Source organism: Stigmatopora argus, chromosome 10, assembly GCF_051989625.1.
Source record: "Stigmatopora argus isolate UIUO_Sarg chromosome 10, RoL_Sarg_1.0, whole genome shotgun sequence".
In the NCBI taxonomy this organism is placed as follows: Eukaryota; Metazoa; Chordata; class Actinopteri; order Syngnathiformes; family Syngnathidae; genus Stigmatopora; species Stigmatopora argus.
The window spans coordinates 13,306,072-13,450,250 of NC_135396.1; the positions used below are offsets into that span (position 1 = coordinate 13,306,072).

The 144,179-nt window shown below is 38.5% G+C and overlaps 6 protein-coding genes across 13 annotated transcripts in view; 1 reads left to right on the plus strand and 5 right to left on the minus strand.

The window, feature by feature from the left end:
• Positions 1–3,263, minus strand: part of slc6a4a (solute carrier family 6 member 4a) — a 19,560-nt gene extending 16,297 nt beyond the window's left edge. Inside the window, exon 1 of the mRNA XM_077611712.1 lies at positions 3,135–3,263. The gene's annotated coding sequence lies outside the window, so the exon portion shown is untranslated. The remainder of the gene's footprint in view (positions 1–3,134) is intronic.
• A 4,241-nt stretch (positions 3,264–7,504) lies between these two features.
• On the minus strand, positions 7,505–20,323 carry blmh (bleomycin hydrolase). The gene is made up of 12 exons (XM_077612215.1): positions 20,175–20,323; positions 18,340–18,537; positions 16,681–16,790; positions 16,422–16,563; positions 16,242–16,330; positions 16,064–16,156; positions 13,754–13,909; positions 13,511–13,669; positions 13,373–13,440; positions 11,892–12,009; positions 10,789–10,855; positions 7,505–8,155 (listed from the first exon to the last, which is right to left on the minus strand). Exons 1-12 carry the CDS (start codon positions 20,182–20,184, stop codon positions 8,007–8,009), a joined length of 1,359 nt encoding a protein of 452 aa, XP_077468341.1. The 5' UTR covers positions 20,185–20,323; the 3' UTR covers positions 7,505–8,006.
• Positions 20,324–20,689: 366 nt separating this feature from the next.
• rap1gap2a (RAP1 GTPase activating protein 2a) lies at positions 20,690–84,182 on the minus strand. 8 transcript variants are annotated; one of them, XM_077611159.1, is made up of 24 exons: positions 84,065–84,182; positions 77,126–77,161; positions 44,898–44,982; positions 40,098–40,133; positions 37,964–37,996; positions 37,487–37,519; positions 37,149–37,370; positions 36,918–37,021; positions 36,477–36,555; positions 36,312–36,365; positions 35,671–35,754; positions 35,484–35,584; positions 34,410–34,539; positions 34,173–34,328; positions 34,011–34,082; positions 33,471–33,557; positions 33,233–33,373; positions 29,167–29,316; positions 28,226–28,338; positions 28,049–28,147; positions 27,259–27,379; positions 25,683–25,785; positions 25,525–25,598; positions 20,690–24,164 (listed from the first exon to the last, which is right to left on the minus strand). In XM_077611159.1, exons 1-24 carry the CDS (start codon positions 84,103–84,105, stop codon positions 24,156–24,158), a joined length of 2,163 nt encoding a protein of 720 aa, XP_077467285.1. In that variant the 5' UTR covers positions 84,106–84,182; the 3' UTR covers positions 20,690–24,155. The 8 variants fall into 8 exon arrangements, with proteins under 8 accessions (XP_077467285.1, XP_077467284.1, XP_077467286.1 ...); XM_077611158.1 differs by lacking the exon at positions 84,065–84,182 and adding an exon at positions 79,826–80,027; XM_077611160.1 differs by lacking the exons at positions 37,964–37,996; positions 84,065–84,182 and adding an exon at positions 79,826–80,027.
• A 3,558-nt stretch (positions 84,183–87,740) lies between these two features.
• On the minus strand, positions 87,741–91,394 carry LOC144084001 (uncharacterized). The gene is made up of 8 exons (XM_077612237.1): positions 91,378–91,394; positions 90,986–91,271; positions 90,755–90,816; positions 90,598–90,672; positions 90,142–90,301; positions 88,801–88,908; positions 88,632–88,686; positions 87,741–88,092 (listed from the first exon to the last, which is right to left on the minus strand). The coding sequence occupies exons 2-8, from the start codon at positions 91,259–91,261 to the stop codon at positions 87,965–87,967; spliced, it is 864 nt and encodes a 287-aa protein (XP_077468363.1). The 5' UTR covers positions 91,262–91,271; positions 91,378–91,394; the 3' UTR covers positions 87,741–87,964.
• A 2,123-nt stretch (positions 91,395–93,517) lies between these two features.
• LOC144083795 (uncharacterized) lies at positions 93,518–99,831 on the minus strand. The gene is made up of 8 exons (XM_077611883.1): positions 99,756–99,831; positions 99,026–99,283; positions 97,779–97,840; positions 97,014–97,088; positions 96,514–96,658; positions 94,760–94,867; positions 94,639–94,690; positions 93,518–94,539 (listed from the first exon to the last, which is right to left on the minus strand). The coding sequence occupies exons 1-8, from the start codon at positions 99,804–99,806 to the stop codon at positions 94,316–94,318; spliced, it is 975 nt and encodes a 324-aa protein (XP_077468009.1). The 5' UTR covers positions 99,807–99,831; the 3' UTR covers positions 93,518–94,315.
• Positions 99,832–108,258: 8,427 nt separating this feature from the next.
• Positions 108,259–116,354, plus strand: LOC144083783 (transcription factor 7-like). The gene is made up of 8 exons (XM_077611863.1): positions 108,259–108,328; positions 111,461–111,538; positions 111,611–111,728; positions 113,077–113,138; positions 113,224–113,301; positions 114,189–114,348; positions 115,716–115,823; positions 115,898–116,354. The coding sequence occupies exons 2-8, from the start codon at positions 111,471–111,473 to the stop codon at positions 115,970–115,972; spliced, it is 669 nt and encodes a 222-aa protein (XP_077467989.1). The 5' UTR covers positions 108,259–108,328; positions 111,461–111,470; the 3' UTR covers positions 115,973–116,354.
• Positions 116,355–144,179: the final 27,825 nt, after the last annotated feature.

A 144,179-nucleotide genomic window follows, 5' to 3' on the forward strand; every position in this document is an offset into this window, starting at 1 on the left:
TAATAATTCAGTTTTTAATGTATAGAGTAGTATTTGAATTATGCACTCATCAAGTCAAAGAGAATAGTTGAAATGGAATTCTAATAGGGTAGTTATGGGGTGGGGTTGTAAAAATGATGTATACTCTGCCTTGTAACCATCATGGTGAAAATATTGACTCTGTTGTACACTTGAGACATTATATCCATTTAGCATTAACTGCTCTCAGGCTCTTTGCCTGTGATTGCACAGCGATTTTCTACAAGAATATTTCATGTAATTAGAAAAAAAATCCAAATGACTGCACAATTCCTTACATTATAATAATTATTGTTGCGGTAAAAATTAATCGTGACTTTGAGAGTTTTAACACAGCATTTTACACATCTGACCTACTGTTGACCCTTCGGATTTCACTGAATTGCATGATCCAATGGTCCCTTTCTCCCTAAAGAAGACAGAAGCAGTTTTGAAATGTTGTTTCTCCCACAGTTCAAACTGAATTATTTCCAATCTTGAGGAAGTTAGAAAAAAAGAAAGGAAAACACAGCTCTAATGCACACCATAAGTCTCCATTTAAAAAAATAAGAAAGAAAAACAGTCTATACCACATGTACACACAACACTCTTTCACAAAATATATGTGGATTACATGGTTAATGGAGTTATGTATTAAATTGGAAAATTCAAAAACTCCTGTAATTCTCAGAGCACATGTAAACAAAGCTACATCCTTAAACCTATTATGTTAAACTGATACGCTTATCAAACTTCAGCACTCGCACTGTTTTCCTGAATAGGTTTTTTGGGTTACTCTCAAGTAGTACTAATTCTCCAAATATGCTGACAAAGTACACAATTCATGACAAGTTAAGGACAACGCCTAAAACTAAAAAGTTAGAGGGAGGAAAATGTCTACGGCCAGGGCGTGATCTGATTAGAAACTGGATACAATTTCAGTAAAGGTTTGTTGTTAGTTGTCAAGACATAGCCAAAATTAATTTCCTGTTCCACTTAGTTTCAGAGTAGATTAACTCCTTTTTTCCACACTAATTTATACGTAGATACTTTAGTAGCTCCTCTCAGTATGAACTACAGTTGGTCCCAAAAACAAACAGACAAAAAAGCCATTGAAAATCTAACAAAGCTCGACACGAGCCTCAAACTTGCCACCTAGGGTCCAGATTGCGGCTCGTAGGCCAGTATTTTGCAGCCACTGTTTGAAAGTATATCCTTGTTTTGTTTTTGAATTTGTCATGACTGATTTGACATTCGGAACATGATTTCATTTTGCTCTTTTGGTTCTTTTTTCCCGTTCATTTTCTGAACCGCTTTATGCGGTACTCGGACGTTTCGTCCCCGTACGTTTGGTCGACCGGATGTTTGGTCGACCGGACGTTTGGTCGACCGGACGTTTGGTCGACCGGACGTTTGGTAGAACGGACGTTTGGTAGAACGGACGTTTGGTAGAACAGACGTTTGGTCGCCGGGTTGTTACTGTTGAAACCAGCTCTCAAAATTATAATCATGAGAGAGAGAGAGAGAGTGAGTATAATATCTAAATATCTAATATCAAAATATCAACAGTAAACTCTCTGTCATAATTTGACAGCGAGCGAACCCGGCGACCAAACGTCCGTTCTACCAAACGTCCGTTCTACGAAACGTCCGGTCGACCAAACGTCCGGTCGACCAAACGTCCGGTCGACCAAACGTCCGGTCGACCAAACGTCCGGTCGACCAAACGTCCGTTCGACCAAACGTCCGGTCGACCAAACGTCCGGTCGACCAAACGTCCGGTCGACCAAATGTCCGGTCGACTAAACGTCTTTTGACGAAACGTCCGGTCATGGCTTTATCCTCACTAGGATCGCAGGGGTTCTGGAGCCTATCCCAGCTGACTTCGGGCCAAAGGCAGGGGAAACCGGTGGAGATCGACAACCATTCACACTCACTCATACCTAGGGCCATTTTATAGTGTCCAATCAGCCTACCATGCATGTTTTTGGAATGTGGGGGGAAACTAGAGTACCCGGAGAAAACCCACGCAGGCTCGGGCAGAACATGCAAACTCCACACAGGTGGCCCGACCTGGATCTGAACCCAGGATCCCAGAGCGGTGAGGCCGACGAGCTAACCACTCAGCCATTTTGGTTCTTGTCATTGTTAATTCTGACTGAACAGTGTAGCAATGTTAGTGTACGTAGCCTACTGAATAGTGGCAACCCAGAAAATTAGGTACAGTTTCCCTTTATAATACAATAATTACACTATTTATTTGATGCTGCATTGGCTGTATAATTTCAAACTATGCAGGGGAAAAAAAAAACAGTACCAGCGAATTGGACAGATTCCACAAATGAGTAGTCTACAGTATGCACATCATGGGAAAAAAAAAATCCAGCCTTTTGAGAGTTGGCCTTTGACCAGGGATGCAGTCCTCTAATATAGGATTTATTCAATGAAGGCTCTAAATTCAAGAATCATATCATTATTCATGTACATTTTTCATCTTATTGGCTTTACACAAGTAAGCTTCAATATTTGAGTAATTCCTCTGTAAATATGAATGTACTTCTTAAGAAGGTTATGAAGAATGTAATGAATTATTGTTTTATTTGCAAGAATCAATGTGGCAGTTAAAAAGCTGTTGTTTGTTTATACCTTGGTTTGTTTTTAAGCAGGCTATAAAGCATGAGGTCATCTCAAGTCCAATTTGTTATTAACACCTAGTCTGAACCAAATCACACACGATTGAGATTTGCATGGGTTCAGGCACAAATACACATGCTCAAACATTCCACAAATATCCACCGAGCTTTAGAAATGGTAATTCAAGACTTTCTGATGGATATTTTATAAGATAGACAGAGCAAAAACATGAATGGATGTGGACATCAAGAACCAAATGTAGTTCAACAGAGCAGAACAGTGCCATGCATTTTAGCAGGCAAGCGATTACAGGTCACAAGTTGTCTGTGGCCTTGCTTAACTAACCCATTCACAGACACTTGCAACTGGCCAAAAGGCACAATGCCAAGTGAAGGAGCATAATCAGTCTACTTGGGCTAGTCTTAATACACTTTATACATGTGTCTAATAAGGCAGACATGACATTGACATGAAATAAAAGTGCAGAAAAAAAGTACACTCACTTAGCAGTCGCTCCTTCTCCTTCAAGTCCAGTCTTTGCAAATGTGTGAAACGTCATTCCAATCAGCATCAACTGAAGCACTAGGTTAATCCTCGTTGCAACGCACACAAATCCACGCACAGGCATGCGCACATGCAAACACAAAACATGAAGAAAAACAACAAGGAGACAAAAGGAATTTAACAAATGATTTTTTCCCCTGCGCCAACATTAACAGTGGGAACAAAGAACTAATTCTAACCCACACAATTCTGCTTTTACCAGCATTCTAGGTACTTATTCACAGATCATGCATTATTATTGCCTTTAAATACTACCTACTGCACATATATAGCAGACACGTACAATGAAATAGAAATGTCAGAAGGGGGCATGAAGATAAAAGAGCTAATTCCAAGTGGTCTAATCCAGACGACAAAATTCCAAACACAGTAGGTATTCCATCCAGAAGGACTCCAACTGGCCATTCTGAACTCCTGTGACAGAACTCTGGCTACCCAAAAATAAGCATGCACTCATTTATAGTATTTCAAATAGGACTAGCCATTAAACTATTCACATATTCATGCTATATAAAAAAATGATAATAAAAACAAATACTATACTGTTACGGGGCAGCAGATGCATGCTTTAGGTCAAGGGTGTCAGACTCGGGTTGGTTTGCGGGCCGCATTAACGTCAACTCGGTTTCATGTGGGCCGGACCATTTTAGATATAACATTTAGATTTTTTTAAATAAATGGATTAAAAGAACTGGATATTCAGTTTTTTTATAGATCTAAAACAATGTTTATTTTAGCTTTTTTTAAAATATATTTTTAGATTTTACAAAATGATTTTTGAACTAAAAACACGGAAAAAATGATTAAAAAATTACAATTACTGATTTAAAATGGGGAAAATCAGGACATTTAATATACATCTATACTCTTCATTTTAATTTGATCCTAAAACAGAAAGTCGGCACTCATGATTTACTTTCTCGGGCCGCACAAAATGATGCGGCGGGCCAGATTTGGCCCCCGGGCCGCCACTTTGACACCTGTGCTTTAGGTAGTCCCATGGTAGTTTCCAAATTCCAAAGCATACTCCAAATTATGAACAAAATGGTAAAAACTGTAGATGGGAAATATTGCGAGGCAGAATATTCCATAGCAGAAGAGAAAATAATACATTTTGTTGAAATTGATTCCAAAACATTAGATGGGGAAAACAAGATTTTGAAGGTCAAAATTTGGTGACTACAAATAAAGGCCTTGCTGTATGCTGTATGGTTAAAGCATTTATTATTAGGGAGTGTTAAAACAATTGCCTAATGGTTTGAAAGCCTTTAATTTCAACTTTACACTGAGGAACAATCGACATTTTATCTAATCAAATTATTCATTGATCATTATCATTAGTTTCAATATTTGATCCTTAAGAAAAAGAAAAGGAGTAAAAACAAGATCAAATATATTTAAAAGTTAATTTGAAATAAATCAAAGACTGGTATCTATATTCCAATTCCTGAAAAAAATCAATGGAAAATAGATACAATAAAAACTTATGAGCTGGAAATTGGCATTTGAAAGGGCGCTTGAAGACCAGTTTCTGCCAAGATTGCTTTAGTAAGTGTAACCAAATTTATTGCGTCATTGACTCATATTAGTTACCAATTTATTACCATTTTTTTTCTCTTGGCACGTTCTTCCTTAATGGCTGTGAACAGAGAATTATGCAAGTAGAATTAGTGAGGAGGATTTTAAATCAATTGTTGCGAACCAGAAGCTGACTGTAGATAGAGAACTATTTGATCATATTTTCACCATTCAGGTGATAACTTGAAAGGACACAAAACACAAGCACTCTTTAAAAAAAAAGTAATTTTTATCCAAGACATTGTTGGATAAAACAAGACTGTTCAAACTCCATTTGCGATTAAAAAAACAGAATGACATCAAGTTAAGTCCATCATAACCTTTTTCAACACTTTTTGGACCCAGTAAAGAAACAACCATTGCCACTTATTTTATAGTTCTAAAAAAAAAAAAGGATATTGCAAATCCCCTGATTTTCAATTGGATGTTGGCACAGCATGAGCGATTCAGCTTCCATTAGCCTCAGGAGCATCCACGTCATTAATACGCAAAAATGTTAAAAGACAGGTTAGGAGGTCAGGGAGAGTCACAGGTTAGAATTCCCAAGTCTATCGATTTAACACAAAAAATAGCCAATAAATGAGAGTTGGGGGTCAACATGAGTGAATGAGTAATGGACGTTTTTGAAATGCGAAATAAAATACATTCTTTTAAATTTTAATTCATAATACTTTTTAATTTTGAAGACTGTTCAAACTCCAGTTTCTCTTACGAGGTAGTAGTGCCAAGAGATCCGAGAAGCTGCAGTGCTACAGCCGTTTGCCAGTGTTGGGGTATGTTGCAGTTTTGCTTTGTTTAGAAATGGGATTTATATATTTATTTGCAGAATTGATGTGCCTGAAAACGACAGCGATTCAGCACTCTCTAATCTAGATGCAGTTTTAAAAGGATTACTCCTTAAACTTTGGGGCCATAGGCATTTGTGTCTATATTTCTTTTGTCTGCTTGTTTTTTTCCGTGTTATGGCCCTCCATGTTTCTGTCATAAAGTTCAGCATCATCCACAAATAATGTCAGACTATACACATTTCAATGTATAGACTCAATTGTTCAATGTAAATCTATAACTACCCGAAAGCTACAGGGTCACATGCTTTCATTTTGAAGGAGTGCATACATAGTGAGTGTGCTCCTATTGAATCAATCTCTGTATATATCATATAATATTTTTAGCTGTTTATTTAAGTTGAATGTCACTAACACAACTTCTCACTTTGGCTTGAAGGACAAAGTGAATCAAGTAGAAGTTGTAATAATTTCAAGATGAATGTGGTTAGGGTTAGGGTATATTAATTTAAAATCAAGTCTACGTATCATAGTACTTTGTTTGATGATAACATGAGCTGACAATGGAATGGATGGAGCAAGTGTTGATTCATAATGACAATCCACTGAGATTTGCACATACGTAAATGAACACTGATTCATAGTATTGTTAAAATTAAACTAATTTTAAGTTCTTAGATTTAATTAGAGCAAGGGTGTCAGACTCGGGTTGGTCCGCTTTAACGTCAACTTGATTTCACGTGGGCCGGACCATTTTAGATATATTATTTAGATTTTTTTTAAATAAATGGATTAAAAGAACTGGATTAAAATCCCTGAATATTCAGTTTTTTATAGATCTAAAATAATGTTTATTTTAGCTTTTTTAAATATATTTTTTGATTTTACAAAATGATTTTTGAACTAAAAACACAGAAGAAATTGATTAAAAAATTAAAATTATTGATATAAAAGGGGGAAAATCAGGAAATTTAATATATATCTATACTCTTCATTTTAATTGTATCCTAAAACAGAAAGTCGGCACTCATGATTTACTTTCCCGGGCCACACAAAATGATGCGGCGGGCCAGATTTGGCCCCCGGGCCGCCACTTTGACACAGGTGAATTAGAGTGAAAAGTGACAGCAGTTCATTTATTTTCCATGCGTCTTTTTCTCTTGGGGTCACAGGGTTGTTGGAGCCTATTCCAGCTAACTACGAGTGGCAGGCATTGGAACGCCCTGAATTGGTTGCCACAATAAGATAGACGTGAGATCTATTTGACATGAATGTGGTTCGAAAAACCAAATTAGTTTGTCACCCCTGCTCTATACAGAGGGACTTAACGATGCCCATCCTCTATCTACACTGCTCTTTGTATTTATAATTTGGTTATGGCCAGGGAAAAAAAAACACTAATAGAAAAGGTATCGGCTGCTGTAGATTGGAAGACAAAATTGATCTATACGTAAATGATATCCTTTGTTATTTAAGTGCAAACAAAAAACAACTTTGAACAGTTTCTCCTTTTTCATTAGAATATTTTCTCAACATTTGCACTTTGGAATCCGGCAGCTCGAAACCCAGTCTTACCTATTGCTACACATCGAATACTGTATCTAGGCATCAACACCTCAGCAAAATCTACTGTACTAATCTGAATTATATCACGCCTGGAAAGAAACAACAAATTTCTGGGCCAGATCGATAGTCAAGTATGTTATGGTAAAGTAAACTATTTTTTTTGTAATCGATCAATCGCCATGGCCAAGTTTTATCAAAACATATATAAACAATCCAACATTAAATTTGCCTGCGCACCCTCCAGAAGAAACAACATGAAGAGGGACTTAAAGCACCATTTTTCTATTTAGCAAAACCATTAAAATACCTCATGGAATGTTTGACTCAGTTGTAAAGCGCAGATGGACTGTACTGACAGCAAACAATACTCCTAGTCAATGTCATTGCACCGGTTTTAATGTATCATTGATGCTTTAGTGGGGAAGACAGTGTGAGGGCAAGGTGGTGTACTTACGACTGGATGTTCTGCAGTTAGGGTACTTTAGCTGGGATGCCTTCTCTGGATACAGGAGGACTAACGTGGGTCTCTTTAGAAATGTAACGTAACCGAGTTGCATATCATGGGACTTCTAACAATGACACAGGTGATAATTGGACATTATTTTCGTGATTTTTACATGTAAACACAACCATATTCCCAGATACACAAGGGTTTGCATGCATTTAATCTGGGGCTTTATTAATTTATTGTTAATTGAATTAATTTTTTTTAATTGATTTTTTTAAAAACCTTCCTTTCTTCCAAATATTATAAAGTGAGCTCAATAGGTTATAGTTCACATGGTAAAAAAATGTGAAATCATCTTGGTTAAAGAAAATAAAAAAATTAAAGTAGCTCATAAAAGCAAAGGAGGACAAGATTAAAAACATGGGTGTCCACACTTAGGCCAGTGATCCCATGGGGTCCCAGGCAGGAAGTATAAAAGGCTCTTGATTCATTACTTCCAGAACATCATTGGAGAGGTATTTCTTATCCACCACCACCTCATACACATACTCTGAGAACCAGTCATCTGTCATGATGAGGTAACCTAAAAGAAATAAAAAAAAAAACAAGCATACAAAAATGACACCTGTTAATTTATCAGTTGCATTTCTTTTCTTGCAGTGCTAGCCCTCTAAATTGAAATACATTGCACATCTATTGCTGACAATGGCACTGACTCTCAGATAAAATTGATTTGATGTCGATGTGTATATGTTGTTAGTGATAGCCAATGAGTTAAATCCCTTTAGGGGTCAAGGGGGCAATCTCGGACAAAGAACTGGAAAAAGAGTCAAATTAAATAAACTGCACAAGGAGCCCACAGACTTTTTTGTGACATTAGAAAAAAAATACCAATTTGAAAAACAAAACCAATTCAGGAAGAATTGATTCATTTTCTGCACCGCATATCCTCACAAGGGCCACAGGGTACTCGGACGTTTCGTCGAAGGACGTTTGGTCCCCGGACGTTTGGTCGACCGGACGTTTGGTCGACCGGACGTTTGGTAGAACGGACGTTTGGTAGAACGGACGTTTGGTCGCCGGGTTGCTACTGTTGAAACCAGCTCTCAAAATTATAATCATGAGAGAGAGTTTAATATCTAAATATCTAATATCAAAATATCAACAGTAAACTCTGTCATGATTTGACAGCGACCAAACGTCCGTTCTACCAAATGTCCGGTCGACCAAACGTCCGGGGACCAAACGTCCGGGGACCAAACGTCTTTCGACGAAATGTCCGGTCATGGGGCCACAGGGGTGCTGGAGCCTATGCCAGCCAATTATGGGCAGGGGACACCTTGAGTTTGTGGCCAGCCAATTGCAGGGCACAGAAAGAGGTCAATGAATCCTACGTTTCTAAATTCTAGAGCTTGATAGAGAGGTGTTGGCCTGATCAAGGATCCCTGATGCAGCATTCCAGCAGCATTAGTGAGTGCAAGACAATGGCGATTCAAAACAATCTATCAAAGTTGTGTTTTGTAGTGTCCTTCCAAGTACGCAACTCATAGTTGACATAGTTGCTTTAGTTGTCTTCGACGTGAACCCGCATGCTGGGTGGCATTGTGCTGGATGTCATTACTTGATATGAGGAAAGGCCAACTGTGTATACACACACAGGCAGACCAAAGGAGAGGCTGTGGAAGCCATCGTGCTACCATAAAACTAAGAACTTGAATAATTGTATGAGGTTCCAACATGTTGCAATTACTCTGCCTATCATACTGCAAAAACTACTTCAACGTACCAAATTCAGGCGAAAGAACCAATGCACCATCGAGTGGTGCCATATGGCATATTTTATTGAAATAGCTAAACCATACAACTGATGAATTATAAAAGAAACACTTGGCAATTACCTCTTGTATTTTCATACCAATGTACCTGGTAATGTTCGCACCGACATTCCCAATACTAAATGATTGTAGGTTTCTTTGTGACAGAGATAGAGTTGGGACAGATAGTGTATGGTTGCCATGTATGCTGTGCTTATATTGGAAATGGTGGCATTTGTTCTCTACAGCAGTTAGTGATAATATTCATCGTCTCCACTCTATTCTCAAAAAATTCTACACTTGTTCCAAAATGCATTTTTGGTTTCTGTAAATTTAAACAGACGTCTTGTGTTTACAAAGATGTCATTATTTTGCTCTATTCTCAATTCTTTTGAGATACAGTTAAGTGAGGGCAATTCGAGTCTGTTGCATAAAATGCAGCCCCAACCCCACCAGTAATCTATAACACGGAGTAAAGAACACAGCTAAAGCTAGGGTCCCATCTAATTGAAATTTATTATGAAAACAACTCTTTGTTGAGGTTTGCTCCAAAAATATGCAAAAGTGTAATTAGTTGCAGATGTGAAACTATGAATATGGAAAACACAAGGTTAAATTTCTCCTGTGAGACTCTGAAGGCTTAAAAGGATGATTAAAAGGCCTTAAGGTGGATGTCAACCACATACACTCACTGCATAGCCTTAACATCTTATATATTCTTTGACTTTCTTCCAGACATTAGTCTGCCTTTGATTTCACACTCCCTCAATGTATACTATCTGTAAAATGTGGCCAGTACTGTACCATCTTTTTGTCTTTTTCATGCATGTTTTGAACCCAAACTTCCATATATTCGCTTGCCCCTTTAGCCTTTGTTAAACTTCACTCAAAAGTGCTTTCATCGATATACTATTTGGACTGCAGAAAGAATGGCTGGAGTGTCTTTCTTCATCTTCCAATGTTTATGAAAGTCACTGGTTTGTGGAATCAGACAAATAATGTCAGTGTCTTTCTCCTCCTTGATCTACCGCTACACTGTATATGTATCTTGCCTGATGATGCATGAACTGAAATGCTCTTCGATACATTTCTAGTAGAATGCTGACCCAATAGACAAAAAGGATGACAGTCACAAAAAGAGTTCTTGTGAGCATCTTTCTTACAAAGACTCCTTTAAAAATAATTTGAATAATTGCTGAAGTTTTTGGTGACCTTTTCAGCAGAGGCTTCTAGTTTTAAAGTTGGGTATCATTCAATTTGCAGTGCATATGTATGACCAAACATTCTGTTTTGCATTTACATGCAAACAGAATCCCACAGCTAAGTCTGGAAAAACCCTTGGATGCTCACAGCAGGCCAACCTTGAACATGACCGTCACTTTGTGGCTGCCCAAATTGTTACCTTTGTTTCCACGGTCATCTCCCCAGGAGTTCTCCACTCTCCACTTTTCAAAGCCCTCTTTTCCATCCTGAGCGGATCAGAAAAAGCGATTACAGACAAGTTTGAGATTAGAATGCAGAAGTAAGAAAGTGTTTTGACATCTGCTGGTCAGTTGAATGCAAAATATATACCGCATTGGCCCAAATATAAGACGATGTTTTTTGCATTGAAATAAGACTGAAAAAGTGTCGGTCGTCTTAAAATCGGGGTCTAGACATTGTACCCATTCACGACATTAGATGGCGCCAGATACCTTTAAAATGAATGCTGAACACTGATGGTTAATTGAATTGTTATTATACAAGTATAATTAAATTTAAAGCTTCACTATGAAATTCACACATAAATAATAAATAAATAAGTAATAAATAAAAAAGTACTCAACATAATAAATAATCAACATAATATATAAGCAATCAAATTAGATAGGTAGTCAACATAATAAATAATCAACATATATAAGCAATCAAATTAGATACGTAGTCAACATGAATAAGTAGTCAACATGAATAAGTGGTCTCATAAATAAGAAGTCAGGTACAAAAAGTGACTAAAGTGGTTAGCAGCCTATGGAGTTTTACTGCAAGTACAAGATGAGACATTAGTCTAGATTAGGTCCTCCTAGGTGCAGAACTCGAGTAAATGCAGTTATTGCAATTTTTTTATTCATTTCTTTAAACACCATAGATTGGTTAATTTACATTTTTAAAAACCAGAAGCCATTCATTTACAAATGTGATTGCACTTTAGTTTACATATTTAAATGTTCAGATATCAAGATGTGAGACAGTTTTTGCACGTTATAAATGAGGCAAAATAACATGCTTTTTCTCTCGAATATATTGTTAGAATCATTTGTTTCAGATGTACCGTCATTATTTTGTGTATAAAAATTGAATGTGGTGTTCAAAAAGTCTTTTTTCAAACTTGAGTTTTGAAAAGGAGGGCATCGTCTTATAATTGGGGTCGTCTTATATTTGGGCCAAAACGGTATAGATCTAAAAAAGAGGAATGTCTCCAGACCAGGCACCTTCACCCTCATCAATGCATTTTTGGATGCCTACCTTATCCGTCACAGCAGTAAGGATCATAGCATGGGTCATGAGAGAGTCTCCACATACTAGACGCTCTGCCTTAGTGAGGTTCCGCACTGAAATGCCAAACACCAGCTCGTAGTTGAAGCTGCATATTCACAAACATAATTTTGAAATTACATCAAGGGATGCTCATCTTGACTAATAATATCTAAACCTAAAGACAGAATACAAATTTTCAATTTTTTGCTTATGTCATTAAAGCATTCTGTTTAATACCCTTTTTTTTAGGTTAAAAAAAGAGTACCAATAGCGAAACCACATTTTAAGTTTTGGCTGAAATATTTTGCCCAACCAATTTCCAGAGTGTCACAAATTATAAATCCTTTTAAGCAATGGCTATGGCTACATGCAATCAATACTGTCCTCCTTCACCATTTTGCGGCTTCAATATTTGCAGCTTCAGTATATCATGGTATTTTATATTAAGTATCCAAATAAAAAATGGTCATAAAAAGTTCAACGGAAACGTGCAGGCAGAACAGAGTGGACCGCCACTTAACTCAAAGAAGAAAAATGGCCCTGTAGAAGAGGCAAGCATCAGGCGTCAGCTTTATGCGAAAATAGAGAACTCTCTGGGCGAACAAAACGGCCGGACATTGGATTTCCTCCCACGAGCACCGCATTGCGCGCATCAATAGAAAATGAGTAGGTCCTGAATATAAAAACTAACTTGTTTGCGTACCACATTGTAGTTTTGGTTTCCTTCGGAGGGCCATTATGTCCACAAACTAGAGCTGCCATGATTAATAAACTTATTGACAATTAATTACACAAGTATCAAATTAATCAATAACTATTTTGATATTAGAATGGTTTAGACATTGTTGAACTAAAAAATGTCCCAATTTTTATCTTTCTTAGTAGCAAATAATCCTTTATTTTTCCTTATAATTAAAATACTTAAAAAGACGAGGAATTGTAAATGTTCTGTAAGAATGGATTTCTATGCTGGGGTCATCAGTCTACTTACAGAAGACCACTGTATACTTATTGTTCGAGACATGTGGATAATTTATTTGGTTATTAAAAAGTAAAAATATAGAAATGTATGATTTTATTTCATTTTATTCTCTTTTTAGGGGGAGGGCAAACCATGGAAAAGTCTAATTGAGTATGTTATTCATTCATTAATTTTCTGTACCTACGCTTATCCTCGCGGAGGTGCTGAAGCCTATCCCAACTGACTTCAGGCACCAGGCGGGCATACCCTGAAATAGTGGCCAGCCAATCGCACGGCAAAAGGAGACGAACAACCATTCACACTGACACTCATACCTAGGAGCAATTTAGAGTATTCAACCAGCATCCAGCTCCATGCATGCTTTTGGGTTGTGGGAGGAAACCGGTATACCGGGAGACAACCCACGCAAGCCCGGGGAGAACATACAAACTCCACACAGTGAGGACTGACCTGGGATCGATATAGTACATATCAAGAAAAAACTCACACATTCAAGTCGCTAATGCCCAGCTTGCCGTGGAAATGTTTTTCAACGTCACAGCCAAACCATACAGCCTGAAAAGAAACAGGAGCCATGCTTAAAACAAGAAAATTACTGTACACTTGATGACTCTTTTCAACTTACTTCTCCCTCCTTGATTGAATCTGCTGCAGCCTTTTTCAGAAGCTGGATGGGCTGATTGTTGTAAAGTGTCTTACGGCCTTCAACCATATTACCGAGGTACTCCACACTGTACAGTTTCTCGAAAGTGTTTTGGGGTCGAGGGTCATTCACAAGGCATATCTGATATCAACAAAGCAGTATGAACACACCCCGATAGATAGTATTGCAAAAACAAAATGGTATCCCCATTATAATCCAACATACTTTGTCCTCCATGTTGTAAAGGGGTTTTACATGCACTTTGTAAAACTCTTGGGGTGTGATAGGTCCCACACGATGGAAGTTCTTATCCTTATCCCTGTACTCCCAACAGATGGTCTCAGGTGGGCTGCCAAGACAAACGCTAACCACCCGGAACACCTGCCAACCCAAAATCAAACCATCAATTAAGCAGCAATGTCACATTTTTGAATGGTGGAAAATAAGTTGCCTATGTGTTTGCAGTAGAAGGATGCTTTCAAATCTTTTTTGGATCATATTTCAATCACGTTGATACAAAATATCTTCAAAATGGGGTTATGAACCAGCAAATACTTGATGTCCATTAAAGATACTAATCCCACCCAGTTTATCTTAATTTTCCTTTTAACAATCCCTACAGTCATTCTCTCATTATCCTATTTGACCACCTAATCTTTCTTCATATGTGTCTTCCTGTTTAAAAAAAAAAAATTGTGCACAAAAAAAGGATTACTTGAACACAGCTGTCTCTTAATCTGGCTTTTTCAACCTCCTGTGAGGAATATGCACTCACTTGGAACTCTCATGTCAAGAAATTAGGAAATGTTATGATGATTTAGAGATATTGTGATGTGGTCATGCTAGAACACCCCCAAATAGGTTATTGGGGCAATTAGTTCATCAGAGTTTCAGATAGGTGTGTATCCCATCCCAGGTAAAAAGACTCATCATTTTGAGCTTGAATGTCGGCTTGGGTTGTCTGAGTGTGAAATAATTTTGGGTTGATGGAATTAAAACTTTGCAAGCAAATATTTATGAAAAAAAAAACTGAAATCAGGAAGGGGGGAAAATTCTTTTGTCACGGAAAAGTTCACAGCATGTTTATTATTTGTGTATCACACTGCCGCAATGTTAACTAAATAATCAAAATACACAAAATGCTGCTATATTGCATGTATTTGAACTAAAACTGTGATTTCCAACTCATTCTTTTAACATGAGCAAATCCTCCATTGCATCTGGCCTTGAGTGAAAAGTTTCATAAAATAAACCACTTCCAGGTGGACAAACACTGACTACAATCAGGCTAACCTCACCAGACAAGCACCACTGTTTCTGCAACTTTTGCTTTTTATACAAGGTGTGTGTGTGCTTGTTTGAACAAGGAACAAGCCAGCAGTGGATCACAACAACAAAGGCATCAACAAAGGCTGCTTAACAGGACAGTGTGCTGTGAACAACTCTCAATGGGAGCCTGATTGACTGACTGCTCCTACATATAAAAACAGACTTACTACATGAAAAAGGTTTAAGCAATTTCCAGACCTTTTTCTTTTTTACCTCAAACAATTGGTACACATCTGAGTAACAAAATACATCAAGCTGGAAGCACTAGTTTTTGTGAACACAGCTGAGCAACACCAATGGCAGACTCTAATGCGGCATCGAAAATCAATGTATACAATACATCAGACTTTTTGGAGACGATGTGTTCGTATTTTCAAAATGACTTCTGACAGCCCACCCTAAGTATTTTCAGAATTGACTTCTGACTGCCAACCACACTACTCTGAGTGAACTATTATCTAACTGCCCCCTCTACTGGCTGATATGAAAAATGCTGTGATGAGAATAAAATAGGGCTGCTGTATTCAAGGAATTTTATTGGCATACCCTCACACTAGTCATTCTCTATCATACCATATCGAAAAAGGAAGAGACAAAAATAGAAGTAGGCAGCATCTTCAATAATAAAGGCAAAAAACAGGAACTAAAACACGCCCAAAAGACCACAGTGAATTAATCCTGTCGTCTAATTTGTATCTTGATGCTGTATGTAACAACTCTGAAATGGGACGGATTATCTCATAAAGAGAAACGTTCACTAACACAGATTTAGAAAGAAATGTGAACAATATCTGGGAAACATTGCCTGTAAATTTTTAGATTAGGGCTGTCCAATCTCTTCCACAAAGGGCCACAGTGAGTGCAGATTTTCATCCCAACCAATCAAGCAAACACATTATCAACAAGCTGGTGCCTTAAAAGTATAATCAGTTGAATTAAATTGAATGATTTTATTGTCATTATACAAGTATAATTAGATTTAAAGCATTCACCGCATAGTGCAGAAATAAGTATATAACTAGTCCAATAAATAAATAAGTAGTCGCGGTCAGGTGCTGCTTGTAATACGGAACGTCATAGGTACAACTCTCTGCGCTCGATCGGCCTTTCCAGTCTATTTTAGTCTCCTGCTTTAGAGTTTAGGTCATGAAAAATGGGAATGATGAACAAAAGTGTTTTGTTCATAATTTTGTATCGAGTTTATACCTCCTCTATCATGGTGTTGATGGTGTCGGAGATTTCCGATTGAGGTACATCATTGTCCACCAAACTCCTCAGTTTGAAGCAGTATTCTCTTAGCTGTTAGGTGTAAATACACAAAATTAAGAGGTTTCAAAAGAATTTCAGGAATAATTGATTGTTCTTCAACTGAAGAAATGCAAACCTTATGATTGAGAAGGCCATTCATTTTGCGGGAGTCCTCTGAGCTGTTTGCCTCTGGGAAGCATTTCTTTGGTATTACACCATACTTTTCTGGATAGAGAACAAAATAATATCAAGTTAATACAAGTTACAATTGCTCCAATATAATTATGTAAAATAATTCTTTGACAATACAACTAACCAATGAGATTGACCAACATATCCCACTGTCCTCCATCGTTGGCTGGATTGGAGAGAAGGAATTGTAGCAGCCGCCCATCCATTGGCTGTTTCTTCTGTGCGGTCTCGACAAAGGCATGGAGAAAGTAGTACGACCGCTCAATCTGTCCAAGTAAATAGGAGTGTGTTAGCATTATCTATATAAAAAAAAGCTTACCGAGAAAGTGAACTATCTTTTGATAATGTTGAGAAAATAGACATGCATGTCTTAAAAATCTCACCTTATCCCAGAAAAAGAGGTAGGTCTGACTAAACTCAAATTCCTCTATGTTAAACTTCTTCATGAAGGGAAGTCGCATGACATTGAGACATGAAAAGATCCAGCATCTGCCTAGTTATGAGAGAAATATACAGTCATGTTAATTTGGGTATGATCTTAAAATAAAATCCAATAACACAACTTCATAATTTACAATAAATGAATTGCAGTGAAAATGTAGTCATGTTGATGTACACAGATTTGAAATTTTTTGGATTTGATCTTAGAAAAATGTTTCTCTGGGTGTGTGTCTGTGGGGGGTGCGTTTGTAGGGAAGGTGGGTTGTTTGGGGGCTGATTTATAGACCCTCATATGGAGGTGTATATATAGGCTACTGAGTAAAGTGGAAACTAATCTCTGGCATTGCAAAAATCTGAAAGACTAAAATATGCAAACACCAGTTATTGAAAAAAAAAGCTAATGTCAGTTATGTGTCAAATTTAGGAGGGCTAAGTACATATTTTTGTGTCATTCTACACTTGTAAGTTGAAAATTGTGATGAATAAAGTGTATTGAGTTTTAGCATTCCTTTGGCTCCACATCCTGACGAACATGCTTCACACTAAGAGTATGCGATTTATTGGGTTTCAAGTTTTCTGGTAGATGGTTATCTTTTAAAACACTCATAATAATGAAAACAATGTAGCAAAGTTAAATCAAACATTCACAAACATTTATAAAGCTTTAAGCTCTAAGTTGGATCCAAAACCATTATAGTTGATTCGTTCATTTATTTATTTTCAACACCACTTATCTTTGTTGTGACCACGGGGTGCTGGAGCCTGTACATTTTTCATCACTATCAGTATAGTCTATTCTGTTGAGATATTTCTTATTTAGAATATTTTACTTTCTATAGATTCATATGTTACTTATATCTGTTGGTATGCTGGTGATATACCGTATGATAAATCATTGTTTGCCCTTTAGGACAAAAAGGTATTGTTTTTTGGTGAACTTTATTTTATTTTACCGAGAGTCAGTTCAAGAAACATTTGATAAGCAAACTAATCTAGTGGATCTTTCAACACGGATTATTTGGTGGATGACTTCACCAAGATAAAATTAATTCAATTGTTACCATCTGCAACATTGAGGGATTTTTTTGATATGAGGTGATCTCTGATTTTCGAATTAAACAAAAAATATGATCTATACTTACCAAATTTCATGAATAGAAAGAAATGGAAAAGAAAAACAACAATTCCTAAAATGTTCTCTAGAAAGTAGTAAGAAAGGAAAAATAAAATATTTTTTTTTTTCTAAAGGCTTTTATATTAAAATGAATAAGTGGCTTTAACAGCATGATATGGAAAGGTGTCATTTCTGGAGATTCTTTCTGAATAAAGACACTTAGATCTAACTATTGTATTTTAACCAAGAACATCATAATAAAAAAAGAAGAAAAAAAAGAATCAAGAAGTTACACCTATCTAGAATTGGAGCCTGTTTTGTTCACTTTTTTGTTATTAAATATTCATAGTAATTATTCCAAGGTACTTTGCCTTGGCCTCTGCTGGAATTATGCCCATCAAAGATATCTGACAAGGATTACTGAATTTTTATTCCTTTTTGTGAATAGTAAGAAGTAATTCAGATGAGAATGTAATTGAATAAGTACCTGAATTTTTTTGGTTAGTGACAGGCTTTCCCTCTGTGGGGATAGCATGCTCAAAAACATGCATCGTATCCTGGACAGTCTTCCGGTGTAGGCAAACCTCCAATGGGTCGGTGCATGTTGACACATTCTGGGCTAACAGGTAGCGGGGTTCTGCTTGAAGGTTCTTTAGAAAGGTGGCAACCTTTTCCCGACTTAGACCTGGAGAGTGGCAACAGAAGATAGAGTCCATGAGTGACATACTAAAAAGAGACATTAAAGAACATGCTATTTTCTGGAGGGAATTAACATGGCAGGCAGCAATACTATAAGAGCGTACATTTCTTAATATTTCAAAAATATTTACTGACCATTTATCAAACTTTTAATTTCCTATTCAATGTTAAAATAAATTTTGCAGACACTTATGATGTGAAGATTCATTAAAAAAATGAAAGACAGATTTGGCAAGGGGCGGCCCGGCGGAGCGAGTGGTTAGCGCGTTGGCCTCACAGTCAGGGGACCTGGGTTCAAATCCAGGACGGAGCACCTGTGTAGAGTTTGCATGTTCTCTCTGGGCCTGGGTGGGTTTTCTCCAGGTACTCCGGTGTCCTCCCAAATTCCAAAGACATACATGGTAGGCTGATTGGACACTCTAGATTCCTTCTAGGTATGAGTGTGAGCGTGAATGGTTGTTTGTCTCCCTGTGCCCTGCGATCGGCTGGGTGTCCCCTGCCTCTGGCCCGGAGACAGCTGGGATTGGCTCCAGCACCCCCCGCAACCCTTTATGACAGGGGTAGGGAACCTATGGCTCGGGAGCCATATGTGGCTCTTTCCATGGGTGCATATGGCTCTCCACTAACCTGTGAGGTAAAATAGGTAAATCACTGGTGAGAAAGCTGAGTCCCGAACGCACTAATAGAGCGTCACTGTGGGGTTGACACTACCTCTACCACCACTTTAATCATAATTTTGTTTTTTATTACTCTTCTGCATGCATGATAGCATAACAATGTTGTCAAGAGAATTTGGAGACTTTTTGTACTTCAAAAGTGGTGAAATGACCAAAAAATAAATCACACATTTTCATGTATTTTTACTTTTCAATTCTGAGAATGGTTCTCAAAAAATAACATTAGAAAATAGGAATTGTTTATGGCTCTCTCTGTCAAAAAGGTTCCCGACCCCTGCTTTATGAGGATAAAGCGGTTCAGAAAATGAGATGAGACATCCCCAAAACCGGGACAAGCATCAAGCATTATGTATTCATTGAATGGTATGGAGATAAAAACCTAAACACTAGGATAGGATTTTGCAAGAAGAATCTTCACCCGTTGGGAGAAAACCAGTGTACTCCAGCTCAGTAAGAGTAAATCCACATGAACTAGCTGAGTGGAAAAACCGGAGCAATCTTCTTAAACTAATTGAGCAAAATCACGATGGGTTTACTGGGACAGTGGGACTAACTGAGCGATTAAAAAAATGTTTTCACACATTAGCAGCGTCTCGCACGTTTGAGATGCATGTTCACACAGAATGATTTCGTCCATCCGTGGCACACACATTGGACAGCTCCTAGCATCTACAAAACGCCACTAGAAAGAATTAACGCTACTTTCAACAGTCCTTGTCTTCGAATGTTTCCAACTAAAGAAGGGCTTTTTTTATGAGTACATAGCTGCGAAACCATCCGGGACAAAGCCGCTGTGTTTAATCAACAAGCTAGCTTGAAGAATGCTAACGTAGCCCATTAGCTTCCCTAGTTGTCACGTTGCAGCTGTCAAGCAGACAGCCAATCAACTTAAAAATAATAATAATACAAAATACACGGAAGCATGATTAATAGGCAGTACACCTACCAACTTCCATATCTTCTTTGACTTGAACAAACGTTGTGTATGAATGGTAAATGACATAAAATACAACAAATGCCGGTGTTCTTAGTTGACGTCAGACAACCACGGTGCGTCAACGTCAACGAGTGGGCGGAGCATTCTCTTTTGCTCACTCAATAGTACAGTGCATGTTTTGCAAGTGGGCGGAAACATTTAATATAGATCCTATAAACCCAAATTAAAATTAAAATTTATGGATTGTGCAAAATCAAAGACTGCACTTAACAGCCTGATAACTGTGAATGACAGAAAAAAAGAATAACTACATAAAATAAATCTTTAAAATTGACTTTTCCTGTTCGTGGTAGGATTCCATTGGTGTGTCCGAGCCGTCTGTCAATCACATACGTGTCAAACTTTGGCCACTTGCCCCCCTTATTAATGTTTGGTCATTTTTTTAAATAATATATGTATGAATGTTTATTACATTGTGCTGTGTCTTAACATCTTTTGGAAAGGAAAGAATCCAAATACAAAACTGACACAAAATACAACATTTTATTTGTCGAATAAATTTCCTGTTGCACAGTAACGAAATATACATTTACATATTTATTAGCTTTCAAATTCATACATTTATTCTCATGATTTCATTTGCATGTGTACCTTTTTTGCAATGCTAAAAAAAATGCATCATTTAATAAATTACGTACAATGACAGAGAAAAGTTCCAGGGCAATTAGGCTGCTGTAAATTAAATAACAATACTATTTTTCTAACATTATATTTGTCGAGGCTTTCTTTTCTTTAGCTAATAATTCAGAACATCCCTTCCAACTCTTACACCTAAATAAATGTTATTTCGAGAGTTAATTCAGTCAAAAGAACATTTTTCTTTTTAAAACAGCCATCCAATGGTTTAGCGATTTGAATCAGTCTTTTTTCCTCTCTCCCTTTTGACTCATTGATTCCCCCTTTGCAGCATTTTAGTCTTGCCTTGTAAGCAATGTAAGCAACTACCTTTACACTACACATCTTTTGAGAGCCTTCACAAATAAAGCAAAAATACAACAACAACAACAAATAATAACTTTGATTTCAATTCAGTGTGTGTTTGCCAAAACAGGTTTAGCGATTCGGCCTTTTTCATGTCATGTGAGGAACATATATATCATACACATACACAGGTACAGTGCATGAGCCACAATGGAAGGCATTCTACTTTTTTCTTTGTTTAATATAGTGGAGAACAGCCTTTTGGAGAAAAAAAAAGAAGTGTTAAAACTCTTTAAACCTATGTATATTTTCTCATAGCTAGAAAATAAGATATTGGGGAACTGTCCATGCAGTATCAAGTACTGCAAATCATTTTTGGCAAAAGTATGTGAAATCAGGAATTCTAACTCCTGAAAAATAAAGAAAGGTTATTATTTGGGTCGAATAAATCCCAGCAGCATTTATAGTCCAGCAGCAAGCAAGTGAAAAAAAAGACAAACAACAATTTCATACACACTGCAAACTCAAAACCTACACAGATTTCTACACATTAGACTTAACTCACAACTGTAGATGAGTATTAATTTTATAAGAATCACTTGCCAGACATTTTTAAGTAGGGGTGTACAAACTTCTTGTCACCGAGGGGGGCTTTCAGAAAAATGGAAGCAATGACCCACTTGAAATCTTCCCACCTACATACATAAGTACAGTGGTACCTCGACCTACGATCAGCTCTACCTACGACATGCTCGAGGTACGATGAAAATTTCGATCGAATAATTTGCCCTAGATACGATCAAAATTCTGAGATGCGACCAAGCAAGGTGGCCATGACATGAGAAGCTGTTTATCATTGTAGCGCACTGTCTTTTTTGCTGCATCTCTTTCGTGTATAATAGATTTCTACGAGCACTGAACGATTTATTCAGACAAGTTTCTCCTATGCATCGACCAGGAAACGCACAACGCGCATGTGTGGGCAAAAAGAGGGCTTTCTGGGTAATGAAGTATACTCCTGCACACAACACCGATAGGCAATGGCACCCTTTCTCAGAATAAAACGTCATTATCCACAATCAATACATGGGTAGGTTGTTATTCCTTCCTTAGCCTGTTAGCTTCCACGATCGCTCATTCAAGACTACTTCTCGTTGGCAAGTGGTCGTGCGTTATCCTTGTGAGGACATTTGTGTGCACCATTTTCGGAATATTTTGAAGGGAATACAACAGCAAACACCCCATCGATAGCGAATGTGAGGGTGGAGGCGTGGCAAACAGCTAACCCGCCCAGAACGAAGGTAAAAAAAAAAAAAATATATAGAATTCAGTTTTGTGTAATGTTACATTAAAAGTATGTGTGAGTGTGTCTGTATATATTAATCCAAGTTAATTTAAATTAGTTTGTTCCGTTACGAGTGCGTTGTCGTGGAAAGTCCCCCTGAAACCCCAACCTGCCCCCTCTGTGCGTCTCTCTCTCTCGTCGGCGAAATCCGCCCAATTTTAGTTCTATTAAACACATTTTATTACTATTAAACCACTAGTTATGTGTTACTTTGTTAATAGATGGCGAATTAGAAGAAATAAAACATTTTTTCCATTCCAATATCCTGTTTTTGGTGTTTTTTCAGAGGGTTGGAACAAATTAATTTGTTTTTAGTTCATTTCAATGGGAAACGTTCGCTCGAGTTACGAAAAGCTCAACATACGATCTCAGTCCCGGAACGGATTAAGATCGTATGTCGAGGTACCACTGTACATACATATTTGACCAAGTTGTTGGATGTTACTCTCAACCATCATAGTGGTTCACATTTGTGAGAGCAATTTCTTTATTTTCATAAACTAAAAATGCTATATTTGTTCCATTCTGTGTGTATTTTAAACATGCCATTCTTAAGTCTTATTTTGTTTAATTTTTCTTTGCATGTTTGTATTCCAAGTATTAACCACCCGTTTAACCTTTACAGTTATAACATCTTTTTGAAAAATAAGATTAAGTTAGTAGAGGTCACCGCAAAAATCAAGACATATTGTCTTTGTGTTCAAACATTGCATTTTAATTTTATGTATTTTCCTTCTATAAAATAATAATTAATCTTGATAATGGACCGCTAGATAGATTGAAATTGCCATCTAGTGTTGAATCTGAAGTGCAACAGAATATAGGCTGACCTTTAGCTTCATGTATATGCTGTTCAATGACATTGTAATATAATTTGCTGGGAGCCAATAAAAACAGGGCCGCAGGCAGCAGCAGTTTGGACACCCCTGATTTAGAAATGTGTGGAAAGACTTAAGCTCCTAACTGGCCAGCAGCTAACAAGCTATAAAGTAAATACCTTAAAAACTCACATATTACTATTACGCCAAGGTACAGTGTTAAGCTAACATAGACTGTAATTGGATTAAAAAAAAATACTTTAGACAGGGTCTAAATCAGGCATGGGCAAACCGGTCCTGGAGGGCCGGTGTGGGTGCAGGTTTTTGTTCCAACCGATATAGCACAGACAGTTTAACCAATGAGATTCCTGCAGAAAACAAGAAGCACCTGACTGCAATCCACTGATTGCACTTGTAGGACACCGGATTGGTGAAAAGGTGTCCTCTCAATGGGTTGAAATGAAAACCCGCACCCACTGCGGCCCTTTGTGGAATAGTTTGCCCACCCCTGGTCTAAATTGTCCGACCAATCGGAGTTTTACAACCTGGCGAGGGTTTGTTTGTTAATTGTTATATGAACAATCTACCAAGTAAATGCACCGAACATCGGTAAAATATTGACTACTTTCGGTCTGCTAAAAGACTGTCAATAATAACCCAAAAAGAGTTTTGCTCTGTACACTACAAGTATTTCCAGACATTTTGGGGATACGGTAGATTTCTTAGCCTCGCTGGATCGATCATTCATAGCTTCACGAAGTGGTTCTACAATGCTTTGGTTTTGAAATTGTTGTATTTTGAAAGTGCCTTCAGCCTGTATGGACCTTCTCAAGTCTGGTCATTGAGTTACTCCGACTGAAAGAGAGAAGTGGAGAAAAATTTCCATTATGAAAGAGGAATAATTTACACAATTTTATCACAAAATTATTCAACTTCTTTATAATCTAAATAAAACCTATTAAGAAACAATTTTGAAATAATTTAACGTATCGGGTGAGGGCCCAATTAAATCTTTGCTTTCCGCTGAATTCTCACTTCTTGTCACTGTTCAAGCAATCAATGATTGTAGCAGCTCTCTGGAAAATGATGAGGTAAATCAAACAGCAGAATATGGTATTGGTCAACCAATAAAAAAGAGGTATTAACAGCCAGGGGCTAGCACCTGTTTATGAGTATCATGTTCTACATTGAGTATTTGGGATCTTGCTCCAGAGGGGAATGAGACTGTCATTGAGGATCATAGCTGATGTTTTTGGTCATCCTCTTATATCTGTAAGTATATATTTGGTTGTCACCACTACTGTTGTCTTCGGCTCCAGACTACTGAGGAACTGTGCAGATAAGCTTGGAAGAGTGACTCTGCATATTCTCTACCTCGGTCACAGTCTGCAGAAGTTAAAAAAGTTGCTCCAGGGAAACGAGTCCGCATATGGAGCGCTATCTTTGCTCAAGAAGAATTGAATCAATTGTTTGGTGAATCTGATGATGATCAATCAGACTTTGAAAAATGGTAAATATTATGATGATGAATTAGACTTTAGGGATTTAAAATTGTAAATTCCATTTGAGAAATGTGTTCATATTGGTAGGAGTTTGTTTTACCAGGTTTCCGTACCAGATTGTGGTGATTATGTGTTCAGTATTTGCCAGTGACCAGTACTGGTGCAACCCATGGTGTTCGCTGAGAAAAACTTTTTACAAAAATTATACACATTTTTAGTCACAAATTATGGGTGCGCGTTATACAGGGGTGCGCACTATACTCGAATAAATACGGTAGGTATCCATACGCCAGGGGTGCTCAAACGTTTTTGCTCAAATATCTACTTTTCAAGGAGCCAACTTTGCGTGATCTATACTTTTTTTCCTGGCCCCTGACAGAGCTCACTAGTTATGTATCCTGATGAATATATATACCTGATGCCAGCAGGACCCGACATAGAGTAGGCAGGTAGTAAGGTCGTGCTTGAACTCGCGATAGCGCTGTTTCCAAGCTCAGGTCCCACAGAATTTTATTACAAATCCAATCCGTAGATCAAATCTTACTGTCATGAGATCTTTACCAATAGTACCTTAGCGATCGACTAGTAGCTCGCGATCGACGTATTGAGCACCCCTGCCAGATGCAGTACTTCTATCCATCTTCACAGTAGTTAATAATGCAGTGTATCTTATTCTCACAAATGTTTTGGAAGAAAGAAAATAAAAGACTAACATTTGAAGACGAATGGCTCATTTTGTCAAATTTGAATTTTAAGTTGGACCTTGGTGATGTCTTATTTTTCCCATCTAAAACACAGAGACAGGGGAATATGAATTAACAACTCATGTTAAAGAGGTACAAATCAGATATACTTCTAGTCCAGAGATTACCTGTGGCACTGCGACACATGATGATGGGAGTTCCAGACACTGGGCTGTCGATGCTGATCAAAGGACTAAATACAGAGGATGATGCTATGGATGGATGGATGGCCTAAGTGACAAAATATATGTATTATTAGTAAGCTGAGGATATTTAAAACAAGCAGATGTCTACATTAGATATACAGTGGTACCTCGACCTACGATCAGCTCTACCTACGAGATGCTCGAGATACGATGAAAATTTCGATCGAATAATCCGCCCTAGATACGATCAAAATTTCGAGATGCGACCAAGCCAGGTGGCCATGGCACTGTCTTGCCGCATCTTTTTCGTTTTTAAAATATATCTACGAGCACGGGGCGGAGCTTTGCATTTCCCCCCCCGGTTTTTTTCCCACGTTGGTCAATGCATACTACACATTTACAAACAAAGTAAACAACAATGATCGGCAGAGTTTTGCAAAGAAAAGGCGACCGTTGACAATCAACATTAAGTGCGAAATAATTGAAAAATATGAGAGTGGTGTTCGTGTCACCGAGCTTGCTCGGCAATACGTCAACCATATCCACCATACTTAAGCAGAAGGACGCAATTAAGGAGAAGAGGCCTTCCAAAGGACTAACTATAATTTCCCACCGGCGCAGTGACATTCATGACGAGATGGAGAGCCTTCTTTTATTGTGGATAAAAGATAGTTCCAATTCGGAAGCCGCTGTGGAAATTAATCAAGACATTTGCCTTGATTATCACCCAGGAAAGTAACAACGAAGTGGCAAGAGTTTTTGTATTTTGTAAAAAAGAGGCCACCTGACAAGCTGGCAAGTGGTCTCGCTTTATCGTATTGTGATGACATTTGTGCGCGTCATTTTCGAAATATTTTGAAGGGAAGGCAAAAACAAACAACTCTTGATGCGTTCGTTTTGAAGACTCTGGCTGAATGTGCGGGTGGAGTCAACCCGTTATAAAGGTAAAAAAGATTAAAACAAAATTAGAATTCAGTTTTGTGTAAAGTTACATTAAATGTATGTTTGATTGTGTCTGTATATATTAATCCAAGTTAATTAAAATTTGTTTGTTCCGTTACGAGTGCGTTATCGTGGAAAGATAACCCCCCTCTCTTTCTGTCCCTCTGTGTAACCTCCGCGAAATCCACCAATTTTAGTTATATTAAACACATTTTAGTACTATTAAACCACTCGTTATTTATTACTTTGTAAATATATGGCGAATTAGAACAAATAAAAATGTTTTTCCAATCCAATATCCAGTTTTTTGTGTTTTTTCAGAGAGTTGGAACGAATTAATTTGTTTTTAGTTCATTTCAATGGGAAACGTTCGCTCGAGTTACAACAAGCTGGACATACGAACTCAGTCCCGGAACGGATTAGGATAGTATGTGGAGGTACCACTGTACCTTGAAGCTATAAATTCCCCAAAATTCTGCAGCAAAGTTTTATTTGCTCCCTACCAGAAAACTATGCATGGTTTTCCACTGTGGAACTTTGACAAATTGCCACAGGAATAACCTTTAGTAAAACTATGAAAAAGTGTATTGCAGTTGAGGGACATTGCTGTACTCACTGTCTCTATGTCTTCCAAAGCTTCTGGATCTCCTGTAATGCTGCTGAAGCTGCTGGTGCTTGATGAAGACCGAGAGATGTTTTGTCTGCTGCCTGTGCTGTCCTTCATCTTAATGAAAGCTCTGCGAAAGGTTTGTTAAGTAATAGATAAGTTAAAGAGTGAGAGGCAGGTACCCTCTGAGCTTATCCACAGAAGACATGTTTCAAAGTCAATTTTGACAATATGGTAACCAAAAATACTGTGATATCAAAGTTAAAGCTCTATGCCATACTATTGAGATAAAAAAATGATAACAAACAACTTAATAGCTGTGGTAAAGGGAATTCCATTGCATGATTAACCAATATTGATCCATATAGGCGCACTGCATGCTTTTGAGAAAATTGAAGTCTTTCAGTAGCACCTTATAGTGTGGAAAATACAGTAATTAACCTCCTATGACCTGGCATCCACACGTGTGGACAACACATTTTTGGCTGTCAAAGAGTACAATGTTAAATTCTGGACTACAAGGGCCTGGTGTCCACTTATGATGTGGACATCATTTTTCTCAGAAACTACATCATGTAAAAAGATATTTTTTTGTTTTTACACTCATCAGGTCCCAATTAGCCTAAATAAAAATGCATGCCTTGCAAGAGTTTGGGTCTTAGAAGGTTAAACAAAAAAAAATTCAGATGCCAAACACCCAAATAATACACAGGGAGAGAGCTCTGTACCTCTTTACCATGAATCAGATGTGGTAAAGTGTACTACTACATCTTGTTAACAAAAATTGCACGTAGCTCACCTCTCTTTGTTGGGGCAAATCTCAGGTGAGCTTGGGTTGGATAATGTCTCCGACCTAACTTCTTGGGACAGTGGGCAGATGTCCGAAGCTTTTTGGTCACTACATACAAACAGATATTAATGGCTCTATCAGCAAATTGTTTGAGAAGATGCTGGTCTCTGGGAAATGATGACAAACCTTCGAGTGCATTTGTCGGACGGTGTTTCAACGCTGGAGTGGAGACGTGGGAAGAGACCTGATCGCCTTTTCACTGGGCTCTTTAAGGAAGATTTGGCTGATAACGCTGGAGGCTGAAAGTTTATAAGAGCTTACTCAAAGTTTTGAGTTTTATTGACTTATTAAAACAAATATAAGCATCAAGCCCGAATGGGCGGATAAGACAGAAAAGGAAAACAGACAGATATTTACAATCAAATAAAAAGTTTCCTCTTTTGTTTCAACCAAGGAATGAACACAAACTCAGCAAAGAAAAGGCCTACAATTGATCATTTATTCTTTGTCTGATATACAGTACTATACACATTCATATGGTTTGTTTCATTTATTTGGGAGCCAGGTGCATTTTAAGACAATTAATTTTATTTTGTCAATTTTATGTTTTTGCATTTAATGTATATGGTTTATAATATATTTGATTCATATCGATCATCATATGATTATCATTTTAGATGTATTAGGACAGGGGTGTCAGACTCGGGTTGGTTCGCGGGCCGCTTTAACGTCAACTTGATTTCACGTGGGCCAGACCATTTTAGATATAATATTTAGATTTTTTTTATAAATGGATTAAAAGCCCTGAATATTCTGTTTTTTATAGATCTAAAACAATGTTTATTTTAGCTTTTTTAAATATATTTTTAGATTTTATAAAATTATTTTTGAACTAAAAACAGAAAAAAATGATGAAAAATTACAATTATTGATTTAAAAGGGGGAAAATCAGGAAATGTAATATACATCTATACTCTTCATTTCAATTTGATCCTAAAACAGAAAGTCGGCACTCAAAATGATGCGGCGGGACAGATTTTGCCCCCGGGCCGCCCCTTTGACACATGTGTATTAGGATATTTCGATATCCACATAGAGTAAAAATAATCAAAGTTATATATACTCACATTATAGGTGCTCTTCGTACATTCACTGGTGCTTTGTGGCATTGCTCCACCACTTAAACTAGCTGGCACACCTCCTCCACCACCGGGGCTCCTGAGACGATTCGATCCCACCACAGTCTCCATAGAGTGACTCCTCACACGCATGGCCCTCTAATATGAATAGGAGGAATACACACTGGTTTGTAGTTTTCACTGAATAATATAATGAAAGATTTACAGGCGCAACTGAAGTAACATTCTTAGGAGCACAAAATCAACCCTAGAGGGAGCCTTAACCATAGAAAATATTACATTCAGTGGAATGCCATACAAAAACAAACATTTTGAATTCAGTGAACAGTGCATAAAATTCCTTTAATAATAATGTTATTGTACACACATAAAATTGTAACACAAAACCTGAGTACTGAAATGTCATTCATATTTGACTTTATGAATGTCAACAATGGCATGTCGTTTGTTGTAGAGGGAACAGGTGCCATTGAATGGTAAAGTATTTGCTAGTTCTGTCTCACACTACATGTCGCAGGCTGAATGAAAGAATATTTGGAATGAGACTGACATATTTAAAGAAATTGGGTTAATTTTTCAGAGCACTATTGATGATTTATCCGGGTAGACACGTGTAACACAGCACACTGATTAGGTCATTATCAATCATTCTTAAGAGATGCATATTATTAGTGTTGTTTGAATAATGCAACAACTTTTTCAGTCTTTCATTCTCCAATCCGCTAATCCTCACATAGGTCGCAGGGGTGCTGGAGCCCATCTCAGCCAGCTAGGGGCAGTAAACACCTTGAATTGGTTGCCAGCCACAGAGACAAACAACCATTCATGGTCACACCCATACCTAGAGATAATTTAGAGTGTCCAATCAGCTTACAATGCATGATTTTGGAATGTGGGAGGAAACCGGAGTACCCAGAGGAAACCCATGCAGGAGAACATGCAAATTTCACACAGGTGGACGTGACCTGGATTTGAACCCAGAACCCCAGAGCTGTGAAGCCAACGCACCAACCACTTGATCCACCGGGCCGCCCGAAAGCACAGACAGCTTGAATATAATAGTGGTTCACACCTGCCTTAAAGTCCACAGTGCACTGTGTAAGTTTTTGTAATGCTTTTGTAAGTTTTTACGAGTTCCCCCCCCCAAAAAAATATCAATGAAATAATAATATTAAAAAAAAAGACAAAGACTGCTTTTCCAGCATATGACTGACAACCAGACTAGGTGTACCAACAACGGAAGTCAGTTGAGACAGGGTCATGTATCAGCTTTAGGCCAAGAAAGACAAGAGTTATAATTTTGCATGGATAGGCAAATGACAAATAAAGCAGATTAAAATGGTTTATTTATAACGAAGCAATCATCCACTCCATGGTTGACAGACGATGCATGGCTACTGCTATTGTAACAATGAAAAGAGCGGATGTTGGTAGCGACTCCAAAAAGTCCAATGTAGTTGTCCAGAGTGCCTGTTCAGATTAAGAGTAATGATTGTTACCCAAAACATAAAATAATGGGAATCTCCTCCACAATTAATTAACATAAATGCCATTGACCCTTTTTATCATGTAATAAAAGAACAAAAAAACTCAATGTATATGTATATACAGACGCTCCCCTTCTTACGAACGCAATTGGTTCCGAGCGATTGTTCATAAGTTGAATTTGTTTGTAAGTTGATTCAGTGCTATATTTTGTATTATAATTTATGTTTAAGGCCGATATAAGTATATTGAAGGTTTATATAAGTGCATTTGTATGTTTAAGGCTTGTATAAGTAACACGCATTGGTTTGTACTGAAAAAAAAAATTTAATAAAATGGAGAGAATATGTACAGTACTGTAGAGAGAGAGAGAGATTTATGTATTAGAAACTGGCCAAAAGAAGCGACCTAATGACGACTGCACAGTTTTCTTCTTTTTTTCATCATAAATGATGCGGTAGCACTGTATGGCATCATTCAATTGATTTGCAAACTTTGTGCAACGTTCAATATTTGGGTCCTGCTGCTCGATCTTTCTGTTTATAAATGGTACTGACGGTCGAACGATTCAATGCCCGTGAAACGCTCACCACTCTCACGCGCATCAAGCTTCGTTATTATTGCCACTCGTTTGAAATGAAATGGCTTGCCTCTTCCTTGCAACTCCCTCAATAGAAGCCTTTAGCTTTTTACCAACCATATTCAATATTGGATGCATGAGATATTTAATGATACAAATGAAAAAGGTTCTTTGCACACTGGAGATACATTCACGCACTTCCGCATTGCAACGAAGAAGAAGGTAGATGCTGGGTGAGCTGAGCTCTCACAGCGCCAGGCGTCGGTATTAGCGGCGGAAAGAAGTACTACTCCGAAAAAGGCGCGAAATACAAAATTGGACTTGCGAACATTTTTGGACTTAAACGCAATTTGCAGACATGTTCGTATGTACCGTTGTTCGTAAGTTGAATGTTCGTAAGTAGGGGGGCGTCTGTATATATATATATATATATATATATATATATATATATATATATACACACACACACATACAGTTGTGGAACATAATGTCATGGCTCTCTTGAGTTTCCAGTGATTTCTACAACTCTGATTTTTCTCTGATAGAGTGATTGGAACAGATACTTCTTTGTCACAAATTATTCATGAAGTTTGGTTCTTTTATGACTTTATTATGGGTTAACAGAAAAAAGTGATCAAATCTGCTGGGTCAAAAATAAACATACAGCAGCGCTAATATTTGGTAACATGTCCCTTGGCCATTTTCACTTCAATTAGGCGCTTTTGGTAGCCATCCACAAGCTTCTGGTTGAATCATTGACCACTCTTCTTGACAAAATTGATGCAGTTCAGTTAAATTTGATGGCTTTCTGACATGGACTTGTTTCTTCAGCATTGTCCACAAGTTCTCAATGGGGTTTAAGTCAGGACTTTGGGAAGGCCATTCGAAAACCTTAATTCTAGCCTCATTTAGCCGTTCCATTACCACTTTTGATGTGTGTTTGGGGTCATTGTCCTGTTGGAACACCCAAACATATTGCTGGGCATTGTGGCCAAACAGCTCGATTTTTGTTTCGTCTGACCACAGAACTTTCCTCCAGAAGGTCTTATTTTTGTCCATGTGATCAGCAGCAAACTTCCGTCAAGCCTTAAGGTGCCGCTTTTGGAGCAAGGGCTTCCTTCTTGCACGGCAGTCTCTCAGTCCATGGAGATGCAAAACAAGCTTGACTGTGGACACTCACACCTGTGTTCCAGCAGCTTCTAATTCTTGGCAGATCTGCTTTTTGGTGATTCTCGGTTGAATCTTCACCCTTCTGACCAATTTTCTCTCAGCAGGTTATAGCTTGCGTTTTCTTCCTGATCGTGGCAGTGACAAAACAGTGCTGTGCACTTTATACTTACAAACAATTGTTTGCACTGTTGCTCTTGGGACCTGCAGCTGCTTTGAAATGGCTCCAAGTGACTTTCCTGACTTGTTCAAGTCAAGGATTCGCTTTTTCAGATCCATGCTGAGCTCCTTGACTTTCCCATTGTAGCGTTTGTGGGCGTTTGCATCCAACGAGCCCTATTTAAATGGCCTCAGAGAAGTCACCAGCTATAGTCACTCATAATCACTCACAAGAAGTTAAGAGGCCACGCTATGAAGCTCATTTCACTGACACAACTTTCTAAGTCACCAAAATTGCTAATTCGTGTTGCTGTATGTATATTTTTGACCCATCAGATTTGATCACTTTTTCTGTTAACCCATAATAAAGTCATAAAAGAAACAAACTTCATGAATGTTTTTGTGACAAAGAAGTATCTGTTCCAATCACTATCAGAGAAAAATCAGAGTTGTGGAAATAACTGGAAACTCAAGAGAGCCATGACATTATGTTCTTCACAAGTGTATGTAAACTTTTGACCACAACTGTATACCTACATATATATAGCTCAAACCAGAAAAATACAACTGCACTTAACAGCCCTGCTTTAATGGGATCCCACTTTAGAAAGGTAATGACCACGAACATAATATTCACAGTGAAAGACCATACATCATGTTCACCTTGAAAGACTCCAGCAGACCCCCATGTCCTCCATTTTCCAGCTTGTCTTCCTCTTCTGCATGGCTTAAACCCAGAGTGGCCTGACTTTGTCTGTGCAGCTCATCGTGGAGGTTGTCTAGCAACGCAGCTCGCGTTCGACCCTGGAATAAATCCACAACCATGAACACACTCTAAATACCTGTGCAGCAGCATAGTTACGACTCTTGTATAGAGGGTGAGGGTGCCTTCATTCGTCACCTCTAGTTTGGCAAACTTGTCAGATTTGTAGCAGGCATTTTCTGCATTCATCAGCTTTGTCAACAGAAAATCTCGGAATTCTGGGCCCTGGGAAGAAAGGACAGGAAAATGAAACAGCTCATGTCCATTAAATATAAATAAATAGAATAATAGTTATAGGGAAAAAAGGAAAAGAGTAGTTTTTAGCGGGGGATTTTTAATTTTGTCTTTCACATATGCTACAAAAATGAACCCGTCAAGCAACAGAACTGGAGGTTTTGGGGTGATCATTCAAAAATGCTTTTGGATTGAAGAAACATTGAAATGGGCTTTCAAATCAACCTTTTCTCTTCTCAAAGTTTTAAAAGTGTTGTAATTTTGATAAAATATTAAAACATTTTTTTCTAAATCGACCCAAAATCAGCCATGTTAATATGGTTTGGTAAAAGCTCCTGCAGAGTGCGAATGAAAGCGTTTTGTTTCCCCCTTGTTTTTAACTAAATAAGTTGGAGACGTACTGCTTTAAAATAAACATGTTGAGATATTTATTATCCTCCTCACCTTTTTAAAGATAGCTGGGTTTGGCAAGGCAGGACCAAAAGGAGGTACATCTTCCCTCGCAGTGACAGATATCTGTTAAGATGATTCATTAAACAGTTGAAAAGGTAACCTGTAGATTTACAAGTACATTGCAAAACTAATTTAATATGTGGGATCTTTTACCTTATAATTTGTGTTCTCTGTGCACGGATTCTCAACCTGAACCAACACATATGCGTGCAGAAAGTTGGAGGCAATTATGTCAGGAACAAAAGGTGTGGGCTCTTCTTGGAAAACTGCTGCTACGATATCATTTCCTATGTGCCTTTTCCTCTGAAGCTGGTGTGGCAAGAGGATTAAATGTCAGTTCTCGGAGAGCGACGGTACATTTTTTTTTACTAAGTGGTTAAATCCAAGTACCTGCTGGACATCACCGTCAGTGAAAGGAAGCTTGGTTGACACGTGGAACATAATCTCCCTTTGTCTAAAAACTGTATAGACAGATTCGGTCCCTGTCTGTCCATGGGACACGTCCAGCCCCCCGCGGAATCTGAAACACCATTTACAGGATATTATTCATTTTCTTAACCGCTTACAAGCATCACAAGGGGTGCTGAAGCCTATCCAAGCTAACTACTGGAACCAGGTGGGGGACACCCTGAATCGGTGACATACCAATCGCAGGGTACAAGGAGAGGGACAACCCTACATGGTCACACTCATACCTAGGAGTACCCGTAGAAAACCCCCACAAGCCTGGAAAAAACATGCCAACTCAGCGCAGTGAGGATCGAACCCTCGTCCCCAGAAATATGAGGCCAATGTGCTATCCACTTGGACAGTGAGCCGCCACAGTCCTATCAATCATCACTAAAATTTTATGAAAAGATTATGTATTCTATAAATAAAGATACTCAAACACAAAATCATATTTTGTGTGGAAATCGGGTTTTGGGTTCTACACTTATTCCATAAAATTCTTCATCTTGCCAAAATACTTGAGACATTTCTATGATTCCGTCTGGGCGCCAGCAATGGCCATCTCCCAGTCCATGATGCAAAATTGTAAGCATCGTTTCAAAACCCCATTTTCTTATTAAAAAATATTGGAAAACTAAAGAAGAAAAACTGAAGGGAACTAAAAAACCCAGTAAAAAGCATTCCCAGATGTTTGCCAAAATGTTAATGTGAATAACCATCCCAGCTATAGTGCAATTACACTGATTAAAATCATTACGAAAAGCCATTTATGACAATTAAAGACGCACTGCTCTATAAGAAACCGTCTGGTTTCTGCGAGGTTCACTTAGTTATTTAGCTAGGTTGCAGTCCAAAATCGCACTTTAATAGTTATTGTAGCCATTAAAACCTGTTTTCCATCCACTTTCTTTGAGATCATTTTACCTATTTATATTTGAATAAAGCCTTATAGACACATTTGACCTTCTCACCCTTGTATTGCCTCTTGTTCAAGTGCTTTCTATCACATCTCACCCCTTAAAGTCCTGAAGTTCAATGGTGTCACCGAGTATACTGAGAAACTCTTTGAAAGCTGGAGTCTCTTCATTATTCCCAAACAACTGTTCCTCAGATGTCTGAATGGAAATAAGCAACAGTGAAACAGCTCTGTATACAAGAGAACATAAATGAAGCAGTGGCATGCATTACTATGATCACTCACTTGTCCAAATTTTTGGTAGATCACTCCAAATTTGAAGGTGTTGTTGACCTCATGCTCATCGTAAGCTACAATCAACTGAGATCCCTGTGCAAAAAACAAAAACGTTATACTTCACTGGAGAAAACATGTTGTCTTTTCTAACATGTCTCAGGGGCAGCTTTAGTTGGCTCTCATTGCGTCAGCCTGGCTTGCAACAAATTCTCACAGCCCCCAGCGAGACCAGCGCTCTCATCACTGTTTTGCGCACCAAGACGCAGATGGTATGTTTCCTTCCCGGAGGCACTTGGTCATAGACAAGCTTAAGCATGGTTCTCCACAAGACTCACAGAGGAATTAAATCAATCCAACATGTCCAGTTTTTGTTGGAAAATCAATCCATTGGAATAATGCACTAATTTAGGAAGCCACTTGTTAAAGAGGTAGCAGTTTATTTAGAGATATAAAATGGAAAATTTAGCCTGCACTTCTCTATACTTTAGTTAGACCATCGAAACGTTAGCGAAGCTGAATTTCTAGAGGAATCGAAAAGCAGACCTATCTTAGAGAGGCCCTCATATTATGATATAATTGGCTCATCTGATATTAATTTTGCAGTATCACAATATACAAAGTTATTAGTGATATAAGAAAAAAAAACTTACTCGAGGGTAAAGAGCTGGGTTGAATTTTAATCCTGTGGCATCTTCACACAAAAGCTGAAACATAATAAAATCATGTAAAGTTCATTTTCTTTTCGTGCACAGGGCTTAAATGAATGACACTTGTGGTGGATAGAAAGTAAAATATAAAACGTGTGTTTATCGTACTTTTGCAATCTGAGGTACACTGGGAAGCTGGTTAAGGCCTGCCAAGGATATTCTATCATGGACAGTGTTCATCCTTGACCTGCCACAGATAAACAGAAACCCTTCTATAATTTAAAAAATTCCAAACTATATATTAATAAATAGCCCATAACCTTCACGTCATATGCTTTTTAGCCGTAAGTAGAATTAGTGATTAATGTGGCCCAATAACCAAATAGTAGCACTCACTAAACACACGTACCAGACAATGCTAACACAAAATGACATCCAAAGCAAGAGCTAAACAAAAATAATCATTTATAAAGATAACACACAGTTTTGATTCACACTGTGTGGAACTGTAAATGCCAACTGTTACAACCACAATACTACTAATTAAACACATTTAATGATAGCATCATTTAATACTGATCACAGTATGAGCTCACTAAATATTTGTACCTGAGCATGATACGCAATAATTCTTGCCCCTCTACCTCCTCATGCTTCAAGGACATGATGAGGTTTCCTATGCTGCTGCCAGTGCAGTAGTAGTTCATGTGTTCCTGTACAAAGTCATGTTTAGAAAGAAAAAGATTTATGTATTCTTATGGACGCATTCCATCACATTTTCATTACTAGCTGGTCAATATAATGAAGCAAGTTCTCAAAAGTTGGTGAACACACACGCACCTTGCCCAAAAAGTGTTTGCGGAAGGCCCGAGCTGTACTGTTGCACTCCAAACGGTAGCTGTGTCCCTCATCAGGACTCATGCCCTCTCCTCCATCCTCTTCTTCACAGAAACTGGACTCTGAAGATGAGGGTGTTCCAGCTGGTGCATCCACATCTTCGATCCAGTAGCCACCAAATTGTGGCAAGATTACCTGGGGATATGGACCACCTTTCTCTAAGACCTTGGAACAGTGGTACAAAAACAACACAGACATGAACAAATCATATCAGCATGATGATCAATATGATCAGGCACTAATCTCTATGCGTAATGCGTAAAGTAAATGGTCAGACTCACATCTTCTATCCGTGGGTAGGGAATATAGTCATCCTGTGAATAATAAGATATAGTTGATCATATTTTTACTTGCATGGAACACAACACAGATATAGGAAATGACGGCTCAACCAATGGTAACAACAAAAATCTAATTTTTGAAATAAAAACTAAGGTTCAGGCAGTGATGCTATAACCTGACGCAGACATCAATTATGGGTTTTTTATCAGTTGAATGTTGGTATATAGCCCCAAGGCTGTAGGGTCTCCAAATACTGCTGAGGCCCATCTGCCAATCCTTTTAATTCTGCAACAGTGGTGTTCGTTGCAAATCAATAAACAGCTGGAGTTGCCTCAACCCGTTCAGGTATACATAGACCAGGCAATTGATTTTACAATGCGAAAGCCATGAGAGTCGAAAGAAAGCAGACAAAGACTTCAACCGGGACATCACAACGCAAACACATGAGTATGAGAACGTCGTCCGAATGGTCACACCTTCCATTTTTTGGTCTCTTCCACTTTAGGGACCTGAATCCATTTGCAGCAAGAAGATGGGAAAGCACACGTCAAAGGTTAATTTGTAACGATGCAACCATTATGTCTCGAGGAGCATTATTCTTTAAATCAACGGTTCTAAAAAAAAGCTGGTCTCATTCAGAAAGCATTCTCAAGGTCAATTAACAGCTAGCTAGTGAGAGTCCATCAATACCAGGCAATGATCGATGTAGTGTGAACAATAATACATCTCAGCCACCTGGCTGTCTCGCATGCTCATATCTCAAAATTCGCATCGTATCTCAAGGCAAACATTTGCTTGGAATTTTACTCGGATCTCAAATTGCTTGTATGTTGGGGCACTTGTACGTCAAGGTATTAGTGTATTTTTGTTTGAAATGGGCGTGGTAGAGTTACTCTTCCATTGCTGAACAGCTCCCATTGACAAAGAGGAACCTTCGTCCCCATAATAATTATTCGTAATGGAAATCTAATACGCTGTTTCAAATGTTTTTTCCGAGTGTGTTTAATGCACCTTTATTCTTTGATTTTCATAATAGGCCCCAGGGAAGTTATTCCTTGTAAAGGGGGGCTCTTGTATAAAAGTACAGTGGTACCTCTACATACGAGCAGCTCTACCTACGAGATGCTCGAGATACGAGGAAAATTTCGAGCAAATAATTAGCTCTAGATACGAGGTAAATTTCTAACTAATAATGAGCTCTAGATACGAGAAAAATTTCGAGATGCGAGAAAGCCAGGTGGCCATGACATGAGAGGCTGTTTATCATTGTAGCGTACTGTCTGTTTTGCCGCATCTCTTTCGTGTATGACAGATATCTACGAGCACTGAACGGTTTCTTCACACGAGTTTCTCCTACACATGGACCAGAAAACCCACAACGCGCATGCGTGGGCAGAAAGAGGGCTTTCTGGGTAATGAAGTATACTCGTGCACACAACACCGATAGCCAATGGCACCCTTTCTCAGAATAAAACTTAATTACCCTCAATCAATAGGTGGGTAGGCTGAGCTGTTGCATTTTTTCAGTGTTTTTCCTTCCTTAGCCTATTAGCTCCCGTTAGCAGAGCGATCGCTCGTTGGCAAGTGGTCGTGCGTTATCCTATTGTGGGGACATTTGTGTGCATCATTTTCGGAATATTTTGAAGGGAATACAACAGCGATAGCGAACGTGAGGGTGGAGGCGTTCAGTTTTGTGTAAAGTTACATTAAATGTATGTTTGAGTGTGTCTGTATATATTAATCCAAGTTAATTTAAATTTGTTTGTTCGGTTACGAGTGCGTTGTCGTGACCTTCATCTCACCTTTTTACCGCTGTATGATATGCTGCTATTCACAAGCGCTGTGTTAGTAGTGACTATAGTATGTCTACAGTGTTTAAGCCTTTAAACATTTTAGCATCATTTTCCCTCTTTTCTTTCTGTCATTTTTTCCATTTTACTTCTCTTTCACGTTTTGGCCAACCATCTCTTTCTTTCGCCTCCTCCCGCTCCTCGCCTTTATTTTATGCCCCCATCTGTGCTCACACTTTTCAGAGCCTCTGCCCTTGGGACCCCATAGAGAGAACAAAAGGGTCACATGAAGGGAGGGGAGTGTCAATAAAATTGAAATGAAAAGTTGCTGTAGCGCCAGCTATTTCTTTCAGCTTGGTCATTTCCATTAAAAGCAAGCGACTTCACCTTGGTTGGCATACACTGATTTACGTTTGTCTAATAATTATATATGTTTGCCTGAATTTTAGTCAGAGACATGCAACAGACAGACATAATCACATACTATATTAAATTCATGTTCTAGTCAATGTGTTCACTGTTGTGGTGTACTGCTGCACATCTGTGGCATCTATTGATGAACGGAAATGAAAGGCAGATGCCACCGCTATATGGAATAAAGTATTAGTAAGCCGGGTTAAAAGGAAGAAAGGCATTTTACAACACCTACAGGCAATCTCCAAGCTGTATCCACAAAATTGCAACTAGACTAGAAGTCCATTTACTTTTACTGTGTATTGTATGCTAAGAAAAAAGAGAGTCTGACTGATTTACTGATAAGGAACCATGATCAGATACTTTCATTTAAAATTAAGGTAGGTGCGCTAATAGGATCTCATACCTGCATCCTCTCCAACATGTCGAAGAATTCGGCAGACTGAAAAAAAGCAAACAAAATTTTGTAAAATATGTGTTTAGACATTTTAATTTTAGTCCTTGTTAGTCATATTTTAGTCCTATATATAATAGATTTAGTCCAGTTTTAGTTGATAAAGTCTTACAAATAATGTGAATCTTTAAGTAGTTAATGATTTTATACTATATAATAAATGTGGTCATTTTGATAAAGCAGTACCACATTACAAAAAATGTTAATTGACTACAAAAGGTTTCTAGAGAGTTACACTATGTCTGATACTTGGATGTTTCTCTAAAAGCATTTACATATATACATCCTTCTTTGAGGAATTTCTACCCTGTCACTTTATAAAGCTGTGAGGTCAAAATTGTGTAATTCACATGTTTGTGCAGGTTTTGGACAAGTGTGAAGTGTGCACCCACCAAAAACCCAGGAACATCTAGAATTTTATTGGATTTTGTTATGTATTGTGTTTACTTCTAGAGGCCTTTTTCTATGAAACGATGTCATTGAGTCTGGACAGGGACAATATCACACTTTGATTTCACACATCCTTACATCATCATACAACTGCAAAAAAATAATCTATGTTGAAGAAGAGTCCTAGGGTGGCCAAATTTACTCTTATAGTGGCCAAACTTAATCTCTAAATCCTAAACTCTTTACAGAGCAGTCACACAACGCCTCTGAACAATCATCCTCACTTCAAACTCTGGAGTGCATAAGTGTGTACCCCCAAAATAAGTGAAAATAATACTACCTTCAAATTGTATTGCTCCTCAAGATAGAAAAATGTCTTCAAAGACATTTTACAACCGTTTGAGTGATTTGAGCAGTAAAAACCTGTCGATTACAACATTTTGAGAACACTAATAAAAACCAGTGTTACCTGAAATTGCTTCCGCTGAAACATCATAATTCTATCACAGCTCCCTTCACCTTCAAGCGACTATTTTCTTGCAGGGTTAAAATGAATAGAGAGTCATAGTGTGCTCGAGACCAAACTAACAGATAACAAGACTATAATGAGACCAAAACTCATAGAGGGACCAAGCCATGTTGGAATCAAGATCAAGACAAACTGAGACCAAGATGAGACCTATAGGATAAAAGTCCAATTGAAATTGGTATTTTTTCTTACATTTTAAATGCTGCAGGCATTCTCAGGTATTGTGGATTGCTATTAACACAGGAACTGAAGGTATCAGTGTTTTAGAGAGTGCCTTTCCTTAAAAATACATTAAAGACGTTGAAGAATGTTAAAGTCATAGAACAAAATATTACTGTTGGCCTTGACAGAAAATGGGACAATGGAGAAACGAGAAAAACTGGTTTTGAGACTTACAAATCTCAGTCTGGAAAACTAAAAAAACAAACAAAATAAGATAGGTTATCAAATTGTAGAAAATATTCTAATGAGATAAATGTTACTCATTCATAGTTAATTAATTTGTCAGAATTCTGGGACCTTTGTTAGAAATGAATCCTATCATACCTTATCGCATTGCATCGCATCACATTACATCACATCTTATTTTCTGAACCGCTTTATCCTCATTAGGGTTGCGGGGGGTGCTGGAGTCTATCCCAGCTGACACTCAAACCCATACCTAGGGGCAAGTTAGAGTGTCCAATCAGCCTACCATGCATGTTTTTGGAAATGTGGGAGGAAACTGGAGTACCCGGAGGCAACTCTCGCAGGAGAACATGCAAACTACACACAAGTGGACATGACCTGGATTTGAACCCAGGACCCCAGATCTGTATGGCCGACACACTAACCACTCGCTCCACCGGGCAGGCCATCTATGTAATATGACAAATAAAATATGAATGCATATCATCTGGTGATGCATTATTTTTCACTGTATGCATCATAGCTTTGTCCGAAATTATCATTGCAGTAACAATGGCGAAAAAGAGAATATAATAATCCAGTCCGTCTCGCCATGCATCTATGGCAGGGGTGGGCAAACCGGTCCTTGAGGGCCGCTATGGGTGCAGGTTTTTGTTCCAATCGGTCCAGCACAGACACTTTAACCAATGATATTTCTGTAGAAAACAAGAAGCACCTGACTGCAATCCACTGATTGAATTTGTAGAACACCAGACTGGTGAAACGGTGTCCTCTTTATGGTTTGGAATGAAAACCTGCACCCAATGCGGCTCTTAGAGGAATAGTTGGCCCACCCTTGATCTAGAGCCTTTACAATCCTTTAAAACAGTGCTTTATTTTTGGCAACGAATCTAGTCTTAATTTGCCATTTGTGTCGTTTTGTTTTTTATACAAGGATTGTATCATTGAAATTTCACGGTAAACATTTCACATATTAAACAGGGTAACAAAAACTATACACACAAGACCGGCTTACCTTAAAACCTTTGTTGAACTATTCCCAACAGTTAAGTACTATTTTACATTTTCCAGTGAATCCAAATGGGGAAAACCTCAAAGAGAGCAGCTACAGGAAAACATGCCATGTATATTTCTTGTTAATCATTTGTTTAGCCCCATTTCACATGCAGTCGCTTTCTCTTGCCCTCACTCAATTCCCTTCTAATCTTTTTAAGCCTATGCTTTAAACAGGAAAGTCAAGTCAGGCATTTTACTAAGTGTTTGCCAAGGCATAAAACAGGTCACACCAGTGAGCATTATTCTTCATATAAACAAATGCATGCCTCTGCTGCACACACACACATGGTTTAGTGTTTTGGTCTTGTGTCTCATTTGTGTATCTAATTTAAACAACAGAACAACAGTGGTAAATTGTGCATAAATGAATACATTGAACATATACAAATTCCGCATTACATCACTCAAATGATTGGAGCCACACATCCGAAATCAATGTCCCATCCTTACACAACATTGAGTCTCCTTCAGACTACTGATGAAGACTGCCCCCCGCAGATACTTAGTCATAATGTTGCATCATTCTTCATTCAGATTGCACAGCAGGAAAGAAAAAGCATTGTTGACACACCTTTTGGGTTGAAGCTTTTAAAATCCATGCTGGTGTGCTATAGTTCATAGTTTTGCACAGGCAAAAAGGTGTTACACAATGCTAGGGTGAAACTTGAAATAACAAGTGAGCATATAAACCACAGGTGTCAAAGTGGCGGCCAGCGGGCCAAATCTGGCCCACCGCATCATTTTGTGTGGCGCGAGAAAGTAAATGATGAGTGCCAACTTTCTGTTTTATGATGAAATTCAAATGGAGATTGTAGATTATTTCCTGTGTTTCCTCATTCTAGATCAATAATTGCAAACAATTTGTACTAATTTGAATGTCCAAAAATGATCTATCGATTAGCACGATTGAGAAACTGTCAATTTATTAATTGATTAATTTTGGCAGCCTAGTTGGAAGGCATAACGGCCCTCCGGATGTAATCGAAACTACCATGCTGCCCCCGACAAAAAATGAGTTGGGAATGCTAAAATGGAAAATCAGAGGGCGGCCCGGCAGCTGAGTGGTTAACATGTTGGCCTCACAGTTCTGGGGTTCTGGTTTCAATGCCACGTTGGTACAGCTCTGTGAAGTTTGTCTGTTCTCCCTTTCAGTAAGGTCATTGCTATTATTCCTGTGGGCCCTGTCATATTTCTAATGTGTCACGTGGGTCGCATGAGGGTGTGGTATTGAATAAATTTCTCATTTCTTTTTATACAGGATGATCTCTTCCATTAACTGTTCATATTTCATTCAGTGTGTGGTGTTTGATGCCATGAGCAGAATTCATACTTCTCCTCTTTCCACAGTATTTCTCTCATAATTACAGCTTTGTTCAAGGTGACATGCTGTCCAAAGAGACATGGCTTTCTGTAGAGACTATTTCTTAGGTATTGTGCTGCAAATTGGCCTTCAAAGTCGTGTGTCAAGGAAATTGTAAAAAAGAAAATCTCTGAAACGATTTATAAAACAAGACACTTAAAATACTAAAAAGCCCATAGAATTGCCTAGTGAGTATGTACCATGCTCATCTACCCTCTGAGTCACACACAAATTGATGTTCACATGATTGTTACAATCTGGCCAACTAAATAATATATTATTATTTCTCATGGGGTGATTCCATTTGAATACTGATCTTTTTTCAATTGCAAGAACCTTTAACAAAACAGTCACGAACAATATTGTGCCAGCCAAACAAACTCTAACACCTTAAACTAAAATAACCTTCCACACACATTTTGATTCACAGTCAATGATCACGAGTATTTTAGACTTGAATGTGCTTTTTTTATTTTAAAAAGATAGCGTTTCAGACACAATTCACCAACAACACTGAAATTATTCCCATCAATGAGATACTCCCTTTATGGATATATCACAGAATTGAATTTTGTTTCTCTTTAACAAAAAAAATGGCTGTGTTAAGACCTACCGTATGTATACATGTACATCTATGTGTATGTATGTATGTATGTATATATACGTTTATAAATAGGTATATATATATATATATATATATATATATATATATATATATATATATATATATTTCAGCAACATGCTTATTTATTTATATATTTATTCATGTATTTATTTTATTTATTAACTTATTACCTATCTATTTATGTCTAAAATGCCTTTCCTATATCTGCATTCTCACCCTCTTGCTACTGTGACAACAAAATTTCCCGAATACGGGATGAATAAAGTTATCCAATCCAATCCAATTCAATAGCATGTGTAAGCTTAATAATGAACAATTATGCCAGTGAGAAAGTCAGTTCTTTGATATTAGTTGAATAACTGTTTTTGTGTGTATCCATCCTACCTTCATGCTGGGAGGAGCAGTGCGAGGTGGTGATGGAGGACAGTCTCCAAGAGGGACATTGGAGATGTTTAACACCTCCTGTTTCCTGTAGAGAGGTAAAAAATGTCACATCATTGATGATTATAAATGAATTCAAATTTAGATGAAGGGTGACGTCTGGGGCTCATTTGTTCCCGCAGTGATGCAGAGTATGCCTATAAAATACTCAGCATTAATCGTCCGGCATTTTTGCATACACAGTATGATTTGTCAAGCGCCACAGTATTCCTACAGAAGTAAATAATTATAGATATGGATACTACATCAAAAACTCTTAGGTAACTAAAAAATGAATATTATCAACTACCGTATTTTCACAACTATATGGCGCATCGCATTTAAAGCCGCAGTGTCAGTAACGAGTGCTATTTCTGTATTTGACACACACAAAAGACACATCGCATTTTAAGGCGCACCCACTAAATCAGTGGTTCCCAAACTGGGGGGCGTGCCCCCCTAGGGAGGCGTAAAGAGAATTCAAGGGGGGCGTGAAGTCATCTGCTAAAAAAATGTTTAAATAGATTATAAGAATAATAAAATCAAAGAACAAATATCTGCCATTAAATACATGCAAAATATGATTATAGCAGTCGCTCCAACGGTCCAACCCGTTTTCTATTAACAGAGATCTGTTTTCCTGAACAATGCTAAGAAATAAAGGCAATAAAATAAGTTCACATGAGCAAAAGAGGAAGTGGGGGGGGGGGCGTGCGGGTCTACTGGAAGCAAGAAGGGGGGCGTCAGGTAAGATAGTTTGGGAACCACTGCACTAGATGGTGCTGCGCTAAAGGGAATGTCATCAAAACAGTCAGATTGTTCAGCCAAACTTTATTAATATATTACAAATCAGCTTTCTGACAACTCCTTTCACTCCCAACATGAATAAACAACATTTTTTTTCTCTGAGGTTAAAGTATTAGTATTTTCGTGACACAGCAATAGCATAATAACTCATGTTGAACAGGTGGGCATCTCACCAAAGTCGTCATTAATCGAGTCAGTAATTTCTGCTTTCCTGAAAGCTCGGACCACAGTTGAAACTTCCACTGGGAATGACGACGAACATAGAATTAATGTGCTCGATCAACCGAAATGCAACACCGTTTTATATATCTCAGCATTCACTGGAGCACCGGAAATAGAGTCTGGGGCTGCTTGCCGTAGTTGCCAGAGCTGTTGCGGTTCGATATTTTTCCATATATAATATATATATAGTTCGCAGTCTAGCTTTGAATGCTCTGTTGACGCCAACATCTAGCACCAGGATTTCTTTTGTAAATCCAGCCGGAATGACAGCGAGCACCAAATTACTGTGCTCGCCATCATACTGGGTGTATTGACAAAAGAACTATATATCCCAGCAGTCACTGCGCAGTACTTTTTATACGGGGAAAATAGTAGAGTCGGCTTGCCGTAGTTGTGAGAGCTGTAGAGGATGGTGTACCCTATCGACTGATTTATTTTATTTTATTGTGATAACAATTTTAGTATTGATCCATATATAAAGCGCACTGGATTATAAGGCGCCCTGTCTATTTTGGAGAAAATTGAAGACTTTTAAGTGCGCCTTATAGTCGTGAAAATACGGTAAATATAAATTAGACAACTACAATGTGGTAATTTCATGTGCTAATTGGTAATGAATAACTCAGCAGTTAAAAGACACATGGTAGGTCAATTGAGATTTTTTTTTGCTCACATTCATCATGTATGCAACACGTACCTATGCAATGTGAACCATGTCCTAATTTTGTTTTTCATATGCAACCTGGGAATTACTGGCCACCAATTCAGGGGTCCCCTGCCTGGTGCCCATAGTTAGCTGGGATAGGCTCCACGGCCATTGTGAGGATAAGCGGTTTAAATGAATGAATGCAACTTGGGCTCATTCAAATGTGGATAACAATCAGATGTCTATCCATTATATCTGTGTTGTGAACGTAAATCCAATGATTGCGATCCATGTCATCATCACGTGGAATACTGGTTTGACCAAAAAAAACATTCAAAGGAGCAATGCCAGATAAGGGGTGTAGAAAATACATTTTCCTTCTTGATACTGCACATAAAACTATCAAGTTTAAAAAATGTTGGGTCCAGTAAGAAAATAAACCTAAAAGTGACTGTGTCATAGGTAACTGAAGGTGACTTCTCTGGCAGGCTCTGTTGCACTTGATGTAAAGTGATTTCGTCCACTAAAATACAGTTAACTCATTGTATTCTTGGGTGGCCCGGCGGATGAGTGGTTAGTGCTTTGGCCTCACAGTGGAAGACCTGGGTTCAAATCCAGGTCGGCCCAGCAGGCCCGGTAGGCTGATTGTACACTCTAATTTGCCCCTAAGTACGAGTGTGAGCGTGAATGGTTATTTGTCTCTTTGTGCCCTGCGACTGGCTGGCCACCAATTCAAGGTGTCGCTCGCCTCTGGCTTGAAGTCAGCTGGCATGGGCTCCAGCACCCCCCGCGATCCTAGTGAGGATGAAGCGGTTCAGAAAATAAAATAAGATGAGATGAGATTTCCTATATTGCATATTTGACATGTAAACAAGCACATTCCTAAGTAGAGCTACCATGGTACATTAGAATTTTAAAAAAAAACTTTTTTTGACTATATGTTCTCAGCAGCCAATGACATGTCTGAAAAATTATTATGGATTCATTCATGAAAAATCTATACTGCTTACTCACACAAAGTTTGCAACATGTGCTGAAACTTTTACATTTTTCATTCTTGATGAATATTGATTATCTTATCAGATTCAAATTCTCTTCATTTTCTTGAGCTTCTGATTTCCACGATTTTGCCCAGTCTGCCAAACTGAGTTGAAAAGAATTTATCCGTGGACATTGAGTACTTCTCTTTGCAACTCACCCTTCTACTTCAGACTAGCTGATAAGTAGATAGGACCAAAAAAGGTCTGGCAGAAAGGGAGCGGGGACTATTGAGGTGGGGTTGGGGTTGTAGCTGCAGATTGAATGGATGTCAGACAGATCGCTGAAAGAGAGCAAGCCATGGAGAGTGAATAAATGAATCTGCAGACTAAAAATAGCGCTTTCAATCCCTTGAGCAGGGATGTCTTAGAGGTGGTCTCTGGACACTTGTTAGAGACAATGGTATCTCATCCATTACACCCTGAGACTATGCTCACTGTTGTCAACAAACATGCCAACGAGTACATTTTGTCCCATTTTTGTTTGGCAGGAAAGTCAAAGCAAATCTACGTACAACTGAATACATATATTAATGTCCCCATGTTCCAATACGTTGTCCCTTGCACACCTCTCATCAAAAAGGGGTCAAACACACAGGAAGAAAGTGAGCAGTTTAGAAAGGAGGTAATTGAGCATTGGGAAAGGAAAAATGAAGTGATGGAGGAATGGAAATACTAGTGAGTCAGTGAAAAGAAACATACAATGCTGCACCAGAATACAGGACTAGGGAAAAAGTGTGTAAGCTGCGAAAGTGGAAAAACAGATATTAACATGCATGGTAGGCTGGTTGAGCACTGTAAATTGCCCCAAGATATTATTGTGAGCGTGATTGGTTGCCCTGCGATTGGCTGGCCACCAATTAGGCTCTAGAACCTTCTGCGACCCTTGTGAGGATAAGGAATAAATGTTCTTATTATGGCGACATGTTTGGTTAGCATGTCCACCTCACACATCCCAAACATGTGTGGCAGGCTGACTGACCATTACAAATTGTCCGTAGGTATGAGTATGTGCCCAAATAGTTTGTTTGTTTATTTGTGACTTGCAATGTGCTGGCAACTAATTCACAGTGTCAGTACATATGACTACGATATGTAGTGAATCTATCTACCAGTATAATACAACTAGCAAGTCATTTAACCTTAATATTCCCTGTCAGAAAATCACAGTCAGAGGTCAGAGAAATCTGTCACCGACAAATACAAATAAAGATGATATCAAAGTATGAGGCCTGATGGTTGAGTGGTTAGTATGTCGGCCTAACAGTGCTGGGGTTCTGGATTTGAACCCAGGTCATTTTTCTTGTTTGAAGTTTACATGTTCTCCCCGTGCTTGCACGGGTTTTCTCCGTGTACTCCGGTTTCCTCCCACATTCCAAAAACATGCATGGTAGGCTGATTGGACACTCTAAATTGCCCCTAGGTATGGGTTTGAGTGTGCAGGCTGGTTGAACACTCTAGGTATGAGTGTGAGCATGAACCTTCTCCTCGTGCCATGATTGGCTGGCCACCAACTCAGACTGTCCCCCACCTTATGCCTGGAGTCAGTTGGGAGAGGCTCCAGCACACCCACGAGCCTTGTGAGGATAAGCGGTTCAGAAAATGAAATGAAAAAATAAATAAAAATAAAAGTATGAAAGGGGTGTGACCATTCGCAGAACAACAGCATGTTAAAACTGTCTAAAATTGCTCCCGGTTCCTCATGACACCACTAGAGCAAGAGTATTGACTGCCTTGCTATGTTTTTATGTCTGCCATGGGCTTTTTCAACTGTCAAGTAGAAAACCACACGGAAGATATAACACAAATCAAATAGATTAGGGGCAGAGGGAAGTACAAACCTGGTTTCCATTCCAGCATGTTATATTTGACTGAGCAGTGATTCAATTACTTACATTACTGATTGTAAATTGTCATGACACAATTCTTAATGTTGTTTTGGAATCTTTCTATAGCTACTGTCAAACTAACTGTCTGGAGGACAGGATTAGCAAATCCCAATTTTCCAATTGTGGAAGCAAAGTATGCCTCATCTACCCTGCTTGCAGCAAGTAAATTTAGCATAAAAAGCATCTGAATTTCTGTTAGGTTCATTATTTTGTTTGTTGTTAAAATGCTTATAGGCAAAAATCTTGAGATGTTGGAAAAAGATAAGACATTTAAAACCTTTTAGATGTTTCCATATGCCTTTGGCGTATGTGTCACAAGTACAAGGACGTTACTTTAGGAAACAACAAATATTATCGATGCAACGAAGTATTTATATTTCACAATTGGTAAGTTCAGTGACGTGTAAGAACCATATAAAACCCCTGTATTATTTTGTGATGAATTCTAATTTTTGTTTGTTTACGATAAATGTTCAGAACTTGGAGTGAAAAAAAGCAGCACAGAAAATAAAGAGACATTTTTCCCCCATTGTTTTAAATTGTGAAGGCCGGGAAAAAAAGAGACAATCATCTTTCATTGTATTTGTTGGGAAATGTCTGTGAAATTATAATTAGTGAGGACGTTGTGACTCACACGTAGCTATCTAAGTCCCAATGGCAGGCTTAATGGTTTTTGGAAGTTTATTATTTCTCTAAATTGATTTTTCAACCATTACTGAAAAAGCAGTTTGTTTCTCAGAGTAAAAATAACATTTCATCTTTACTTTTTTTTTTTTAATTCCACCTGCACATTATCCTTTTGGAATTTGCTCTAAAAATACAATAAATGATAACGGGAAAAATATGAAGTTGAAGATATGTGGCAAAAATGCCTCATTTGCACTGTTGTTAAGGAAACAATTTGCAGATGCGTACAATATTTTACAATTTATACTTTCTGTAAATAATCAGCAGGCAGTAGCACATCTGTAGGCTGTAAACAAAATCTTAAAATTTAAATCAGTACATCAATATTTTACATTTTAATGCACATATTCAATGGTCAATGTTGTTAATTCCATTAGAGGGGTGACATATTTTATGAAGAACCACAAAGTTTGCGTATATTTTTTAAAAAGAACAATATACTTAGTATGAAGATTCAGTTGCAAACCTTCAAAATCCACCTCAAGACTGCACGTGAGTCACCCAAAATCAACACCACCAACATCCTATAACCATTCGTTAACAGGTGGCACGTTTCCGGGTAGTGCTCTGAGATTGTAAACATTAAGATAATAGGTGCAAAACAGAGTTCAATTAACGGAGCTGCTCAATGTTGACATAGTTCTCTGCAATGGACAGCAGATATCGGTTCGCGTCATTTGAGGCGCTTACCAATATTCAAGACCAGCTGTTACGATAAAATAGACACATTGCACTTAAGCCTAGGGCTCACCCAGTACGAGTTAGGAAACAAGCATGTGTTCACATTGTGCTAAAACTAGAGACCACTATGTAATCAGAATAGCCTTCAACGAGTGCCCACTCTGGATGTTTGAGTGGACAGAAACAAATGTCAAGAAGCAGATATACAGTGCATTAAAACACAAGTGGGAACTTTTTTCTCTATGTCCTCAGCAACTTTATGTTATCTCATTTACAACCTCTTATTTACCCAATGTTCCTCTTTTTAAAGCTTGGCTAATGTATTTCCTCTAATGTACTGTGCTGAATCTTTGCTGTTTAAAACCAGTTACTATGGACCTTTGTTGACACGTCACTCTCTTGTTACTGGTCCTTGCTATCCTTTACCCATTTTTTATTTCCACTGACCCAAATGCGTGCACTCTACACACACACACACACAATTTGGACACAACCTGTCCAAATACATGTTGCATACGCCCATAAAAAAGGACCCAGGTATAATAAAGCTGTGAATCTTAAATCCACTGAACTTAACGGAATAGACAATGTGCTACTTACCAGTTACTTAAAATAAATTGCCAATGAATTAACAAATAAACTTTCTTTCACAAGCACGCCCAAAGCTGAACTGATGTGTATTGGTCTGTGTTTGTGTGATCTTTGGCAGAAAGCAACCCCGGCCATATTCTTTCATACCCTCATATAAAGTACCTTAACAGTCTTTCAGTCTTGTCATACAATGAACTTCACCCACCCTTCACTCTCCTCTTTCTCCTTTTCCTTCTCCTTGGCTTTACGAGACTTGTGTAGGAGTCCAATCAAGATAACTGCAGCCCGAATGCCGGCTTTTTTGTTGTGTAAGCGCCCTCTGGATTGAGACATGCTGGGTTCCTCCAGGGTGGATTTTGTTGGCAATTGGTCCAAGGTCACACTATTTCCAGGACTCTTGGGCGAATCTGACCACTTGGCCGTTTCCTTTTGGGGTTCCAGTGTGAGCTGCAAAAGTCACCACCTTAAATCTTAGAGAATCTCTATTTCAGAGACATATGTGGAAGACAACAGAGGTTGTCTACTTTGTGTCATGGATAGTTGTCAGTTCCAGTGTTTTTCCTTTAAGGAAGGCTACAGACTGAGTTGGCCGTAATCCAAAAAGGTCCAAGTTGGCACTGTTGGGCTGCGACGTTAAGTCCAAGGTGAACTATCCGCATCCTCAGCTCCTGCAATGCTTCAAATGCGATGATCTTCCACAACACAATATGTTGTTTGATGACAGAAGATGACAAAAGAGATTTCTAGCAGACAGTCCCACAGACTTGGTAGCATTGCATCTCTCTGCCCTCTTCTGACTGTCTTTCTCTCCCTCACTAACTAACATGCTCTCCTTCCTCTCTCTTTGTGACTGCTGCTGCTTTGCTCCCTACCAGCTGTCCTCTAAGCCCTGTTCCTTTTATTCGATAGGTTGGAGTTTGAGCAAATACCGCCCACTTCTCCTCCCTGTTCATGGAACACTCCCCCTCCACCTCTTTCTGCCCTCTTGAACCTTTTTGGATGCAATATCTTTTTCCTTTGAATTCCCTTTGAATCTTAGACACTCACAAGCACAGTTTCTCTCTACCTCTCTCGTTTTCAACAGTTTTTATCATTCAGGTAGACATGACATTTACTGACATGACATTACTACAGGAATTCACTTGCCAAAGACTCAACTTTAAACCATTTGGTTTGTTAGGTATACATGATTTCTGTAAATACAGTTGTGCAAACAGTTTGAATTACCTACAGCTTAAGTTATTGTTGATAGTCTGCTCCATCGTGGGAATCCACCGTATGTACAAGCTTAGCAGCTTATTCTATGCAGTGCCGTTGCCAAGGACATAGAAACTGAAATGTGACCTAACTAATGAAACCAAGTTTTAAAAACCAAAAGAAACAAACAAAAAATAACAGCAACCATGAAGAAAGAAAATTAATTCATTATCCAACCTTTACTCAAATTTCAACTATTTCTTAGTGTTTAAGTCCCATTTTGTCTCTCGACCTCATTTTTAAATGACCATTCTCTCATTTTTTTATCCTTAATTTTGAACCATTGAACCAGCAAACAGAGCTCTGTCCGAAAGCTGCGCCGGGCTAGTTACGCTAGCTACTAGCTAGCTACTATTTGTGAATGGATTGTGGCCTGGACATCGACATCAACACAGCTTTACAAACGGTGCCAGGCAGTGCCGGGCTAGTTACGCTAGCTACTAGCTAACTACTATTTGCGAATGGATTGTGGCCTGGACATCGATATCAACACAGCTTTACGAACGGTGGCAGGCAGCGCCGGGCTAGTTACGCTAGCTACTACCTAGCTACTATTTTCAAATGGATTGTGGCCTGGACATCGACATCAACACAGCTTTACGAACGGTGGCTGGCAGCATCGGGCTAGTTACGCTAGCTACTATTTGCGAATGGATTGTGGCCGCCTGGACGAACATATAAAACTCAGCGTTTTCGATGACTAATTTGGACAATTGTTCAATTCGGATACAGAAAATGAGGACTTTGATGGATTTGTGGGTGATGATGACATGCGTACATTGTAAAATGGCTAAATAAAGTACAACCGAACTCTGTTTTGCTTCTGTTGCCTTTTTAAAAATGTGTTTTTAGCGTGTGACCATATGTTTAAGCTGGTGTATGTTTTGCCATGCCTGGCTGCGTCTTTAAAAATGGTGCGTCCTTTGTGTGTGTCAAATACAGAAATAGCACTCGTTACTGACACTGCGGCTTAAATTGCGATGTGCCATATAGTCGTGAAAATACGGTATGTTTTTACCCACACCTGCTTGTCGCCTCTCACAGTGGGAAACCCCAGAGTGAAATATAATTATTTTATACATTGAACAACATTAAACAGTGAAACTCATTCCCAGGCAAAAGTGCTATTTGATACATCGTGTAACGAGTAGAGTCACATACAAAAGTGGACAAATAAAAAAGACAAAAATATACACTAAGAAAAACACATTGATTGTTTAGTTTGGCGAGAAGAAACAATCATGAAGAGGTGGACAATTTAGATGGATGGCTTAATAGATTGCCTGACTCATTTAACATATAATAGAGAGAGACAAAGACAACTGAGCAGCTAACATGCTTCAGTAATTGTATGACAGTGGCTAGGGAATGAAATTGATGCAACCCAGGAAACAGCAAACGTGACAATTACAAGGTCTCATTTCTTTCCCAAAGCACTGCTTATCCTTGGTTTCATCAGTACCATAGCAACAGACTAGCTGGCACAAATTTTGCCTTAAGCATCCACAAAATTCACTGTCCATGAAAAATGATTTTTGTTTACTCCAAAGTTACCACAAAAAAATAACATAAACAAGTGCATGACGATCACTTTAAATCTAACCACAGGTTTTAAATTCATCACAGGTATTCCCCAGTGTAATGCACAATAACATGCACGAAGATTGACTTTCACAATTTGAATCTTGTAATAGTATAATCTATAATTTAACATTCATCATATTTTGGTTTTAACCTTGTAATAGTTCAATTTTAATCTCGTTATAGTCATATTAATTTTCTCTCTGAATATTATTGTATGACTTTCCTGTGGCACACCTGACCATTGCTCATGGCACACAAGTGTGCCACGGCACAGTGGTTGGGAAACATTGCTATAGGTGTGAAAATACAGTACCGTATTTTCACGACTATAAGGCCCACTTAAAAGTCTTAAATTTGCTCCAAAATAGACAGGGTGCTTTATAATCCAGTGTGCCTTATATATGGGAAAAAAATAGAATGTATCATTCATTGAGGGTGCGCCTTATAATGCAGTGTGCCTTATAGTCGTGAAAATACGGTATATAAAAAAGGAGAAAATATTTCTAAAAAGACTATTCATTCAGTCATTCATTTTCCGTACCACATATCCTCACAAGGGTCGCTGGGGGTGCTGGAGCCTATATAAAATGACACACTCCCTATTTCACAAACCTACCAACTGGGACATCAGGCCCCAATCGTGCGTCATCAGGAGGAAACATGAGACACCTTTATCAACACTTTGTGGCTCAAACACAAAAATAAATGACAATGTTCCTTTGTGATACAAATACAGCAGCACTGAGCATAAATAAACATTCTCTACTGTTAACATTAAATAAGGAGCAGATATCCTAACATCATTTTTAAAAAGTAAGGCAGCGCACAAACTCCAATCCAGATCAGTGTCACATACGTACCTCAATATCCTTTTTTTTAAAGTAAGCTGAGTAGTAATTTACTGCAGGTGAACAATGCTTCAGTATGAGCAACAAGTCATCAGGCTGCATTTGCATTTTGTGGAAACAATAATCTATTTTACGCATAATAAGCAGACTCACAGCCTGTGGAAACTTAGAAATAATTGTGAAAAAAACAACTATGTCTACTTATTAAAATGATAAAGATGAATGCCAGAAGCACATTTTACACCATGTTTTTCTTGCTCTTTGGAATGAGTTTAACTAATGACTTTCGTGCTTTGCTTGTAGTCTTGAAATCTCGGTGACAGTCAAACATTCCCCAACTACACAGCAATGGGTTGCCAAACAAGAGATCATTCCATAAAATATGAAGCCTGAAGTCCATTTTGCTCCACAGAAGACACTTCAAGGTCTCATCTCATCTCATTTTCTGAACCGCTTTATCCCTACTAGGGTCACGGGGGGTGCTGGAGCCTTTCCCAGCTGACTTGGGGCCAGAGGCGGGGGACACCCTGAATTGGTGGCCAGCCAATCGCAGGGCACAAGGACACAAACAACCATTCATGCTCACACTCATACCTAGGGGCAATTTAGAGTGTCCAATCAGCCTACCATGCATGTCTTTGGAATGTGGGAGGAAACCGGAGTACCAGGAGAAAACCCATGTGGGCCCGGGAAAACATGCAAACTCCACGCAGGTGGACCAACCTGGATTTGAACCTATGCCTCTCACTGTGAGGCCGACACGCTAACCACTCAGCCGCCTGGCCGCCCGCCCTTTGAGGTAAAACCAGTTTTACTGTATTCTTGTAGGTCACAAACAATAACCCAAGAAAGTGGGGTAGCGGGAAGGTGAAATATTGACTTTGGATAAATACATCTGGTTATCCAGTCTTATTTTGTGAAGTTGACATCAAATTTTGGCAGCTGATCTACACATACGTACTGTATTTCCATGTCTATTTTGGGTAACCCCATTCCATCTGGAGCTATGAAAAGGTTTCACATGTCAAAAAAAAACATATGGCTAGGCAAAGACAACAACATGTCTAGCATACACACATTAGCACCACTGACAGGAAAAATTGTCGAGCATCAAAGAATAAAATTAATGTGATTCGCTCAACGTCCAGTTTGCCACAGGGATATGAATTTAATTGCCGTAATTTTTTTAAACTCCGCCTGCCATTTTATTGAAAACAATAGTCCTTTCAAAAATAGATTGCATGTCCAGCGCCGTCAACGGCAGCCAGTGAGTTAACGTGTGCCTAGGGGGACAATAGCGGCCAGCCAGACAATATTTCGTTGCACCCTTTTGATGTCCAATTGTAGGATTAGTGATGCTTGTTTGCATTTGGGATGGCCAATGAATTAAAAAATGAAATGAATGAAGCAATTAAAAAACAAAATAAGCCTGATTATGCGATTAAAGTGAATAACAAACATGCAAAAATATTTTTGTTGTTGTTGAAAAGCGGCCGCCTGACTGTGTAGTGCACGTGTCAAAGTGGCGGCCCGGGGACCAAATCTGGCCCGTCGCATCATTTTGTGCGGCCCGAGAAAGTAAATCATGAGTGCCGACTTTCTGTTTTAGGATCAAATTAAAATGAAGAGTATAGATGAATATTAAATTTGCTGATTTTTCCCCTTTTAAATCAATAATTGTAATTTTTTAATTTTTTTTCTTCTGTTTTTAGTTCAAAAATCATTTTGTAAAATCTAAAAATATATATAAAAAAGCTAAAATAAACATTGTTTTAGATCTATAAAAAAACTGAATATACAGGGCTTTTAATCCAGTTCTTTTAATCCATTTATTAAAAAAAATCTAAATATTATATCTAAAATGGTCCGGCCCACATGAAACCGAGTTGACGTTAAAGTGGCCCACGAATCAACCCGAGTCTGACACCCTTGGTGTAGTGTTTCATACACTTGACTTCAGTGCGGACAGGCGTGGGATCGATTCCCGCTGGTGGCGGTATGTTTGTGAGTGCGAAGAGTTGTCTGTCTCTCTGTGTGCCCTACGGCTGACTGGCGACCAATCTAGGGTGTAGTCTGCCTTTTGGCCAAAGTCAGCTGGGATAGGCTCCAGCAACCCCTGCAACCTTTACAAGGATTCGCAGTACGGAAGATGAAAAGATGAATGAATGTTGAAAGTTGACTGCATTACTGAGAGGAAGACGCAAACATTTGGCGACTGACAAAACATACAAACACATGCACGTAAACACACAGCTTAACAAGTTAAAATTATGAATTGAAATAACGTAACATTCTTGAGGTCCATGATGAAAAATAAAGAATAAAGTTTACAAACTCAAAAACTAACAAAGCACCCTGTTAGAATGCTGTGATGATAAACGGCAGTCAAAGGCACACATAAAGGATCATGGAGACGCACGACCCTCCTACCCAATGGAAGCCCAGCAGGTGGTTAAGAAATAGCCGCTGTTAGAGCTGTCATGCCAATTTCAAAATAAAATGCAGGATACATGAAGTGTACTTATGTTTCAGTAGATGTTTGATGTTTGAGATTTGGGGTTTTGTTACTTGAATTTCATTCTTGGAACACAATGAATATTTAGTGAGTAGCGGTACTAGTATTGTATTTATATTTTCATCAGGGTCACAATTAGACACTCACAGCCAGGGGTGGGCAAACCGGTCCTCAATGGCCGCTGTGGGTTTTTATTCCAACTAATCCAGCACAGACAGTTTAAACAATGAGGTTTCTGCAAAATCAAGACACACTGATTGCACATTTTAGATACGAGATTGGTGAAAAGATGTGCTCTTGATGGTTTGGAACGAAAACCCGTACACACTGCGGCCCTAGTTAATAGTTTGCCCACCCTTGCAACGTGAAACAAGATACCTATTTAATGCACTTCAAGGCCAATTTAAGCACCAATGTGCAATACACTATACAAACACAAATGGGGACACCCACACTCATGCCTGCTCAAATAGTACCAAGTCTCTCCTGGCACTTCACACGTTCAAATGTCTTCCAAACAAACAGATGCCAGTCTACAAACATCACTTCTCTTTTTATCTCTGACAGAACACCGTGTAAACATAAGGCATGTCACTTGACTCAACATTTGGACAAAGACTTAAACATTAAAAGGGAAAAAAAAGAAGCTGAAAAATAATTTGCTTGGCCTAGTTGCATGGTGGCTGGCCAAAGTGACCTTCAAAACTGCTGCTTAGTTACTACTTTATTCCCAAGGAACAGAAACAGACACGTGCACGCACACAGACACACACACACAGACACACACACACACACACACACACAGACACACACACACACACACACTGCCGAATACTAACAAAATTCTTTATTCACAAGTATGACAGTGAGCACTGAGAGTTGCTCTTAATTATGTCTCAAATATTTATGAAGTGTTCATTTGCAAATGGCACAGTCACTGCGTATAATGTCAGATTAGCATTGAAATGCCATTTGTGTAAATAAACTTGCAAAGTAAATACTATGTAGGCAAATGTCATCTTTTGTGTATCTCATCAAATAGGTAGCAATTGTGTGATGTGTCGGACTTTAACATTCATACTGTATAAATGAAATAAAGTGATTTTAGTGGTTGACATTTAAAAATGCATGCAAAGCATATACAATACTTTGCTCTAATGTCCATTAATGTGTTCAAACCTATCATTAATTTTATTTACGAGAATCATCGATTGCGTTTTAAAAATGTATCTGCACTTTTTCCACAGAGAACGTGCTTCACGTGTAGAATGAATTTTTAAAAAAATATATACGACATATATATATATGTATATATGTATATATAAATATATATATACATATATATATATATATATATACATATATATAAATATATATATAACAAAATATCATAGAACATCTCATAAAACAGATGGTATAGTTAATCAAAAGCTAATGCAATGCAATACCCTTTAACTGTGTATAGAAGCCATACTAATAACAATATAATTATTAGATTTCTTGCCCTGTGATTGGCTGGCCACCAATTCAGAGTTCAGTGGGTCCCGCGCTTGGTGCCCGAAGTCAGCTGGGCTAGGCTCCAGCAATTTCAGAAAATGACTGAATGAATATATGTCCCAAACTTGTATTTATGGTTTGATATCTAGTCATACATATACATATATTTGAGGCTTCCCACCTCTGAACAGACTTATGTTTGGACCGATTTGACCATTCTGTCTAGTTTGAATTCAATCAGTGTCTTTGTCAGACTGTTTTAATACTGTGGCAACGTTTCAAGGCTCAGAGGACAACTCTATAACAATTCTGAAGTGCACATGCTTGAGTTTACACTCTCAATCATCAATACCAGCTGGCCGCCATGGCTATCTACTGAATCTTCATCTAATTGCAGTTTTATATTTCTTACTACAACATGCCTTTCCAAGCGGGATCAAAAAAATGAAAATGAATTAAAAAGTAAAACAAAATTACAATCAATCCCATCAATGCTATGCATCACTGCTCTTTGTTATTTTTTCTTTTAAATTTAAGATTCATGAAAAAGTAAAAGGGCTTTTGTGGCAGACAAAGCAATAAACTAAAATTTACATGAGTAACCTCGAGAATGACCATTGAAGACAACATACGCATGTTGGACAAGGAGAAAAGAAGCTATGACACTATACTGGACATAGAGGCGAATGTGGGTGTGGATTTTGTCTCCTGCTCACCCACCCACTTGAATCTTGAGTGAGTGTTAACAAAGAAATTCCATTCTCACCCACTGTATTTGATCCCATTCCTTCCTAAACTAAAGACAAGATCACAGCTTTTCAGATATCAGAACCGGGCCAACAATTGAAATATTATTTAGGAATATAGCCATATTTTACTCACCAAAAATCCTTTTTAACTGTACACGATATCCATCCTCCTTTCTTTCTTCCTTCTTTTCTATCGCCATCCAAGCTAATGCTGAAAGTCGAGCCTGTCCTGTCATATGTCCGGCATAGTCCGTCTTGAAAATAGCTTTAAATCAACACAACAATATATTTGCTTGTGCAGCTAGCTCCAGATACAGTTTGGTAGCTCTGGCTAATCACTAGCCAATCATGGTTGGTGAAAGTGATGACGTATCCCTACGCCAGCGAGAAGGCAATGATGTATCCCTATGCCTGCAAAAAAGCATTGTGGTGTTGCCAACTCGAAATCTGATTGGTTAAAGCAACAGTCTTGTTTAATGCAGCAGAGCCCGCAGAACTGATTGTGAAGGCCTTGAGGCAGATTTCTGATCCTGGCAACAAATAATGGCTGAAATGTGATTGGTTAAATAATTCAATATGAAAACACATCTGGAAGCAGTGCAACCAGGGGGAAAAGCAATGAAAGGAAGCTAACAGACCATTTGGAATTATTTAATATGTATTGGTGGACAAAATATAATATATGATTCAGATATTTCTTAGGCCAGCAGAGAAGGCCTTGAAGGCCCTGACGGCCCGCCACTGCTGTCAAGTATAGTGGTGGTAGGGTAGTAGTGGTTCACACATCCGCCTTACAGTTTTGAGATTGTGGGTTTCATCCCTGGTGGTTTCAGACCTTCCTGTGTGGACTTTGCATGTTCTGGCTATGATTGCGTGGGTTTTCTCCGGATATTCCATTTTCTTTCCACATCCCAAAAATATGCAAGGCAGGCTTGTTGAACACTCTAAATTTAGTCTGAGTGCAAGCATGAATCGTTGTTCGTCTCCTTGTGCCATGCGATTGGCTGGAAAGCAATTAAAGGTGGCCCCTACCTACTGCTCATAATTGGCTGGGATTGGCTCCAGATACCCCCACGGCCCTTGTGAGGATAAGTAGATGTGGAAAAATATGAATGGATGAGTTACGAATGTCTAGTCATTTTTTTCTCTTTTCTATTTATTATATTCGAATGTAATTTTTTAATGTTCTATGGTCTTCATCTGTACTGAAAATAGATCCTGAGTTCATAACAGGTTGGAGTTAGCTAATTTACATTATTACTCATTCTGATTAATGTTAAAAGAAGATAGTCTTAAGAGATTCGTAGCAGAATGGAGTTATTGGGGAGAAGGGGTTGTTTTCAGGGGACACACACAGACACCTAAAATGAAACATTTTTTTTCACACCCTGGATGTGCCAAAAGCAAAGTCTGATGGATGGCCCATTAGTTGAAGTATTGTTGCCTCTGTGGGATAAGATGTGACACAAACAAGCCAGACGGGCAGTTTAACTGGATTCTGTCACCTTTGGTGAGAAAGTACAGTCATAAGTTACGAAGGGCTGAGAATACTTTATCATTGGAAAGCCAAATGTGAGGATCATTAAAATCATGAATGCAGGATCTTGAAATTGAGCTAAAATCAATGCACAGTTTTGGAGTCCTGGGTTCAAATCTAGGTCGGTCGACCTGTGTGGAGTTTGCATGTTCCCCCCGGGCCTGTGTGAGTTTTCTCCGGGTTCTCCAGTTTCCTCCCACATTCCAAAAACAATCATGGTATACTGATTGAACACTAAATCCCCCCCTAGGTATGAATGTGAGTGTGAATGGTTATCCGTCTCCTAGTGCCGTAAACGAGGTGGGCCTTTGCGTCACGTCACGAAGGGGAGAGACAGCAAATCTGTTTTACATTCATAGTATGTGACAGCAGAAACATGCACATAAAAATAGATTACGGTATCATTAGTTTATATATACACTATGTACCTTCAATCATGGCTTTAAATGCAACCTGCAGTGGAAACAAGCAACCTTTGTATGTACATTATTGGGTAAAGAATAATGTTTAAGGTTGGCACTTTGAGAGACAATAAAATGTGCATCTCCAGCACTGTTTCACAACAGTAGTACTCAAGTGCATTTCATGGAAGATGTGGAAAGATTTGATCATTTTATTTCCAAATGATAAGTAAAGATCAATATATCAATAAAATGCTAAAAGTGTACTTCAACTATTAGATAGGAGATAATTTCATGTAGCAAAGCTTTGTCAAAATCTAAACAGCTGCGGGCAATTATTAATAAATGATTGAATAATGTTGTCATAAGCAGAGGTTGAAAAAAGGGTTAGTATTTGTCATCAAGTTGCAGCAGCATAAAATATGGTAAATCCCAATTACAGTCCCCCTTTCCGCCTTCGGCGTCTAAAGCTGCACACGCATTCTGTAGAGCAGGGTTTCACAACCACTGTGCCGCGGCCCACCAGTTTGACATGAGCGAAGGTCAGGTGTTGTCAGGAGCAGGTTGTTTGTCCCTCCTGCCTTGCCGTTGGGTTCGAGCAGCTGCGAGTGATTCATGATTACTTCCGGATGTGTGTATTTAAACACGACTGAATTGGTATTCATTGTCGGATCGTACTGCGTGATACTTCATACATCGCTGCAAAGGTACTGTTCTCCATGCTCCAGTTCGTTTTGGATGTACAAGTCCTTGTTATTTTGTAAGGCTTCCTGAGTTATTAAAGTTATTATCATGAGCACAATTCACCTCGTCCTCTCCTGCTTCCTCGCTACTGGGTCCAAATCCCTCCGATCGCGCCACGACGTCTCGGCGCGATCGTAACAGGAGTGCCACATTACACTTTTTGTTATTTGACAACTTCTTGCTACAAAGCAAATATTCAGGCAATCCTTCCGCATTGGCAATGAATGCAAATTATTTGTTCCATGAAACGTTGAATTCTCTCTTTTCCACAGTTATGTTTCTCTTTTTCCCTTTGGGAGGCATCGCCCATTGCGCAGCCACTGGTTTGTTTACAACCGCCACCTGTTAGTCATCCCACACTGCTGATAGAATCATGTGGCACAGGCTATGACGCAAATCTTTGTTGACACAAATGTTGAAATTTAACATTTATTCTCCACATTTTTACAGCATTGGAAAACTTGAAAATGTTTGTCATGTTTGTCCATCTACAGAAACCATGTTAAAACAGAAACTATATTCCCTCTCCCATCTTTTTCCACTTGCAATTTTATTTTTAAAAAGCACTAGGGAGCCACATGCTGCTCAAGAGCCACAGTTTGCTGACCCCTGCCCTAAGAGGAACAGGTGCTAATGATTGCAAATATATTTTCCATCGTCCAGTTTGTTTTTGATTATAATTTTCACAATATTTTATACTTAGTCAACCTGGACATATGTGGTTTGTCATGCGTTCTAAGCCAAGCTGCTTTCACATTCTAATAACATTATCTTTGTTAACCAACAAACAGTAAAGGGATCTATTTAAATGAGTCGTCACAGTGAGAACATTAACAATTCATGCTTGTTGGTCTGTGTATGTTGAATGAATAATAAAAATAAAAAATAGAAATTTAAAAAACACTGAATGTAGAAAACGATTAAGGCTCGGTGAAGGAGTGGTTTGCATGTCGGCCTCACAGTTCTGGGGTCGAGGGTTCGATCCCAAGTGGGCCCACACTGTGTGGAGTTTGCAAGTTTCCCCGGGCTTGCATGGGGTTTCTCTGGGTACTCCAGTTTCCTCCCACATTCTAAAAACATGCATGATGGGCTGGTTGAACACTATAAAATAAGTGTGAACAGTTCCCTGTCTCCTTGTACCTTGCGATTGGCTGGCCAACGATTCAGGGTATCCCCTCCTGGTGCCCATAGTTGGCTAGGATAGTCTCAAGAAACCCCCAAAATCCTATCATCCTGTGATAAGCGGTTTGGAAAATGAAACAGTCTATAAAACAAGACTCCCAAATTGTGAAGCAAAGCATCGTCTATATTCCTAAACCACAGATTAGTGTCTTTTGGAAGTAGTAAACATCTTTCAAATTGGACATGGGCTACATGTCTGCATTCTCAAATATGCAGTCATTCAAATATCAAGCTTATCTCACATTGATGTCTATCAACCTGTTGCCATGACGTAGATTTTGTTGCTCATTTTTATTTTCAGTACAGTGGTACCTCGACCTACAATCAAATCTACCTACGACATGCTCGTGGTACGATGAAAATTTCGATCGAATAATTCACCCGTGATACGATCAAAATTTCGAGATGCGACCAAGCCAGGTGGCCATGACATGAGAGGCTGTTTATCATTGTAGCGCACTGTCTTTTTTTGCGGCATCTCTTTCGTGTATAACAGATATCTATGAGCACTGAACGGTTTCTTTCGCCTACACATGGACCAGGAAACGCGCGGGCAAAAAGAGGGCTTTCTGGGTAATGAAGTATACTTGTGCACACAACACCGATAGCCAATGGCACCCTTTTGCAGAATAAAACTTCATTACCCACAAGCAATACGTGGGTAGGCTGTTGCATTTCCTGTTTCCCCCCCTTAGCATGTTAGCTCCCGTTGGCAGAGCGATCGCTAATTCAAGACTACTTCTCGTTGGCAAGTGGTCGTATGTTATCCTATTGTGAGGACATCTGTGTGCATCATTTTCGGAATATTTTGAAGGGAATACAACAGCAAACAGCCCATCGATAGCAAACGTGAGGGTGGAGGCGTGGCAAACAACTAACCCGGCCAGAACGAAGGTTAAAAAAAAAAAAACACAATTAGAATTCAGTTTTGTTTAAAGTTACATTAAACGTATGTTTGAGTGTGTCTGTATATATTAATCCAAGTTAATTTAAATTTGTTTGTTCGGTTAAGAGTGCGTTGTCGTGGAAAGTCCCCCGAAATTATTTGGCGCTTCAATAGTCCTGTTACTAGTTTCCTTGGAGATATTGTTTAATCACTAATATTCATTCGCTTCCATCCTGCAAAGAAATTATGCTTTGCAATTTAATTGCTCAAGTATTAAGAAAAAAATATGTCGTCTTCAGTTTTGTCACTGGACTTCCATTCTACATTATCAATGTGCACTGCTGTGTTTCATTACCAGAGCAACTATTGCAGACACTGTAGATCACAGCTTATGCATGGATGCAACAAATCGAATTTTGTCACAAGCAAATGACAAAGCGGATGGTATAGCTACCAAATCGGATTTGATCCACGAATCGTGTCTGCCTGCAATGTGAACACCGCCTGATGTCCCCAAGGTCTCATCTACCATTTCCATTTTCCGACCGGCCTGCCTTGGATTTATCCACTCACTCTCTTTTCATTCCATTTCTCTTTATTCCAGTATGTACAAGCACACTTTTTGCTATTTAATGCTAAAAAGATTTGAATTTGCAGTAAGATTTGTATGTGACAGCAATCAAAAAGTACAGCGAGAACCTTTAATACAGTTTCCAATGGCAACACATTGGGGACTTAATCACAAGTTCAAATTCAAACTGTGACAAGCACACAAAAATACAACTTCCCTTTTGTTCTGTACGACTGGTTCCTTCAATTAAAGAGAGCAAACAGAGAGGTAATATTGTACTCCCAAATAAAACACCTCCCTGATGCTTACCATAGTAAGTAAAAACAGACAAAATAGAAAAAAGGAATTTTAAGTACAAGCAAAAAATGTCTATTATAGGCCAGCCGATCGCAGTCATTGCTTTATATTAGCGGTATTCTTCGTTAAAGGGGGATAACGGAAATAATTGAGGAGCTCTGCCTGAAAGGTGTGAATAAAGTTTAATCTAATCTAACCAATTTGTAATAGTGTGTTCACATATTAAAGAAATATTCTGCCAAGAAAGATAATGGCCTGCCATAACATTATGGACAAGATGAGCACAGTACAAGAGTTGGGGGTAATTTATTTATTTATTGTTAAAAAAAATGTTGGGAAACATCATCTCGTATTAAATCAAAATTAGATTGGAATGTTGTACATGAATCTAGACACACCATTCAAATGTGTCAATAGAGATGTTTGTTTATCTCAATTTCCACGACTCTTCATTTAGGGATCCAATCATGCGGGAAGGCACATGCATTGAAGTATATTGTGCAAATGCAGCTGTGACCAAGAGCTGTTTTCCTTCACTGCGAAAGCCCCTTCTCAGTGATGCCATTGAATCTCTGAGTGTCTGCTCTATAAGCTCTTAATAGTGAGTCCTCTGACCAGATGGTCCACTTATCAGCTCCTGCTTCTGAGTGAGATCAGCATCAGGCACAAGAAAAGGAGTAAATATTTGTCAAACGCTGACGGCCAGATGTTTTTTTAATGGGATTTAAAAGAACAAGAATCAGAACGCATGTCATTGTTACAGTGGCGGGCCATGAATTTCCTACCGACGCCTTCAGCTATCGGAATCAATCCAACCCTCAAAAACTATTTTATGGTTATAAAACCTTTACTGCAGCTACAGCTGCGACACATTAAAAAAGCATCAATAATAACCTCATACAATTAAAATATTTAGGAATATAGCCATATTTTACTCACCAAAAATCCTTTCTGTACACAAAATCCATCCTTCTTACTTTCCTCCTTTTTTATCGCCATCGAAGCTAATGCTGAAAGTCGAGCTTGTCCTGTCGTATTTCTGGCATACGTTTTTCATTCGATTTAGTGCTGAAAATGTTCGTTCTCGGTTGTGACAGGCTTGCTTGCTTCGGAGTTGTCCGACCTTTCTTAATGATGTCCAGATTTTTTCTTGAAAAATCCATCTTGAAAATGGCTTTGACAGTAAATCTGCAAACTAATCAATTTCTTCTCCTTCAGCCATTGCGGGTTGACAAAATCGCTATTAAATCAACAAAACAATATATTTGCTTGTGCAGCTCGCTCCAGATACAGTTTGGTAGCTCTGGCTAGTTCACTCTATCACTAAACAATCATAGTTGGTGAAAGCGATGACGTATGCCTACGCCTGCGAGAAGGCATTGGTGTCGCCAACTCGAAATCTGATTGGTTAAAGCAACAGTTTTAAAAACGCCTGTTTTATGCAGCAGAGCCTGCAGAACTGATTGTGTAGGCCTCAGGGCAGATTTCTGACCCTGGCAACAAATAATGGATGAAATGTGATTGGTTATCTGCTTAAATATGAAAACACATCTGGAAGCAGTGCAACCAGGGCAAAAGCAATGAACGGAAGCTGACAGACAATTTGGAATTATTTAATAAGTATTCATGGACAAAACATAATTAACATCAGTCTGTGATTCAGATATTTTTTTAGGTCAGCAGAGAAGGCCTTGCAGGCCCTGAGGGTCCACCACCAAAATCATTGTTATGATCCTGGCGTTTCAGAAGAGGTGACACAAATGTTTATGTAGCAAGGATTGGTGTTTTATTTCACAAAACGGTTCTTCCACATAGTTTTGAGATTAAATTTAGGTTTAATCCCACCCAGCCCACGCCAAACGATGAGCAGCACGTGAGATGAATCTGTAATATGCAGGCAGTGCAAGCAAGAATGTTTGGCACTAAGATAATAAAAAAGTACAAATCTGGCCATGAATAACGACAAAGAGTAACTTGTGAACATTATAAATGTGAGGTTTTGCTTTTCAGATTAATTTGTTTACTTGAGTTCCATCATTTTGTTTAAAGTCTTATTTTTTGTTGCAAATTGAAAGGTTTCAAATCTGATTCCACGATTCTTATCTTGCATTCCTATTGCTTGTGTGACTAGTAAACACATTAGAGTGTGCACATGCATCATTTTGCATTTTGTTGGTGGCAGGATTAGAGACTGAATTGCTACTGTGAACATTAAAGGAGGAGCAGGCTAGAGGGACAGCAAGTTTGATTAATTGTTCCTACAATATGAACATTTATTAGGACATGTCTGTTCTTTATTTTGAGTTTTATCAAATATGTGACTTTTAATCAGGTGTGATTTATGGTCCAAAAAATACAGTACTTTTTCATATGCTTAGAACAAGGGTGTCAAACTCAGGTTGGTTCGCGGGCCACATTAACGTCAACTTGATTTTAATGCTGGCCGGACCATTTTAGATATAATATTTAGTTTTTTTATAAATGGATTAAAAGAACTGGATTAAAAGTCTTGAATATTCAGTTTTTTATAGATCTAACACAATGTTTATTTTAGCATTTTTTATATATTTTTAGATTTTACAAAATGATTTTTGAACTAAAAACACAGAAAAAAATGATTAAAAAATTACAATTATTGATTTAAAAGGGGGAAAATCAGGAAATTTAATATACATCTAAACTCTTCATTTTAATTTGATCCTAAAACAGAAAGACGGCACTCATGATTTACTTTACCGGGCCACACAAAATGATGCGGTGGGCCAGATTTGGCCCCCGGGCCGTCACTTTGACACGTGGCTTAGAATATCCTCATGCAAAAAAAAAGATGAACTCATGCAACAAGTTATTTTTAATCTTTTTTTCCCAGATAAAACAACAAAAAATAGGTAGCACTTATCCATTGTTTATGCACAAGAGGTAGTTATGGTAGGAAGTGCAGAACACACGTTCTCGCGAGATTGCTCCTGAATTCGTAGTCGTGAGGCAGACACAACGTAATGTATTTCCTGGGTAACACCCATTTTTTTAAATCCATCATGTATGGACATGAATCACTATTTATAAAGTACTACATTTGCGAATCAGATTCAATTTCCAATGGTAACATTTTAAGAGAGACAGACAGTAACGGCCCCATCACCATGGAAATAATTCATACTAGAAGACCATCAGTTCTTGCTGCCATGGCAACAGACTTGTCTCCCTATAGATGCATTCAATGAAGCGTTTTACATGCAAAAATAAATAAATACATTTAACATGCAAATGTAGCCATGAGGTCTAATTATACTTTTAGATTTTAAGTAACACCATATCAATTGAATATTTATGTTAACCTGTTAAGATGTCCTTTAGAATCAAAGCTGGTTTAAAATGAACAAATCATCATATCTAAAGAAACAAGTGCATTTAATGGGTTTATGGTTAGGTTGAGTCAGTTTTTATCTGTGCAGTGCGACTTGTCCAGAATATGGACAATCAACAGGTTGCAAGGAAAACATTAGTGAACAGTACCCTCTGGTGGTTACAATTCCTTTTTGTAGCCTACTCTATGTACTGTATGAAATTTAGAATTTAGTAGTGGGAGAAGCCGACAAGTGTTTTTAATAAAACTCCAACGCTTTAGTTTACTGTGGTTTTTTTGCATTTTTTTTCTTTGGTTACTTTTAAGTGTAATGCTTTCTTATTTGGTTAAACTGGTTGTAAAGCATATAGCAAAATATCACTCAATTCTGTGCCACATTGTTAGTTAGACAAACTAACAATGTGGCAACTAAGTTAGTCATTGTCTGCCCCTGGCTGTTGCTGATCCAGCTAAGATAAACAAAACAAAAAGGTGGAATTAATAATTTGATGAATTACTCATTAATAATGACAAAACTATTGCCTAATAAACTACTTCATGTCACTCTTTCTGATCTAATGATTAAGGCCTCCAGCCTTTCCTTCATATCTTTCCCTAACCTCCTCAATTTTCTCAAGCAGCATTTTTTGATGGATTGCATGAACATGTGTATATATATATATATATATATATATATATATATATATATATATATATATATATATATATATATATATATATATATATATATATGTATGCGTGTACGTACGTACATACGTACATACATACATACGTACATACATACATACATACATACATACATATATCACCCACATTAGCTACACAAATGACACACGCATTTACCGGCAATGTGAGTAAACATGATTTCATATCTTTGGCTAACGGCTATCTTCTTTATATCTTGTAATAGTTTGATGCGGGAAGATATGAAACACTAAGAAATAACATTGAAGTGGTATTGAAAAATGTATGACAGATAAAAAAAACACTAAAAACACTGATAGATTGCGTAGAAAAGCTTATGAAGTTAGAACACAAATACTAAGAAGATTTAATAGCCAAATGTAAATAGAAAAGAACCAGGAACACAGTAACCAGGCGGACTTGGGGCAAAACCGAATAGTCTTGGAGTTGCAAAAATTCTGCAACCCATGCGATTAATAACTAGCTACAAGGAGGACCCTTCTAAAGGGGAGCCAAAGCAGAAAAAGATTTTTTTTCTTTTTTCAACAAATGGGTTTTTTTGTTTTTTTTTACACGGGCAGCCAAAGTGTTTCATTATGGGATCTGTAGTTCTGTGCAGTATTGTGTTATCAGCGCTTCATATATATGGGCCATTAATACGGATGATGAAAAATGATCTTGTGAGCGGATATGGCCTGCAGTATTAAAGATCATAGAAAAGAAATTATGCTAATTCAATGTCAAATATGCTTCTTACGAAAAATCCAAGTTACGGAACCACTTCTGGGAATACAGACGCTCCCCTACTTACGAACATTCGAGTTACGAACAACGGTACATACGAACATGTCTGCAAATTGCGTTTATGTCGAAAAATGTTCGTAAGTTCGATTTTGTATTGCACGCCTTTTTCCGAGTAGTGCTTCTTTCCGCCGCTAATACCAACGCCTGGTGCTGTGAGAGCTCAGCTCACCCAGCATCCACCTTCCTCTGCCCAGTTCGTTGCAGTGCGGAAGTGCGTGAACGTGTCTCCAGTGCGCAAAGAACCTTTTTCATTTTTATCATGAAATATCTCGTGCATCCATTATTCAATATGGTTGGTGTAAAGCGAAAGGCTTCTAGTGAGGGATGTGCAAGGAAGAGCCAAGCCATTTCATTTGAAATGAGTGGCAATAATAACGAAGCTTGATGAGCGTGAGAAAGTGGTGAGCGTTGCACGGGAATACAACTTGAATCGTTCGACCATCAGTACCATTTATAAACATAAAGATCGAGCAGCAGGACCCAAATATTGAACGTTGCACAAAGTTTGCAAATCAATTGAATGATGCCATACAGTGCTACCGCATCATTTATGATGAAAAAAAGAAAACTGGAATCATCATTAGATGGCTTCTTTTGGCCAGTTTCTAGTAAATCTCTCTCTCTCTCTCTCTCTCTCTCTCTCTCTCTCTCTCTCTCTCTCTCTCTCTCTAATGTATGTATACAGTACTGTATGCATTCTCTCCATTTTATTAAATGTTTTTTTCAGTACAAACCAATGCGTGTTACTTATACAAGCCTTAAACATACAAATGCACTTATATAAACCTTCAATATACTTATATAGGCCTTAAACATAAATTATAATACAAAATATAGCACTGAGCAACTTACGAACAAATTCAACTTATGAACAATCGCTCGGAACCTAACTCGTTCGTAAGTAGGGGAGCGTCTGTAACTAATTTCGTAAGTTTAGATATCACTGTACTATAATATAACATTGTTGTTGTTTTTTTATGAGGAAAACATGGAGGAGACACGTCCCATGCCCCTGCCCCTAAATGTACATCAATGCTAATGAACGTTTGGTTAAAATAATACTTGACATGTAACTTGTTTAATAAAAGTGCAAACATTAAAGGGAAATTAAAAGCCCATCAAATGTCTACAATAAAATACCTCAAGGTTGATGTATTATTATGTTTCTTTGAGCAGTAGGTGTGAAAGAAGAGGAAGTGCAACATCCTCCCTTTTGAAGATAGAGGATGGGTGGAGTTTTACCACTTCCCTTATAGTATATCAAGAATTATATCTTCAACTTGAAACCACATTATTTCACAATGTTTTTCTAACATACACTCAACAAGTCAACCAAGACGCATATTTACACTCTACATTTTAGATATAATATTTAGATTTTTTGTAATAAATGGATTAAAAGAACTGGATTAAAATCCCTGAATATTCAGTTTTTTATATATCTAAAACAATGTTTATTTTAGCTTTTTTATATATATATTTTAGATTTTACAAAATGATTTTTGAAATAAAAACACAGAAACAAATGATTAAAAAATTACAGTTATTGATTTAAACGGAGGAAAATCAGGAAATTTAATATACATCTATACTCTTCATTTTAATTTGATCCTAAAACAGAAAGCCGGCACTCATGATTTACTTTCCCGGGCCACACAAAATGATGCGGCGGGACAGATTTGGCCCCCGGGCCACACAAAATGATGCGGCGGGCCAGATTTGGCCCCCGGGCCGCCACTTTGATACTGGTGCTCTACATAATCCTCTGTTAACTAATGTAGAGGTCAGTTCTGATGCAAGCTGGTCAATCAAAACATCATATGGATGTTATTGTATTGAACCATACACCTGCTTTCCAGTATTTTCATTTTCTTATTGCCTTTATTTTGCAGTTCAAACACTGTCACTATCTACAATAGCTTGAAATAATTCAGTAATAACCCCATCAGCTCATTGAGACTACAAACAACCTCTGTGTAAGAAACTATGGCCTGCTTTGAACTTTATTAAACAATCAGATAGTGTAAACATGAAGGCAGTAGACATTTTTTCATGTTTGTTTGATTGCCTTAGATTGACGTCATTCCGCACAATACAGAAGGGGGGCCAGGCCATGTAATAAATGCCATGCTTCAGAAATAGCAGCAGCACGTTTTGCTCTTTGCAACGATGGGAAAAGGAAGATAACATTCACCCCCATTCCTCCCCACAGAAAAATATGCTATGAAATAACAAGCTGAAATGAAAGGTTTTCAAAGAAGAAACATCTTCATCCTCCTGTCATTAAATCTCAGAGTCAAATAGTTCAGGGGTAAATTAACTTTGATGGGTAAATGATCATTGTCTTGCTGTCAGAGGAGCAAAGTAAAAAGCATAATTACACACAAGTAATGTGTGCTCATTTTACTCATTTACCCACTGATTACACAGCATCAGGAGCAACTGAGGGCATATATGCTTGAATCCAGTTTGAATGCAGTCCATTTTCCTCTAAGTTATTATGGATAGCATTACATGCTACACATAAATTAATGGATGCTATGTCCTCCTCAAAGCAATCTTGCATTTGAAAAGCAAAGACAAGAAAGGCCACATATCCTCATAAGCATCTAGCAGGCGCTCTGGTGGTAGCATGTTTGGTTTGAGCCTAGAAAAGGTATAATTAATGTGTCAGCTCATTTTTAGCACTGTTTTAATGAAGCGCACAATTGCAAGGCAACGTTTGCAACGTGAAGATAAAAATAAGTAGCGAAAATTAATGCGTATAAAATAAATAAATAATTAAACATTGAACAAAACGAAAAAACATTAGAAAGTCTGCATCCATATATTATATAAAACTGTCAGTACAGGCAGGGAACTCCAAATTTCTACATTTTAAATTATCCATTTTGCGACCATGTTAAGCATTGAAAGGCATGCTCGGTGTGAAATACAAAGAGTTGAAGTGAGATGCATTTTGATTGAGGAATGATATGAATTGCCCTGTGATCGGCTGGCCACTGATTCAAGGTGTCCCCCGCCTCTGGCCCGGCAGCTGAGATACGCTCCAGCACCCTCTGCGACCCCAATGAGGATAAAACGGTTCAGAAAATGAGATGAGATGAGATGAATGATAAGAATGACCATTGAATCAATCTAAAAAGTAACCAATTACTCAACCCGCGACCCTTGTGAGGATAAGCTGTTCGGAAAGTGAATGGATGAATAATTTGATACAAAACACAAATGTTTTCATGTTTCATAGGGAACACTTCAATCATGACTGCGAATGTTCAATTGTAACAGATTGGATGACTAAAAGGAATACAAAAATCCCACTTAAACAATCCATGCATGTGCAATATTACGTGTTTGATTCATCCAAAAAGTCTCAAACTTGTTCAGCATCTACACGGTTTTTATGGTGACCACATTACAAGGAAAGTGTTTCTCAGTGGTTTAAAAACCATAGTGAGGAAGTGAATTGCATTTGCTGTTAACCAAAGAGTCCATTTTCATGTATTCAATCCACATCAGGTTTGCTGGTAAGTTTCAATGCAGCAATTCATTGTTTGAGTGTTTCAGACTCAGAAAGTGAACATACACGAAAAACAAATGCCTTACACTAAATCATATTTCTACATTTCAGAGATTAAAATTTGCATATAAATATTGTAAGGCATGATGCCAAGCATTTTGCATGACTGCAAGAGTTATGCTCTGATTGATCTTATTTTAATTCTAATTCTATTCATCCTAGTTGACTATTGACAAATTATATATATATATATATATATATATATATATATATATATATATATATATATATATATATATATATATATATATATATAAACCAATAAACAGTTAGAAGAGGATCTAAAATACTTCATTTAAAAATAAAGATAGAGAGTAAGCCAGCGGTTACTCACCACAGCTTGCGGGGCATCGTTTCGTTGTACTATAATGGTGGTCTGAAAAAACCTGGCTGTGTTTTATCCCCATTCTCTTTTAATTTCTACTCGAAATATTCATTAGTACTATGCCGAGACAAAAGCCACAGGAGAGGCAGGTTTTTGGCAGTGTATGCGGTTCGAAGCCACATCCACACAGGATTGATTATGCATTTTACTAATGAGACCCAAAGGTGGAGAGATGCTTTCTTTGTATTTCTGCAGTCAGGATTAATAACAGTGGGAGTGAGAGGACAGCTGGGACGGACCGCAAATGGTGATCTCTTTTAGAGGTGGTAAATCACACATGTAAAAGATATATAATAACAAAATGAACAAAACAGGTTTACTATATACTGGTCAAGGTACTAGCCTACCATTTCTTTATGCCATCTGTAATCCACAGAGCTCTTGTACTATAATCAAACACGCAGATCAAAAGTGTATATACACACACACCTCAACTGAGAGTCACGACTCACTATTCATATTCAGTGCCACTCCACAACCAGCAATTTAATGACACCTGGCCAGGGAATGAAAGAATAGGGGTGTGTGGGTGTACAGTGGTACCTCTACATACGAGCTTCATTCGTTCCGGGACTGAGCTCGTATGTCGATATTCTCGTATGTCGATATTCTCGTAACTCGAACGAACGTTTCCCATTGAAATGAACTAAAAACAAATTAATTCGTTCCAACCCTCTGAAAAAACACCAAAAACAGGATATTGGATTGGAAAAAATGTTTTATTTCTTCTAATTCGCCATCTATTAACAAAGTAACACATAACTAGTGGTTTAATAGTAATAAAATGTGTTTAATAGAACTAAAATTAGGCGGATTTCACGGAGGGTAGAGAGAGGGACAGAGAGGGGTGGGGGGTGGGGCTAATCCACGGCAACGCACTCGTAACGGAACAAAAAAATTAAATTAACTTAGATTAATATATACAGACATTCAAACCACTCAAACATACATTTAATGTAACTTTACACAAAACTGAATTCTAATTTATTTTTACCTTTGTTCTCCAGGTTAGCTGTTTGCCACGCCTCCACCCTCACGTTCGCTATCGATGGGCTGTTTGCTGTTGTATTCCCTTCAAAATATTCCGAAAATGATGCACACAAATGTCCTCACAATAGGATAACGCACGACCACTTGCCAATGAGAAGTAGTCTTAAATTAGCGATCGTTCCGCTAACGGGAGCTAACAGGATAAGGGTGGGGACACTGGAAAAAATGCAACGCTCCGCTCAGTGCTCGCAGAGACGTTACAAAAAGGTAGTTGCGACCAGAGATATTACACGAGGCATTGCGGGGGAGAGAGCCAGTGCCCCTGATGTTCTTATGAGCAGCTAAAGAGAAGTAATATACTATACTGCTCGTATTAGCGATCGCTCCAGCATTCGCGCTGAGTGAAGGGAAAAAAAACATGGGAAAATGCAACGCTCCGCCCAGTGCTCGTAGATATCTGTTATACACGAAAGAGATGCGGCAAAAAAGACGCGCTACAATGATAAACAGCCTCTCTCATGTCTTGGCCACCTGGCTTTCTCGCATCTCGAATTTTTTCTTGTATATAGAGATAATTATTTACTCAAAATGTTCCCCGTATCTCGAAATGCTCGTATGTAGAGGTACCACTGTATGTCCTTTATGACATGATGCATTAAACAAACAATAGTAAGCATTTACTAATATTAGAGTACCAGTCACTGAGACATCCTGACATCCCTTTCCACGCAAATTACTTACAAACTAATTGTGAGTTTGATATGGATCCCAAAGGATTGTTGGATTCATTTTATATAAGTTTTGAGTTCAATGGACCGAAAATGGCCAGAAGGAATTTAAGGAAAAGCTGCATCATACATTTTAAGCATACCAGAGAAAATAAAAAAAAGATTAAATAAAAAATAATAATAATAAAAAATCGGTTGTCATTTTTGGAGTTTCAAACATACGGTTTGGGGCCAGCCAGACCTTGGCCTACCATGGAGTCCAACCTGGTCAGTGTGGTTGTGATGCATGACACACATATTTTAGTTTATTCATCCAGTCCATACAGAAAAAATCATGCGCTTTGACTTTTACACTGGAAGTTTTGCAATTTGTGTGAGGCTGTCATTGATGTACACTTTTCTCTCGGCGCCACAAAACTAGAAGTACATACACTTTGTTGTCTCTAATGTAGACAGTCTGTTACAAATCTCCCCAGGAATAGCTTGTACGTCATGGCTTTTTGTGTCGAAACCAAAAATTCGAGTGGGTATAGCGTGTGGAAAGTTAACCACACGCGGACATTTCATGTAGAGGAGCAGAGGCTAGACAGAACAGTGCTGCACTCTTGGAAACATCAGCATAAAGTGAGTATGCGCCTATAGAACCAACTCCTTTATACTATACGATAGCATAATACAGATTGTTAGGGATTTTATAAGGGGTTTACAAGCAAATATGTGAAGTTGTATGTATAATGAAATGTTTTTGCGAATGGGGAATGGAGGGAAAACGTGGATGGGGAATATAATTTATTTTTTATTTTTAACTTGTTTAAATAATCGAAAGATGGCAACAAAAGGACCTAAATGTATATTCAAAATAATGTGTGTGAGAAGGGCATATAAACAAAGCAACACACGAAACGATTTTGGTAGTAAGGCAAAAAAACAAAAAACAACAACCTTCTTTCATATTGCTGTACGACCACTATTTTGGAATAATTACAATTCTATTGACATTTAAATTGATTTTAGAGTCTCACTTACCGGGCTTTCAATGCAGACAAAGTAGACTTGTCAATCCTGGAGAATCACACAAAAAGGCAAAAGTTAGATGATTATCTCAAAATTTCTCTGAAAGCAATGGTTTTGCCCTTTCTGTGGACACAAGAGCCAAAGACTATGTTGAATCGGTGACTTTAACTTGATAACTGTGTTAGTTTTTTCCATTAATGCTTTATCAACACCATGTGTCACTTCCCTGCATTCATTCTGATTCATTAATATTTTTTGTTAAAAAATGCAAAAAGCAGGAAATTATCACGTAATTTTCTTTTGTAGAAGCATTTCTGACACTGAATCTGCCTAATTTGTATTTTTCTTTACCGTATCTACTGTCTAATTTGTAGTTTAATGTAACTTAATGATTTTCAAGAGCCAACATGGAGCTTATGAGTGGAAGTATGCATACATTTAAAAAAAATCAAAGAAAAATCACAAATAAACTGATAAATGACACAATGATAAAAGTTAAACATCAAATGACAAATGTATCCATTTATGCACTAATGCACCTTCTAATCAGGTGTGGCTTGTGTATGAAACAATAGTTGCTTATAAAAAACACAGGCCACCTGATGGTGTAGTGGTTGTACAGTGGTTCTTCGTCGCACTTATTACCAGCTAAATGAAATCTTGTCTGGTTTTGTCATATTTTTTTAATGGCTATTATTTTGATAATACAATTATTTTGATAATAAAATTATAGGAAGGCGCCTCGTGGTGTAGAGGTTCACTCGCTTGACTTCGGTGCAGGCAGGCGTGGGCTCAGTTCCTGCTGGTGGCGGTATGATTGGGGGCGCGGATGGTCGTTTGTCTCTCTGTGTGCCCTATAGCTGACTGGCGAACCGTCTAGTGCACATGTGTCAAAGTGGCGGCCCGGGGGCCAAATCTGGCCCGCCGCATCATTTTGTGTGGCCCAGGAAAGTAAATCATGAGTGCCGACTTTCTGTTTTAGGATCAAATTAAAATGAAGAGTATAGGTGTATATTAAATTTCCTGATTTTCCCCCTTTTAAATCAATAATTGTAATTTTTTAATCATTTTTTTCTGTGTTTTTAGTTCAAAAATCATTTTCTAAAATCTAAAAATATATTTAAAAAAGTTAAAATAAACAGTGTTTTAGATCTATTAAAAAATGAATATTCAGGGCTTTTAATCCAGTTCTTTTAATCCATTTATAAAAAATATCTAAATATTATATCTAAAATTGTCCGGCCCACGTGAAATCAAGTTGACGTTAAAGTGGCCCACGAACCAACCCGAGTCTGACACCCCTGGTCAAGGGTGTAGTCTGCCTTTATCCGAAGACAGCTGGGTTAGGCTCCAGCAACCCCGCAACCCTTTCGAGGATGGGCGGAATGGAAGATGAATGAATGAATTAAATAATAGGAAGGTTTAATACAGGTACAATCATACCTCTATTTACGAATGCCTTTAGGTACAAAGTTTTCAGGTTATGAAACCCTTTGATATGCATATGACCGTCCCGGCATACGAAAACAAGATCCAAGTAATGAAATCCCCCGAAACGAAAATGCATTTCCTGTATCCATTATTTTATTTTGAAATTGTCCCATTAAACTTGCCGCCTGCTTTACATCCACTTGGAGCCTCACATAACACCAACTCTCTGTTGACCGTTGTTTGTTGAAACAGAAGTACCCTTTCATTGGGTGGTAATTAGCAAATTACAAAATGATCACGGATTACACCAAATCCAGTGTTTCTCAGTTATTTTCTGTTGAATATTCATATAGATATAGGGCGAAAACTGTACTCAAATAATGAACAACTCAAACTAAGTTAAAAACAACTAAATCATAAATAATGTATTGCATTGAAGTGAAATTTGAAAAGACTAACATTGATTCTTGGACCACTACAGTGTAGCACTAGCAACATACTTCGAGGAACACTACTTTAAATCTATGGTAATGCTCATACAATTTTGCATTTGAAAAATCCCAATCCCTAATGCTTGGCAAATTGGGATACCGGGTGAATTTGAAGCAACCCTGGCTGCCTTTGACTGAAAGCCAGGGTATACCCTTTGTGTGTTACCAGTCAATGACAGCATTTGTAAAGTTTCTGAGTTTTGCAAAAAATGCTTAGGGTTGCTTTTGGTTCTATGTTTTGGAGAAGACTCTTAAAACAGACAAGCTCATGTCATCTTATGTGGCAGGTTATGCTGCCTCAGCTCTTCTGACAAGGCAAAGTGCTCCAATGTGATGCTTTCAGAACAAGAATATGACAAACAGCAGTGGTGGAGCCCACTAATACTCCACTCCAATGGGTCAGCACTTTCCAGAGTAATTTGACTGAATGGGAGCATAATCAGCAATGCATTCAAGGATTATCAAATAACCCATAGAGCTGAGAAAATCGAGTCACAATTTCATCCAAATTGTGTTTCCCATGTCACATGAGTTATAACAATACAACCAGATCCAGCAGGGAAAAACAAAAGTGGCTACTAATTAATTACAAAGGGCCATGGAATAGACAGCTAAGACGTACTACACAGTATGAGACTTCCTGTCTCCAAAATATCTGCACCACAAATCCAAACTACACGTCAAATTAATATAAAAGTATTACAAACACAAGCATAAAAAAGTCAATAAATACATATGTTGTTTATAAGCTACACATAGTACATAAAATAAAGAGAAAACGATACAGTACCATCCGAAACCACCAAATGACACGCTTCTTCTTCTACTCAACATTTTAGATCCAATAAACTCTTCTAATGGCAAGCTCAGAAAGTATCCACTGGGGAAGTGTTCTCTGCTGTCAGTCTCTGTTTCTCACGTTCATTTGAGCTACACTGTAAACCAGGCAATTTCCTGAAACATTGGTTGCTTTTTCACACGCAGTTAAGCACACAAAGTCACTCTCCCTGAAACATACAGGTCCAATGCATTAACAGCACATGGTGGTAAAAGTGGGAGGGGCCAGGCACAAGAACCCATCTGAGCCTCTGAGTTTATTTCCCACAATCTTACAGTTCCCCTTTTCAAACCATTGAATGAAATGGAGTCACAAAACTATCTGCAGCAGTGGTATTAAAGCACAACTCTTTTATGTATGCCTTGATAGACGACAATAACAACAACAACAACAACAACAACAACAACAAAATTGTTCTTTAAAGAATGAAGTCTAAGACATGCAAAAATGTAAACTAGCCAAGTTACTGTACATATAACTTAGGTAGTTCATGACACATAAGAGGACAATAATAGAAGCATGGTATATAGGAGACTACACTTCACTCTAGTATATTGTAGAACACAGGTGTCAAAGTGGCGGCCCGGGGGCCAAATCTGGCCCGCCGCATCATTTTGTGTGGCCCGGGAAAGTAAATCATGAGTGCTGACTTTCTGTTTTAGGATCAAATTAAAATGAAGAGTATAGATGTATATTAAATTTCCTGATTTTCCCCCTTTTAAATCGATAATTGCTATTTTTTTAATCCATATTTTTTTTGTTTTTAGTTCAAAAATCATTTTGTAAAATCTAAAAATATATTTTAAAAAAGCTAAAATAAACATTGTTTTACATCTATTAAAAACTGAATATTCAGGGCCTTTAATCCAGTTCATTTAATCCATTTATTTTAAAAAAATCTAAATATTATATCTAAAATAGTCCGGCCCACATGAAATCAAGTTGACGTTTAAGCGGCCCGCGAACCAACCCGAGTCTGACACCCTTGTTGTAGAACGTGCACTCAACTACAGTCCTACCTCTACTTACGAATGCCTTTAGGTACAAAATTTCCAGGTCACGAAATGTTTTATATGGAAATGAGTGATTCGAGATACGAAAAAGATATTCCCTCCAAAAGTAAATGCATTTCGTCATTCTATCTCATATAATGACAATAAAAATATTCAATTCAATTGGCTGTTTCAAAATAACCACTATCCAGGTTTCAAGATTCCCTTTTACATACCTTTCCACCTTGGTGAAATGTTCCCCTTATTAATGATCGCAACCCCTAATTAAGCGTAAAAAAACGTACAAATGCAATGCGGAACATTTTTTCACACACACATAGGGCACACTATGTTATAATGCAGTAAAAGGTGGACGGCTTTCGGCCCTGATGGAATGGGCTCTTCGCCATCTGGCGGAAAAACACAGATATTACGTCTACCATAATAACGGCACTGGAGGGAAAAATTTCAGCGGTGCAGGACACATTTTCATATGCTTTATTTATTTTAGGACATTAATGAATAATTTCCTTATAATTTTCTCTCATGTTTGTGTTTCCTCACATCTTTCATACAAAATTGGGACACTTTGACCAATTTTAAATTGTTTAGTTGGTAGTTGTGTGAGGAGCGTGGAACGAATTAGAGAATTTACATAAAAAGTACACCTGTACTTACGAAATTTTCAAGTTACGAAAAAAATCTGGAACCAATTCATTTCATAAGTAGAGGTTCGACTGTATATTGTGACCAAATTAATTTACATTATTCTGGTTCTTGATAGATTTGAGACCATGTTACAGTATTGACTCCCCCAACCCCCTCTAAACACCCATACAAACATTCCACAACAAAACCACCCACCTTATAGACACACACTATACATCCATGCACCCACATAGAGCACATCTCCATGCATTTACGGCATGCACTAATGCACATAGATCTGAACTCATGCAAGCTGACATAATCTTTCATGTGGGAGAATTAACATGATATGACAGTGCCAAATAGAGATACTTAAGAGCATTTTTTTCTGATCTTTTAAAGCAAATGGTCAGTGAGGGGGAAAAAGAATACATTGAGTGTGTGCTTAATCAGGTGTTACTAGGAGAAGATGGTCATTTTTAATTACTCCATTGCCAAGGGGGAGTCAAAGGTTCATTCATTTCCCATACCTCTTATCCTCCCAAGGCTAAGATAAAAATTCTCAAATAATAATCCACACTTTTATTAGGTGTGGACGAGTGCAGAGAACAAGATTGAAGGAACAACAAAACAATCAAGAATTAGAATCTCAAGATTTTTTGCCACTCTGCAACTAAAACAACAAGTACTAAAAACTACCTACTCATTCGTGGCCCGGCGGCAGTGGAGGATCTGGGTTCAAATCCAGGTCGGTCCAACTGTGTGGAGTTTGCATGTTCTCCCCGGGCATGCGTGGGTTTTCTCTGGGTACTCCAGTTTCCTCCCACATTCCAAAGACATGCATGGTAAGCTGATTGGACACTCTAAATTGCCCCTAGGTATGAGTGTGAGCGTGAATGGTTGTTTGTCTCCTTGTGCCCTGCGATTGACTGGCCACCAATTCAGGGTGTCTCCCGCCTCTGGCCCGAAGTCAGCTGGGATAGGCTCCAGCACCCCCTGCGACCCTAGTGAGGATACTATAGCGGTTCAGCAAATGAGATGGTACATATATGAACATCAAGCCATATTTCCACAGGGTAAAATATAACACGGTAATTTAAGATTACAACTAATGTATGATTTAGACTTACAACCGTCACCCTGAAAAGTGTCAAAGGTTGGCCAAAAATGCAGTTGATCATAGGCCAGCCAGTACATTGGATTTTTGTTAATTTTTTATAAACTTTCACAATTTACTAATTGTGGTACCAAAAAAAAAGACAACCTGCATATAGTTATCATGTTGCATTGGGATGCAGCATGCTTTGGCAATTTTCAATACGGGAGGGTTTTGAAACATGGGTATTTAAATTGTTTTTCTCAAAGCCATCTCATGAGTCAGTGATGTCTTGTCTCCACATTAGGTAGCCTCAGGAGATGTAATTTAGAAACAGACCACTGTAGAATGAAGCTGAAAATAGTGTCACATGTTTGGATTTACAAACAGTCATCCATGATAGGTTCTGAAACTACATGTAGATATTTTATTCACACTGTTCAGAGCCATCCGTTCTGCTGTCCATTATTAGTCATTCTGAGCATGTATCTATTTGTCTTTGTTATTGATTGTTGATAATGCATTTTATTCTAAGAAAGCATCTGTCAATATTGATACATTCGACAAAATAAAGCAGTTATTTTTGACCTGACAAATAAATGGTGATAAAACATCAGTGCATGTGCTGTATTGTGATTATGATGGCTAGGGTTAATTCGAATTTAACTGCACAATAGCAGTGGATTTTTTTCCTGCTCAAGGGATGTTTTCTATAATCTCAAACACAGAGCCCAAGCTGCAGTGCATACTGCTGCTCCTTTCTGTTCCGCATACAGTAGGGTACACACACCCACAGGCTTTATTTTGACTCACTTGGCATGCTATATATGAAGACACAATCTTGGCAATTCATGTTTGAAGTAAGATTTATCCAGTAGCTATCATGCAAGAGTGACTGTATCCTTTCCAACCAATTACTTAAACCCAATGTTTATCTTTAAAATACTGCTAGTACCAGGAATATATCCATTTTGAAGGAAATAGGGGACTCTTCTTTTAATCACCCATGCAGATATGCAGACTCCTAACTTGATGGTGCCGTTCAATATCGCAACTCAACACGAACACACAAACACATGCCATATGGTGTTATGAACCAACAAAATGTGGCAACTGTAGTCAAACATTGCAACAGTATACAGAAGATAATTTGCATGCCATCACACTTCCACTCAGACTGGCACATATACAGTACAAACATGGCAGAAATCAAATTACACATTTCCTCAACAGTTCAAGGATTTTGAGAACATCAGAGTGCCAATCCTTAAACTACTGTATATATGCTCACTGCACTTGTTTTGGTGTAAATACTGAGAAGTAACACAAAGCCAACAACTCATGCTGCCTCCTGTCTCCATCTGGAGAGTTCTCAATCTAAGCATACAAAAGCACTTGTGCTTCCCATCAATGTTTTGTTTCTAGATTTGCTGGTGTCACCAGGCAATGTCTTACCTCGGCTCCCCTGAAGATCCTTTGCAAGCTGGGCTGAACATCTTGCAGTTAGTGTACAACGTTGCATTAGCAGTGGAGCAGCTGACAGCAGGAGCGGTTGCGGGAATGTAGATGAGAAAGCGGGAGAAGGGACTGTAGGGGGGAGATGCAATACACTAGGGGGAGGGTACAGTGATGTAGCACTGGGTAGGGTGGAATTATGAGGGGTGTGAATGTCTCTGTGCAAGCATGAGAGAGATGCTGTTGCCATGGAGAGGGATACGCCTTAAAACTACTTTGAACCTTCGAAAATCGGGGGTGTAAGAGTAGCATGAAGAGAAATTTGGATTAAAAGGTGACAAAGCAGGCTGCACGATGTATTAGATGAATACATTTTGAGATTTTATTGACAGCATACAACTGTTTTGACAGGTAAATGTACCCGTTTTTAGTACAATATTTACCTCCACAACCTTAAGAACATTGTAAATGCAGTTTCAGTGCCCCCTCTGATAATTCCTTAGAGAGGATAACACCCAAGACTGAGAAACCTACCAAGCTGTACATTCTATTTTGGGAATGGAAGGGTTCTGAAAGCAAGGCACACTCCTGTTCTTTTCATGTTTCTTTGTAGTATTCATGCAGTGTATTCTATGGAAGGTCACTTCAATATCCTGATATGAACCTTTGAATTAATTGAAGGACTTCAATTAAAGCCCCTGTATGGGTCACCTCAACCACTACACTAAGCAAGCTTTTTTAAATGTTTTATATATATATATATTTTTTTTTTAAAAAGCTTGCTTAGTGTAGTGCAGTGGTTCCCAAACTATCTTACCTGACGCCCCCCTTCTTGCTTCCAGTAAACCCGATTTTATTATTCTTATAATCTATTTAAACATTTTTTTAGCAGATGACTTCACGCCCCCCTTGAATTCTCTTTACGCCTCCCTAGGGGGGCACGCCCCCCAGTTTGGGAACCACTGGTGTAGTGGATCACCTCAACCACTACACTAAGCAAGCTTTTTAAAAAAATTATATATATATATATATATATATATATATATATATATATATATATATATATATATATATATATATATATAGTGTAGTGGTTGAGGTGACTCATACAGGGGCTTTAATTGAACAAACAGGACAATATAGCCGGACTTTATTGTTTAAACTCTTTGTTATTGATTTTGCTTCCTGCCCGTGGCTCTGACATCACACACTAATCAGTCTCACCGAGACAGACGGCGGAAAAGGGAGACGGATGATTTAATTACATTTATCTTCCCCAGTAGTTCATCTGCTGTAGCCACAATAAATCCAACAGGTGCATGCATTGTCATGCAAAGCACAGCACATGCCATAACAATGTAAAATAGCTCATATAAATGAGATTTAATACTCTAAGGTACTATTATTGTTTCATCTGCACGTGTTATAATGAGTAAGGATTTTTTAAATCTAATTTTTACTGCTGTCTCCATTTGCCTTGGAAACCTGTTGAGCTTTTAAAAAAATATTTGGCCCCTGTAAATCACAAAACGGCCAAAAATAGTAGCCCACACTTCTATAATTGATTGAACGCACCTCTGATCCCAATTTGGTCAGGAAAGCCTCAAGCTCAACGTTGACCTTAAATGATAAACAGTAAATTATATATGAAATGGAGATGGCCGCCTCATGGTGTAGAGCAGGGGTTGCCAAGTACAGTCCTCGAGAACCCCTATCCAGTCTGTTTTCCATGTCTACCTCCACCAACACACCTGAATCAAATAATCAGGATCAGTATGAAGCTTCTGGACAGCTTGCTGATGAGTTGATCATTTTATTCACGTGTGCTAGAGGAGGGAGGGAGATATGGAAAACAGACTGGATAGGGGCTCTTGAGGACTGGACTTGGCTACCCCTGGTGTAAAAGTTCACCTGCCTGACTTGAGTGCGGGCAGGCGCGTGCTCGATACCCGCTTGTAGTGGTATGATTGAGTCTGGATGGTCGTTTGTCTCTCTGTGTACCCTACGGCTGACTGGCGACCAGTCGAGGGAAGGGGTGGGAAAACCGGTCCTCGAGGGCCGCTGTGGGTGCAGGTTTTTGTTCCAACCGATCCAGCCCAGACATGCTGGAACCTATCCCAGGTAACTATACACCCTGAATCAGTGATCAGCCAATCGTAGGGCACAAGGAGAGGCACAACCATTCACTCACATTCATACCTAGGGGGACATTTAGAGTGTTCAACCAGCCTACTCTGCATGTTTTAAGGATGTGGGAGGAAACCAGAGTACCCAGGGAGAAAACCCACGCAAGCCCAGAGAGAACATGCAAAGTCCACACAGTGAGGACTAACCTGGAATCAAACCCTCAAACCCCAGAACTGTGGGGCCAACTTGCTAACCACTCTTCCGCCGGGCCGGTGGGTAATGCAGTGGGTAATAATAGCGTATGAGCTAGACGCCAAATATAAAACTGAATAATTGACACTCACAATCATACTGGCACTTATGGACAATTTAGTATTCACTTTAGTATTTAACCTACCATGCCTGTGAACACCGGCGTGAAAGCAAACAAACACATGTCTGCCCCAGTGTATTAACAACCTGTCGGGTGTGCATGGATGATCTCGATGAACTAATTTGGAATCCACAGTCTCAAATTAATTAATCAGACTTAATACAAATAAAAAATCTGACTGCGAGGGTGAATGAATGGTACACGGTCGATTGGTCGGCGGTCTTTTGGTCGCCGATCTTTTGGTCGCTGGTCTTTTGGTCGCCCGGAAGGTTATTGATAATTACCATTTAAATCGTTGCTCAAATTCCCTAAATACAAACTGCGAATTACTATTTAGTCATACTTAATGCCCTAGTAATTATTAGGCTAAAGAAAAGCTCCAAATTTCCCGGACTTTTATTGTTTTTTGTTGGAGAACTTGCTAAGACCCTGACTGACGTAGCTTCTTAAAGGGACAACGCATGTACATACAAACACTCACACGTCGGCTCAGTGAAACTGCTCATGGCCATTGTTGGCTTTTATTGATGCATAGACCATGTTGTTTTACCTTGTTTTGTCGCCGGTCTTTTGGTCGTTGGTCTTTTGTTCGCCGGTCTTTTGGTCGCCCGTTGTCGCGGTCCGGGCGACCAAAAGACCGGCGACCAAAAGACGGCGACCAAAAGACCGGCGACCAATCGACTGCACACGGAAATCCATGCAGGAATATATTCGAGGCCTTAATCTCAAAACAAATAGAGGCACAAGAGAACCACTTCTCACTACACTGTCCAGAGAAAATAAATTGCCTTTTTAAAATTATGTTTGTGTTGAGCCAGCCCTTCAAGTGTCAACTGTTCTGTCATGTGAATTTCCCCCCACAATTCTGGGGTTATTTTCCACGAGTTATTTTCCACCTTCTCTTTGGTATTTCGCAACCTTTCTTACCCTTTTAAAAATTAAGTTATCTCTCCTCTGGTTCCATCAAAACCAAAACCAAGTCTATTCGAACTTTTTCATGATCCTCCTTTTTTAATTCTTTGAATTGAATTGCATTGCATATCTTCAAAATGGGCATTCAAATTGCAGTCACATCTTCATTAAAACAACTATTGGTCTAAATGTAAACTTGAAAAGTTGTATAAAAGCTGCATAGAAAACGGATGGATATCATGTCAGTTATAATAGAAATTATTCAGAAAAGCATGTGAATGTACGTCATTTAATATCAGGTATTATACATTAATGCTATTATATCAAGTCTTTTCTCATACAAAAATAAAACTTTGTTTTTCTACAAATTGTGACTGTTGAGTTGTCACTACATAAAACAAAAGGCTACGGTAAAAAGTAAAACAACAACCTTTACAAGAATACATGTGGGTTTTGTTGGGAGGTACTGCATGGCTTCATTTTTAAAATTATGGTGGTGTTTTTTGTTCCAAACAGAACTGTTCGTTTGTTGAATCAACTGACAATGAAGCCGGGCTTTCGTCATCATCACTTTCTGGTTGTGCCGTTTCCTCTTGAAGTTCAGATGTCGATGTTGCTGTAGAAATAAAAATGATACTTATTCAGGGGAAAATGCTCATGTTTAAAAAGAAGAAAAAATGTTAGAAAAATATCTAGGGTCCTCTTGATAAGGCCAAGTTCAAGAACGTAACATAAAAATATTCATTAAGCTTTTCTTTTGCACACTGATGTTATTCTCCTTCATCCAATGAGTGGTGGAACGAAAATGAAGGTAATAATCAATCTCTAATTTCCATTTGGTTGGTTAGGGGCCAACACCATACATCCTACTTTGGATTTTCCCTGACATTAATCATCAAACTTTGAAAAGCATTGTCTGCATTGCATTGTTCTTATTGAGAAGGACTTTTCCACAATTTTTAGCATGTGATTGTTCTCAACTGTGTTTGCCATAGAAAGTTATGCAGTTTTTGTCATCCTCCTTTTGAAGCATGTTCTACAATTCCTTTCTCCATGTATGAACCATCATCAGTTGTGTGAAATTTAGCTTTAAAATGTTATTTAGGTGACCCTTTGTTAGTAAACAGTAACATTGCTATCGCGGTCTTTCCTCACCCTGCACACTGCCTGTAGTTAAGTCTCGGATTCTTTTGTTGTACCTTTTTTTGCCCTACAATGACAAACAAATGTAACATTCTATTATCAGCGGCTCAATGCAAGAATAAACAAGGATTGATTTTATAGTTCCCAACATTGACCAACCAGGCAAATAAGTCAAACTCACATAGTTATGGCGACAAGACCAGTCTGGATGCTGCTGGGAGTGCAGTCGCTTCTCTTTTTCAGCCAGTTCATAATATTTGGCTTTTTCCTCCTCTGGCAGCAAATGCCACTGTGTTAATGTAAAATTGCATTTTAACATTAACAGCAAAATAAAGCAGTCACATTTTAGTATGACATCTTTTCACTCCCAAACATACACTTGATTTAAGATGACATGGAATATATATTTATATGATTTATCTATTATCTCATTTTTTTTCTAAGTTCAAAGCTTGCAGTGGTTAAACTAGTTAAGAACTGGTTGTCCTCAAGTTCAGAAAATAAAACAGCTTTTTCCCAGTTTTGTCCCTCCTGCCCTGCCGTTGTTTTCGCGCAGCTGTGCATGATTCATAAGTACTTCCTGATATGTGTATTTAAACACCACTGGGTTTGGTATTCATTGTCAAATCGTCTGCGAAAGTCCCTGCGTAAATTCCTGCGTAGATCCCGTACCATGCAGCCACGTTACCTTGCTCCTGGATTCCACTTGTTTTCCCTAGTCCGGTTTTGTTTCATGTTTCGTTTCACAAGTCCTTGTTATTTTGTACGGTCCCTCCTAAGTTATTAAAGTTTCGTCATGAGCACCATTCACCTCGTCCTCACCTGCTTCCCCGCGATTGGGTCCTACTCCCTCCTACCTCACCTCGACATCTCCCGTGATCGTAACACAAGGTATTGTTTAACCCAGAATGCATTTGAAAACTATAAGTCTCTTCTCATTTTCTGAACCACTTTATCCTCATTGGAGTCGCAGGGGGTGCTGGAGTCTATCCCAGCTGACTCCGGGCCAGAGGCGGGGGACACCCTGAATCAGTGGCCAGCCAATCGCCGGGCACAAGGAGATGGACAACCATGCACTCTCGCACCCATACCTAGGGGCAATTGAGAGTGTCCAATCAGCCTACCATACATGCTTTTGAAATGTGGGAGGAAACCGGAGTACCCAGAGCAGGGTAACCCACGCAGGCCCAGAGAGAACAGATGGACATGACCTGGAATTGAACCCAGGACCCCAGAGCTATGAGGCCGACGCACTAATCACCCGCTCTACCGGGCCACCTGAAAACTATAAGTAATGACGAAAAATAAATTTACACCTTATAAAATGAAATTGATCTAGCACGAAGAGTTGAACCAATGAGCTTTCTGAAACAAGCAGCACTTGACTACAATAAACTGGTGATACTTTTAAAACACCAGATGAAAATGTATCCTCTTTATCGGTTGTAATGAAAACGTGCACCCACTGCAGCCCTTGAAAACAGGTTTGTACACCCATGCTTTAAGATGGTGTGTGACTTACCATCTTTCCTAAGGTCTCATTGATAACAGCAATATTCGTCGATGCAGACCTATCTTTGACTGCTTGCCGGTGCTCTTTAGAGAACAACATGAAAGCATTTAAAGGCTTCTTGACATACGTTTGCTCCGTGTATTGGTCATCAATTCTTTTACTTTTCTTCCTAAAATGGAATGTACAAATATACAAGGTTTTAAGGCCTTCGTAATAAAAAAAAAGTGGAAAAAGTCCCACCCAACACGATTAAATAATGACTCTCGAATAAAAGTTCCCTTTTCCTCAGAAACATATTTATATATGAATAACAAATATCAGCACTCTAGGTCATATTATCTAAAGACTATCGTATTGTCATGAAATTGATGATTAACACTGGCAATTGATGAACTTCAAAACATTTGAAAAGATAACATTCACACAAGCCCTCAAACAGCAGCAGGTAAAATAGCAAGATCTTACTTTGGCTTGGTTATTGTGGGCGGAAGGGGAGCAGTAAAGTTAGCAGTTGTAACTTTGTACAACAGTTCTCCATTCCTTAAGAGATAAATAATAGACATAAATAGCTAGCATCAGATGTAGTATTGTTGTTTAAAGGTAATGTACATCTATTACTTACAGTAGTCCAACAGGACACATTTTCATGCCATTAGGCAGCATAACCTCTGGTACAAAATTAGTCTAGAAAGAGACAGAGAAACTTACAACTGTGTTCACAATACAACAAGTGCATTGTTTGTCATTCAGATAGCCACTAAAGATATTTTTTTTATACTACACAATAACTTAATTGATTTCAACTGTTGAGGATAAGCAGTACATAAAATGAGAAGAAGGTTTTCAACAGTACCTGTCCAGGAATGTGTGGACGCGTTTCAATATTCTGTGGAAGAGGTTGAATATTCTGATGGCTCATTGGTACAAAATGCATGCTGGGTGGAGCCATCAATGTATTTGGCTGCAAGAAGCTGTTCTGGATAGGCACATAGTTGTTTTGTATGGGAATAAACCCATTATAAGCTCTACTATGGCCTACAGGCCGAGGATTTGTGTTGTACACTGGCGTAGGGGTCCGAGTTGGTAGAGCAGTGTTTGGAGGTAAACGGTTGGAGGTAAAGCCTGACATGTCCTTATACCTGTTGAAAAAACAAAGCGCGTCCCCTTTGTTTATATCAAATAAAATGAATGGTCTAGTTTCATGTGAAAATGTTGGCAAAATAGCACTTTTATTGAGGTACTTACTTATGTCGTTGCCAATGTAACATACATACCTTACTAATATGTTGACACAATGATGGAACTTTTCTAGACTTGTCTTATTCATGTGACGTGTTAAATGTTTAGGTACTCTCTATATCACACCGGAATACTGCATGCTGCGCAGTCAACACAGCTGTGATGTCAGAGACATCAAAACAGTATTGTCCTTTTATGTGTGTTTTGGGATGCTTTAGGGCATCACCTTACACAATGATGAATATGATGCATCACTTTACATTATCATGTAGATGATCATACACAACTTTGCATGATGATGTACATGATGTATAGTATTTAATTCAAGGTGTACCAGTGAGAAGTGTGAAGGACATCGCATTGAAATAGGGAAGGCCAAATGAATCAGCCAATTGTTAGGCTGTTTCTCTGCTTTATTTTCAAACAGGAAATTATGGAATTTGTAACTTGGCATGGCAATTCAGCTTACGTGACCACATTTTCTCAACATGACAGGCAGGTGTAAGGGAGCCTTCTTGCATTTTTGGGATTCTTCCCCACCGTGTACAGGAAGGATTCCTGGAGCAATTGGAAGAACGCGTGACCGTCGAAGTTGATGGAAACCGAGCCTACCGCTATCGTTGATTGGGACCCAGAGTTGGAGAAGCTGCCTCTCTTAGTTAAATGAGCAACCAAAGCTGCAACCATTTGGCCGGAGAGATCTCCAGGAAATTGGATTTAGTGGGTAACCAAATTAAAGTGGTCGACTGCAAATGTGGTGCTTGACATGATGACAAAACGAAGGACTGAACAGCCTGCCCTAAGATATGGCCAGAAAAAGGCACTGGATTTGGAAACTGTGAATCAGAATGCAGGATATTTATTCTGCATGTAAATGTCTTATCTTTGGCTTTGGGAGTCCTATTTCATGGAGAGACAGTGCACTTTCTTTTCTCATAGGCGATAGCACAGAAACTAAAGACAAAATCTAAAAAAAAAACCTGATATCTAGCTACTCTTGTTTTTCAAGGATATTTTTTTGGTAACTATATGGTGAAAACTTTATGTCTGGACCATTAGAGAGACTAATTTTAAATGCATATGGTCCAGCCGGCGGCCTGGTCGCCGAGTGGTTAACCATAGGCCTCATAGTTCTGTGGTGGGGGGTTGGATTCCAGCTGGGTCCCCAGTGTGTGGAGTTTGCATGGGTTTTCTCCAAGTACTTTAATTTCCTCCCACGTCCCAGGGTCTTATTGTGCCCTGTGATTGGCTGGCCACCAATTCAGGGTATCCTCTGCCTAGTGCCCATAGCTGACTGGGATAGGCTTTTAGTTCTATGTAGGATGAAGTAGAAATGTACAGTATTTTATCAGTAACTTGTAGAAATGTACAGTATTTTATCAGTAACTTGTAGAAATGTACAGTATTTTATCAGTAACTTGTAGAAATGTACAGTATTTTATCAGCAAACCTGCCAATTCCCAAAATTGACACTGCTTGCTTAATGTTTACAAATGTTTCATCAGTTGAAAAATAGTATTATTTCTTGCTCTGATTTGAAATATTTGGGTTCTTTCTTGTTTCATTGTCTATTTGGCACAATTCTTGATGAATGTTTAAACATGGTATTACTGGCAATGTAGAAACTAATTTATAAGTAATGTATTGCCTTCAGTATTTTTTAAGGATCGTCAGTTGTGCGATTTTGTAACCTAGTAAATCACCATGTGGTCAATAATCTGGCATTTATTTTTAATTTTATCATTTGCCTCTCATGTCTTAGTGTATGTAACCGTAACAAGACACCAAATTCGCTGCAAATTTAATTTATTTGTATTTAACATTGTTACTATCACTTAGAATTTCCCACATCCAAAATTATAGCTTTAACAAGAAATGTGATGTGACAATACTAACCTCAGTTGCAGCTTTACAGTAAGGCGTTTCAGACATGGCTGATTTAAATTTCTTAATAAATCCCAATTTGTCACCATTATTAAGCTTTGCACATTTGCTTTTCTCAAATGACCATTGACATAATGAAGGGGACAATCAATGTGTATTGTGAATTTTTTTTCAAGAGGAATTGAGCAAGTCTTTTTGTTTTTATTTCTTTTCTGCAGAAGCCAAACCAGTTCTTGGGATGCTGTTTAGTTAAAGTTAGTTGGTGCACTTGATGACAATAAGTTACTTTAGAATTCCTTGTACGTCATGCTGCCAAAATCATTCATGTTCATGGCTTAAACTCATACCTTTCCTTTTCGAATATTATTTTTTGTTTAGTTTTGAAATATCTGTAGATTAATAAAATCAAATCACAATGAACAGTGTGCTCTTTATATTGGGAAAAATAAAATGAACTTTATGAAATTTAAAATACAAGCAAAAAATGTTGTCCTTCCTCTTAATCACCTCTTATAATTTTAATTCAATTTTCCACTCTGATAGGAAATGCTATTTAAAAAAAACACACAACTTATTTTGATTATATTATGTAATATGGTGAATTGATTAGACTTTAGACTAGACTTTACAATAATTCCAAAAATCTGGCAGCTCGGTGCATGAGTGGTTAGCCTCACAATTCTGGGATTGAGGGTTTGATCCCAGGTCTGGACCTTCCTGTGTGGAGTTTGCATGTTCTCTCCCGGCTGGCGTGTTTTTCCCCCCCGAGTAGTAGTTACTTTTCCTCCCACATCCCAAAACATGCATGGTAGGGTGGTTGAACACTCTAAATTGCCTCTAGGTATGAGTGTGCAGGGAGAACAGAAGATGGACAACATAATCCATATATCAAATACAATAATTAAATGTATTCCAGTGTATTAAAAAAGCAGAGATGTTCAGATGGGAGATTATGAACATAGGATTAAATGTGTCAATATAATAGTACAGTCCTTGTGCATCAAAATCCCTTCAGAAATTTCTCAGGGTACATTGTGCACAATCCAAGTCCATGAAGACATCAGCTGTCCGGGAGGAACCTTGATGATGAATGCTTTGGTGATCGGGACGGCGTGTGGTTATTCCTCTGTTTCAACGCAGGTGGCTGTTTCCGGTATATTTGGGAAATGTGCTCTTCAATGGAGAGTTGTACCGTAGTCGAACTCAGGGACAAGGAGTCAGGGTCGTCTTCAAACTCAGTCTCAGCATGTCCACTTCCCTCCTCAACCTCTGGCACTAGCGCAGCTGATCAAACCAGAATGCAGTATACTTCGTTTCGCTACTTTTCCAAACTTAGTTGTCGAGAGAAGAATTTTACATAGAACCTTCACACAATATTCTTACCTTGCACACTATTGGTACCATGCTCGATATCATCACAGTCCTCTTTCTTGCCCTACAAAAAGCAATGTTACCGAATTTTTTCGTGCCTCTATATATATATATATATTTATGGTATACTTACATAGTTGTGCCTCCAGGACCAATCTGGATGCTGCTGGGAGTGCAGCCGTTTCACTTTGTCAGCCAACTCATAATACTTGGCCTTCTCTTCAGCAGGTAGCAAATGCCACTACATATCAGAAAGAAATATTTTTCATGGTGCAAGATGAGAATATATGAGCAACATAGATTTTCACTTCAAGTATTTATTAAATGGCCCTAATTAATTGGCATTAGTGGTGCTAATGGAAATACCTCTAATATGGTTCTTAATGGTCAACCCATTCAAAAGTCATTTGTCAGCTAGAATTTTTTTTATTGTTTTGATTCTGTATTTACAACAGATGTCCTGGGATAAATTATCTGTCTTTCTCCAAGATGCCCTTAGTCCTTATTTAAATTTGCAGAAATCAAATAAGGTTATGCTTCTACATTGCGTTCTTGGTTTACTTGTAATATTTACATTTACTGAAAATATGTTTTGTGTGTACTTAAAAGTGCATGCAATTGCGTGTACTTTTCCAACAAGTGTTCTTGTGTGTACTTGCACTATTAGTACATGTACTAGTACCACAAGTAGGTGTAATTGTGTGTACTAGTGCTGTATTTTCTAGTATTTTGATTGACCCAATCAATTTCTGCCTTTTTATTATTCCAAGGCACTCTTTTAACTCATTGTATGCCATAAACAGTGCTAGTCATTCAATCCGTTGTGACTGGAGGTGCAAATGAGTAAATGTTCATTTGCAAAGGCACTGAAAGATAAGCATTCAGGTCAGTCCTCAAAGTTTACATTTCAAGTTAAATACTGTGGGCCGAAAAAAAATCAACTTCAGTGTTAAATGGGTTATTCATTCGTCTTCCGTATCGTGCATCATCGTAAGAGTTGCTGGAGCCTATCCCAGCTGACTTGGAACGGAACGCAGACTACACCCTAGACTGGTCGCCAGTCTGGCTTCAACCACACAGATAGTCACACGACTATTTGCACTCACAATCATACCGCCACCAGCAAGAATCCAGCCCACATCTCCCCGCGCCAAAGTCAGGTGACTGAACCCCTTCACAATAAGGCGCCTTATACATTTCAATTTGATGTAGTTTTTCTTAACAATGTATTAATTAATTCATTCATTCATTTTCTGAAGCGCTAATCCTCACAAGGATCATGGGGGAACTGGAGCTTAACCCAGCTAAATTCGGGATTGCTCACACATACCTAGCAATTTAGAGTTTTCAACTAGCCTCGCCTACATGTTTTTGGGTTGTGGGAGGAAACCAGAGAACATGCAAACTCCACTCAGTGAGAACCCACCTGGGATCAAACGCTCAACCGCAGAACTGTGAGACCGACGTGCTAACCACACCTCTGCCAGGCTGCCTTTGTATTGTATTGCCATAACTGTATATATAATTCATACATCCTCTGAACTGCCTCACACCTCAAATTGGTTGTTAGCCAATTGCAGGACTCATAGAGACTCGCACATTCAGGCACTCCCTCACTCTTCTGGACAATTTGAAGAGCTCAATTTGCATATACATATACATATGTATGTTTTGGGGATGGGTCAGGAAGCAGGGTACCAGAGAAAACATGCATGCAAAATACAATAATGTTTAATTAAAACAATATAATCCAAACTATTATCTAAGCTTTTTCTAATGACCAATAATAGTCACGAGGTCAAGGTAGAGTGTCAATTACCACCCAGTCATGACCACTGTCTCCGAAAGGGGTGACATTTACATATATTTGTGTTAATTGTTACTTACCATTCTGCCTAGAATCTTGTTTATATCTGCACTGTTTCTCAAGTGAGAATGGTGCCGAACAGCTTGTCGATGTTCCTTCATGAACAACATAAATGCATTTGGAGGCTTCTTGACATAAGTTTGATCCACTTTTTTGTTTATCTTCCTAGAGTTTAAAGAAAAATATATAACAGCATAACTTAGAAGCATTTTCTATATGAATAGTTAAATGTAGATGACTTGCACAGGCATTTTACTCTGCTAATATTGGTAGACAGTTTCAAAGTCACTGATATACTAGTAGTGGTATGCATCATTATTGCTCGTATTGGTTAAAGTAGTTTTCCTAGTTAAAATAGTTTTTAGGGGGGAAGTGTAGAACATATTTAATGATGTCATTAATTTCAATGGACCAATATAATTTGAGATATGAATTGAATTACAAGTGTGGGCATAGAACAAAATTAACTAGTAAATGATGGCACTACTTTACATTATGTAGACAAAAAAAGAACTCTTACTTAATCCTGGGGACTGTTGGTGGAAGAGGAGCAGCATAGTTAGGAGCTGTAACTTTATACAACAGCTCTCCATTCCTGAATAGTAGACAGAAACATGTTACATTATACAATTTGATATTTTTGAATTCCATATAAAGAACAAATATCACAAGGTGAATTTTGACTGGGCTTTCACTTGTATCACGCTTTTCTATCCTCTAGTTTGGTCTTGACCCATATTTGACACCTTTGCCTTTAATACTGATTCCTGGAATCTCAGATGATTATTTACGTGCTAATTGAATTTACTTAAGTGGTCTTTTCAACAGTTTCTGAAAGTATGACTTCAATATAACTTTCCTAGCCGCCTTGCCGATTGAGGGGTTAGCATGCCTCACAGTTCTGGAGTCCTGGGTTCGAATCCAGGTTGGTCCATCTGTGTGGAGTTTGCATGTTCTCCCTGGGCTTGCGTGGGATTTCTCTGGGTTGTCTGGTTTCCTCCCACATTCCAAAGACATACATGGTAGGCTGATTGAATGCTCTAAATTGCCCCAAGGTAATTGACTGGGATAGGCTCCAGTACCCCCAGCGACCCTTGCGAGGATAAGTGGTTTGGAAAATGAATGTTTTGTGAACAGGTGCCTAGAGTATATCTCAAATGGAACCACATTGCACGTCACTCTCTTATACTTTAACAATTCGGATTAAGTATGTCTAAAATGATTTGACACATTTTATCTCTCAGCATTCACTGAAATTTTGATTTTAGGTGTTTTTTGTACTTACAGCAATCCAACAGGACGCATGTTCATGCCATTAGGTAGCATCACCTCTGGTACAAAGTTGGTCTGGAAGTAGAAACATAAATAGCACTGGGTAACAAAAGCTCCGAATGATGGAATAAATACACATGTCGTCTATAATGGTAATCACCACAGCCATTCATTCTTTGTTCTGTGAGACATTACTCATTCATCATTTTCTAAGTCGATCATTCTCGCAAGGCATGTGGGCGTGTTGGAGCCTTGCCCAGCCAAATGAGCAGTCGGCAGGGAACACCCTGAATAGGTTGCCGGCCTATCGTGGCGCACAAGGAAACGAACTACCAAACATGCACACATTAACACCTACAGACAATTTGGAATGATCAATCATCCTTTTAGGCATGCTTGTGGGACGTGGGAAGTTATCAAGAAATAACATGATATCTATTACCCTATTTTTCAGACTATAAATCACGCTTGATTTCAGTTTGGCTGGGCCTGCGACTTATACTCAAGTGCAACTTATGTTTTTTGTGTGCGTCGGCCTCACAGTTCTGGTGTCGAAGGTTCGATCCCAGGAGGGTCCTCACCGTGTGGAGTTTGCATGTTTTCCCCGGGCTTGTGTGGGTTTTCTCCAGGTACTCAGGTTTCCTCCCACATCCCAAAAACATGCACGGTAGGCTGATTGAACACTAAATTGCCCCTAGGTAGTAGTTGACTGGGATAGGCTCCAGCACCCCCCTGCGACTCTTGTGAGGATAAGCAGTTCGGAGAAAATTAAAAAAATGTTTTGTTAACAGAGGCCTATTTAGCCAGTTGTCTTCCATTTTCATAATCATTACTTTGGCGATATTTTTTTCCTCTTCATTGTGTATTCGTTGCTGGTGCGACTTATAATCAGGTGCGAGTTATAGTGCGAAAAATGCGATATAGTCTATAAATATCACATACATCTGCAGTTGTGATTCAGAAAACAGGTGTTCGGTATTCTATTTTCACTGTTGGAAGCATACGTGGACAGAAATAAATCAAATTTGACAATCATTTCAATTTCGGAAGAAAAAAAATTGTCACTGTCTTCCTGCCACTGCCAACATAAGTAATTATTTTTAGTGTGTCATGCGAGCCTACCTATTAGCCAAGCAACCGCCTGGCTCAAACTACCCAGTTCGTTTTCTGTCTTAACAAGCGAATAAAAATGTGTCTTGCAATCGTATATTGCATACAAACAAACAATGCACACACGCACATTAGTATTTGCAGACTTACCTGGTCAAAGACCTGTGCAACTGGTTCTGTATTTTGAGGATGGGGATGAACATTCTGGTGAGTCATTGGCACAAATTGCATTCTGGTAGCAGCCATTATCGAACTTGCTTGCATGTAACAGTTTTGTATGGGAATAAACCCATTAAAACCCCTGCTCTGGCTGGCCACCGGCTGAGGATTAGTGCTGTACCTTGACCCGGTTGCTTGAGCAGGATTTTTTGGGAGACCTTTTGTTGTGAAACCTGACAGTTCCATTTTCTGCAAAGAGAAAACCTTTACTTGTTAAATGCATCTAAAATATACATCATTAAGTATTAACAATTTGGACTTGTAGACCATAGATGATTGCAAAAATTAATTTTGAAATGGATAAACCAAAGTTTAATTTGATTTAATTTAGGGATTTATAGCACATAATGCAGCATTAAATGTGCTTGCTCAATAGCAGTGCTCTTGGCAACATTCACACATTTTGACACTCACTAACCACAAATGATTGCTGCATTTTTTTAGTGTGAGAGTAATGCTGAACTACTATTCTCTGAAATGATTGCCACTCAATCTGAGGACACCTGTAGATACATACACTCTCAAATTCACACCATCACTGAGTGGAAATTGAATATAAGATGTCTGCGCCTAACTATACTATGAATAAATTGCAGAAATACATTGGGATTATACACTGCTATAATAATGCCCCATTGTCATAGTTATTGCATCTACTTACTTTCCACAGTGTGCACTGATTGTTGAGGTTTTGTCTTTTATTTGAATTCATATGTAGTGCATCATCTCAAGTTGGGATATGTGCAGTTATTTTGGTCACACGTTAAACACCTACATCCTAAATGCAACAAATGCTGACACAGCTTTGTGGTCAACGAATTCAAAGCATTGTTGCTCTTTCATGTGTATATTGGGGTGCTTTGGCACATCACTTTATATGATGATGTACACAACATTAATTCACTTTACATGATGACATACATTAGCTTCATCACACGATGCCATGTTTTACTTTAAATAGCAGCATCTAAACGTCTCAAGAACCCTTGAAAAGTTTGACTAGTTGCAAATGAGTCTTAAGTGCCTCAGGAAGTCCCCAAAATATGCCTGTTTTGGAAATTTGACTAGTTACAGGTACGTAGACTTGCAGTAAACAAAAATTGTCATGCATCTGCCAATCTTGTGTGAGTTAGGCTTGGTTGTCTGTATGAGGATCAGATCCTCATTGTCAGCTGGCAAGGTTTAATGGGACAGAAACCTTTGCAGTTGTTAATGCCGCTGGTGGTACTAGTTATGGTTTACGATGGGATTCCAGTCAGAGGGGCCTACGGCGTGAAGCAACTCATCCCAGTTATTGCGTTTGTTGCTGCTACTCTTGCACTTGACACCTCCCAGGTAGCAAGCACATTCGGCTCAATTCCGGTTCAGTGCTGCAGTGTTGGCTCATAACCCGCTCATATTAAATGAGCCAATGCTTGAATGCATCAATTAGTTTGTTTTTTTCCAACAGAATTTACAGCATTCCATACAGTTGAGGCATTGACCCTAATTTTGGATTGTGTGCCGATGCTGAAATTAACTTGCTTATACTTTCCATTCGTCAGGCCCAGCAGTTTTTGCATGGGATTAAACCAGCATTCCATAAAAAAATGGGCGGGGCAGTCTCAGACCAGATCTTCAATGTCGAGGTCATTTGCTGGCCACCGCACACGGCACCCTTGCTTAAGCGAGCACGTACGTTTGTTGGAATAACCTTACAAAGTCCCCTAGACCACATGTGTCAAAGTGACAGCCCGGGGGCCAAATCTGGCCCGCCGCATCATTTTGTGTGGCCCGGGAAAGTAAATCATGAGTGCCGACTTTCTGTTTTAGGATCAAATTAAAATAAAGAGTATAGATGTATATTAAAATTCCTGATTTTCCCCCTTTTAAATCAATAATTGTAATTTTTCAATCATTTTTTTCTGTGTTTTTAGTTCAAAAATCATTTTGTAAAATCTAAAAAAATATATAAAAAAGCTAAAATAAACATTGTTTTAGATCTATAAAAAACTGAATATTCAGGGATTTTAATCTAGTTCTTTTAATCCATTTATAAAAAGTCTATCTAATTTTATCTAAAATGGTCCGGCCCACATGAAATCGAATTGACGTTCACGCGGCCCGCGAACCAACCCGAGTCTGACACCCCTGCCCTAGGCACACAAATATCTTCCCAGCGGGAACATCCATCCCCCTCACTTTGGCAAATGGTTTCAGCTCTTCAGGAAATGTGGCTGGGCAGCCCATTGTGATAAACGTGCTGCTTCCTTAAAATGGGATCCTGATTCAGTTTGCAGTTCCACAAGCATGGGGGACGTCACATGGTCCTTCAGTGTGGAAAATGTAGCATTGAAGACCACACCCACGGCTCACTTGCCCTCAGTGCGCGGCACAAAGGTGCCGTTATGTTGGAGTAGTGGGGTAGAAAGTACATGTAATAAGACGTCACATTTGTCTACATTTAGGAAGACATGATGTTTTCCCAGGGGCTTCAAATACCCTGTGCAAGCGCACATCATAGGTGGCCCGGTCCACCGCGTAGGGCACAATGTCGTCCAAGTAGGGAGTCCCTGGAAACTCCGCCAGAATGGTTGACATGATTTTCTGAGAACAGCTGGGTGCTGAGCTAAACCCAAACGGCATATGTGTCTATCTGTAGACCCCAGAGTGTGTCACAAATGCATTCAGGTCGCGGCTGATTGGATAGAGAGGCACCCTACCGTAGATGGAGCTTTGAAAAAAAACATTCAGCCATGGAAAAAGGGCTGTGAGCTCCTTCCCTGTGGGCAACGGGTACTTGTACTACTCCGGAATAGTAGCTAGGCTTGTTCACCTGTTGTAGGTCCACACATAATCTAAGTCCTGCTGTTTTTTTCTTTGTGTCTCCCAGATTTGAGACACATGGTGAAGCATCTATAGGCTCGATAATGCCTTCTTCCAACATAGAGGACACTTCAGCTGAGACCTACCTTGAGCCTGAGAGGCTGGATTATTGGCATAACTCCAGGGTCCACACGAGGGCGGTGATTGAACGCAGTCATACATCCAGCAGATCGGGAAGGGCATCCTGGATTGTTAAGCAAGGTGGCTCTATACATTGCTAAACGGCACTTTGCAAAAATGATGCACTTCCTACAGTTTAGTGGGCATTCTGGTGCTCAAGACACGTGAAAATGAGCCACAATTTCCGCAGTTTTTAATATCACCCACCCGAGGCCTCTGTCTGACTATTTGTAACTTTGCATCGTCCGTCTCTTCGCCTGCAACAATTAAGCTTGTCACGTGTTGAAATGGAGGCTGCCTTATCACATGTTGAGTGGGCATTTGTTGGGCCCACTTGTTCTCCATCGTGTTCAGCAGGAAAGAATATTTCAGTGCTGACTTGACTTGTAGTGCTATTTTGATGGCGTCGGCGAGTGACAGATTGTCTGGTCCCATCAAGAACTATTCTCTCGTCTTTTTGCAAGATGGGCTTTCAATCATTTGTTCTCAAATCATTTGGTCCTGAAACATACCGTAGTCACAATGACGAGTAAGGCCACACAGGTCCATGACAAAGGACTGAATGGTCTCGCCGGGTCGCTGGTGGCACTTACGTAGTTTTTGTCTGCGCATCAGAACTCGCTGTTTCCCCGTGAAGTGGCCCGCCAGTAACAACACAGCCTAGTTGAACGTTGCAGCAGACCCGAGTGCTTCAAAAGTTTGGTTAAACTCAGAGGCTTGGACGCAACTTCTAGTCCATTTTTTTAAAGCCCAGATATCACTCAATATTTGAGAACACAGAATAAGAACAATGTGGAGGGAAGTTCTATTATCCATCTCATTTCAGGTCCGAGGCCGGTCTCCAACCCCATATTATCTTTCTCTGCAGATTCGTCAATACTTTACTGTGTTCAACTATTTATCAAAGTTTTGAAATAAGAAGTGAAACACAATTGTGATGACAATGTTATATTATACTTCCACCGCAAGGTGTCAGCGATGGTACATAAATAATCCTGATCAAAATCTTAAACCAGTTGAAAAATAGCTAAAATTTACCTTTAGGATAGGGGTGTCAGACTTGGGTTGGTTCGCGGGCCGCTTTAACGTCAACTTGATTTCACGTGGGCCGGACCATTTTAGATATCATATTTAGATATTTTTTTTAGAAATGGATTAAAAGAACTGGATTGAAAGCCCTGAATATTCAGTTTTTTTATAGATCTAAAACAATGTTTATTTTAGCTTTTTAAAATATATTTTTAGATTTTACAAAATGATTTTTGAACTAAAAACACAGAAAAAATTGATTCAAAAATTACAATTATTGATTTAAAAGGGGGAAAATCAGGAAATTTAATATACATCTATACTCTTCATTTTAATTTGATCCTAAAACAGAAAGTCGGCACTCATGATTTACTTTCCTGGGCCACACAAAATGATGCGGCGGGCCAGATTTGGCCCCCAGGCCGCCACTTTGACACATGAGTTTTAGGACAATTGGATCTCAGTGAAGTTTTAAAAAGAGCAGCAATATGCAAAGGTAAGAAGGTGAACTGTGACAAAAAAGAACGTTGAAAAACTAATTCATTGAAAACAGTCAGTAAACTGGATAAACTGAAGGTCCACCATCAGCTGAAGATGTCCTCATGATGAAAATGAAGATGTCCTCCTTCAGTGTGCTCATCTTTCGACATCATGGAGACGCAGCTTCTTTCTCAGGAATTGGAGAGCCAATGAGAAAGCGACTCTAGCAGGTCAATTTGAAAAAAAAAATACCAGATACTGGAAGTACATTAAAGTTTTGGGTGATGTTTTTTTTTTAATGTTTTGCAACTAAGTTTTTTGTGTCTTGGAAAAAATGCTTTCACATCACAACTTTTTATAACCTGCACATTTCATATATAGAATCATTTGTAAGTATCACTATGCAGTTGAATTTGCATGTAGCAAGGTGTTACTTGTGTTTACAGCCTTTTTTTTAGGCATTTTTATTGTAATAAGTATGTGTAAAATGTATTTTATGTCCCATTGCTCTATCCTATTTCCATGTTTCCAAAGTCATGTATATTTTAAATGAATAAATGCAGAATAATAAGAAATGCAAAATTTGTCTTGATTATCAAATCTAAATCACTCTTCAATTTTGCCACAATTTGCATATTAAAATATTATTGCATGATTTAGCAGCATGAGCTGAACAATTTACCTTTTAAAATGTTTTATTTGTAATGGCAGTGAAATAGTCAGCGAGCTTCAAACATTTGAAAGAACTTTTCCAATTTACTTCCACTACAGTGGTGCATTTCAGTAGTGTTTGTTGGTCACTCTACATTCAACATTAAGCACATTCATGTTTGATACAATAATCTTTCAGATGGATGATAATGTTATCTTTCATTATGTGCATTTCACACCTGCAAAGATAGATTTTGCACTTCAACCATTTTTACTTATCACTACAATGGAATACTATAGTATAGATAAGGGGTAGCGAACAAGTTAGACACAAAGAACTACAAATTTCAACTCACAAAGGCCACACTATGCAGTGGTGCCAAAACACACACAAAACCCCCCGGAGATGATTGGTGGTCTCTTATGTTAGAAGCAGCATCAAAAACTCCGATCTGTGAAATTATTCATTCATTCATTTTATGAACCACTTTATGCTCACTAGGGTCACGGGGGCGCTGGAGACTATCCCAGCTGACTTTAGGCCAGAGGCAGGGGACACCCTGAATCGTAGCCAGCCAATCGCAGGGCACAAGGAGACGGATAACCATGCACACTCACACCCAAACCTAGGGGCAATTTCGAGTGCTCAAACAGCCTACCATGCATGTTTTCGGAATGTGGGAGGAAACTGGAGTACCTGGAGAAAACCAACATAGGCCCGGGGATAACATGCAAACTCCACACAGGTGGACGTGACCTGGAATTGAACCCAGCGTCCCAGAGCTCCGCCGGGCGATGCGCTAACCACTCGCCCCACCGGGCCTCCCTTCTCCCAACTTATTTTTTTTTAATATTATTATTTGTTTTTCATGGGTGTTTTAACAGAGAATAAAAACAAGAGAAACATGAAAAGAGGCAAAGAGCCACAGCATATACAAAATATTATATATAATCGGACATGGGCTTTGTCATCATCATTGACTCGACAAAAGCCTAATTGTCATCATACCCAGACTTTCTGCGTATGACGAAATTGGTAGTGCTTCTCCACAAGGTGCGCTTTCCCGGCAAAAGGCCCAAATAAGTGATAGCCAACAAAGAAAAAAAAAGGAAAAAAAAGAAAAAATATATATGAATATATATGAAGCAAAGAGGTTCGCCACCCCTGGTATGTATATATATATATATATATATATATATATATATATATATATATATATATATATATATATATATATATATATATATATATATATATATATATATATATATATATATATATATATATATGTAAATTGGTGACTTGATGATTAAGTGCTTGCTGCCTTTCAAGTAAAGATGTCAAGTTTTTCCTAATCCTTTGCCACTCAGGTTACTCTTCAATTTTTGAGGTGGTTACAAAGTTATAATCTCTGAGCACTATCCATATCTGTGGTCATGTATAGGAAAATGTGAAATCCACTGTGAGACAGAATCGAATTGAATGCTTTTATTGTCATTACACAAGTATAATGAGATTTAAAGCTTTACCACAAAGTGCAGAAATAACAACTAGAAGCAAACAAAGATACATAATAAATAATAACAATACATAATAAATACCCGCCTCGTGGTGTAGAGGTTCACTTGCCTGACTTTGATGCGGGCAGGCGTGGGCTCAATTCCCGCTGGTGGCGGTATGATTGGGGGGTGCGGATGGTTGTTTGTCTCTTTGTGTGCCCTACTGGCGACCAGTCGAGGGTGTAGTCTGCCTTTCGCCTGATGACAGCTGGGTTAGGCTCCGGCAATCCTTTCCAGAAAGGGTGGTATGGAAGATGAATGAATGAATAAATAAATAATCAATAAATAGTAATAAATAAATAAGTAGTCAACTACATAAATAAGTAGGGAAGTGTACAAATAACAACAAACAAACAAACAGATACATAATCAATGAATAATAAAAAAATGAATGATCAATACATACTAAATAAATAAGATAATTAATAAATAAGTAGTAGTCAACATGAATAAGTGGTCACCACCACAATTTTAAAAATATGACAATGGTGCTGTAATAAAAAAAATGTCTAGAACCTTACAGTTCACGAAAAATATATATTTGTTATTTATTTATTGGATTGGATTGGATAACTTTATTCATCCCGTATTCGGGAAATTTCATTGTCACAGTAGCAAGAGGGTGAGAATGCAAATACAGGAAAGGCATTTTAGACATAAATAGAGAGGTAATAAGTAAGTTAATAAATAAATACATAAATGAATACATACATACATACGCACATATATATACATACATATATATATATAAATATACATATACATACAGTTCTGGTCAAAAGTTTACATACACTTGTGAAGAACATAATGTCATGGCTCTCTTGAGTTTCCAGTTATTTCCACAAGTCTGATTTTTCTCTGATAGAGTGATTGGAACAGATACTTCTTTGTCACAAAAACACTCATGAAGTTTGGTTCTTTTATGACTTTATTATGGGTGAACATACAAAAGTGATCAAATCTGCTGGGTCAAAAATATACATACAGCAGCGCTAATATTTGGTAACATTGGTGCAGTTCATTTAAATTTGATGGCTTTCTGACATGGACTTGCTTCTTCAGCATTGTCCACAAGTTCTCAATGGGGTTTAAGTCAGGACTTTGGGAAGGCCATTCAAAAACCTTAATTCTAGCCTGATTTAGCCATTCCATTACCACTTTTGATGTGTGTTTGGGGTCATTGTCCTGTTGGAACACCCAACTGCGCCCAAGACCCAATCTTCAGGGTGATGACTTTAGGTTATCTTGAAGAATTTGAAGGTAATCCTCCTTCTTCATTATCCCATTTACTCTCTGTAAAGCACCAGTTCCATTGGCAGCACGGCAGCCTCTCAGTCCATGAAGATGCAAAACACGCTTGACTGTAGATACTGACACCTGTGTTCCAGCAGCTTCTAATACTTGGCAGATCTGCTTTTTGGTGATTCTCGGTTGAATCTTCCTCCTGACCAATTTTCTCTCAGCAGCAGGTGATAGCTTGCGTTTTCTTCCTGATTGTGGCAGTGACAAAACAGTGCCATGCACTTTATACTTACAAACAATTGTTTGCACTGTTGCTCTTGGGACCTGCAGCTGCTTTGAAATGGCTCCAAGTGACTTTCCTGACTTGTTCAAGTCAAGGATTCGCTTTTTCAGATCCATGCTGAGCTCCTTTGACTTTCCCATTGTAGTGTTTGTGGGCGTTTGCATCCAATGAGCCCTATTTAAATGGCCTCAGAGAAGTCAACAGCTGTAGTCACTCATAATCACTCACAAGAAGTTAAGAGGCCATGCTATGAAACTCATTTCACTGACACAACTTTCTAAGTCACCAAAATTGCTAATTTCGTGTTGCTGTATGTATATTTTTGACCCAGCAGATTTGATCACTTTTTCTGTTAACCCATAATAAAGTCATAAAAGAACCAAACTTCAAGAATGTTTTTTGTGACAAAGAAGTATATGTTCCAATCACTCTATCAGAGAAAATCAGAGTTGAGCCATTTGTTTTGTTAAAAAGTTAAAGAGTTAAAGTTAAAGAGCCTGACAGCTGATGGGAGGAAGTATATATATATATATATATATATATATATATATATATAAAAATATAAATATATATATATATATATATATATATATATATATATATATATATATAATATATAAATATAAATTTATAAAGAATTTATATTTAACATGTAAAGTGAGGAAGAAAGAACATGTGTTCCTTAATGTTTGAATGACAGCAAATGTAATCTCAAATTATTCCAGTGATGTCCAGGTTGCCAGTTGAGGGAAACCTTTTGACCCCAACCAAAATAATTCTGAATGTGGCACATCATAATTATGCAAATAATTTTAGCATCATGTGGATGATGTCTCAAAGTACACTCAGCCTATACATGAAGGGTCCTCACTGCTTTGAAGTCTTTGACGGCAGGCTTGATTTTTACAGTGTTAATATCACTGACTAGGCTTTCTAGAGAACAGGAGGTGGAGGAGGACAAGCTCATCCAACAATTTAAATAAGGCACAGTGGGAACCACCACTGTAAGTACCACTCAGAACAATTTTACAGTCACTGACGAGTGTTTGCATTTTTTATTTATTCATTTGAATTTGAAGGTAGGCTTTAAACATATAAAAAAATACTGTCTAAACAGTAAAGACATGTTTGTACATATAACCTTCAAATCATTTTTTCCCAATCCAGCTACTCTTAATGAAACCAACTAATAAAACAAATCACCAAATCATATAGGTGTTTGGGTTATTATTGGGTTATATTATTATTTATCATCATTTTGGATGTTAATGATGTCTGAAAGATCACTGGGGTAGAGGTCACCTACTCAAGAATACTTTATACTCATGTTTTAATATTCAGATGTCCAATACATCACTACATCAAAGTAAAAGAATATTTCAATGCTATACGACACAAATTTCAGTCTGTTACTCTGCAGTCTGACCTTTAGCAGGTTCCCACGTAAAAGAATAGTTGAATGCTATACAGCACACAGTTCACTTTGTTATTGTGCAATCGGACCTTTAACAGTTTCCCAGGTTTGTGATTCCTTTTCATAAGACTATATTTTGAATCAAAGCTATTTTAATTTATAGTAAAAGGAAATGCTCTCTTGGTCTTGTTTCTTTTAAAATTTTAGCTGACGTGATAAAGGTTCTTTTTAAGTATTAAATTATTGTTGAGGTTCAAAGTCTATGAACAAAATGATAATTTTTATGGTTGTGTGAGTGAGTGCCTTTGTGAAAATCTTGTTGAGTTTGTCTGTTCTTTCAGGGTGATTTAGAAGTAAAATGTTTTTATTATATCTGGGAAAATATAAACATTTACAAATGAAATACTTTACTCATTATGCTGATCAGTCTCTATATGGCTAAATGCATTTAGTAAAGTAGAATACTTTTTGTGGATGGATTGTTAATACACTGTCTTACAGAGGCCTCACAAGATCCTGTCTGATAGTTGACCTTATTAAAGATGAATTCCACACAATGTCTCCGCTCTGACTGTTCCTGCCCTCCTTTAGGCAGGGCATGAATCAGCCTCTTTCCGCCTAACTGTGGACATGCACAAAACATAATCCCCCAAAAATAAATAATAAATAAAATGATGGTATTTCACATGTAATTGCAAAGAATAAAAAAGTTTGCTGTCTTCCAGGTTTTTTTTATGACCACATAATAGGACTTGATCTATTATGCAGTTTTTTTCATTGGCGCTTTTAAATTAAGACTGTTTAGTTGGAAAGTCCACAAGGGCCAGTCCACATACTCAGCTCAGTGTAGCCCCGTCCACTCCAGTTTGCCTAAACAATTATACAGACCAACGCAGTTTAGCACACAGCAAACAATAAACAGAATGGGAGGAAGAGTTCACAGTAAAAACATTTACAAAAAAATCTTGTTACTTAAATAAACTTTAATAAAAAAAAAGAAAAACACTTGGCCGTACTACTTACCCATTGTAGACAGAATGAGATGCCTACTATGTACAATGGCAAATCTCAGGAAATGTCGCTTCTACAGTTCGTAGGCACGACTTTGCGGGGCACATGTTGTGGGCTTTGTGATTGGTGGCGTGCATGCAGAGCGGAGACGTATTATGTGGAATTCCTGAACATTGGATCATACAAAGATCCTCACTGAACTTCTAGAGCAGGGGTGGGGAACCAATGGCTCAGGAGCCATATGTGGCTCTTGTGATGGGTGTATATGGCTCTCTGCTAACCTGTGTGGTAAAATATGGGAACCGCTGGTGAGAGACCTAAGTCCGGAACGCACCAATGGGAGCGTCATGGCGACACTATCTGCAGTGCCTTTTAATCATAATTTTTCTTCATTATACTCTTCTGCATACATTCTCTCATTGATACTCATTGTATAGGAACAGTGAAAATTCACAATTCAGAGACTTTTTTTACTTTCAAAGTGGTAAAATTATTAATTAATGCACAAATTTTCATGTATTTTTACTGTTAAATTCTGAATATGGTTCTCAAGGAATAATGTTTGAAAATTGAAAATATGAATTGTTTCTGCTCTCTTCGTCAAAAAGGTTCCCGACCTCTGTTCTAGAGTGAGTTTGCTGCAATGAAATTAAAGGGGCTGAAAAAAATTTCAGGCCGGGTGGGACGAGTGGTTAGCGCGTCGGCCTAACAGCTATGGAGGTCCTGGGTTCAAATCCAGGGTTGGTCCACCTGCGTGGAGTTTGCATGTTCTCCCTGGGCCTGCGTGGGTTTCCTCCGGGTACTCCGATATCCTCCCACATTCCAAAAACATGCATGGTAGGCTGATTGGACACTCTAAATTTCCCCTAGGTATGGGTGGGAGTGTGCATGGTTGTCCGTCTCCTTGTGCCCTGTGATTGGATGGCCACCGATTCGGGGGGTGCCCCGCCTCCGGCCCGGAGTCAGCTGGGATAGGCTCCAGCACCCCCATGAGCCTAATGAGGATAAAGTGGTTAAGAAAATATAAGTAAAAAATATCCAATAGATTTCATTCCATTTCACAATTGTGTCCTATATATATATATATATATATATATATATATATATATATATATATATATATATATATATATATATATATATATATATATATATATATATATATATATATATATATATATATGTTTGAAGTCTAAAATGTGGCAAAGGGTTGAAAAGTTCAAGGGGACGGAATACTTTTGCAAGGCACTGGAAAAAAGCATACTTTGTTATCGGAAGAATGTCTTTTCTTTTATTAATTTGAAAATACATTTTATTGTTTGGATATGTGCACGCACTGGACATTACATGAAAATGAACTATTTCATCTGCAGGTAATCCTGTTTCCTCCCACATGCTAAAACATGCATGCTAGGCTGGTTGAATACTCTAAATTGTCTCTAGGTATGATGAGTGTGAGCGTGAATGGTTGTTTGTCTCCTTGTGTCCTGCGATTGGTTGGCAACCAATTAGGGGTGTCCCCCACCTATTGCCCATTTATTTGGCTAGGATAGGCGGGAGAATGAATAAATGAATGTGTTGCATTCACAGTAAATGTGTAGAATATTAAAAGAAAAGCAATAAGAGAATTTTGTAATCCGAAAACTCAAATTTTAGTCTGAATAAAAGGTGGTGGGCCATTAAACAAGGGTGTGATATGTGGTTTTTGTAGGAGCAAGGAGATGTCTAGTTTCACGTCAAATTGCCTTCCTCAAAATCCTGCTCAATCTTCACGACCTGATGGAACAAGGTACAACACCAACCCTCCATTAGTAGACAGTCAGCCACAGGGCTATAATAGCGATGTTTCCATGCAAACCAGTTACATGCAGACATCTCCGGTGATGGCTGCTCCCAGCATGCTTTTTGTACCAATGAATCACCAGGATCTCCCGCCGCTTTCCCAGAGCAATGAGACACTTACCCATATCCATGGGCAGGTAACCCAAAATAAATTTATTGCTCTATGACACTTTCCCAACCAATGTGCCGTGAGTGATGGTCAGGTGTGACGTGGGAAATGACTTGCCAAAAACTCATACATAGTAATATTCCGAGAGATCATTTTTAATGTTATGAGATTAAAATTTAAATATGTTAAACTAAGGGTGTCAGACTCGGGTTGGTTTGCGGGCCACATTAACGTCAACTCGATTTTATGTGGGCCGGACCATTTTAGATATAATATTTAGATTTTTTTAAATAAATGGATTAAAAGAACTGGATTAAAAGCCCTGAATATTCAGTTTTTTATAGATCTAAAACATTGTTTATTTGAGCTTTTTTTAAATATATTTTTAGATCTTACAAAATGATTTTTGAACTATAAATACAGAACAAAAGGATTAAAAATTACAATTATTGACTTAAAAGGGGGAAAATCAGGAAATTTAATTTAATACTTCTATACTCCTCATTTTAATTTGATCCTAAAACAGAAAGTCGGCACTCATGATTTACTTTCTCGGGCCGCACAAAATGATGCGGCGGGCCAGATTTGGCCCCCGGGCCGCCACTTTGATAACAGTGTGTTAAACAATAAGTCCATTATGTAATATAACATAATTGAAATTGTACTATTACACAATTACAGTTGCTTATTTTTAATGTAATGTGGTGCACATTTTTTTCTTTTAATGGGCATTAACTGTTGGCGACATAAAGTCTGTTTTTTTTCGTGCAATATTAAGAGATTGAAATAACTGTGGAAGGAAAAACGTCATGAAATTACCAGTTGTTCAGGGTCTGCAGATGTCAACTTTTGGCGATGTAAGATTACTGATATTGGAATACTTTTTTGTGTTTGTTTCATTCCTTTTTATAAAACTTTTAGGGGAATGACCTTATAGTATTGTAAATATCGGTAACAGAGTTTTAAATTAGAAGATTTACAGATGCTGGTGTGCTTTGACATTTTTGCCAATTTGCAAATTGTGTCATGAATCAGTGGCCAGCCAATCACAGGGTACGAGACGGAGAACTCATACCTGGGGGCAATTTAGAGTGTTCAATCAGCCTACCCTGCATGTTTTGGGATGTGGAAGGAAACCGGAGTAGCCGGAGAAAACCCACGCAAGGGGGGAGAACATGCAAACTCCACACAGTGGGGACCCACCTGGGAAGGGAACTCTCAACCCCAGATCCACTTTAGGATAACCCCAACATTTTTGTTTTAGCCCTTGAAAGTTTAAGAATACAAGAAGTAACACATACATATCTATAACCATGTGTATACATGTTTGGTGGTGTTTTGCCCAAAAAGTTACCTTATCTGTTAAACCCTCGCAGAGTAACTTTGTACCAGAGTTGATGTTGCCCAATGGTATGACCATGCGTCCAGTTGGATTGCTGTAAGTATAAACCAGTATTTCAAAATTGCCTGCATTTGGAAAAAAAAACTTTCAGTTGAATGTTTTATTATGTCTTTTGGTTTAGGAATGGAGAGCTTTTGTACAAAGTTACAGCTCCATCTAACATTGCTCCGCCGATTCCTGCCCATGTTTCCAAGCTAAAGTAAGATCATATTGTATACTACAATGCAATTTTTTTTTAATGATCAGTAATTCTTTTTAAAAAAAAATTTTAATACTGATTATGTACCGGCTCATTGGGTGAGTGGTTAGTGCGTCGGCCTCATAGTTCTGGGGTCCTGGTTTGACTCCAGGTCGGTCGGTCTACCTGTGTGGACTTGCCATGTTCTCCCTGGGCCTGCATGGGTTTTCTCCGGGTACTCCGGTTTCCTCCCACATTCCAAAACATGCATGCTAGGCTGGTTGAACACTCTAAATTTCCCCTGGGTATGAGTGTGAGTGTGAATGGTTGTTTGTCTCCTCGTGCCCTGCGATTGGCTGGCCACCAATTCAGCGTGTCCCTCGCCTCGTGCCCGAAGTCATCTGGGATAGGCTCCCGCACCCCCCACGACCCTTGTGAGGGTAAAGCAGTGCAGCAAATGAAATCGTTGACTGATGATGTAGCCACTGGATTGTGGAGTGGTTCTTCCGCCTCACTTTGGTTTGGGCAGTCTAAGTTTGATTCCCCCTCGTTGGCGGTTTGAGTGGTTGTCTGCGATTGGCTGGCAACCATTTTAGGGTCTCCTCCCCCTGCTGCCTGTGGTTAGCTGGGATAGGCTCCAGTACCCCCGCGACCCTTGTGAACATAAGCGCTATGGAAGATGAATGAGTGGATGATGATTGTGGTGAGGATGATTTACTTCAGTAGTGGCTCTCATTTTTTGCCTATTGATCTACTTTTAAATAAAAACGCAAAAAGATCTATAATCCCTAGAGTGAAAATGTGTGTTGTGTATAACTCCTTTTTTTTCTTCAAATTTTACTATTAATTGTCCAATTTAAATTGTACATTGTAAATTGTTCATTTGTTTGTCTCCCTCTATATTTCAGGAGGAAAGCTAAAAAAATGGATGAGCAAGTCAAAGACCAGACATATATTAAGAAGCCTCTAAATGCTTTTATGTTGTTCTCAAAAGAACACAGACAATCTGTCAAGGCCAAATCTTCCTCTACAAATACTGCTGTTATAAATGAAACCTTAGGAAAAATGGTAAGTGCTCAACTTCTGTTAAACAAATTTGGGAGGTGGAGGTGTTAGAAGATCACTCAGCAAAGGCCAGACTTAGCGACACAGATCAAATTTTTTACTTTATATAGTGGCGGTCCGTGCATTTTCTCGTAGCGCCTTCAACGAATCAATCCAACCCTCAAAAACTATTTATATATATATATATATATATATATATATATATATATATATATATATATATATATATATATATATATATATATATATATATATATATAGTATTATTGATGCTAAAACATAGCATTTGTTTTTGCATTTATTAATACAATAATAAAAATCTGAACTAGAGAAAGTCTAACATGCACACAACTTGTGCATGCCGTTCGGTTTGAGTCAACATTATACTCCTTGCAAGTGTTTTCATTTTATATTTCTTTGTTACCCTCTAGTTTAAAAAAAATGGCATACCTAAAAGATAATGTTATATATCCATGTTTTGTGTTTTGTTTGATTTTGGTCCGATCACACTTAACATAATAGTTAACACTTGTATTTCCTATGTCATGTATTCGAAATTACATTTATTACAACAGAGCAGCACTAGGCCACAACAAAAAAGTTATTAATACTGCACAGTGGCGGTCGGTGCATTTTCTGGTAGAAATCAATCCAACCCTCAAAAACTACTTTATGGCTATAAAACCTCTACTGCAGCTACAGCTGCGACACATAAAAAATAATCAATAAACCAGTGCACAAAAATAGGGTAAAATCCACTTCCTAGCAGCATTTAATGATTAAATACAAATGCTGGAGCTTTTCAGACATTACAACCGGGCCAGGGGGGTGATTTTCCCGGGAAAAGGGAAAAGACCGCGATGAATGTCAATGGCGTACCGGCAAACATTGCCTGAAAATGGGGTAAAATCCAGCCGAAAACAGCATTTATTGATTATAATAATAATAATAATAATAATCGGACATAGGCCCCTGTTGTCGTTATCACAACACAAAAAGCCTACTTGTCATCACACGCAGAAACTGCGTGTGACGAAATTGATGGTGCTTCTCCATAAGCTACTTTTACTCGGCAAAAGACCTAAATCAGTGTAGTTACGGATTAAATACAAATACTGGAGCTTTATATAAATTATATAAATATATATATATATATATATATATATATATATATATATATATATATATATATATATATATATATATATATATATATACATATACATATATACCAGTAGTGACTCTTGTGAACACAAATGTGATACATTTATTCCTATACACAGAATTGTAATTCCTAGATTTTAGCATCTTAAGTATTCCTGTGTTACATTTTCTATGTGCTTCATTTTACATGTATTGTTTGAACCCAGTGGCATTTGCTGGCTGATAAAGACAAGGTCAGATATTACGAGAAGGCTGAAGAAGAGAGGAGACTTCATGCGCAGCAGCATCCTGACTGGTCCTGCCGCCACAACTATGTAAGTGTGTCTCTTGTTATCACTTCTGATATGATATAATTTGAATACTTAAAATTCAATGTGCTTATTTGTAGGGCAAAAAAAGGTATAATAAAAGGCCCAAGGAACTGAACTACAGCGGTGCTGACCTGTCAAATAGTGAAAACTAAAAAGGCTGATTCTCTTTCATCAGCTCATTGCTACTTTATCAACAGAGTTTATCAAACATTATGAGTATCTCTGGGAGGAACAAAATACTGAAAATATTCAACCTCTATGCTACAATGACATCATTTGCATCCCTGTTTAGAAATTTTATAATTCAAAAGGTGAGAAATGATTTATGTTGTAATGCAAGAAAAAAAAGCAAGTTATTGCTTTGTTTAGCTGTTTTAAGTATTTGTCAATCACTGATGACCTGTGACTTCTATTGCAAGAAGTATCTCATTACTTTGTTAGTACTATTAACTGCCCCACAACCGGGAATTTAACTAGGATTTTTGATTTGCTCTCTTACTGGAAACGATGGTAAATAAACCTGAGAGACTGTTATATTGATTTCTTGTCTCTAGAGCTGATGCAACAGCAGCATCCGCTTGAATAATGGGGATGAGTTTATAACGTGTATGTGTGTGTGCACGTACGATTTTTTAGTGGCTTTTGTCAATAATCAAATCCATAACTCTTTGCCTATCAATAAACCATCTGCAGTAATTTTTACTCATACACGGACCCAAACAAGGCTGCATATTTTATATGATAAACAGGATACTTTATTATCATGTAGCCAATTTCAAACATTTTACAGAACGGACACTAGAGGGTAGTATAGTCTAAACTATTTTGACAATTTTGACTCTGATAATTGCAAGCAAAACGTTAATGCTTCCCGTACAAGCGAGTTCCTACTACATAATATTACCCTTAATATGTAAATTGATGTTTGCATTATTTAATTTACGAGTTGTGCATCAAGCCAGTCAAATGGGATAATCAGCAATGGGCATTCCCCATTTGTCATGTGTAAAATAAATAGATAAAGAAATTAAAATGTAAAAAAAACATTTGAGTTACACAAAATAAGTATGTCCTCCCTCCCGTTTATTTTGAAAGAATTGTCCAAATCCACCACCTTAAAAAAATACATTCCGTGATTTGGATCTAATTAAGTATGCCTTGTAATTTGGTAATGAGTAATTCAAAATCTTAGGCAATTGATTTTTAATAATGAGAACATTGCTTTAAAAATATTCCCTGGGATAATCCATGTTAGATACTGTACAATTACTTAACAATGTAAATTAATAAACTTCAAAAAATAAAGGTAAAAACAATAAACTTCATTTATAATTAAAAATGGATGAATTGCGTCAATGTACCAATTTGTCAAGCGTTGTCCTACAATGCTTTTTGGTGTGCCAATTTTGGCTTCAAATCCCCGTTGAAGTCGGAATTTATTACAGTGAAGAAGAAAAAAAGTTTGTTTATGTAGGGATTGTTGTGAAAGCAGGGGTCTCTCTTTTCGTTACACTTGAGCAAGCATGTAACGACCCTCCGGTTGTTCTGCTTTGTGGTCACGTTTGTTTGTTTTACTTCACGATACCCCCCTGACTCCTAATCGATAGAGTTAATAATGCCATTATGTCATCGGACCTGGTCAATTGTCACCAATACTGTTAAGGGATAAAGACAGCCAAATTGGGCAGATAATTTAAAAGGTATTTTAACAATATATACAATTCTGTGGTTATTTTCTGCGGGTTCCAATCGTTCCTTTTTTTATTTAATGGTTCTATACTTTCCAGTGAACTGAAGCAAAACCATCCTTTCTAAATTACTGAAATATAGTGTTACAGGACTGCAACCGAAGCGTCTCAAAGTGGGATTAATGATGGCCACTTTACAATATAATTTCCAGCACAAAAAGGTTCTCTCTGGGAGGCCAGCTATGTACAATGAAATATGTGCAATATTTAATAGCTATTCCATACATTGTAATTTCATTGAACAGTGATTTATGCGACTTTTGAAAGGGTCAGCCCTGCAGGAGAGTTATTTTATAATAGAATAGCCGTAGTGGTGTTGTATTAAAAACATTTTTAAATTTAAATTCAGTTTTTATTCTTAAATAGAATAAATTAAAACAGTCCAGTTGTCTTTTCCTTCCTGACATGATGTCATTTTATAAGAAAATAATACCGAAAGGCATTTAAACCTCAAAACGGGAGGAATAGAGTGGCCTTTTTTATTTTATTTTTTTTACAGCGTGCAAATCTCTCACTTTGCGGTTGTGTGGGAGAAAAGTGACTGCGCACCGGACGATGCGCTACACGAGCACTTCAGGCGCATCTCCAAAGTGATCAATTGCCCCAAAACTTTGTGCGGCACGCGCAGACCTCGGACGCTTGTGCGCATGTGCGAAGGTGTCCTGGTTGACAATGCTGGAGAGATAGCGCGTCTGGGATTGAGAAACCTAAAAGAAAAAAAAGCCTTGAAGAGACGGGAAAACGAGAAAAAAAAGAAGTAAAACGGGATCCAAGAAGAAAAAAACCCGACAAAACCAGGCTGAGAGATTTGCACCATGAGGTCCAAAGCCAGAGCACGGAAACTGGCCACAAGTAGGTGCAACATCATTTAAAAAATAATAATACTTTTTTTTAAATATGTCTGTATAGTATAATACTTTTAATTGTGATTTCATTTGCTCATGGGAGATGTGGTTTGATAATAGCCGGATTATAATCCATACAATTTTGGAAGGCGGTCACGCGCAAAAGAGTCAAAAAGTAACTTTGCAAGCCGTGGACGTGCACGCTGCATGTAGTGGGCGCTCTCGGGTAACCCACCGGAGGGGGGAAAATGTCCCGTGCGTGGGTTGTTCATGCACGCACTTTGGTGCGCACTTGTGTTTCGGTCACTTTGCAAGATTTGGAGACGAGTGGAGGGTTGCCCGAAGAAATAAGAGAGACGTGGAGATTTTTTTAGGGGGGGCTCTTTTTTGTAGTCCTGTAAATATGGTAAATGTTTGTAATAACTTGTCTTGTTTTGTGATCGTGCTCGTGAAAGTTTGGAGATTTTATCCGCGGGTTTGTGTTAAATGCTAAAATTGTGGAAATCGAATTTAAATGGGGATTAGGTGCACGGTTTTGGGGTGGTCTAATTGTCGATGCTGGTTTTGATTGCATTCGTGTAGAATAATTTAATGCATTCCAATAGTGGGATTGATTAAATAAAATGTCTTGTGGATTTAAAATAATCTTGTCATTAAAGCTTTTAATGACTTAGAAATGTTTTCCGAATTTATGCAGGGAGACAATAGATATATATTTTTTTGCAGTGAGTGACTTCGATAAAATATTATCTTTTCCCCCCATAAAACTGTTAAGCGCCCTCCCACCAGCCATCAAACGTGATAACTTGATTTATGGGAAACTTAATTATAATATCAAGGCCGCAATATATCATTTCCAAATTTATATTTTGCCATTATATAGGAAACCTGAAAAAATAGCGTTTATTAAATATTAAATGTCCTTAAAATAACAATTCAACAACATGCCAGAGTGAAAGTTTATTCATAAACGGCAAATGACATTTTTTTTAAATAAATGTGATATTTAAAAGGCACTCCCTGACATTTTTGCGCAATTCCTGCATATGTTTAACATCAAACACTCACAATATTATAAAAAATAATGAGCAACTCCACTTTTAAAAATAAATTGCTCAGTATTTTGAACTAAGGGCATTGTTGGGAAACATCTGCTTGGATTTAAACACGACTCATTTAGGAGATTTACATTCTCTGGAATGACAATGGGAGAATGTTTTGCGCCCCCCAAAGGAGTGGGCCCGCAGTGGCCCTTATAGCCAGGTCTGCGCAGTGTCAACAGTGAATATTTAAATTCCCACATCCCTCATAAGGGCTCTGCTGGTAAATGTGTTCAGTGTGTGTTAAAAAAACGGCCATGTATGGCTGTGTGTTCAACAGAGGAGGTGGTAAACGTAAGAGAGATTGATGGAGGCATGGCTGATGAGAGCGCGCGTCCAGATGGAATGTAGTGCGCCACAAAAAAAACGCACTTTTGGTTTCCAATTAAATATAGCCAAAATCCTTAGGCCGCGCCCCACAATGACATGTGGGCGAGGGGACAAAGTAATTTGATGATGATCTTTTTATAGGACCACTTCCCATATTAGACATACTGTTGAATATTAATTGGGGATTGGTCTTTGTTTATTTGGGTGATGAATGAGATGTATTGACAATATGGCAACAAGTGGCTGCTCCAATTAAATGAATTCTAATTACATCCGGTTCAACACACGCACGTTTTCCAGTGCTTTTTTTTAATTCGATGCCCACTGATTTTGAGGCGTTTGCTCTTGAGGGGTCTGTCTGCCTGTCTGTCAACGCCTCTAATTTCAAATGCTCTGTCCAGTTCGAGCTGTGCAATGGGCCGTGCATCTCCCTCATTAAAATGGTTAATAGATTGGGCTCATTTAAAAGATGAGGGGAGCGGGTCAGTGCCATGGAAGTAAAATTAAGAGCCCATTTAAAAGCTCTCGCTGTGCTGGAAAAGAAAGTGTGTATGTGTGCGCGAACAGTTACAAATTAAATACATTAATTAATAATAATTGTACATTGGATTCATGGTCTAATACTGTGGTTACCAGGATCACACCTTTATAAATATTAGAACACTAATCATTGTCAAATTAACCAAGATGACCATCTTTTATCATATTTCAGTCAAATGTTTATTTTATTTTATTTTTTTTACATAAAATGACTGTAAAAAATTACGTGTAAATGATTTGATGGTAGTGGTGTTTCAGTGCTCCTTGTCTGGTTATATCCCTTTCATCAACTGGAGTTCGAAGCCACTCTGTCTGTCACTGTGGCAATCAGTTGTGTTGACTACTGAGCCAACAGCACAATCTAGCTCTGGCTGCCAGTAGTCTCTATTAAGCTATTAGGAAGTCATGTTTACACTAGCTCACTAGTTATGACGTTTGACTGCCAGCCAGTAGTCTGGGTTTGAATCACCAGTGGAGGGGCTGGCATGATGTGACTGCCCCTAAGACAGGGGTGTCAGACTCGGGTTGGTTCGCGGGCAGCTTTAACGTCAGCTTGATTTCATGTGGGCTGGACCATTTTAGATATAATATTTATATTTTTTTAACAAATGGATGCTTGCACAAAGGCAAACACATTACGAGTTATTTTATATTTTAAGGAGAAAACAAATTCATTTATTGGGACTCTCATTATAAGTGTAAATGATCAATTTTATAACAATACAACATTAACTCTTTGACCACAATACAATACTTAACAATTTGACAAAGTCTGTCATGATTTGATTCATGGGTATTTGATCGATTTAATGCAGTATGATGTAAACATTGAACACAACCACTTCCATTTTACCTATAGCAATATAAAAGTACAAAGCTGGATATTTTTTGACAGTTTTTTTTGTTTAAACATATCGAAATTTGAGTATTTAAAAAAATGGCATACCTAAAAGATAATGTTATTTATCCATATTTTGTGTTTTGTTTGATTTTGGTCCGATCATACTTAACAATAGTTAAGTATTTCCTGTCATGTGTTCGAAATTACATTCATTACAACAGAGCAGCACTATGCCACAACAAAAACGTTATTAACACTGTTACAGTATTACAGTATTACTGTTACAGTGGCGGTCCGTGCATTTTCTCGTAGTGCCTTCAACGAATCAATCCAACCCTCAAAAACTATTTTATGGCTATAAAACCTCTACTGCAGCTACAGCTGCGACACATAAAAAATAATCAATAAATCAATGCACAAAAATTGGGTAAAATCCACTTCCTAGCAGCATTTAATGATTAAATATAACTGAAGGTTTTCAGACATTACAACCAGGCCAGGGGGGTGATTTTCACGGGAAAAGACAGCAATGAACGTCAATGGCGTACCGGCAAACATTGCCCGAAAAAAGGGGTAAAATCCAGCCAAAACAGCATTTATTGATTAATTACAAATAGTGGAGCTTTTTAGACACCAGAACCGGGCCCGGAATATCATTTTCCCGGGAAAAAGACAGCGATGAACGTTGATACGTCCATACGCGAAACGGCAAAAATTGCAATAAAATGGGGTAAAATCCACTTCCTAACAGCATTTAGTGATTAAATACAAACACTGGAGCTTTTCAGATATCAGAACTGGGCCCACAATTGAAATATTATTTAGAATATAGCCATATTTTACTCACCAAAAATCCTTTTGAACTGTACACAATATCCATCCTCCTTTCTTTCTTCCTTCTTTTCTATCGCCATCGAAGCTAATGCTGAAAGTCGAGCCTGTCCTGTCGTATTTCTGGTATAGTCTATCTTGAAAATGGCTTTAAATCAACACAACAATATATTTGCTTGTGCAGCTCGCTCCAAATACAGTTTGGTAGCTCTGGCTAATCACTAGCCAATCATAGTTGGTGAAAGCGATGACGTATTCCTACGCCTGCGAGAAGGCAACGACGTATCCCTACGCCTGCGACAAGGCATTGTGGTGTTGCCAACTCGAAATCTGATTGGTTAAAGCAACAGAGCCTGCAGAACTGATTGTGAAGGCCTTGAGGCAGATTTCTGACCCTGGCAACAAATAATGGCTGAAATGTGATTGGTTAAATGCTTCAATATGAAAACACACATCTGGAAGCAGTGCAACTAGGGTTAAAAAGCAATGAAAGGAAGCTAACAGACAATTTGGAATTATTTAATAAGTATTGATGGACAAAATATAATATATGATTCAGATATTTCTTAGGCCAGCAGAGAAGGCCTTGAAGGCCCTGATGGCCCACCACTGATACTGTTCATGGTCTTTGACAGCTATCTACTGTCTTTAAATACAGTTTTTATTGTAATTTGTCTCCATGTGTGTCATCCGTCATCAACTTCAAAGTAGTAATGAGTCATGGTTGTGTATCAGGGAGGGAAAGAGGTCAGAGGTTTGTTTATATAATGGTGTCCTGTGTGAAAGGAGGTTCTTTTGCCCGTCAACACTAAGGGCAACTTAATGTCCTTTCAGAGTCTTTCTCAGGTGAAAGGAAGGCTCAGGTAGTCATGTGTATAATCTTATCTGACATGTATCTCTCATTATCTATCTGAAGTATACTCCATGAGTGGTAAAAAAATGCTTAGAGCTTTCTATGTATCTCCAAGTGTGGGAACACCGAGGTGGGTGGGGTGCCATATAGCGAATGTGAAGCCTGGGAACCAGTGTGTGTTTATCATTAGGAAATTGTACCAAGGTAGAACAATGACTTAGCCATACTCCTTATAAATAATTTTAAAAAAATCAACTCCTTTTGTGTCTCCCTTAAAGGTTAGAGAGTTAAAGAAAGGGAGTCCTTACAAAAGCTTCTAGTTTGTCTACACTCCCAGTCTAGTCCAATATGTTGCCAAGGTTGATGTCATTATCAGCAGTAAAGATAACTTCACAGTGCAGTCATCAAGCACTTAAAGCACCGCCGTTTTCTTATAACCAATTGCTCCAAGGCAAATGGCATTTTTGCTCATTTTGTGTTCATTTTTTTTCATGTTCCTCTGACATCTGTTCAAGGGGTTGTAATAGCAACAGACTACTGAAGTTGCAGTCTGCTGGGTCAATTAAGCCAGTCTGAAGTTAGCACCACTTGGCTTGCTTAATCATTTTATACATAACTCAGTTGGAGAAGGTGGTAAGCAAACTGTATTCGAATACACAAAGGAAGCAGAACATTAAGAGGACATTTTACAGGGATAATGATGGTAATACTATACAGTAACAATTACGTAGTATTGCCATTATAGACATTGTTGAACTGATCACGGAATTAATTCGTATGGAAAATGAACTTTCCTCACACTGACCTTAAAGAAACACAATTGTCTTACTGGACAAACTAATTTAGTTAAATTATTTATTATTCATCCTATAAACAATCTACTTTAGGTTTCTTTTGCCGTTGCATCCAGGACTGTAAATATATAATATTTAAAATTATAAGCAACACTAAAGTGCAGAGCATTAATGAACAAGTTCTTTTTCATATAAGGCACACCTAATTATAAGGCACATTAATACCTCAATGTACTCACATGTTGTTTGTTTCTTTGTCGGTTTACATTGAAATCATGATTTCATTTACTAATTTATTTACACTCAGTCAAAGTTATGTATTTATGGATTTGATGAAAGATGAACATCTGTCTTGAGCACTTTATTTTTGCCTTTTAATACAGTAATGCATAATTTGTACATAAGGTGCATGTAGTCCAAAAAATGTGACATGCAAACACCATACAGATGGACCGACCTGGACTTGAAACCTGGAACCCAGAACAGTGTGGCTGACGCGCTAACCACTGTACCTGCCGGGCCTACCACGAAGGTTTCCACTAATCATAATATCAAAACGAGCAGTGGACAATATTTTACAGAAAAGTAGGGGCAAGTTATAATGAATTATCAAGCCTTGATTTAAGCTGCATCAACAAATAGGTTGCTGTTGAAGGGAATGGAAACAATCCAGCCTATTGGTGTAAAGAAATTGCACTTCTTTCCAAAACACATACTTGGGCCACTCAAGGAAATTATGAAAAAAAATATTTCAAAAACACATTCGCTTGGGTTAGACTTGCACTCATGGCATAGGAAAATTAGGCCTGAAGGCACTTTTTTGCTTAGAACTCTTCACCACAACAACCCCTGCTTCCCTATTTTGTGTCATTCAGCTTCCCTGAGACCACCTGTGTCAAAGTGGCGGCCCGGGGGCCAAATCTGGCCCGCCGCATCATTTTGTGTGGCCCGGGAAAGTAAATCATGAGTGCCGACTTTCTGTTTTAGGATCAAATTAAAATGAAGAGTATAGATGTATCTTCAATTTCCTGATTTTCCCCCTTTTAAATCAATAATTGGACATTTTTAATCATTTTTTTCTGTGTTTTTAGTTAAAAAATCATTTTGTAAAATCTAAAAATATATAAAAAAGCTAAAATAAACATTGTTTTAGATCTTTAAAAAACTGAATATTCAGGGCTTTTAATCCAGTTCTTTTAATCCATGTATAAAACAAAAATCTAAATATTATATCTAAAATGGTCCGGCCCACGTGAAATCAAGTTGACGTTAAAGCGGCCCGCGAACCAACCCGAGTCTGACACCCCTGCCTTAGACTCTAATTTGGTATTTGTATGCTCTATTGTGAACTTGGCAAATTAATTTATCTGAAAAATATAAAGTCTTTAGATTCCAGATGCCTAAGATGACTCAGTTAAATATTGAAACTGTTTGTTTTTTCTCTCTTTAAAAAAATAAATAAATAAGTAGCACGTGTTTACTCATGGACCTTGCCAAGTATTTCATTCCTTTCATTGAGCGTTGACAGAAAGAATGGCCCCTTTCCTCATTATTCATTGGAAAGGAACATTCCCATAAACAGGAATTATCCCACAATTGCTTGACCAACTTGGTGATAACAGCATGTTCCAGTGCTGCTTGGGGATCTCCCCACGTAGATCCCACTGGCCTGAAGCCTAAAATAAGTAAGTGAGTGAGGGACTAGTGTGAGTGGGAGATAGTTGGCTCCGATTAAGAGGGGCCAAATTGGGCATCGAGTTCTGTCATGTTACATAGTATTTGACTTGCAGTATTTACCCGATTCATGATTACTGTACACTTTTAAGCACGACATGCCTGATCTACTCACAAAACTCATTAAGCAGTGACCCCTCACCTCTACAAGACAGGAGCGATGAGGGGAGGAGATTTGATCAAAGCTTGCGCCTTCCTGTTGACATTTCGACTGGACTGCAACACACACATGCACCTGATGGGATGTGATGGCAGCTCTCTGGCAGGCCCAAACAGCCTAATACAGTCAAGCTGATGGAAGGAAATGTCTCTCTGGGCCCCAAAATATTAATACAATCAATGTGATAGTGGAAAATGTCTTTCTATGGTTGTTTATTTACTGGAATATAAGAGCGGGAATAAGTCTGCAAAGCAGTGTTCATACAAACATATTTTTAGAATTATTTTATTTATAGGGACCATTTATGTAATGTGCAAAAGTATTCTATTAAAACAGCAAAAACTAAGGGGGTCTGGGCAGAGGAAATATTGTATAGGTCTGAACATAAACATGGATTGACAGTAATGATCAGATTTTCAAAGTTCACTGGTAAATAAGAGCTATCAGTGAAGTACATTAACATTAAATTGGCATGAAAAATAGGTTTTGTATACAAATGTTGGGTTCCCAAAACATTGAAGGAGGTGTTGTGTAGCCCATAAATTTAGCGAGGACACAATTTGAGAAACTATGATAGCCGTTAAATCGAAAAAGACAAAATGTGTAAACAATGCAAAAATCAGACACATAATTTATCTTTAAAAGTTGTTGAATGTTTTGTGTGCCAAGGTCGCATCATTCCATAAACTCAGTTTTGTGTGACTTTGAAATGGTGTTTTCCTCCTAGAAATGTAGAGAGTTGAGAGAGCTGCAATCAACTCAAGAGGGTCCACTTAAAGTATTAGCTGCAACATATCCAAGGAAAGTGAATAGAAACGATCTAGTTCATAAACCAGTATCACTGATGCTATTTTTGGGATGGTGACTGGAGTGGTAGAAGGAGGTTACAATTACTGCAGTATGTTGATTCTTAAAAGTAAACACAAATCATGAATCCAGGTTATAATCTCTGAAGATAACAGATTATGGATTCATTCAGCTATTTTTTAAGATTCTTTGCCAATAAACAGTCAAAAGTCAAGAGATATGTTTTTCCTTTGTCACATATTTTGTCATAAATAAATTCGGAGGAAATGTATCATTGTCATTTAACTGATATTTCTTTATATTAAAAGACATTTTGTAATTGCCATCTTCTGACACATTTTTGTCATGTTTCCCAGTGGAGGAAAATTATGAATGCAAACCCATTGACTCAAATATTTACATATAGAAAACAAATGGAATGACACCGAGTTTTGAAATCATAAGTCTGTAAAAATAGTGGTCCCATTTCGTATTTTTAACAAGAAATAGGAAGTGGTGGACAAGTGGTTAGCACATCTCCCTCTCAGTTCTGAGATCAGGGGATCAATCCCCAGTGGGTTCCGGCCTTACTGTATGAAATTTGCATGTTCTCCTCGTGCTTGCCTGGGTTTTCTGAACACAATAAATTGTCCATTGCTATGAACGTGAGTGTGAATGGTTGTCCATCTCCTTGAGCCCTGCATTGGCCAGAATTCAGGGTGCCCATTACTGGCTGAGATAGGCTACAGCACCCACCTCTATCCATTTAAAGATAAATAGTATGGAAAATGAAAAAATGAAGTCAATACACCGGATCTACTTCAGCTTGCAACAAAAAAATGACGTGACAGGCCTTGAGTTTGCTACCTATTCACTGGTGGGTCATGCACTTGCAGTATTTACCATGCTGTGCCTACCGCAAATCCCTTGTTTTAGATAAAGAAGACCCAAGTTCTAGTCCTCATGGGGTCTCTTTTGATGATGTAGATGTATGTCTATGCTCATGCAAAAGTGTTATTGGTCAACCAAGGTCACCAGAGGGGAAAGAATGTGACTGGAGAAAGGAATGCTAGGCTGATTAGTGTGTCTTACCTGTAAGTGAACTGGACGTGCCGGCATGTGATGAGACTGAGGAAACAAGGGAACAATAGGACAGTAGAGATTCCTTTCCACACCACATTCCAGCGATTCTACAGCTTGGGCCCCCCACTCAGAGCTTTGATGAACCCTTCTTACAGCTTCCTGGGATTGTCGCTCCTTCACAAACACAAAAACATAAAGCGGCTGGTGAGCAGGACCCTCCTCAGGATGTCCTGTTTTGATGAGTGTTAGCATCCTAAAAGCACCATAGAAATATTATTCTAACAAGGAGAGAAGCATAGCGGTGACACATCCACTTCTTTCCACTCTGTGACCCGAGGGGTCAGATGCGCTACATGAGCCAGAAATCAAAGCAGTGTTCCTCACCAAGTAATCCTTCAGAGGAAATCATGAGGAAAGCATGGTGATAAAACGATTGCTAGAGGTTTCAGATCCTGTCAACAGGTGGAAGTTTGTCTTGCCAAAGCTTTCTACATATATTTTGAAATCCTTATGTACCACTCTATTACGTACTGAGTACCTGTTCACCATAGTAACATGTTGCCACAGCTGAGTGTTCTGGAATATTCTCCACATTAATAAAAAAATAATATCCAATTTCTGGATCTCTCTCGCTCTCTCTTACTGCATTTCAACAATATTTGTAGGCCCAGTGGATGAGTGGTAAGTGGATCGACCTCACAGTTCTAGGGTTGAGGTTTCGATCCCAGGTGGGTCCTTACAGTGTGGAGTTTGCATTTTCATCCTGGGCTTGCGTGGCTTTTCTCTGTGTACTCTGGGTTCTTCCCACATCACAAAATCATTTCTGGTAGGCTGGTTGAACATTCTAAATTGCCCCTATTTATGGGTGTGAGCATGATTGATTGTCCGTCTCCTTTTGCCCTGTGATTGGCTGACCACCAATTCAGGATGTCCCCAGCCTGGCTCTCAAAGTCGGTTGGGATAGGCTCCAGCACTCCCCATGAAAATGTATTACTTAATTAAGTTACATGGATGGTAAAAATAATACAAACACAAAATGTACAGGTCAGCAATTCATTCATTTTCTGAACCTCGTTAAGGCTCGCGGGGGGTGCGGAAGCCCATTCCAGTTGACTTCAGGCCAGATGCAGGGGACACCCTGAATCGGTGGCCAGCTGATCGCAGGTCACAAGGAGACGGGCAACCATTCATGCTCACACCCATACCTAGGGGCAATTTAAAGTGTCCAATGAGCCTACCACGCATGTTTTTGGAATGTGGGAGGAAAGCAAAGTACCCGGACAAAACACACGCAGGCCCGGAGAGAACATGCAAACTCCAAACAGGTGGACCGACCTGGATTCGAACCCAGACAGGTCAGCAGTGTTTTGTAATTTTTTTACTATACAGTGGTACCTCGAGATACGAGCTTAATCCGTTCCGGGACTGAGCTCGTATGACAAGTTACTCGTAACTCGAGGTAAAGTTTCCCATTGAAATGAATGGGAAACAATTTAATTCGTTCCAACTCTCTGAAAAAAACACCAGAAACAGGATATTGGATTGAAAAAAAATGTTTTATTTCTTATAATTCGCCATATATTGACAAAGTAATAAATAACGAGTGGTTTAATAGAAATAAAGTGTTTAATCTAACTAAAATTGGCCGGATTTCGCCGAGGGGAGAGGGGCTTCGTTTTTTTTTTCCCTCCACACAACGCACTCGTAAACAGAACAAACACTCCACCCTCACGTTCGCTATCGATGGGCTGTTTGCTGTCGTACTATTCCCTTCAAAATATTCCGAAAATGATGCACACAAATGTCCTCACAATCGGAGAACGCACGACCACTTGCCAACGAGCAGCAAGCAGTCTTATCAGCGATCGCCCCGCTGCTCATCTTCTTCTTCTTCTTCTTCTTCTTTTTCACCTCAGGCGCCTGAGGATTACCCTCAGCAGCGCTAGGGCTGCCACTGGAACACGGATAAGTTCATCCAGGGAGTTGCCCAAGCCGCGATGGTAGCGTTCGGTCATTAAGGCCGGACAGCGGAGCCATAAGTGTTCAGACGACTCTGTTTCCTCGTCGCACAGGCGGCAGCGATCCGAGTCGGATTTCTCATGGGAGCTACAGGGGCGCTGGCTAGCGGCTCCTTTTAGCTTGTAGCATCTGTGTTCGCGTCCCATCGAACGGCGCCTATGATAGAGTTGCTACCGGGGATACTTTTGCGAGCACGAGTATACTTCATTACCCAGAAAGCCCTCTTTTCACCGCGCATGCGCGTTGTGCGTTTCCTGGTCTGAATAGCTCATCCGGTGCTCGTAAATATTGTTATACGCGAAAGATATGCCAAAAAAAATGCCATGGCAACCTGGCTTGGTCGCATCACGAAACTTTGACCGCATCACGGGCGAATTATTCGATCGAAATTTCCCCCGTAAGACGAGCATTCCGTATGACGAACGGTCGTATGACGAGGTACCACTGTATATTCTTTTCTAATATCCCAAATTGAATGATGATGAATAAATAAAAAGACATATTTTAAGCCATAGTTGAGACTCATAGTATCCTCTTTCAGCAGTCAACTACATCTTTTCCGTCTCCTGTGAAATCAGGAAGCAGTGAAGCATCGCAGCACAGTTTGTTGTTTTGCTGGAGCCTAGGGGCTTTAGTTTGACAGGAGGGCACCACTTTGTTCACCTCAGGATCCAGACGGGACCTCTTGAGGCTGAAGCGCGGGATGTCTTTGTCAGGGCTGTGGCAGGAACAGGGCAATGGGGGGCCCCTCAATGCTCACTGGGTCAGTGGACAAGCTAATCGATTTTATCTCCGTTTCACACAAGCCGCCAAACCCCTACTGAACTGATATTCACATGTTCTTAGGATTATGTTTCCCCCATCACCTCTCTATCTCCTTTTTTTGTGTTTGTTGCTCTTTCTCTCCAACCTTTCTTTTTTAAAAATCTATCATTTCTGCACACTGTTTTGTCTGCATCTCTTTCACTAAAGCCCCACATGCCGCCAGCTCTTTTTTCATCAGGGAAAATGTTTAAATGTAGTCCTAACGTTGGTCTGTGGTATGCCCCATGAGGGAGGCTACCATGGGCAAGCAGAGGGACTCTTGTTTTTCTTGACCATTGCTAAAGATGAAACCCTGGAACAAGGAATGAACGTTTTGAGTAAGGTCTGGAAACTTCACATTCGTCAGTGTAAGGAGATACTGCGCTGACAGTTATCAGACAGCCAGCCAAGTACAACACAGAATGGCCATGTGGGTCTCCGGCACTCGGTCCAAGAGACAGACACAGCGAGACCAGACCAAACAGCCCTCTCATCTCCTTTCAAACCATGTTAGCATTTTAAACCCCACGGCTGTCTTGAAAACATAGTAAGTGAAGGATTATGGTTTACCGTAAGAACTAATTCACCAGTGTTGAGCAAGGCTGCAGTGTGTAATGAATAATGTATATAACATCTTGAATTACAGCCAGCGGAGCTAAGAACTCTAAAATCTCTCTGATCCAACTCATCGATTGTTGTTGTTTGATTGAAAAATAATGTTTTTGTTAAAAAAAAATAAAGTTTCACCCATCCACTCCCCACACATGAAACCTTCCTCCCAATCCAATCACCTAGCCCTCCGTTTACAGTACCATGTATTTGGGAACTGGATCATGAGTGAACTATAGAGTCCAGTTGACTTTAGGGAAAATGTGGGTTGCACCCTAGCCGGTTGGCCTATCAATCACAGCTCATAGACATGCTTGATGTATGTTAAAGTCAACATTGAAAGATCTAGGGCAGCAGGGAAAGTATCAAAAGACACATTTAGATGAACACTTGATCAACAAAATTACAGACACCCCAGAAAATGAAACTTTTTCATTGGCAAAGGAAATGGAAAGGACTTGACCCAAACCTAGAATTTCTCTACCAATATCTTTTTAACAAATATAATAGGGCGGCCTGGTGGGGCGAGTGGTTAGCGCGTTGGCCTAACAGCTCTGGGGTCCTGGGTTCAAATCCAGGTCATGTCCATCTATGTGGAGTTTGCATGTTCTCCTGCATGGCTTTCCTCCGGGTACTCCGGTTTCCTCCCACATTCCAAAAACATGCATGGTAGGCTGATTGGACACTCTAAATTGCCTCTAGGTATGGGTTTGAGAGTGCTTAGTCGTCTGTCTCCTTGTGCCCTGCGATTGGCTGCCCACCGATTCAGGGTATCTGGCCCAGGTCAGCAGGGATAGGCTCCAGCACCCCCCGCGACCCTAATGAGGATAAAGCGGTTTAGAAAATGATATGAGAAAAATATAACAGCGGCCTGTTGGGCAAGTGGTTAGTGCGTTGGCATCACAGTTCTGGGGTTGAGGGTTCGATCCAAGGTCAGTCCTCACTGTGTGGGATTTTCATGTTCTTTCTCGGCTTGTGTGGGTTTTCTCCAGGTACTCCGGTTTCCTCCCATATCTTAAAAACATGCATTGTAGGCTGGTTAAACACTCTAAAATGCCCTCAAGGTGTGATTTTGAGTGTGAGTGGTCGTCTGTCTCCTTGTGCCCTGTGATTGGCTGGCCACTAATTCAGGGTGTCCCATGCCTAGTGCCCGTAGGTAGCTAGGATAGGCTCCAGCACCCTCCGCGACTTTTGTGACGATAAGCAGTTTGGAAAATGAATGGAAAAAATGTCACTAAACTAACTTCAAGATAAAAAAATCAAAACATACCTCTCAACCTACAAATGAATGTCTGAAGGAAAAAAATACCTAGAATGAGAATGTCAATCCTTAGACTCAAACTCAGTTGTGTATGTAACTTGTACCGTTTTAACATAAGAATGGAACCGGGGTTGTTATTTATTACAAAATAATGTGACAGTGTTACAGCATGAAAAGGAAGTAACAAAATTGATCTGTGACAGAAGGTCTGGGGACCACCGTCCCAAAAAAAATGACAGAAGGCATAGGGCTTCTATCAGACAAGGAACTTGTGCTCAGGTGTCTCGTACTCGAGTAAGGGATTCAATGATTTGACACGGGTGCTATACTCCTTAAGTACTTCTTTTGAACCTTTTTTTACAGCTTGAAAGTCTACAGATTGAGTATACAACTAGTTACATTGGAGTTGCAGAATTACACTAATCCTGTTTGTGAAAGGGTGAGGTTTTTCTGGGCACCGTGAGGTGGGCCACTTGCAGGTGCTTCTACCATTAATCGCTGACATCTGACAGTTCAATCTAAGAGGGGTCAAGTGGTGCAAGCGCCTGTTTAGCAAGGCAGGTCATTCTACTGCTTGGAAGCAGCCAGTCGCATCAACAATCAGTGACAAAAGATGCATAGCGGAGACAGACCGATGAAGAAGAATTTGTGAAGCTCAGGATGAAAAGCAAGGATAAGCTAAAATTATTGTATCATTGACAAAAAAAACAGTCCTGCTTCTGAACAACAATTAATTTGGCCCTTGGTGTTATTTACTCAATAAAATCCTTATGCAACTTTTTAGATTGACCAATTGATGTAAGAAAATATATTAACAGGATGCAGAATTTGTATAAAGAAGGCACTTGTGTTGCAAAGCTACAAAGCGTATTAAAGAATGTGCATGATGGAAGAAAAGGGCAACCTAGTGTTTAGATTTTTTTTTTTCAAATTCAATTAAATTGGGTTTGTAGTTTATGTAATAAAACACAAAAAAGGAAAAGAAAACATGAAACACAACAGAAATAATTTCCTGAGTACGGGATGAATACAGTTTAATCTAATCTAATCTAAATACCTTTTTATAAAAAAAATATATATATTTTTTACCTCATCTTATTGGAATGGCTGACCTACTGGGAATTATCCAATGGACATTGGTTTCCCAACCCCAAGAAAGAAAACAATCTTTCTTGAACAGTAATGATTGCATATTTTTTCAAACATTAATCTTTTTTTTTTAATTGTCAGTGAATGTTATTTTCACCGTCTCACTGATATTTTCCCTCTGAGACATTTTGCAAATGTTGATGAAAGAAGAAATTGACATGGTGGGTGACAGTCTTAGGCTTGAGTGGTGGTAAAACAACAGAGGTTTCTCTTTTCTCCTGAGAGGCCAAGAATAGCAGAACCAGTCGTTTATCCTGTGCTATCTCTCACAGATTCAGATGAAGACAAACATACACCTCCCAAAAAGACAGGCACACACACTTTCGCAGGCTATTCCATCAAGAAGGCTAGTGAGTGATGAGGACTCATTGTAGGAAGGATGCCCTTTGACACCATCTTGTCCATGTGGATCATTCTCTGGCAGAATTATAATCCCCTAACTCAAGTCTGTGTCTTTTTGCATAACTGTCAGGCAGTCAGGTTGTTGGGTTTGTCTTTTTCTCAGCGCTCATCACATTCACACAACACTTCATCACAGCCATCCCAGTCTCTGTTTATTTTAATAACAAGAAACAAGGGAAATGTCTTTGCTTATTGCCAAATTATTTTTTGCCTCAAGTAAGGATTTGCTAGTGACAAGAACAAAATGCAATAGAACATTAACTTACAGTTATAGGCCACTTATCTAAGCTATAAAGAGGTGAGGTTGTTTCTAAATGGTATTTGCAGGCTTTAAAGAATTGGTACTGTTAATTATACAAAAGTTCACAGTGGTCAAATTAATCAATCAAAAGCCTTTATTGTCATTATACACAGCTGCGTATAACGAAATTAGTGGTGCTATTACATAAAGTGCATTTTCCCAGTAAAAACGTAAATAAGTAATATAAAAAAGATTAAAAAAACTCACGTCCGGGCAAGGTAAATTCAAAAATATTGCACAATCTAATATATTGCACATTGTTATTGATATTAAAGACATATCATAAAAATTTAAAACAACATCACTTATGTAACAAATACAGTGGTATCTCTGTTTAAGAGTGTGTCTAGTTACAAAATAGTCAGGTTACAATAAGCCTCAATGAGAAAGTTTAGTTCCAAGATACGAAAGAAATTCAAGTTTTGAAACGCAATAAAAAAAATACCACCAAAATGTAAATAAGATTGGACCATCCTGCATTATAATTTGAAATTGGTTTAAAATGGGTTCTCTCCAAAAGTTAAGTTCGATTAATTCATGATTATCGGTTGATAAGTTGTGTGTTTCTCACCTCTCTCACACTCACCCTTCAACAACGATAGAAAATGTTTTGTTTTCTATTTTAATGAATAAATAATTTTCTTGTCTTTTTTCTCTTTTTCTTCGTTTCATACAAAATTGATAACTTTGAAGGGGTTTAGTTGGTATGTTAAGGACGCTGGGAAGAATTAAAGCATTTCCATAGATGTAAAAATGTGTTTCTACTCACAAAGAATCCAAGCTACAAAACCACTTCTAGAACGAATAAAAGGCACTACTTTTGAAAGTAGAGGTACAACTGCATTTTAGGATTTTTTTCCCGTCTGCTCATGAGACATTCTCCCACACGTTTTTGGCTTGTCAACATGCAGTTTGACAAATTGTAGTCTCACTTATAATTTATTTTCATTACTGGTGTTATCTTTCGTCATCTCTCATGAAGTCAACTTTGGCTTAAACGATGTGGGATGTGCAATCTTGACCTTGGAGCTCAACTCTAATTCCTTTGGAGTTACCATTTCTATCATTGTCTCTTCAATTTATCATCAGCTTTCCTTCTTCAACTATATAAAGTCTAGTTTTTTTTCCTCTGATCTGTGAGTGTGGCATACAACATGTCACGAAACAGCACAGTGACTTTTTCTCAAGTTTAAAAACATCCGTATTGAGAGGACACCTTGGTCGAACATTTTGTATTGGCCACCTCATAAAAATCAAAAATTGAATCCAAGGGTACCAGTGTATTTTTCAAGGTCAATATGTTTTTAAATTAACTTTTTTGAACAGTATCTTAAAAGTGATATTGGATTATAATTGGTTGATTAATTTTCTTTGAATGTATCTGTTATTTTAGTTTTATTATTTCTTCTCTTGGAATTTCTCTTCATTTGAACAGGGGTAGTTATGTATATTTTATCAAGGGTACATAAATGTGCATGTCTGTAAAAATGTTGGGGAACCATAAACTTCGGATGTCTCGTAAACAACTCATGATTTGTTTTCATTCATTTTCTGAACCGATTTATCCTCACTAGAGTCGAGGGGGGTGCTGGAGGCTATCCCAGCTGACTTCGGGCCAGAGGCGGGGGACACCCTGAATCAGTGGCCACCCGATCGCAGGGCACGATGAGACGGACAACCATTCACTCTCACATTCATACATAGGGGCCATTTAGAGTGTCCAATCAGCCTACCATGCATGTTTTTTGAATGTGGGAGGAAACTGAAGTACTTGGAGAAAACCCACACAGGCTCAGGTAGAACATGCAAACTCGACACAGGTGGACCAACCTGGATTTGAACCCAGGCCCCCAGAGCTGTGAGACCAACGCGCTATCCGCTCAAGCCGCCGGGCCACCAAGGTTTTTTAAAAAAAAAACACTCGTTGCTTATTTCCTCTATGGCCCAGGGGTGGGCAAATTAGTCCACAAACAGCATCAGTGGGACACATTTTCACCAACCTTGTATCTTAAAAGTCCATTCAGTGGATTGCAGTCAGGTGAATCTTCTTTCCATAGAAACCTCATTGGTTAAACTTTCTGTGTTGGATCAGTTTAAACAAAGATCAGGACTCACTATGGCCCTTGAGGACCAGTTTGCCCACCTGTGCCATGGACTCATAGAACCAAAGTAAATATTACTTATGCGTAAAAATGATACAATTGTACAGTAAATGTGGCAGCCCGGCTCACAGTTAAACAAATATAATAGTGGCCTGGTGAACAAGTGGTAAGCGCGTTGGCCTCACAGTTCTGGGGTTGAGGACTCGATCCAAGGTCTTTCCTCACTGTGTTTCAAAAACATGGATGGTAGGCTGATTGTACACTCTAAATTGCTCATAGATATGACTTTGAGCATGAATGGTTGTCCTCCTATTGGCTGGCCAGCAATTCATGGTGTGAAGTCAGCTGGGATGGGCACCAGCACCCTCTGTGACCCTTTTGAGGATAAGTGGTTCAGAAAATGAATGAATGAATGTTGGCTTTCAGAAAGAGTTACACTTGTGACCCAAAAATTAGTTCACAATTGAATAATCATTCTTATTATTAAAAAAATGAAAAGAAAAAAAACAATGCTAGGATTTAGAGAATCATTGTCCTATTGTACGGACAAATCACATTTGGTTTGGCTTGCAGTACAACTTTTATTGAATTAACAGGAATAAAACGTTTGTTGCTGCATTCATGTGACCTCCCCACATGCCTTATTTTTTGATTTTTGAATGTGCAGACTTTTTGAAAACCCCTAATGCACGGATCAGAGTAGCAAACGTAACCTGAAGCGTCAGTTTAAATAGCTTCAATCGGTTCTTGGGTGCTGCTCTTTTAAAACAAAACCAGCAGTCTGCTGCGTGACACTAATATAATTGTTGTGTGCTCTAGTGTTTGATCCTCCTCTTAACAAATGGAATTTGTTTGGCCTGATTTGATTATTTGATCCAGCATAGATTTGTGCGAGCAGGAGAATATACAATGAAGTAAAATGTTTTGCTTCAGACAGAGAGGAAACTCTATTAGAGGTGTCTTAGACTGCAATGCCGTGCTGCCTCAGATGAAATGTTTCTCGGGTGTTAATGCAATTCTGATTTTGCTTTGCCTGGAGACGTGTTACCTCTAGGGTTTTAAAACTGCCTCAGCAAACCAGGAAAACAAAGTCTGCATCTAAATCATATAACACGAATGGTGGAAACTTTGAAGAGCACTTCCTAATGTGACATAGTAATCTTTCTTGGGACACCAGAGAACGATGCTTTGTAATTTTGTTAATGTTCTTGTGGAATAAAAATGGCCATTTACCCAATGCATCTGACTTTTAGAGTGCCGCTGCAGAACCTTCCCATATTTAGTCAGGTTACATTGCACACTGTTGTTGAAGAAAGTGAAATTGCAACCAAACAAAAGACAGGCTCTCTAATTTGTAGGAAACGTGATGGTTTTAGATTTAGTTAATAAATACTGTGATATATAATACTGAAATTTACAGATACCCTTTTTTTCCTTTGGTTGGTCGACAGGTTTTGTTTACGAATATGCACGTAGGTAAGATTGTTTTAAATGTGGGAGTAAGATTTTGTTTTTGTCCAACTTTACAACGTCTTTTTGAGTCTGTAATCGTTTTAGCTACCGCAACCAAAATGGAGCCGTTCAAGTGGCAGCCGGCAGCGGTAGCTCCATCGACTCTTGCTCATTTTGTATTTTTGCTGTTTTTCTGTCTTAATGATTTGATTTGGTGATTCTCAATGATCCCTTTTACTTTGATTTGCTTCGTGCTTTTGCTTTGTTGTTCTGTCTAATCACCCTCTTGCTACTGCCACAATGAAATTTCCCGAATACGGGATGAATAAAGTTATCCAATCCAATCCAATCCAATCCAAGATGCAAAGTGCAAATATTTAGGTACTGAACCAGACATTTATCTAAAGGATGGATGAATGCTTGGTTGCTAGACCCTCTCGAGGCCTTAGCCAAGCCTGTATTTAGTGTGGTCTGCGACACACAGACAAAGAATAATTATCATTGCATCAACCCAATGCATTTTACTTTCACGCAATATTGAACCAATGGTACAGACTAAATAAGTGATGTTCGTAAGTAACAAAGGCCTCTCTTTGCAAAAGAAAAGAGCATAATTTCAAGTTAAAACAAACAGTTTGAGAATCTTATTTTACTCCAAATAAGAAAACGATCAATGAATAATTAGATATCCTGAATGAATAGCCTCGAAGCTGAAAGGAAACCAATATCATACAAAAGAAGCTGCTATATACCACTCAGTCACTCACAAGGGTTGTGTAATTACAGATAAAACTATGACTAACACTGTGTCCAGCCAATGATATGATGTGGTTCACGTCACGTGTGTTTACTTCTGTGAATGTTAACTACATTGATTGGCTGCGTTAGTTATGCGTATGTGCCTGTGCTTTGCAGGTTAGCATCTAGCTTCTTTTAAGATTGAATGGCTGTTATGTGCAAATAGAAGAAGAATCCGCTCGGGGGGGTGATGCGATGTATCCATAACGGCAGAATGCCAAATTACGAGTCCGAAATTATCTCTTATTTGGGTCTTTTGCCGAGAAAACACACCTTATGGAGAAGCACTACCAATTTCGTCATACGCAGTTTCTGGGTGTGATGACAATTAGGCTTTTGTTGTTGATGATGACGACAGGGCCTATGTCCGATTATCATTATTAACAGGCACAAAACTTGGGCGAGAAATGTCTCCTCTGTAAAAACATGCAGCGAAGCTAAAGTTGTAAGCGAGTTTTCCGATTGAAAAATATTGCATATAAATGGAAGCTTGACTATCTGAAGTGACAGATTCAGCAGAAAAGTCATTTGAAAGAGAATGAGAAGAAGGGCAGATGTGAAAACTAAAGTAAAATTTAAGTCAGATTTGTGCATATTCTAGTGACATTTATTAAGATGTTTTATTCATAGATTTTAATGATTAAATTTGATTATGACTAGATCATATATGGGTTGTAGAAATGCACCTGCTTATGGCTGCTTACACTGGTGTGTGCCCATAGTGAGCATATATGATGTTGCTCACACTGGTCCTCTGTGTGCTCACGGAGGTTGCCAGTATGCCCAGACATGTAAAAAATTAGAGGGAACATTGCCGGGGAGAACATGCAAACTCCATACAGTGAGGACTGGCCTGGGATCGAACCCTCGCGACCCATAACTGTGAGGCTAACTTGCTAACCACTTGGCCGCAGGGCCATAACATTATTAATATTAATAGGCCCTTACATTGTGTTCTATTTCCTCTGACCAAGGTTTTTTTTTCTGACTCCAAAATAGAAAACAAAAGACCAAGATAACACCAGAATAATTATCGTAACTTTACAGGGCCAGAATATATACTATAGCTTTTTTTTCGAGTCCATTAGAATTAGCTGTGCGGTAACAGTGGCTGCTAATGTTGTTCATGCATTTCTCATTGATTGTAAGATTGTTTAACGTTAGTGTGATAAACGCTTTGTCCCAATTGGAATTTTTTGGGTTTCTTAAGATTATTCTTCTCTCAATGTCGACGCTGAATCCAATTAGTGTCTTTTACTGTGTTGAAACTGTTTGGCTGCTCTATCCAATACCTAATTTGAGAAAAGGCTTGTCACAGCCTCCTTTGGCCTTCTGATATCTTGGCTGATGCTCCACAAATTATGTCTAGCACAAAGGATTTTGGAAGTATTTGATGTCAAATTGGTTGTTAGGCCCAGGAGTGTGTCATTTTTTTGTGTTCCTGATTTGCATATTTAAATTTTTTGAGCAACCATCTTTAATATGAAAGTTATTTCAAATTGCAAGGCTAGAATCTTGCAAATGACCCCAGCTTAGAGATAACACTCTCGAGTTGAAAGTTGTAGTTTTTTTAAACTTGCACCCATACAACACATCAACTGCTAAGTATAAAAAATCCTATAAACTCGTATTCCATTTTGTTGGAGTTGTCAGGCACCTTCTCTCTGAACATCAGGTTTGCAATGCGCGAGGTACCTTTAAGAAGTCACAGGAGCCAGTTTTATGGCTTTGACAAATTTGCAGCCAATCACAAAGGCATTTTTTGTTAAGGACATAAATCATGGAAATAGAAAAATAAGTAACATTTATAAAAGGTGATATCATTACGCTGGCATCTATTGAAAGCTTTTCACTTCTTTGTTTTCTCATAATATCTCAAATGTTTTTTTTTTCAGAATTAATGTAGAGAACGCTTTCAGAGAATTGAAAAAAAAGACTGATTTGCTGAGGTCTTGGATAGTACTCTATATGGGAAATCTTTTTTCATTTCGACTGCTTTTTTGATGAATACTACTGACTCTGTTCCAGGAAAAAAAAGCTACTACACAATTGTCCTCAGATTTATAATACAGTAAAAGCACATCCGTCCCACCCAAATTAGTGACCCATTATAGCCCCTTGAGAGTTCTAAGACAAACATTCATGCTACCTGTCACATCATCAGCTAGCCCAGAGCCACAGCAGATCAAATACAGGTATGATTTATGTCCGCTGTCGCAGCCTGCTCACAGTAGGTTCTCCTACATTGAAGCTGTTGGCAAAACCAATGGCAGAGGTAATTTGTCTCCTTACATGTGTAGGAGGTAAAGGTCAAAGGGCACTCACATGAAAATGACCAGACCTGACTTAATTGTTGTATCTATTGGCAGTTTGAGACAGAAAGTCTGTCTGAAGGTCTATCTGTCTATTTGTCCATCTGTCTGACTTCTGTCCTGGCGCCGTGTTGTGTGTCATTGGGTCGAGACCCTCTGGCTGCACACAGCCATTATGGGCACTGATCTGATCCAGCAGGAGCACAGGGTTCACCGAGGGGCTCTCTCAAGGCCAGATGCTATCATTATCACAACACACAGCCTGAGGGAACCTCATCAACGGTCCTTCATTGTTTCCGCATTTGCTAAACAAAATGTCACTTCATCATATCCCTGAATTTTCTTTACATGGAAATGAGGTCCTGAAATATTATACTGTCATTGCTTTGCCAACAGTTTCTTCAGCAGACTAGAATGTCTGACAAGGTTAAGCCTGTAAATGTGTTGAGAAAGGCTTCCTGGGTGTGATTACGTTTATCATGTATAATTAGGAAGTTCTGTTCTGTCTACACGTGATGACCCTTGACCTTGAATGGGACACTTTTAAGGTGGTATTGCCAGACACTCACATCTGATGTCCAGGTCATGGTACCGTTAAAAAAAAAGTTTTCGCTTCACAACCCACTTTGAGCTTTGTAACGCTAATACAGAGTAAACGCACGTTATGGTGTTCATTTTAGAGTTTAAAATAAAACAGATCTGCTGGCGAAATTCCACATATAATGATCCTAAAAACATCCCTTTTCTTACACGTGATTATTCACTTTTCAAATATTTCCCTTTCTGCCCCAATCACTCTTTGTTGCTTCATATTACTATTGCATTTTTTCTTGAACTTTCTTTTCACTCATACCCTTTTGTGTTATAATTCCCACCTATTATTTCTGTCCCGAGCCCTCATTAGTCATGTCGCTGTCAGCCGCCAGCTGCAGACACACAACCTCATATACACAACCACATGTCTTCCTACACATACACAGGTATGGAAGTCATCAAGACAAGGTCAGAGGTCTGCCTCATTACCCAACTCCAGCAAAAACTTTAGGTGTGTTTTATGCACTGCTATCAGACAGGGAGGACAGAAAGAGGGTGTAGTTTAAAAGGACAGTTTGAAGAAAAAACATTTTCATGAAGGACTGCACAGCCTAATAATCCCTGTGTCATCAATCCACCTGTTTATAGAGTTCTGTGAATGGAAACAACATGGCAGAGGCAATCTGATTATTGGGTATTTGAGGTTAATGGAGTAATTGTTTTACAGTACATTTGATACTGTATTTAGAATGCACACACATTCATTCATTTTCCGAGTCGCTTATCATGAACAATTTTGTGGGGGGTGCTGGAGCCTATCCCAGCCAACTATGCGCACCAGGCAGGGGACACCTTGAATCGGAAAGAGGAAATATACACTGTAGAAACATTTTTTTGTGGCTGAAGGAATGAACTTTTAATATTTTCACTAGTTTTCTGCAGCCCAAGAAGCTTGTTTTTGCAGCAAGTAAGAATAAAAGTGATTATTTTTGTTGAAACAAAACAAAAACGTCAAATGTTAAACATATTTTTAAGTCTGTTTCATTGATTATTTTCACACAAATGGAAAATGAAAAGGCAATGTCAAGTCACAATGGCTGTGGATTACCTAAAAGACATTGAGTAGTGTCAATATCTGAATGTTAGGGCAATAATGTGTTGTTATAGGACAATTCTGCACTGCTTAAAGATGCATTGTTCATATCAGGTTTTATATAACATTACAATTTATAAACTCCAGGCCTGTAGTAAAAGGAAGATTGTTAAGATTTCAAGGCCACATAACGAACACTACAACCTTCTGAATATTATTGTGTTTAATTCCTCATAAGGAAGGAATTACTTTCCGTTAGATTGGGCATAGTTTAAAATGTTGACCTGCTTGAGCATAAACAATGCAATATTTTGATTTGACACAAGAAAACAGTCCCAAAATTAGTTTTTAAGAATTTTAGAAGACAAAATTATGTAGTTGTTGATCACTGAAAGTTGATAACGCAAAATAATTGTCAACATCCTTCCAGAGTTGACTGATGTTGATAACAGGTCATATTTTTTAATGTATTGTTAACTTATGGTAACACATATCCATAAAAAGTTATAAAATGTCCCATGCCAGCTTTCTTAATACATATCTATTTCCATTTATTGGCTTTGCTAGCTAATTTTGGTTGGAAATGCCCAAGATGCCTTTTTGTCAGTTATCTTAATTGGTCCAAAATATTGGAGAGGTTCTACATTTGTATTTCATAATTTATGATGTATAAACTATGTTGATTGGCTTGCTGTTTTAGATCGTTTATCCATAGGCTTGAATAAAAATGATTAACATGGTTTCCTCTCATTATAATACACAAAGTGTACGTCATACACTTTTTTGGGTGTGGTTTTCTAGCAGTCTTAGTGGGTCAAAATGTGGAAATGAGACCCCTTGAAAATGAGATGCTGCATCTCAAGTGGGAGGGTACTTGAATAACGAGTTTTATGTCTATTTTAGGATACCAAATTGAGAGCCACTCATTTTGTAAGTGGTTTGCCTTTCACAGATGATTGCATCAATCAATGAACTGCATATATTAACCATAAACCCAATGCTTACTTATCCTATTTATAAAACTAGAGACAATTGATTTTAATGGCATTAGTCTTTAAGTGCTGTCCAACAGAAAAATATTGATCCCTTTTTTTCCTATTCTCCCATGCACACTCATTTGTCATTTTCTCCAATGGGTACTTCACTCCATACTTCTCTTTGTGACTTTGAAACACAAACACAGACAGTCATACAACTCTGCACACTTAATATAATGCTGACGTGACTAAATGCAAACCAGGAAAACATGAGTATGTTTAAGTTCAGCTTGTTGGGTCCGTGGTGTGTGTGGGGGGTGTGGGGGGGGGTGTATATGTGTACGCAAGAAGTCAGCTGGGAGCAGTCAGGGGGACACTGCCAATGTAGACTGACGGAGACATAAACACACAGTAGAATGGTGAAGGGCCCCATTGTCTTCCCTGCTGCCACATAACTCTTTCTTTCTAATGAAATGATCCGTTTCGGTATGTTTGTCCAATTGCTCATTCGGCCTCCTTGTCTATCAGCCTGTTCGGTATGTCTGTCTTAATCCTAAAATGTATTTGTTTTCCTCGGCATGCATTCACCTTTAATCTTAATGAGTAAATGCTCCTATTCCAAACCAATGCTTGGTAATCTTTAGGTTTGATTATTTTTTTGTGGGAATAGGGTGAAGTATTATTAAGTTACCATTATATATAAATATATGTTTCATCTCATCTAATTTTCTGAACCACTTTATCCTCATTAGGATGTCAGCGGGGGTGCTGGAGCCTATCCCAGCTGTCTCCGGGCCAGAGGTGGGGGACACCCTGAATTGGTGGCCAGCCAATCGCAGGGCACAAGGAGACAGACAACCATGCACACTCACACCCATACCTAGGGACAATTTAGAGCAGG

What these genes read in the sequence shown, in the direction of transcription:
- rap1gap2a (XM_077611156.1), bottom strand. Translation starts at nt 51,826, where the DNA reads ATGTCTCAATCCAGAGGGCGCTTACACAACAAAAAAGCCGGCATTCGG. An exon ending in ACAAGTTTGCCAAACTAGAG is followed by an intron (nt 33,374 to 33,470) that starts GTGACGAATGAA and finishes GATTTATTCCAG; the next exon opens with GGTCGAACGCGAGCTGCGTT. An exon ending in CATGTGTCGCAGTGCCACAG is followed by an intron (nt 25,599 to 25,682) that starts GTAATCTCTGGA and finishes TCTGTGTTTTAG; the next exon opens with ATGGGAAAAATAAGACATCA.
- LOC144083795 (XM_077611883.1), bottom strand. Translation starts at nt 99,806, where the DNA reads ATGAATTCAAATAAAAGACAAAACCTCAACAATCAGTGCACACTGTGG. An exon ending in GGTCCTGGAGGCACAACTAT is followed by an intron (nt 94,691 to 94,759) that starts GTAAGTATACCA and finishes TGCTTTTTGTAG; the next exon opens with GGCAAGAAAGAGGACTGTGA. An exon ending in TGGTACCAATAGTGTGCAAG is followed by an intron (nt 94,540 to 94,638) that starts GTAAGAATATTG and finishes TGGTTTGATCAG; the next exon opens with CTGCGCTAGTGCCAGAGGTT.
- LOC144084001 (XM_077612237.1), bottom strand. Translation starts at nt 91,261, where the DNA reads ATGTCAGGCTTTACCTCCAACCGTTTACCTCCAAACACTGCTCTACCA. An exon ending in ATGTGTCCTGTTGGACTACT is followed by an intron (nt 90,673 to 90,754) that starts GTAAGTAATAGA and finishes TTATCTCTTAAG; the next exon opens with GAATGGAGAACTGTTGTACA. An exon ending in AACTACAGGCAGTGTGCAGG is followed by an intron (nt 88,093 to 88,631) that starts GTGAGGAAAGAC and finishes TTATTTCTACAG; the next exon opens with CAACATCGACATCTGAACTT.
- blmh (XM_077612215.1), bottom strand. An exon ending in TCAACACCATGATAGAGGAG is followed by an intron (nt 13,910 to 16,063) that starts GTATAAACTCGA and finishes TTGGGTTGGCAG; the next exon opens with GTGTTCCGGGTGGTTAGCGT. An exon ending in GGCATTAGCGACTTGAATGT is followed by an intron (nt 12,010 to 13,372) that starts GTGAGTTTTTTC and finishes GTGAATATGCAG; the next exon opens with CTTCAACTACGAGCTGGTGT.
- LOC144083783 (XM_077611863.1), top strand. Translation starts at nt 111,471, where the DNA reads ATGTCTAGTTTCACGTCAAATTGCCTTCCTCAAAATCCTGCTCAATCT. An exon ending in TCACGACCTGATGGAACAAG is followed by an intron (nt 111,539 to 111,610) that starts GTACAACACCAA and finishes CATGCAAACCAG; the next exon opens with TTACATGCAGACATCTCCGG. An exon ending in ATGCGTCCAGTTGGATTGCT is followed by an intron (nt 113,139 to 113,223) that starts GTAAGTATAAAC and finishes CTTTTGGTTTAG; the next exon opens with GAATGGAGAGCTTTTGTACA.